At 38.8% G+C, this 144179-nt stretch overlaps 1 protein-coding gene, 1 non-coding gene and 1 pseudogene across 2 annotated transcripts; all 3 read left to right on the top strand.

Moving 5' to 3' along the window:
- The first annotated feature begins 31507 nt into the window (after nucleotides 1-31507).
- LOC131237103 (enoyl-CoA hydratase 2, peroxisomal) lies at nucleotides 31508-111036 on the top strand. Its single transcript, XM_058234757.1, has 11 exons — nucleotides 31508-31730; nucleotides 40813-40835; nucleotides 40978-41083; nucleotides 43516-43586; nucleotides 44846-44918; nucleotides 70565-70604; nucleotides 76711-76780; nucleotides 76858-77008; nucleotides 81337-81407; nucleotides 108251-108424; nucleotides 110665-111036. Exons 1-11 carry the CDS (start codon nucleotides 31674-31676, stop codon nucleotides 110750-110752), a joined length of 924 nt encoding a protein of 307 aa, XP_058090740.1. The 5' UTR covers nucleotides 31508-31673; the 3' UTR covers nucleotides 110753-111036.
- On the top strand, nucleotides 42380-42559 carry LOC131238068 (U2 spliceosomal RNA; annotated as a pseudogene).
- Nucleotides 95096-95202, top strand: LOC131238144 (small nucleolar RNA R71). The gene has a single exon (XR_009167556.1). It is a non-coding gene; the product is annotated as a small nucleolar RNA R71 (small nucleolar RNA).
- Nucleotides 111037-144179: the final 33143 nt, after the last annotated feature.

Consider the following 144179-nt stretch of genomic DNA (forward strand, 5'->3'; position numbering starts at 1 on the left):
CAATCTCTGCTCGCATCCTCGTGAGCCAATCTATACCCATAATAACATCGTAATGAAAAAGAGGTGTGACAAAAAAGTCAACACGAATCGATCCACTCCCTAAATCAATCAAATAATCTATACAACGCTTGTTCATAGAAGAGGAGATCCCCATAGCGGTAGTGAACATCACTCTCTTCATAGAAACAGTGCTCAAATTCAGACGCCTAACTACCGCATATGATATAAGAGAGGTAGTGGACCCTATATCCACTAACATAGAAATAAGAATACCTTCAATGTGCGCTGTAACCTCGAAGGATCTCGGCACCAAGTCAGACATAGACGCTTCAGCTGAGAGTGCATGAACTCGAGCCTGCTGCTGACGATTCGGGGGAGGAACCATGGGCCGCTGAGGTGGCTTGAAGCTAGGAACTGCAGGTCTGAAGGATGGATGAGCTGGCGCTAATCGAAGAGGTGGAGGAGAAATAACCTCAGGCATCGGACGGCTAATCCTCTGCGGTGGAGTAAAACAACTGGCTCGCATACGGGAGAAGCAAAAATGGTCCAAATGTTTTGCCTTCCCACAATATGAACATCGAAGATCAGCTCTCATCTGCTGAGCGGGCGGCGCTGAACACCTCGGAGGAGAATCTGCTCGCGGCCTCTTGCCGAGAAAAGGTGCACCCTGAAAATTTGGTCGCGGCCTAAAAACCATCGGTGCTCGCATACGGGACGACCTGTCCCCGTCCTGCTCTGCTCGCAAGGACATGCTCACCAACTCCGCATAAGAAGAAATGCTAGCACAACATATCTTCGATCGGATCTCAGGCCTCAATCCCTCAGAAAAGCGCCGCATCCTCATCGGCTGATCGCCCAGAATCAAAGGAACATACCGACGTAGCTCAGTGAACCGACTCTCATATTCCGTCACCGACAGCTCTCCCTGGCGAAGGCGAAGGAACTCACTCTCCTTCTCATGTCGGTACATAACCGGAAAATACTTCTCGTGGAAGCGTGCCTCAAACGCCTGCGACGACCACTCATATCCTTCCTCGACAGTACGAAGAACACTGTCCCACCATAGACTAGCCTCCTTCTCAAACATGAAGGAGGCAAGCTCGACCTGCTCAACCTCTGAACAATGCAGCGGTCTCAGCATCTTAGAGATGTGATCAATCTAGTACTCGGCCTCCTCGGGTCTATGAGAACCCGTAAATGTGGGAGGTCGTAAGCGCTGGAATCGCTCAAAAGTGCCGCTCGCACCAGCGCTCCCAGATGGGGGCATAGGTGAAGCAGGTGGGTCGCCCCCACTGACTGAGCAAAGATGCCAGCCATGAAAGACAGAAATTGTTGTTGCTGCTGGTGCTGGTGTTGCTGGTGCTGCTGCTGCTGAATCTACTGCTGGTGCATCAACAGCATCATCTGCTCAAACCTATCAGAAGGTGGAGCAGATGAAGATGCACGGTTCAACTCAGGAGCCAAAGGCATGACAGGAGGAGCCATAGGTGTCCGTCTAACACTAACATGAGACGGGCTCGACTGTGGATCCATCTGGCTATCGCTCAGGGGAGGAACCCCAACAAGTGACTCAACCATGGAGAGACGGGTCGAAGTCTTCAAACCCTTAGGAGACATACCCTACATTCAACAAAGGATGCAACCTGTAAGATTCTACGTCCACATAATCCACCCACACAGCAATCACAGCACAACTTCAAAGATAAACAACATGCATTCCATTTAACAAAATTTGTCGCAATACACTTGGCGCTTGCCTTGCATACACACTTACACCACCCTCCAAGCTTTTGTAAGCTTATGCATGACCATTGCGTGCGGGTGACATTGCAGCAGCATTGAGGTAGGAGCGTGCATCCGATCATTTTGGAGCTTTTGAATCATCCATTGTATATCTTTTCCGCATTGTACTTAAAAGTTTTTGATATAGTAGATATGTGGTGATGTTGTTCGTGACTTGGTTATGCTCTATTACAAAATATATATATATTGAAAATCCTCCTTGTAGGATCCAGGATCGGAATCTGGCAGGGTGCCGGGAATCGAGAATGGGATACTACGGAGTCTGGGCCGGATTCGGTGATCAAAAATTTTGTGAGCCCGTTTTCCGAGTTTGGGGCATGACACCGAAGATGGTGCACCATGATTAAAGCGGAATGAGAAGAAGAGGGACCACGAGAGACTCTCTTCTTATTTTTACCTTCTATAGCATAAAGAATCCAAGAAATACAAGCAATGCAAGAAAACAAAGTTGAGTTTCAAGGAAATCAGATTTTTAGTTAGAAAACCCAATAAACCACCATAAACCATAAAATAAACTACAAAAACAAGGAAATGGAAGTACAAAGAACTTAAATCCACAAGGAAATCGAAAAAGATGCACTAACCATGAAGGAATCGAAGGTGTGTTTGACCGGTCATGGTAGGGCTAGTTGGGGAAGATGAAACAAATGAAGAAAAAGTATTTTTTGCATAATAAAAAGTCTTAAACCCGAGCAGCTCGACGGGTTGAGTACATACTCAACCGGTCATGCCACAACTGGTCGAGTGTGTACTCGACTGGTTTGCACCTCAAAAATTCTAAATTTTTCCATATTTTTAAAATTAAAAAAAAGAAATTGTATAAATAAACAAAATAAAAAATGCAATCTATTACAAATAAACACATGCAATTTAGATCATATTGCACATACCCATATCCAATTTCAACTTAGCAAACCTGTTTCTGTTAAGCGATTTTATAAATATGTCTGTCAGTTGATTTTTAGTCTGAATATAATCCAAAGAAATAATTTTATCTTCTACTAATTCATGAATATAATGATATCTAATGTCAATATGCTTAGTTCGTGAATGTTGAATTGGATTTTTAGAAATGTTAATTACGCTAGAATTGTGACAATACAACACCATAGAATCTTGCGCAAATCCGTAATCACTTAACATCCTCTTCATCCACACAAGCTGGGTGCATGCATTACTGGCTGCAATATACTCAGTCTTAGCTGTGGAAAGTGATACGGAACTCTTTTTCTTATTATGCTATGAAACTAGACAGTTCCCGACATAATAATATCCACCATTGGTAGACTTGCGGTCATTAGTATTAGCAACCCAATCAGCATCCGAATAACTGGCTAATTAAACATTAGTATCATGAGGATACCAAAGGCTGAGTTTGGCCAAACTTGCGACATATCTAAAAATGCGCTTTACAGCAATCAGGTGGGACTCTTTAGGGTTCGATTGATATCTAGCACAGACTCTACACTGAATGCAATATCAAGTCAACTCACAATTAAATATAATAAACTACCTATCACGCTGTGAAACAACTTACGATCTACACTTTTACCCATCAAATCCTTAAAGAGTTTAAGTGTCGTACTATAGGAGTATTAAAATTTTTACCGCTCTCAAAGCCAAACTTTTTAACCAAATTTATAGCGTATTTGGTTTAAGAGATAAAGAACCGATCAGGAAGCTGTTTTACTTGCAAACTAAGAAATGGTTCAGTTCTCCAACCATGCTCATTTCAAATTTGGACTTCATTAAATCTGTAAACTCAACAGTCATGTTAGAATAGGTAGATCCATAGATAATGTCATCAACATATATCTATACTATGAGTATGTGATTATTGTGTTTCTTTACAAAAAAGTGTTTGATCAACACTCCCCATTATAAAGTTATAACTTAGTAAAAACTTAATCGATTTCTCATACCATGTCCTGGGAGCTTATTTTAATCCATAAAGTGCCTTTTTCAGGCGATAAACATGATCAGTATATTTGGGGTCTTCAAAACCTTTAGGCTGTTCAACATATACTTCCTCATGCAGATCATCATTCAAGAAGGCACTCTTAACATCCATTTGGTAAATTTTGAATTTTTTGTAATAAGCAATGGATATAAACAGTCTAATAGATTCAAGACGAGCTACTGGGGCAAAGGTTTTATCATAATCGATGCCTTCTATCTGAGTGTACCCTTCTACAACCAGTCTAGCCTTGTTTCTTATAATATTACCAAGTTCATCAGACTTATTTTTAAAGATCTATTTAGTTCCAATAATGTGTTTATCATTAGGTCTAGGATCTAAGTACCATATATCATTTCTTACGAATTAATTAAGTTCATCTTACATAACTATTATCCAGTTTTCATCAGCAAGAGCTACTTTTACATTGGCCGGCTCAATCTGGGATCTGAAGCACACATAATTACAAATATTTTCTAATTGTCTACGAGTGTGCACACCAGTGAGAGGATTCCCAAGAATTTGATCAGTTGGATGATCTTTAACTGACTGTAGTTCAAGGTCATTTTGACTAGATGAAGAGTCTGGTTTATCAATTAAAGAGACTTCATCATCTTCTGACCATGAGACAGGTGTATTCAAGTGATCATCTATAACCACATTAATGAATTCTTGAATAACACCGGTCCTCTTGTTGAGAACACAATACGCTCAACTGTTTAGAGCATACCCTAAGAATATCCCTTCATCACTTTTAGTGTCGAATTTTGTTAAATTTTCTCGATCACGCTAAATGTAGCACTTGCTACCAAAAACTTGAAAGTATTTGACAGTAGGCTTCTTATTGAACCATAGTTCATATGCAGTCTTATTATTAGATTTTCTAGTATAAACATGGTTAGTGATATAATAAGTCATGTTCAATGCTTCAGCCCAAATATTTTTAGGAATTTCATGCTATTTAACATCACATTAGCCATTTCCGGAAGTACTCAATTTTTTCTTTCAACTACCCTATTCTGTTGAGGTGTCTCGGGTGCAAAACACTCATGTGATATTCCATGATCGCTACAAAACTTCTTAAAACTGTTATTATCAAATTCAGAACCATGATCACTACGGATTTTAGAGACATGTGATTCATTCTCAGTTTGGATACGCTTGAGTACCCTTTTTACCTGGTAAAATCATTTACAATTACCAGAATATATTTCTTACCACCTCGACTCTCCGTTCTAGCCGTTCCAACGAGATCCATGTGGAGAAGTTCAAGGGGTTGGGATGTGGCATTGGAGTTCACTTTCTTGTGAGCACTCCTACTTTGTTTTCTAATTTGACATTCGCCACAAATTTTGCCCATTTTTCTTAAACTTAGGTAGACCTCTTATTACGTCACTTTTGCTTAGTTTATAAAGATTACGGTAGTGTACATATCCTAGGCGTTTATGTCATAGTTCGGTCTCATCGGTTTGGACCATGTAACACGATAACTTAGACGAGTTTGAATCACTGACTATATAACAGTTCTCAGATGTTCTGTGATCAGTTAATATCACAGAACCATTCTCATTAGAAATCTCACACCCTTAGTTGGTGAATTTGACGTTATGTTTATTATCACAAATTTAAGAAATGCTTAAGAGATTATGCTTAAGACCCTCTACAAACAACACATTCTCAAATAAAGGAAGATTAAAGAGTTGAACCGTACCTTGGCTAGTAATCTTGCAGTTGCTACCATCACCAAATGTGACCGAGCCATCAGTCATATCTTTAAAATTGGTGAACAAATCTTTATCACCTGTCATGTGTCTAGAGTAACCACTGTATAGGTACCATTTTGATTGACTCGAAGCCTTGAAGGCGATGTGGTCAACCAAATAAGCAACCTTAGGAACCCATTTCAATATAGTTTTGGGTTTTGGAGGATAGCTTAAATGGCCAAGCTATATGTCCTAGAGGGGAGGTGAATAGGACTATGCCAAACTTTAAGATAAATACAGCGGAAATATAGAAAGATAGAACTAAATAAATAAATCAATTCACATTGCTGAATGCTAACTCAAAATATTGATAGTTCTAAGGACAACCATGCACCATAAAAATGGCAGGCCAACCTTACTAGAACAAATAGAGAAAATGAAGCTCAAAGTAATAAAGAGATAGCAAAAATATAATTCTGAAATGTAAATCTAAATTATTACAACATTCCCCACTATGTTTGAAATGTAAAATTTACAACATTCACATCCACACATACATTCCACAATTCTGAATGATAAAAGATAGGAAATATAAATCACACATTCACAACACAAAGAATTATAGTGGTTCGCCTGTGTGTTCACCAACTGTTAAACAATAGCCACACAGAATGCTACTCCACTCCTAATATCCTCACACAGGGGATATTAGTGTTCACTATCAAATAGGTTTTCACAGGTTCACCCAAAACCTTCAGAATTGTGTCTTTTTCAAAGGGCTTACACAATTCAAAAACCCTCACTTCTGAGTTTTCTGGCTCTCCTCAGATAACCAACAACTTTGAGATTTTTCTGGCTTAACCTCAAATAAAACCAAACAATGTAAATTACACAAATTGTAAAATACCTGATTTTCTCCTTCTTTGTAGCAGCCCAGAAGAACCAAGTCGGAGTAGAGATTTGAATGTCAAAGTTCAATGTCCAATACTCACTTTATAATGGTTCTAGGTTCTAATAGACTTTAAATTAAAACAAAAGGGCTAGCTCTAATTGATTTTGATTCCAGAAAAAGGAAAACAACAATTCCTCTTTTTAGATTAGATTAGAATACAAGAAACAAAATCAATTAAGAAAGCTAAAGAAAGAGAATATTAAATATGCATACTTAGCTTATATGGGCACCGACTTATCTCTTAGAAGGCCGAATTAATTTAGCTTGAAGTTCTTTAATTTCTCTCTATAATTCTGAGATTCGTGCTCTATTTATAGGTGAGCAAATCATGCCTTCGACTGGTCTAAGGACCTCTACGACTGGTCATAGAACCAACAGATATTTGAAAATTCGGGCGCGATAAGATTTGGCAGTTTCACGACTAGTCATAGGTTTCCTTTGACTGGTCGTAGGATCCCTTCGATTGGTCATAGGTGACCGAATTTCAACACTGTTCTTTGAGTCGTAGGTCTACGACTGGTCGAAGATGCAGTCGACACTGTTCTTACTACTGGTCGAACAGTTCTCAGGACTAGTCGAAGCCTAACAAAAAATTTTCAATTTTTTTAACAAACTTACGATTGATCCAGGAAATGTTTAGACAGGTCGAAGCAATGCTAGGACTAATCGAACAAAGTACAGGACTAGTCTTAGAAAAGACCAAACTTACTTATATAAAACATATGAATTATGTATCCAAAATGGCCTACTCTAAAGGTCAACCTAAGGTCAGTCATACCTCAATTGTGAAGTAAGGACATTGAAACTTTAGAGACGAGTGACCTTTGAAAGTAATGGAGCTTGAAGTCTTAATGTCGTTTAAACTTGAGAGCTTTTTGAGATCTTGAGATTGAACTTGAAAGCTTCTTGAGATTCTTGACTTGTGAACAGTGCTTGCCAACCTAAGTTGATCTTGAGTAGAGCATTGTACTTCACAGATGCAAGCTTCATAATAGTGTCTATGGCACCACAAATTTGACAACACAAAGGGCTATAAACTATGACATTTACAATAGCTAGTTTTTCTATGCTTGTAGTTGTTGTATATTCTACCATTCGAGTTAGATTTTAGAAGCCCCATTAGTAAATCCATAATTTTCTCAGCGAAGGAGTTATGATTCTGATTTCTATAATTGATATGGTTGATTTTAGGTTTCATAGCTTGAAAAGTTTTAGGATTTTTGAAACTATTTTGATTCAGACTTTTTCCTTTTGAGTTAGAGAACTCCCCTCTAACAAACTTAGGAGTGGACTTGCTTTTAGAAGGTGTATTTTTATCGTAGCCCAGACCAGATTTATCGCCACAGTTCCTTGATCCGGTTAGTAGTCTTTCTAGTTTAGGATCACCCTGGGCATACCTCTAAGTATCCTTCAAACTCAAAAGAGAAGAGACTTCTAGTTTTAATTTTTTATTTTTAGATTTTAAGTTTTCAATTTAGGAAGTTTTGAAATCTAAATCACACTTAGCTTTTTCTAAACAATCTAAAAATTGTGATTTTTCTAAGACTAGATTATTAAAATTTTCTTTTAATTTTAAAAACTTTTCTTTATGAAGTTTTAATTTTACAGTTATATTACAACTTTCCCTGTATAGGGCATCATAGGTATCTTGTAAATCTTCATCATTTTTAGGATCACTTCTCAGATTTTCTTTACTCGTTGAATCACAACTGTTTCAGAAAGTGAATTTGGCTAGAGTTATTAAAGCTTTGACCTCATTAGTAGACTCACGTTTAGAATCATCTGACTCAGAAGAGGCTTCAGAGCAAGACGATTCATCCCATGTGTCTAATATGCCTTTCTTTTTATATTTGTCCATCTTTGGACATTTGTTTGTCATATGCCTGTATTCATAATAGTTGAAACATTGGCTGTCTTTAATAGATTTTCAATTTTTAGATCTAGTTCTTTTCTTTTCTAAAGGTTTTTGAAAATTTACCCTCTTTTTATTTTTGAAAATCTTATAAAACTTCTTGGCTAATAATGTCATATAATCGTCAGAGTTTTCAAAATCAGAATTACTAACATTTTCATGAGAAGTATTTTTAGAAGACTTAAGGGCGATGGACTTACCTTTAGGAACCTTAAAGTTTAACTCGTAGGTTTGTAAAGAACTAATCAGCTCTTCAACCCTCATATTATCTGTATTACGAAGTTCCTATTTTTAGAAGACTTAAGGGCGATGGACTTACCTTTAGGAACCTTAAAGTTTAACTCGTAGGTTTGTAAAGAACTAATCAGCTCTTCAACCCTCATATTATCTGTATCACGAAGTTCCTAAATGACAGTGACCTTTAAATTGAACCTATTAGGAAATGAGTGAAATATCTTTGCATAGACTTTGCTTTCTAGGATACTATCACCAAGACCCCACATAGAGTTGACTATATCATTTAACTTAGTATGGAAGTCTATGAAGGAATCACTTTCTTCCATATAAATCTCTTCAAACCGAGTGATGAGGATTTGAAGTTTAGATTTCTTAACAATAGTCGTACCCTCATATGTCATTTCTAGAATGTCCCAGGCTTGCTTTGCAGTATCACAAGATATAATTATTTTGAATTCATCTGGTGATAGTGCGCAAGTGATTGTATTTAAAGCCTTTGCATTGGCACATACTCTCATTTTTCTGAAGTATGGTCCAAGAAAATAAGGTGTAACCTTCATAGTTTTGGTTCCATCAGTACCTAGAACTTTAGTGGTAGGAGGGGTCCATCTAGTCACTGTGGCTTGCCACATGCTCTCATCTATGGACCTTAAAAAGATCCTCATTTTGGCTTTCAAATAGGTATAATTGGAGCCATCAAAAGGTGGAGGCCTAGTGATTAAGAGGCTATCAAAATTTGACATCTTATAAGCTCAGATCGATTAGCTTAGGAAATGAATCCAAATAAAAAGAAGCTATAACGCTTTGATACCACTTGAAAAGGCTGAGCAAAACGTCCTAGAGGGGGGTGAATAGACTATGCCAAATTAAAAATTAAATGCAGAACTGAAAGAAAGATAGCATAATCAAATAATAAAGAAACACAAGTAAATAGCAACCTTAAATGTACTAGTCTTAAGAGGTTGATACAAACTTAGTTCTAAGGACAACCTAACACCAAAAACCAAAGGCTTATGGTAGGACAACCTTACTAGAACGTTTGTAAGTATCAAAAATCCAAACCAATAAAGAGGCAAAGGAAATATCAAATAAAATAAACTAAGTTATTACAACATTCCCACAAGTGCATAAAAATAAATTATACCATTCATCACAAATGTTTAAAATAAATTACAACATTCACACACATAAACACATTCAATCATCCACCACCACTCCAAGAATTATAGTGGTTCACTTGTGTGTACACCAACTGTTAGAAAACAGCTACACAACTACTCCACTCGTAATATCCACTCCCTCGGGATATTAGCGTTCACTATAAAAAAAGGTTTTCCAAGGTTCACCTTAAAACCTTCACAATTGTGTCTTTGATTGGGCTTACACAATTACAAAAACCCCACACTATAAGATTTTCTGAATTACCTCAAACAAAACCAAAAAGAGATTTTTCTGGCACAACCTCAAAAACTAAAACAGATATACAATATTGTAAATGATACTTATCTGAAAATTCTCCTTTGAAGAAGCCCGGTAGAACTGATCCGATGTAGACGAAGATGTTCAATGTCCAGTCTCACAGATGAAAAAGTTCTAATTCTAAATGATTTTTAATTAAATCAACCTGTGCTAGCTTGATTTGATTTTGATCTCAAGAAAAGGTAAAACACAAATCCCTTCTTAATATAAGATTGGAATGAATATCACAAAATCAAATTACAAAAGCTAATTAAAGAGAATCTAAAATGAGCACAATATAGCTTTATAAATTCACAAACTTACCTCTCAGAGTGGTGTCTTGATTTTGCTTTTATGAATAAATAAACTTTAAAATTCGTCCTCTATTTATAGGTGAAAATACTATTCACTCGACTGGTCTAAGGGTTGGTTCAACTGGTCAAAGGACCAATAAAATTTCAAATTTTCTGGTACGATAAGATAAGGTCGTTACTCGACTGGTCGAGTGGTTTGCTCGACTAGTCGAGTGGCCTACTCGACTAGTCGAGCAATGCACTCGACTAGTCGAGAGGGACCAGAAAAGCTTGCTGGACTTTGAGTTGAGCCTGCACGACCAGTCAAGCACTGTTCACTCGACTGGTCGAGCAGTCTCTAGGACTGGTTGAGAGCCCAACAGAAAATTCTGAAAAATAACAACAAACCTTAGACTGGTCGAGAAAACTCTTAGACTGGTCAAGTCAATACTTGGACTATTCAAACAAAGTCTAAAACTAGTCAAGAAAATGACTTATAAATATATGAAAGGACCCACATAAAATATGCAATGAATATGACACAACCTATGGTCAATCTAGGGTCATCCAAACCTGTTTATGAGTTGGAACACTTGAAACATCATTTGCTTCAGAATCTTGATTACTTGTGATATGTGAAGCTTGAGTTCAATCTCTTGAACTTGAGCTTGAGTTACGCTTGAATTCTTGGGTCTTTCACGTATAATAGTTGAACTTCAAACTTGAACTTGAGTTCTTGAATTTGAACTTGAAACCATGAACTTTAACACTCTTCACTTCAACTTAAAGATGTAGGAAAGTTTAATGAAGATCCAGAGAACTTTAAAATGTACGAACCTGATCACTTCAACTCAAAGCATGATACAAATACTAAATGGTTGGCACAACAAAATTTGACAACACTACGGGTACTTGATTTACACAATAGCATTTACAATATTTAACTGAAGATGAACTTACTTTGCTGGATCAGTAAAATAATTAAATAGAATACGTGTTCCCTATTATTATTATTGTTGTTGTTTTAAAATAACTTTTAATTTAGATTTTATAAATTTTGAATAACTTGATAATTCTAATGATTTAATAAAAGTCTAAATTTGGTGAAAAAAATATTTTAGCTTGTATTCTTGATTATTATGTATACGTTTTGGTGAATGTTTGTGAATGAATTAGTGGTTGATATGAGTATATTGATGGATGTTAATGAGAACATAGAATTTAGACTATATTATGCCTCTATTAAATAATGTGACTCACTGATTTACGTACACTAAGTGTACGAGTCATGGACCATAGCTCAGTCTGAGGGTACACACTCAGTACCCAAAATTCAGGGCGTGATAGGATCCTACAAATAAAATAAAAGGTGAGTATGTTTATTGCTAATGTGTTTAGAATATGTGGACTAGAATGCAAGTTAATTTGATATATGAAAAAGAAAATGGGAGACCTGACACCCTTTTCTTCAAAAGAGATATCGGATGTCCCCAATTCTAATCTTAGTCTTTTAACTTCAATATCTTCTTCAACTTTGGAAATTTTGGGCTTTTAATTAGGAAGAGTGACGGCACAATCGGGCTTCTTCTGAGATGGCAGGATATTGGCGTAGCCTTAGAGAATTCTCCAGCAATGGGTTTCTATATGAATCACGGCATCGCTTAAGCAAAAGAAAGATACTAGATGCTTAGAGAAGGAAGCGGATGATGGACGTCTAGGCTTCTCTCTCTCTCTCTCTCTCTCTCTCTCTCTCTCTCTCTCTCTTCTTGGACATTTGAGAGGTGGGCATGTGAGTGGAGAGGGGTACGCCACCCCTTTTTAAAAGGGACTGGGCGTGTGAGAGAGGCATGTTTCACATCATACTTGGATTGGGTTTCTCCAATTTTGTCTTTTCTGACTATCTTTATTTAAATCTAATTCGTCCATTGTATCAGGGTCGTCGAATAAGGTCGTGGTATATGATTTTCTTGGTGATATGAAATTTAGATTAACATATCTTGAAAATTCTCCGAACGGGTACCAAAACGAACTTGATCTCAATTAACAGTCCATACTTAATGATCAGGGCCTAATTTTGGGAAAAATGTGTAGTCAAGATAGACAAACGATTGAACAATATTCGATGGTTGATCGATGGTGAAAAAATCCTAAATCTAAAGTTTCACCTTTTATACCAAAAGGAAGGAACTGGCTTCAACCTTCAACGGTGTATGATCATAGATCAGGGCCTAAATTTTGTATACCTCGTAGTCATATAAGACCAAATTGTGGTCCAATTTTGAGTTGCCATGAACGGAAAGAAGTGGTTAAATTGAAATATTTATATTTATAAGGAGTTGATAAGCCTAGAAAGGATAACTTCACAAGAAAAGCCTACCAAAGTGGAGTCTTCATATTTTATACTTAGTCTATATGATAGGCAATCCAAGTTGTTCATATGAAGGGAACTATCTTACTACGACTACCCATGACCTTTCTTTACTCGATGGACACCAAAATCAACAGTTAAGGGGCTGATTTGTCAATTGGGCTACTTTTTATAATGATCTAATGACTGGAATTTGACGTGTATGGTTAAGTTATGATGTATAGGCACGGTCTAAAATTTCACATGAAACGGATCATGAGAACTATGTGATCTAGAATTCAAGGGTGTAGGTTAATGGCATTTTCATAATTATTGTGGATATAAGAGTTTTGAGAAATATAATAATTCTACATGGTTATAGGAATGCTTCTAAGTAATTCTTAAAAAAAAACTTATATCCAAATCATTATGAATAAAGAATTATTTACCAAATTAACTAAAAGAACGTACATATATTAACCAAAATAATGGATGGTCAAATGACATGTTAAAATATGAAGACTTGATGGTTGGTACTCTAACATTGTATATAGGTATATGGATGATCAGTTTTGTAAACAGAAGAACACAAGATGGGTTTCTAGAGTGATTATGGGGTATAACGTGTGCATCGTTAGATTCGAATGTCTTGTTCACATGTATAAGTTTATCATATTGTAGTTCTGATGATAGATTAAGTATATTCATAGGTGATGAACAAGATGAACGGATCAGAATATCAACTTGATGTATGTACGAGCGGATGTAGAGAATAAGTTGCTAGTTTACTACGATCGGGTGGTCCAAAATCTTTTTCTTTTACACACACACCCACACACGCCATAGTAGGATTTCATCACCTATGGGTTTCGAACCCAAGACCTCGTGTTGAAACCCCTCAGAGTCTACTACTAAGGTAAGGACTCGAACCTAAAAACCTGTCCAAATTCAAAGTGGATGGTTAGATGTTTCTATCTAGCAGTGCATATTATGGTTGGTTATGATGAATAAGTGAGAATATTTTGGGTATATGATGATCGTATCTTAAAATCAACGCAAATAACTTGATCTATGAATGGAGATTATTCCCAAAGGTTAGTAAGTTGGAGAATAGATGTAATGTTAGGATAGTTAGATTGGTACATGTACATATCAAGTTAAATTTCATGGTAATACTCAAAACTTTCAATACTCATATATTGAAAAGTTCCGTGTTTTACAAATGGTGTGACTTCCTATAAATGGTGATCGAACTTAAAAAACCATTTTGTGAGCCTACAACATTTTGGATCAGTGATATTTATGTTTTTACTTTATCCAGGTGTGACATTATAGACAAGTTGGATGACAAATAAGCATTAGTGGGCCATAGGAAGGTTTTAATGGTGGGCGTTTAAATCTCCATAATGTTTCCCATGGTATGATCTACCTTAAAGATTTGGATCTCTTTTATTTTTGGGTGCATGTCTTAAAATGAGCGAATAAACGAATGGAAAGCGTGGATCTACAAGCACATCAATCTATGTGGGCCAGAGAAGATCGACAAACTCTCAGTCCCACTAACTGATGAATCCACCCTTATCATGGACCGATTGATGCTTGCTCCATGGCCCACCATGATGTATGTGTTGTATCCATGCTATCCATCCATGTTTCCATATCATTTTATCCATATTCATGTAAAAATAAAGTAGATTCAAATCTTATGTAAACCATACTTGAAAACTTTTTATAAGCTACAAAAGTTTTGAATCAATATTTATGTTTTTTCTTATGAATAGGTTAAATGATAAATAAATATTATAATGAGCTCTAAAAATTTTAAATGGTAGACATTTAGCCCCATTGTGACGTGGATTCACTTCGAGATTTAGGATCTCTTTCGTTTTGTCTCTATCCTATAATGATTTGGAAAAATATCGCGGACGGATAAAACGATATATCATGTTGTGCCCAGCGATGCATGTTAATAACCACGATGCACGCCCGAAGATCTAGGCAGTGCTAATCCATTCCCCTTCCTCGAAAACAGACGGATTGCATGTGTACCACACCGTATATAGTTGTTACATTGAAGGGCGCGGCCCTCCCCGGCCTGTTAGAAAGATAGGGTCGTGAAAATGCCTAGTGGAAATCGTTCAGACAGACAGCGGCGTTCCTCAAGCTCTAAGTTGTGAGAACGGTTCAAAGGAGATCAAAGTTACATGGCCCCACAGCATGTATTTATTATATTTGCACCGTTCATCTATTTTTTAGAGATCATTTTAGAGCATTATACAAAAATGAACCATATCCAAAGATCATATGGACCACATCACAAATAGCGGAGAGATAATGATTTTCACCGTTAAAAATTCATAAGGCCCACCATAACGTTTATTTTCCATCTAATCTGTTCATAAGGTTAAAAAGACTCGAATGAAGAGGAAAAACAAATTTCATATTGATCTAAAACTTCGTGACTCCAAAAGGGTTTCAATGGTAGGCGTTGGCTCACTCCATTTTGTGTGGTCCATATGATAGTTAGATCTATCTTGTTTTTCGTCTCAAGCCTTAAGACGAGCTTGCCAAATGGATGGACAGTTTGGATATATATAACACATACCTCATGATGAGACCCACAAAACTTGTTGACATCAATACAACAGCTATATAGCTAGTGTGAGGTACACCCGCCAATCTGCATCCGTAAAACCAGACCGAGCAGATTGGCTAGTGCACTCACACCAGCTATATATAGCTGTTGTATTGACGTCAGTAAGCATTGTGAGTTTGATCATGAGGTATGTGTTATATCTAAACAATAACTAAACCATCCATTCATTTGGCGAGCTCGTTTTAAGGCTTGAGATGAAAAATAAGGCAAAGTTAACTATCAAGTGGACCACATTGAAAAAAGCGGTGGGGGATTCAATGTATACCATTGAAACCCCTTTTAGGGTCACAACAGTGTTGGATTAATGTGAAATTTGTTTTTCCTCTTAAGTCAGGTCTTTGTGGCCTTATAAACAGATTGGATGGAAAATAAACGTTACGGTGGGCCTTATAAATTGTTTAACGGTGAAAATCAGTATCTCCGCTGCTATTTGTGGTGTGGTCCATATGATCTTTAGATATGATTTTTTCTTTTTTTAATAATGCACTAAAATGATCTATAAAAATAGATGAACGGTGTAGATATAATAAATACATCGCTGTGGGGCCATGTAACTTTGATCTCCTTTGAACCGTTCATACAACTCGGAGCTCGAGGAGTGTCAATGCTCGCCTTCGCACGACACGTACCCACAACAACTATATAGCTGGTGTGTGGTACACCAGCCAATCCGCTTCCTCTAATCTAATCCTCTTTGAGAAATTTGGGACTGTGGACCCCATCTTTTATCTAGCTGTTTTTATGACACAATACAAACTTAGTTTGGGAACTTAGACCTGCTCGTACGGACAACAAATTTGAGGACAAAAACACCCCTCCCTTCCTTTTGAAGACGAGCGCTGACGCTCCTCCAACTGAGAGTTGTACAAACGGCTCAAAAGATATCAAAGTTACATGGCCCCACAGCTATGTATTTATTATATCCACAACGTTCATCCATATTTCGAGATCATTTCGAAGCATTACCCAAAAAAAAAAAACATATCCAAAGATCAACTGGACCAGAGTAGCGGGAAAACTGATTTTCACCATTGAAAATTTTGTAGGGCCCACCATAACATTTATTTTCCATCCAATCTATTCATAAGGTCACAAAGGCTTGGATGAAGAGGAAAAAAATAATTCATAATGATCCAAAACTTCTGCAACCCCTAAAAGGGTTTCAATGGTAGACGTTCAATTCCCCACCGCCTTTTATAGTGTGGTCCACTTGATAGTTAGATCTGTCTTATTTTACGTCTCAAGCTTAATATGAGCTCGCCAAATAGATGGACGATTTGGATATAACACAAACCTCATGATGGGACCCACGAAAGGTGGTGGGGATTACAATAGCAAAAAAATTAATAAAAAAAAAAAAAAAACCAGGAACCTATGGCTATGGTGTTTTCTATGGCTATGGATTATAACTGTAGCCCTGTTTTTTCGATATGTATAGAAGGTCTTTCGATATATTGAAAAAGGAAAAGAACCGTCCAACTAGTTTGCCTCAAAAATCCTGCGGTTTTCCTTATGACTATGGATTATAACCGTAGCCATAACTGTAGTCAGTTGCAGTCTTTGCATTTTTTTTTAAAAAAAAAATTTACATGGAGAACTTTATTCAACCTACATTTTTTTCTAATACATATTTATATAAATATGTATATATAAGCATATAAATTTTTTTTCTCTCTTTTAATTCATTTCTTTTTCTATTTATTCAACAAGCATATCTCCTAAACTAGACTGATTTACTTAACATACCACATGATTTTGGGGTAGGAGAAGCTAATTTAGCCAATAAACCTAGTTATTTTCCAAGATTCCATCAGGTCGATGGTCGGAAATCCATTTCATTCACTTCGTGGTCAATTTCAATCACTTCGTGGTCAAACTGGAAATTGAGCAGGGCAAAAATGAAATTGAGCGGGGCAAACTATAAATTGAGCGGGGCAAACATTAAATTGAGCTAGGTAAACTAGAAATTGAGCGGGGCAAGCATGAAATTGAGCGGGGCAAACTAGAAATTCAACGGGGCAAACATGAATTTCAGTGGGACAAACATGAAATTGAGCAGGGCAAACACGAAATTCAGCGGGGAAAACTAGAAATTCAGCAGGGCAAATATGAAATTGAGCGGGGCAAACTATAAATTGAGCGAGATAAACTAGAAATTGAGCGGGGTAAACATGAAATTGAGTAGGGCAAACTAGAAATTCAGCGAGGCAAACATGAAATTGAGCAGGACAAACATGAAATTGAGCGGGGCAAACATGAAATTGAGCGGGGCAAACATGAATTTCAGTGGGGCAAACATGAAATTAAGCGAGGCAAACACGAAATTGAGCGGGGCAAACATAAAATTGAGTGGGGCAAAACGGTGGGAAACAAAATATATTTGTCTTTTCCATTCACTAATGTTTAAGAGACCTTATGAACTAGTTAGACGACAAATAAACATGTTAGGCTTATGAGCACTAGTCTGTCTGGAGCTCAGAACTGGCAGGGCAGTACCTAATCCACCGTTAGGCTTCCTTAATATGTCAGCGGCTCAATTGATTGCGTGTTGTGCCGGAGAGGGTAGCTGATTGGCTGGTGTATAGCTGTTGTAGGTACGTGTCGTTGAAAGAGGAGCACTGACGCTCCTTAATCTCCAAGTTGTACGAATGGTTCAAAGGAGATCAAAGTTACATAGCCATACGTGATGTATTTATTATATCTAGATTATTTTAGAGCATTATCCAAAAACTGAATCATATCCAAAGATCATCTGGACCACACCATAAATAATAGCAGCAATAATGATTTTCACCGTTAAACAATTTGTAGGGCCCACCGTAATGTTTGTTTTACATCCAATCTTTTCATAAGGTCACAAACACCTGAATGAAGAGTAAAAATAAATTTCATATTGATCCAAAACTTCTGTGACCCCAAAAAGGGTTTCAATGGTAGACGTTCAATCCTCTACTAGTTTTTGCAGTGTGGCATACTTGATAGTTAGATCTGTCTTATTTTTCATCTCAAGCCTTAAGACAAGCTCCTTTAATGGATGTATGATATGGATATAACACTTACCCCATGATAAGACCCACATAACTCTCTCCCATAGCCACTCCCCTATATAAAATGCATTCGGTCCCTAACACAGATCCCATGTTTGCCCAGCTCAATTTCATGTTTGCCCTGCCGAATTTCGTGTTTGCCCCGCTCAATTTCATATTTGCCCCGCTCAATTTCATGTTTGCCCCGCTGAATAGATTGACCGTGAAATGCATGGAATTGATCGCGAAGTAAATGAAATGAATGAAATTGATCGCGAAGTGAATGAAATGGATTTTCGACTATTGACCTGATGGAATCTTGAAAAATAACCAAGTTGGTTAGCTAAAGTAGCTTCTCCTACCCCAAAATCATATAGGGCAGGTTAAGTAACTAATTTTGGTTTAGAAGATATTTTTGTTAAATGAATAAAGAAAGAAATGAAAAAGGAGAGAATTTTTTTATATATACTTATATATACATATTTATATAAATATGTATTAGAGAAAATTGTAGGTAGAATAAAGTTTTCCATGTAAAAAAATAAAATAAAAAATAAAAAGTGCATGGACTTATTATGGCTACGGTTATAACCGTGCTATTGGTCATATCACCCTTGATACATATCGAATACTCTTCGATATGTATCGATAATGGCAAGGATTTTGAGGCAAACTCATTGTACAATTACTGGACCTTTTTCGATAATATTGAAAGACCTTCGATATATCAAGTACATATCGAAATACCTTTAATATATATCGAAAAAGCAATTTATATTTTCCGTACGGTTATAATTCGTAGCAATAGGACACCCAACTTTCCGAAATCACATTTCTTTTGTGGGTCCCATCATGAGGTCGTGTTATATCCAAACCATCCATCTATTTGGCAAGCTCATATCAAGGCTTGAGACAAAAATAAGATAGATCTAAGTATTAAGTAGACCACACCGTAAAAGGCAATGGGGAATTGAATGTATCATTGAAACCTTTTTGGGTTATAGAAGTTTTGAATCATTATGAAATTTGTTTTTTCTCTTCATCCAGGTCTTTCTGACGCTATGAATGAACTTAGACGAGAATTTCTCACAAATATCACAGTGGGCCCCCAAAAAGTTTTATGGCCCCCAAAAAGTTTTTAATGGTTGATGCTCAGTCAACACTATTTCCTGTAATGTGGTACACTTGAGATTTAGATATACCTCATTTTTGGTCTCATACCATAAAATGATGTGGAAAAATATATGGACAGCATGGATGAAAAGCATACATCATGGTGGGGCCCACAGGCCACCGACCGTCCGACAATGGCTGGTGGCAGGGGAGTACCCAATCCGTTTACTCGACAGGAGGGGTACTTTCGTCCTCAAATTCGCTGTCCGTACGAGCATGTCTAAGCTCCCAGACGAAGTTCGTATTCCTTCATAAAACCTGCTGGATAAAGGTTGGGTCCACAGTCCCAAATTTCTCAGCCTCTTTCTTTTCCCGAGGCCACTTTATCGTCATCCCAAGAATTATGGTATCCTCATCCGTAGATGTTGACAATATACAAGGTTTTAAGTTTGTAGAAGCCCATATGATTCCCTGATCCAGATCGTTGATCTGTTGAGAACTTATGTTGATGGATTATGGTCCAAAAAATACCTATGAAAAACAATCCTAACCATTGAGATTAAGGGCTTCAAATAGACGGTTAAGATGAGTAAGTAAACAAAAATTTCAAATTTACCTGAAAAAAGACCAAAGATTTCTTGCTTAGGATCTTCCATTCCAGGATATTCTATGGTCACATTCCATCCACCGCCTGGCCCGAAAAATCAAAGGCCTAGATCACTTAATCGTGGTCCTGACTTGTACAGGCTCAAAACCCGAGTACAGCGTGCGCTTCCTCGTGTCCAGATTGCTATAATTTCTCCCAGCAGAATGCGTCCTGGCCTCTCGGACGGACTCGGTCCAGGCACCGTATGTAAAGGTTTTATCCAGGCCGTCCATCAATTTTTTCAAGATTATTTTAGGCTGTGAGCGCAGAAATGACGCAGCTCCATATCTCAAGTATACCATACGGTGGAGATTGAATGCTCACCGTTAAAAACTCCCTGGAGGTGTAGAAGTTATCATCAAGCTGATATCGATAGTTTATTACACATATGTTATATTTAAACTGTTCATTTGTTTTAAAACCTCATTTTATGGCATGAGCCTAAAAATGAGGTAGATCCAAAACTTATGTGGCTCAAAAGAAGTTTTCAACAGTAAGTATTCAATCCCCCTTGCTTTCTATGGTGGGGTCCACTTGAGCATTAGATTTACCTATTTTTTGACCCATGCCTAAAATAATCTTGATAAATGGATGGACGGTGTGGATATAGCCCACACATTATGGTGGGACCTACAACAACTTGCTAACATTGAGTGAAATTGGCACACGACCCAATGCAATTCCATTTAATGTAATTCCAAGCTTATCCCTTCTTCCCAAACATGAAGTGGAATTGGCACAGGACCAGATGCGTCCTGGCCTCTCGGACGGACTCGGTCCAGGCACCGTATGTAAAGGTTTTATCCAGGCCGTCCATCAATTTTTTCAAGATTATTTTAGGCTGTGAGCGCAGAAATGACGCAGCTCCATATCTCAAGTATACCATACGGTGGAGATTGAATGCTCACCGTTAAAAACTCCCTGGAGGTGTAGAAGTTATCATCAAGCTGATATCGATAGTTTATTTTTATCCTTTTTCTTCATCCAGGTCTATGCGACCTTATCAACTTTTGGGATGCAATAAAAGCATCACGCTGGGCCCTAATAAGATTTCAATTCTACCGTTTAAAATTTTAATCCTATATTACTTGTTTGGTCAGCTGTATTAGGTGAGATTTCAATAGGTGGAATTGCGAATGTTACGACAAATGAATGTTTAACGTATTGTCTTGGATTAAATTTAACCTATGTTTCTAATATTGTGTTCGAATATATATATATATATATATATATATATATATATATATATATATATATATATATATATATATATATATATATACATTAAAAATAAATTCTAAGATTTACTTTTAAATTGCATTTGGATTGAACATGAATGCAACAAAAATCTATCGTCCATGGGAACAAAACATATTGAAGTTGACTTTCATTTCATTCGCGAGAAAATAGTAAACAAAGATGTATCCCTCCAATTTCTTGCCTCCTCTGATCAGCTGGCCGATGTGTTCACGAAGGGTCTAAGTTCTGTGCGCTTCTGCATGCTGCGTTCCAAGCTTCTGATGATGGCTCTCCCCATTCGCTTGCGGGGGAATGTTAGACTGATAAGCCAAAGATCACCCACTTCCGAAGATAACTCATTATAAGATCAGAAGCTATCTCATATACCAACAACTCAATGCTTATCATATGCAACAACTCCATCCGTTATGCCTCCTGATATATAGGAATATCTGTTTTGTATATATCTTCTAGTATAATTCAAACTTCAAACTCACCTATTGTAAATCTATATAAACAAAGCAATATACACGGCTGCATCAATTGAAGCCAGTCTTTCTTTATTTATTTACATGGTATCAAAGCTATTCTGCTCATGCAAATCCTGATCCTGATCACTTCAATTCAATGGCTTCTTTTTCCTCAAATTCCGCTGCTGCATTTATTGCACCAAATCTCAACCAACTGGTTTCAGCCAAACTCGATGGTTCAAACTACCTAATTTGGTTGTCTCAAATGGTTCCCATTTTAAAAAGCAATGACTTGATGGGTTTCGTGGATGGTTCCGAGCCGTGCCCATCACCGTTTCTCCTTGATGATCAAGGGAAATCCACTACTGAACTCAACCCTCAGTACACTCTGTGGAATAAGAAGGATCAATTTGTGCTAGGATGGATCAATGCCACCCTGTCCAACAAAGTAGCTCCCTCGGTTTTTGGCATCACATCTGCCAAACCTGCTTGGAAAACATTGGAGAAGAAATTTGCTTCCAGATCCCGATCTCGGATTAGCCATCTGAAACGCAAACTACAAGCCTTAACTCAAGGCTTACGTAGTTGCTCTGCTTATCTTGATGAGGCCAAAGAAATATCAGCCGAGTTAAGCTCCAAGTTGTACGAATGGTTCAAAGGAGATCAAAGTTACATAGCCATACGTGATGTATTTATTATATCTAGATTATTTTAGAGCATTATCCAAAAACTGAATCATATCCAAAGATCATCTGGACCACACCATAAATAATAGCAGCAATAATGATTTTCACCGTTAAACAATTTGTAGGGCCCACCGTAATGTTTGTTTTACATCCAATCTTTTCATAAGGTCACAAACACCTGAATGAAGAGTAAAAATAAATTTCATATTGATCCAAAACTTCTGTGACCCCAAAAAGGGTTTCAATGGTAGACGTTCAATCCTCTACTAGTTTTTGCAGTGTGGCATACTTGATAGTTAGATCTGTCTTATTTTTCATCTCAAGCCTTAAGACAAGCTCCTTTAATGGATGTATGATATGGATATAACACTTACCCCATGATAAGACCCACATAACTCTCTCCCATAGCCACTCCCCTATATAAAATGCATTCGGTCCCTAACACAGATCCCATGTTTGCCCCGCTCAATTTCATATTTGCCCCGCTCAATTTCATGTTTGCCCCGCTGAATTTCTAGTTTGCCCTGCTCAATTTCATGTTTGCTCCGCTCAATTTCTAGTTTGCCCCACTCAATTTCTAGTTTGCCCAGCTAATTTTCGACCATCGACTTGATGGAATCTTGAAAAATAACTAAGTTGGTTAGCTAAAGTAGCTTCTCCTACCCCAAAATCATATAGGGTACGTCAAGTAACTAATTTTGGTTTAGAAGATATTCTTGTTAAATGAATAAAGAAAGGAATGAAAAAAAGAGAGAAATTTTTTTTATTTCTTATATATACATATTTATATCAATATGTATTGCAAAAACTTATAGGTAGAATAAAGTTCTCCATGTAAAAAAATAAAAATAAAAAATAAAAAATGCATGGACTTATTATGGCTACGGTTATAACCGTAGCTATAGGTAAAATCACCTTCAATACATATCGAATACTCTTCGATATGTATCGAAAATTGCAGGATTTTTGAGGCAAACTCGCTATAAAATTCTGTACCTTTTTCGATAATATCGAAAGACCTTCGATATATCGAAGTACATATCGAAATACCTTTAATATATATCGAAAAAGCAGGGGCTACCGTTACGGCTACGGTTATAATTCGTAGCAACAGGGAAACCCAGCTTTCCGAAATCACATTTCTTTTGTGGGTCCCATCATGAGGTCTGTGTTATATCCAAACCGTCCATCTATTTGGCAAGCTCATATTAAGGCTTGAGACGAAAAATAAGATAGATCTAAGTATCAAGTAAACCACACTGTAAAAGGCAATGGGGATTTGAATGTCTACCATTGAAACCCTTTTTGGGTTATAGAAGTTTTGAATCATTATGAAATTTGTTTTTTCTCTTCATCCAGGTCTTTCTGACGCTATGAATGAACTTAGACGAGAATTTCTCACAAATATCACAGTGGGCCCCCAAAAAGTTTTATGGCCCCCAAAAAGTTTTTAATGGTTGATGCTCAGTCAACACTATTTCCTGTAATGTGGTACACTTGAGATTTAGATATACCTCATTTTTGGTCTCATACCATAAATTGACGTGGAAAAATATATGGACAGCATGGATGAAAAGCATACATCATGGTGGGGCCCACAGGCCACCGACCGTCCGACAATGGCTGGTGGCAGGGGAGTACCCAATCCGTTTACTCGACAGGAGGGGTACTTTCGTCCTCAAATTCGCTGTCCGTACGAGCATGTCTAAGCTCCCAGACGAAGTTCGTATTCCTTCATAAAACCTGCTGGATAAAGGTTGGGTCCACAGTCCCAAATTTCTCAGCCTCTTTCTTTTCCCGAGGCCACTTTATCGTCATCCCAAGAATTATGGTATCCTCATCCGTAGATGTTGACAATATACAAGGTTTTAAGTTTGTAGAAGCCCATATGATTCCCTGATCCAGATCGTTGATCTGTTGAGAACTTATGTTGATGGATTATGGTCCAAAAAATACCTATGAAAAACAATCCTAACCATTGAGATTAAGGGCTTCAAATAGACGGTTAAGATGAGTAAGTAAACAAAAATTTCAAATTTACCTGAAAAAAGACCAAAGATTTCTTGCTTAGGATCTTCCATTCCAGGATATTCTATGGTCACATTCCATCCACCGCCTGGCCCGAAAAATCAAAGGCCTAGATCACTTAATCGTGGTCCTGACTTGTACAGGCTCAAAACCCGAGTACAGCGTGCGCTTCCTCGTGTCCAGATTGCTATAATTTCTCCCAGCAGAATGCGTCCTGGCCTCTCGGACGGACTCGGTCCAGGCACCGTATGTAAAGGTTTTATCCAGGCCGTCCATCAATTTTTTCAAGATTATTTTAGGCTGTGAGCGCAGAAATGACGCAGCTCCATATCTCAAGTATACCATACGGTGGAGATTGAATGCTCACCGTTAAAAACTCCCTGGAGGTGTAGAAGTTATCATCAAGCTGATATCGATAGTTTATTTTTATCCTTTTTCTTCATCCAGGTCTATGCGACCTTATCAACTTTTGGGATGCAATAAAAGCATCACGCTGGGCCCTAATAAGATTTCAATTCTACCGTTTAAAATTTTAATCCTGTATTACTTGTTTGGTCAGCTGTATTAGGTGAGATTTCAATAGGTGGAATTGCAAATGTTACGACAAATGAATGTTTAATGTATCGTGGATTGAATTTATCCTATGTTTTTAATATTGTGTACGGAATATATATATATATATATATATATATATATATATATATATATATATATATATATGTATGCATTAAAAAATAAATTCTAAGATTTATTCTCAAATTGCATTTGGATTAAACGTGGATGCAACAAGAATCTATCATCAATGGGATTAGTAATCCCATCTTATACTTTCACATGCAAGCTCATTTTTCAAAGCCTACAAAGTTAATTTAATCCCATCTCACACTCCTTTCAAGTATGCCCCTCTAAATTTCAAATATACGATTTTGATTTTCAAAGTGAAGTTAGTATTGCAATTTCATTTAATACAACTTAATACTATTATCCCAATAGGCCCTTATGTTATAAGCCCAGAAACTGATGCAGCGCCAAATCTCAAGTATGAGATACGGTGGGTATTGAATGCTCACCATTAAAACATCTTGAGAGCTGCAGAAGTTATCATCAGCCTCTAAAACAGTTGAGATGGTAAAAAAAAACATCCCAGCTTCCCTAAGAAGGTTTCAACAGTAGTCGTCATTTAAACTGTTTATTCCTGCTGTGACTGGAGGTGTGTATTGTCTATATTCGGACTCATACGTTAAAATGATCCGAAAGAAAAAAGATCCATGTTTGATACTCGAACGGTTGGATTTCTGAGTGTATTGCTGGAAAATGTGAAATCGCTTAACCATTAAATGGACAGATCTCCGTACAATGGATTACCTCTATCTAGTCGCTAAGGAGCTCCTTAGTCATGATTAATACCAGCCAACCACACGACATACACAAATATTCCGCTGCTGCATTTATTGCACCAAATCTCAACCAACTGGTTTCAGCCAAACTCGATGGTTCAAACTACCTAATTTGGTTGTCTCAAATGGTTCCCATTTTAAAAAGCAATGACTTGATGGGTTTCGTGGATGGTTCCGAGCCGTGCCCATCACCGTTTCTCCTTGATGATCAAGGGAAATCCACTACTGAACTCAACCCTCAGTACACTCTGTGGAATAAGAAGGATCAATTTGTGCTAGGATGGATCAATGCCACCCTGTCCAACAAAGTAGCTCCCTCGGTTTTTGGCATCACATCTGCCAAACCTGCTTGGAAAACATTGGAGAAGAAATTTGCTTCCAGATCCCGATCTCGGATTAGCCATCTGAAACGCAAACTACAAGCCTTAACTCAAGGCTCACTTTCTCTAGCCACCAGAGATCACCTCCTCTCCTTTGATGATTTTCAAATTGAACTACTGTCCAATGAACTTCTCTTGGAATCACAATACAAGTCAGCTTCCTCAGATACAAACAGCTTTGCCTTGTTTGCACCCAAATAGAGCCAATAATCATTCAACCGCAAGCCAAAATATCCTCACAGGCCTAACCAATCTTCAGCCTTTGGCCATCAACACTCACAATTTTCTTCCCACCGCAGCAAACCTCAATCCAACACAACTCCACACCAGCAATCATACATAGGTTCCAAATCTTCCCAACATTTTTCTTCTCCTCGTTCCCCTTGTCAAATCTGTGGCAGGTCCAGCCACCGAGCACTCGACTGTTTTCATCGCATGGATTATGCCTATCAAGGAAGACATCCTCCTGCTCAACTAGCAGCAATGGTGGCCCACACCAACTTTGAAAATGAGAATGAGAGATGGTTTGCAGATAGTGGGGCAAATCAGCATATCACAAGCTCCCTTGAGCAACTTAATCTTTCACAGCCATACATAGGTCAAGAGCATGTAGCAGTTGGTAATGGTCAGGGTTTAAACATTGCAAACACTGGTAATGCAACATTTCATACACCTACTCATCAATTCCAACTCAACCGTGTCTTACACTGTCCTCAAGCCTCTGCCAACCTCCTTTCTATTAATCAATTCTGCATAGATAATAATTGCTTCTTCGTATTAACCGACTCTCATTTTTTTGTGAAGGACACAACAACGGGGAAGACACTACTAGAAGGCAGGAGTGAAGGTGGTCTATATCCATTTCTTATGCAATCGAAATCTCTCAATAAACCGCATGCCTTAGCTGCTGTATCAGGAGTGAAAGCACCACTTGCCATTTGGCATTCTAGATTAGGCCATGCATCTATTTCAATTGTATCTCACTTATTGAATAAATACAAGTTATCTGTTCAAGGTTCACATCGAAAAATGGAATTTTGTGATTCATGTCAACTCGGCAAAGGGAAACAACTTCCTTTCTCTATTTCGAGCCGTGTCTCAAAGTACCCCTTGGAGTTAATTCACTCAGACGTCTGGTCTTGCTCTACTAACTCACTTGGTGGCTGCAACTATTATGTGCTCTTCATTGATGATTACTCTAAATTCACTTGGCTCTATCCTATTCACAATAAATCCGATGTTTATACATGCTTTGTTAAGTTCAAACTCCTAGTTGAAAATCAGTTCTCTCACAAAATAAAACAATTTCAATCCGATGGTGGAGGAGAATACAAATCACATCAATTTCAATCTTATCTCACAAGCAATGGTATCATTCATCATATCAGTTGTCCCCATACGCCTCAACAAAATGGGGTATCCGAACGTAAACACCGCCATATTGTAGAAATAGGATTATCCCTTTTAGCCGAGTCTCACTTACCATCAACCTTCTGGGTAGATGCGTTTCTAACATCGATATTCATCATCAATCGTCTCCCCACCCCAACTCTAGAACATCAAAGTCCTTACCTCAAACTGTATGGTAAACTACCAGATCAACTTCGCACGTTTGGATGCGCATGTTTTCCTCTTCTTCGGCCTTATAACTCTCACAAATTAATGTTTCGTTCTAAACGTTGCATATTTTTGGGATATAGTGTGAATCATCTCGGTTATAGTGCATGGATCCTGTCACTCAAAAAGTCTATATATCCAGGCATGTTGTTTTTGATGAAGGCTCGTTTCCTGCTAAGAATGGACTGCAACCACCTACACCTCTGCCAGTCGTCTCTTCCCCAGGTATCATCTTTTCTACTCCCTCCTTTTCAGTTCCTACAAATTCTAATACATCTGCCTCTCAAAACCTGTTTTTCACTACATCATCTTCTTCCCCAGATCCAGATTTTCGTGACACATCGTCTTCTTTACCCGACCCCATCTCCTCTCCCATGCCTCCAGCACATTCATCCACCCCTCCCATAAATCCAGAACATATATCTACCCAACTCCGTACCTCAAATCAATTTACTGCTGCACCTCGTCTTCCCATCTCCGATGCTTCTCTTCCCTCCCATCATATGATCACACGATCTCAAACAAGTTCCCTACAACCCAAAACCTTTTCTGACTATCACCTTTACTCTACCAAATATCCACTACATGCGTTATCTAGTGTTGCTGTTCCACTTGAACCCTGTGCTTATCGACAAGCTGCTCTCATACCTGAATGGTGTAGTGCTATGAAGGAGGAATATGATGCTCTTATGGCTAACCATACATGGACACTCTGTCCTCGGCCCACAAACCACAATGTCGTTGGCAACAAATGGGTCTATAAGACCAAACAAACTCCCACAGGCGCAGTGGAACGTCTTAAGGCTCGGTTAGTTGCACTGGGATATAATCAAGAGGAAGGGGTTGATTTTACAGAAACTTTTAGCCCAGTGATCAAATCTGCCACTGTTCGAGTAGTGCTGTCTCTTGCTGTCCAGTTTGATTGGGCTATTACACAACTTGATGTTTCTAATGCCTTTCTTCATGGCATTCTTGAGGAGGAGGTCTTCATGGAACAACCTAAGGGGTTCATTGATTCCAAATATCCGGACTACGTGTGCTTGCTTCATAAATCACTCTATGGCCTTAAACAGGCCCCAAGAGCCTGGTTTATGCGTCTGTCAACTGCTCTTCTTGAATTTGGATTTACTTCATCTCACGTAGATCCCTCATTGTTTGTCTATCATGATGGACCCTCTCACATTTTTATCCTCATCTACGTTGATGACATCCTTGTAACAGGAACAGATTCCTCAATGATTGAATCCCTTATTCACAAATTGCAAGCTGAGTTCAAGTTGAAGAACCTAGGTCTACTTGGTTACTTTCTCGGTATTCAAGCTACACGAGATACTACTGGACTTCATCTTCGACAGTCCAAATATATCTCAGATGTCCTCCATCGAACAAAAATGGCGGGTGCTAAACCTGCCCCATCTCCTTGCATCATGGGACAGAAACTTTCTTCTCACTCAGGTGAGCCACTCACGACGGCTCAAATCACAGAATATCGCCAAACAGTAGGGGCTCTTCAGTATTGTACATTGACCAGGCCAGATATTGCATTTTCCGTTAATCAACTCTGCCAACACATGCACAAGCCTAACTCCTCACACTGGACTGCAGCTAAACGAGTACTTCGCTATTTAAAGGGCACAATTGATATCGGTTTATGGTACACTAAAGATAACTGTCATCTTCAGGCCTTTTGTGATGCAGATTGGGCCGGCGATCCTGATGACCGTCGCTCCACTACGGGTTATGCAATTTTTATTGGCTCGTCTCTCATTTCTTGGTCTGCAAAGAAGCAATCGGTGGTAGCCAAGTCCAGTACCGAAGCTGAATATCGGGCATTGGCATTGGTTACTGCTGAACTCTACTGGATCCGCATGTTACTCAAGCATTTGCATGTTTCCGTTCCAAATGTCCCCACGATCTGGTGTGACAATAGTGGTGCTATTGCACTTGCTTCCAACCCTATTTTTCACGCTCGAATAAAAATATTGAAGTTGACTTTCATTTCATTCGCGAGAAAATAGTAAACAAAGATGTATCCCTCCAATTTCTTGCCTCCTCTGATCAGCTGGCCGATGTGTTCACGAAGGGTCTAAGTTCTGTGCGCTTCTGTATGCTGTGTTCCAAGCTTCTGGTGATGGCTCTCCCCATTCGCTTGCGGGGGGATGTTAGACAGATAAGCCAAAGATCACCCACTTCCGAAGATAACTCATTACAAGATCAGAAGCTATCTCATATACCAACAACTCAATGCTTATCATATGCAACAACTCCATCCGTTATGCCTCCTGATATATAGGAATATCTGTTTTGTATATATCTTCTAGTATAATTCAAACTTCAAACTCACCTATTGTAAATCTATATAAACAAAGCAATATACACGGCTGCATCAATTGAAGCCAGTCTTTCTTTATTTATTTACAAAATATACTAAGAATATATGGAGGGTATTGAATGCTCACCATTAAAACATCTTGAGAGCTGCAGAAGTTATCATCAGCCTCTAAAACAGTTGAGATGGTAAAAAAAAACATCCCAGCTTCCCTAAGAAGGTTTCAACAGTAGTCGTCATTTAAACTGTTTATTCCTGCTGTGACTGGAGGTGTGTATTGTCTATATTCGGACTCATACGTTAAAATGATCCGAAAGAAAAAAGATCCATGTTTGATACTCGAACGGTTGGATTTCTGAGTGTATTGCTGGAAAATGTGAAATCGCTTAACCATTAAATGGATAGATGATAGCCTTAAAATACGATTTGATTAATTGGAACACCTTTATACAACTAGTATCGTGATCATGTCTTAAATTGACTACTACGTTATATGCCTTCATAATGATAAAATTAATAGAGTGTAATTTGTTATTTACAGTCATCTAAAATAGGCTCCACAATTTGGACGGTTTACTTTTGAGTTGATAATATTTAATTACACGCCTATAGTGTATCGTATTCCACCAGAGTATCAAATGTTTTCTCTGTCCAGTCCCAATCCTCCTAACCATCTCTTTCATCCTTTTTCCATAATCGGGAAAAAATCTTGATACTCTGCTGGACTGGGATGCTTCGTACGCATGCGCTTAGAAATATTACATGTGGCATAAACGTCACTCAAACTAAACTGTCCAGACATGGATCACCATTTTAGATGATCCAGAAACCCAAAATTTACGCTAAAATAATTTCTAATCTGCTGATTGACGGACATCTAATGAACGACCAAGAAGTTCAACAAAAAAAAGAAGTCTAAATCGGCCGTTAATCAGAGATCAGAACAATCCAATCTCATTCTGACTCTTGAGATTATTTACATATCCAGAGTGGGCCATGACTTGGACGATCCAATTTGAGTTAGACGCATGTTCCTCGGTACAATCTCTCTTTCATCCTCTTTCCTTCTCGTTCCCCCAAAAGTCAAGCCCGCCTTTTGTCCTTTTCTTATCTCCTCTCTCTCTCTCTCCCCCACCCCCCCACCCCCCAAAAAAAGTCAAGCCCGCCTTTTGTCCCCCCCCCCTCTCTCTCTCTCTCTCTCTCTCTCTCTCTCCTATTCGATATTCCTGTAATTTCTCCGACATTAGGGGTCATTTCCATGCATGGAGTGGAAAATCCATTGGGGATTTGAAAATTCCATGGAAGGAGAATTCCAAGAGTCTTTGTAAACGTTCTTCGCGATTCGAATCTGCAAAGTCATACCTAGTTTTCCTTTTCTTTTCAGACGATTAAAGCGGAGGTTTATCTAACTTCTGTGATCTCTCATGGCGGGTCCCGGCTTCATCAATCCGGAGCTTCTTATATCTCATAAATTCCCAGAGGTTCGTCAGATGTATCTCAGTTTTTGTGATTTGCGGTGTGGGTTTTGAATTTCTTTTATTAAAGAGATGGTAATTTTGATATGTAGTTTTTAGTATTGATTCTGTGACTGTAGGATTTTGAGTGTATGCAAATGAATTTTGTGAAATTGTCACTGGGTGGGGTCCATTGTGAACATTTTTTATATATGGTTTTGATATCAATACCGAGGCTGTATGATTTCGAGTGCATGTGAGTGAATTTTGCTAAATTGTTGCTGCATGGAATAGGTGATTCAATTCGCGGTGGGGCCCATCATGAACATTTTTTATATATATATCAAATTATCAATACTGTGATCATAGGATTTTGAGTGTATAAGAGTGTATTTTGCGAAATTTTCACTGCACGTAATAGGTGATTTGATTCAAGGCAGACCCATCATAAACATTTTTTGATGTATGGTTTTGATATCAATACTGCGACTGTTGGATTTTGACAGTATGTGAGTGAATTTTGCAAACATATCTATACAGGTTAGCTGATGCAAACCTGAAAGGGAAAGCAAATAAACAATAAGAAAAGAAAGAGATTGTGGGAAAGATCCAACAATCCTCTAGCCGGATGCTAGAGATCACAAATGCAAGACTGTGAGCAAGCTCAACAGTCCTCTAGTCTAGAACTAGAGATCACTTTCCCCCCCTTCAACAGCTACCGTAGAGAATAAGAAAATTTCATAAAGAGAATATTAATTGGCTTTTTAATTTTTTTTAATTTTAATTTCATAGGACGTAGGTCCTTTTTATAATAAACCTTACAATCTGTAATAAAAGATATAAAATCTAAAAATCTATGAAATAGGAAAGCACTTAAGTAACAAAACATTCTATAATTAAGAAAATACCTAAAATAAGAAGATAATTAGATAAGAAAATATTTAAGATTATTCCCTGCCTAAAAATAAAGATATGAAAGGAGCAGATTTCCTAATTTAGAGATTTGAGAAAAATGGAAAGTGATGATGGCGAAAAAAGGAAAGTGGTCTTTTTCTTGTACACACGTGCAGAGCATGCACGTGTGGGATGTGGGACGATTGCATCAATTCCCCCCGGCTTGAAAAAACTTGGCTCTGTCAAGTTAATGGCAATGTACTCCTCATAGAGTTCTGGGTTGATGCGCCTGAAATCCTCTGCCGAAATCCATGTGCTATCGGACCTTGGTCGACCCTTCCATTTGACAAGAAACTTCTAATACCCCACTCGGCGTGTGGAAACTATCTGATCATCCAACACGTCCTCAATGATTTCTTCGAGCCAGCATGGTACCTCAGGTATCTAGATAGCTTGTTCTTCCGTGCTCTCGTTTGTATGATGTCTAAGATAAACTGCAAGGTCTTCCACATTAAAAATGGGGTTGATCTTCATTTCAGGTGGCAGCTTGATTAGGTATGTATTATCACCTAGCTTCTTCAAAATGTGGTAAGGACCTGCCTTTCTGGAGTGGAGCTTTGTATAAGAGCCTGCTGGAAACTGCTCAGGCTTAAGTCGCACCATGACTCTATCTCTTTCTTAGAATTGTGCAAAACGCCGTCGAACATCTGCATATCCCTTGTAATTTTCATTAGTAAGGGTGATCTTTCGCCTAACTTCTTCATGTATCTCCTTAACATGCTGTGTAAAAGCTTCAACGTCTTGACTTGATCGAGTCACACTAGAAAGTGGGACTAAATCGATAGGTTGTCGCGGTCGCATTCCGGTCCCAATTTCGAAAGGAGAGAGTCCCGTAGTGCGGTTCATAGAACTATTATAAGCGAACTCAGCTTGTGGTAACACGATGTCCCATGAGCTTACATGATCACCAACCAAACATCGAAGTAGATTCCCAAGGCTACGGTTTATGACTTCAGTCCGCCCATCTGTTTGTTGATGATACACACTTGAGAATTTCAACTTAGTTCCTATCTTAGACCACAAGGTGCGCCAAAAGTAGCTCATAAACTTGATGTCACGATTAGATACAATGGTTTTGGGAACACCATGTAGACGAGTCACCTCTTTAAAGAAAACATTGGCGATGTGCATGACATCTGATGTCTTCTTACAGGGATAAAATGACCCATCTTCAAAAACCTGTCAACCACAACATAAATAGAGTCATAGCCACGTTGAGTCTTAGGCAATCCCAAGACGAAATCCATACTAATGTCTTCCTATGGAGCATCTGGCACAAGTAATGGCGTATAAAGACCAGTATTCTGCTTGCTACCTTTACCAAGCTGACACGCTCGACATTGACGAACAACGATCCCAACGTCTTTCTTTAAACCTGGCCAGTAAAACCGATCTTCAACTAGAGCTGTCGTTTTATCGATACCAAACTGACCACCTAGGCCCCTTGAATGAAGCTCACGTATAACAAATTCTCACAAGGAACTCTTAGGAAGACACAACCTCATGTCGAAGAATAAGTACACATCCTGCAAGCTATACCTTGGGTACTTGGTGCCTGCATCGGAATTGAGTGTTGAAAATACATTTCCAAAATCATCATCGGTGGCATAGTCCCGTTTAAGTTCTTCAAATCCAACAACGGAAATTGATAAGGTAGACAAAAGGTGCGACTTTTGACTGAGGGCGTCTGCTACCTTATTTTCAATACCGGCGTGATGTTTGAGGTTGAGTGTGAACTCTTGAAGATAAGTACTCCACTTAGCATTCCTAACACTCAACTTCTTCTGAGAATTCAAGTAACGTAATGCCTTGTGATCAGAATAGAGCACAAACTCTCGATGAATGAGATAATGGCGCCAATGCTTCAGAGCTTGTACAATAACATAAAAATCCACATTGTAGGTAGAATACTTCTTTCTTGCCTCATTGAGTTTCTCACTGAAAAAGGCCACCGGATGTCCTTCCTGGCTAAGAACACCTCCTATGCTTATGTGTGATGCGTCACAGGCAACTTCAAACACTGTTTCGAAATCAAGAAGTCTAAGAATTGGAGCCTCTGTTATTTTCTGCTTGATTTCTTGAAATGCCTTTGTTGTTGCTTTAGTCCACTCAAATGATTGGACTTCATACATTCAGTAATTGGCGCCATGATGGAACTAAAGTTCCGAATAAACCTTCAATAAAATGTCGCAAGCCCATGAAAACTACGAACCTCATGAATGTTTACGGGAGTAGAGCATTCAACAATAGCCCTTATCTTTTCTGAATCAGCTTTTACGCCCTCTGTTGAAATGACGAACCTGAGAAAAACCACGCTAGAACTCATGAAGGTGCACTTCTTCAAATTGATGTAGAGTTTCTCATGGCGCAGTACTCTCATCACTTGACGAAGATGGTCCATATTGTGAATGGCTATAAATGAGGATGTCATCGAAGTATACGACTACAAACTTGCCAATAAATGGCCATAGAATTTGCGTCATCACCCGCATGAATGTGCTAGGTGCGTTCTTCAAGTCGAATGGCATAACTAGCCATTCATACAATCCATCCTTTGTCTTGAAAGCAGTTTTTCATTCATTGCCAGGATGAATTCTTATTTGATGGTACCCGCTTCGCAAACCAATCTTCGAAAAAATTGTAGCATTTGCCAACATGTCTAGCATGTCATCTAGGCGCGGAATGGGAAAACGGTACTTTATTATTATCTTGTTGATGGCGCCACTGTCAACACACATTCGCCAACTGCCATCCTTCTTTGGTGTCATCAACGCTGGCATAGCACACGGGCCGAGACTATCACGAATGAACCCCTTTGTTAATAATTCTTCCACATGTCGATGAAGCTCTGCATGCTCTGTTGAGTTTATTCGATATGCTGGAATTTGGTAATGGCACTCTAGGTACCAGATCAATAGCATGTTGAATGTCGCGCATGGGCGGAAGCTCACTTGGTAGTTCATCAGGGACCAAATCTTGGAATTAGGATAGAACGTCCAAAATCTCGGGTGTTTGAACAACAACATTATCAATTGGATCGATCTTGCATCCTACCAGAGCATACATGATTCCACGTTCACGACTCTCCTCTATGAATCGGGTCGTGCTCAACACTGTAGAAGCTGACTTTGCCTCTTCAAGTTCGTCATCTTTCATAGGGTTAAGATTAATGGGCTTTCCTTTGTATATAAAGCTGTATGTGTTCTTACGACCCTTGTGAGTTACATCCTTGACATATATCCATGGGCGCCCCAGTAATATATGTGTGATCTTCATTGGAATGATGTTGCACCAAAGCGATTCTTCATAACGATTGAGAGAGAAGTTGACTAAGCACCTCTTAGTCACAGGGATGAACGTGTCATTCACCCACGCAATCTTGAATGGCTTGGGATGCGTTTGAGGTTTCAGTTTCAACTTGTCCACCATGCTTTGTGAGACCACGTTCATGCTGCTGCCTCCGTCAATAATGACCTTGACAGCCTTTCCACCACATGATACTCGGGTATGGAAAATATTCGTTCGCAACCAGTCTTCTTGGGCCTCTTCCTTTGGTGCTGTTAGAATCATTCTGACCACCAATGATAACTTGTTTTCATTTAGGCTATCGAGGCCTTCCTCAAGTTCCTGCTCATCATTTTCTGGATCATTTGCGTGTTCATCTTCCACTTGGTTTGCAATGAAGTCTTTTGTCTCACAAAATTGGAGATTGAGAGAGGGACACTCAGTCGCGTAATGTCCACGACCACCACACTTAAAGCAATTGTTGGTCGACCTCCCTTGCATTACTGCAACAGACTTTCCTTTGGTATCACGGTTTCAGGGAAGAGGATTGGAAGCAGATTGGGCGGAGTTCTGACCGATTTTGTAATCCTGAGGTAAGTTGGTGCGGGGCACGAATGGTTATGGGCGCGAAGTGGAGCCACTAGTAGTGGAACGAGTGGATGCATACCCCCTGCTTTGAAGGTTACCGCGCCTATCATCAACTTCTGGTCTTGCACTTTTCGAGCCATTTGATACACATCGTCTACGTTGTTAAGCCGAACAGTTACCAACTCTCTTTGAATCTCAAACCGTAGCCCATTACGATAACGCGCCACTTGTTGTCTTCCAGTTTCTATTAAGCGGCATCGAATGACGAAGTCATAATAACGTTGCTTGTACTCCTCCACAGTTAGATTGTCTTGTGAAGCGTGAGAAGCTCTTAAAAAGAGGTCTTCTCGTAATTTAGCGGTAGAAACCTTTGCTTCATTCTTGCTTTCATTTCCTCCCAATTGCTTATGGGAGGAAGGCCATACCGTTGTAGATCTTCTTCGATAGCATACCACCAGTCTTAAGCTGTGCCTTTAAGTTTCAAGGTAGCGATACGCAACTTAACAACTTCTTCCATTTCGTACCAACGAAAATATCGCTCCATTGACTTTAGCCAATCATTGAACACTTTGAGATCCAAATTACCATCGTAATCTGGAATATCAATCTTGATATGCTTAGTAGGATCCGAGGTGTGAATATTCCTCCCTCTTTCGGGATAAATTGGATGATCCCGTCGAAGGTTGTTCATCCCTCTGGCTCTTGGTTGCACATAGAGATGTTGTTGGGCCCCGTGGCCAGGCTTATATTCTTTGTCTTGGAAATTACCATTCCGAGCAGGATGCCTTGAGTCAACATTTCCGGACTCCAATTCTCCATCAGGGTCATCTATAGATGTTAGGCAGTCTGGATTGATTCCCTTGCTTGTGTTTTCGAGAATAATAATACATCCTTATAGAGTATTCATCCTGGCTATGGAATGGGCCTCTAGGTCATCCATCCGTTTTGTGATCAAATCGACCACTTGTTGAAAGGTTGTGACAGTTTCTTCTTGAGGTTGTGTGGCCATCTCAGGATTGTAAATCGTCCCTCTTCTAGTGCGGCGCATAAGACAACGAGCTTTGGCAAGCAAGCAAAATAAAATTTTCTTCATCTCTCTCTCTCTCTCTCTCTCTCTCTCTTTTCTTTTCTTTTTTTTTTTCTTTTTTTTTTTTTTGTTTTTTTTTGTTTTTTGTAAGGAAAGAGAGGAAGGGCAAGGAATTGATATGTTGGGATGGGATTATGATGTGGTAGGGTTGGAAGAGTTTTTTTATTTTTTATTTTTTATTTTTTAATTTTTTAGAGTTAGGGTTTGGTGATTTTGAGATGGGAAAAAAAAAGGAAAGAAAAGAGAAAGATGACGAATGGATGGAGGGGAAGGATGAAAGGTCAAATTGATATGGAAAAAAAATTACCTTCTAATTTTCCCAAGAGTAGAACTTGCTTTGATACCAATTTGATGCAAACCCGAAAGGGAAAGCAAATAAACAATAAGAAAAGAAAGAGATTGTGGGAAAGATGCAACAATCCTCTAGCCGGATGCTAGAGATCACAAATGCATGACTGTGAGCAAGCTCAACAGTCCTTTAGTCTAGAACTAGAGATCACTTCTCCCCCCTTCAACAACTACCGTAGAGAATAAGAAAATTTCATAAAGAGAATATTAATCAGCTTTTAAAAAAAAATATATATAATAATAATAAAATTCCATAGGACATAGGTCCTATTTATAATAAACCTTACAATCTGTAATAAAAGATATAAAATCTAAAAATCTATGAAATAGGAGAGCACTTAAGTAACAAAGCATTCTATAATTAAGAAAATACCTAAAATAAGAAGATACTTAGATAAGAAAATATTTAAAGGTTATTCCCTGCCTAAAAATAAAGATATGAAAGAAGGAGCAGATTTCCTAATTTAGAAATTTGAGAAAAATGGAAAGTGATGATGGCTAAAAAAGGAAAGTGGTCCTTTTCTTGTACACACGTGCAGAGTGTGCATGTGTGGGATGTGGGACGATTGCATCATTAGCTATTTCAATTCGGAATGGGGCCCATCATGAATTTCTTTTTTGATATGTTGATATCGATATTGTGACTGTATGATTTTGAGCATGTCCGTGAATTTTGCAAAAATATTGCTGTACAGAATAGTTGATTTGATTTGGAGCGGGGCCCATCATGGACATTTTTTGCTATATTGTTTTGATATTAATACTGCGATGAAGGATTTTGAGTGTATGCAAGTGAATTTTGCAAACATGTTCCCATGTGGAATAGGTGGTTTGATTCTGGGTGGGGCCCATCATGAACATTTTTTATTTTATTTTATTTTATTTTTTTAAATTTATATCTATACCGCAACGTAAGATTTTGTGTGTATGTGATTGAATTCTGTAAAAATGTCATTGTATGGAATAGGTTTTTCAATTTGGGGTGGGGCACATCATCAACATCTTATATAGTTTTCATATCAATATTGCGCCCATAGGATTTCGAGTGTATATGTGTGAATTTTGAGAAAATGTCGCTGTATGGGTAGGTGATTCGGTTTGGGATGGGGCCCATGATGAACATTCCCTGGTCCAGAATATTAGGCTGGTCCATCATCTGGTGGATCATGAATGTAAGTGAAAAAATGGGCGGTTAGAGATGACTAGAGTCTGTATCGATATTTAGAGCTGCTTGGATTTTGGACCTGGACATGTTCATGGTTGCTCCAACTGCTGAATGGCTAGGATCTTGCACACGTGTGTGGTGTTGCCACATGTTAGCATGCATGATCTCTCCCCTCTCTGCTTGCACAAATTGCCTTGGCATTTCTTCGGAGTTCTATATCTGCACATATTGTCTGTTCCTTTATTCGATGTTGTCTTCATTTTGCTTGTGGAATGGAGGGAATTTTGTTGCACTAACTTGTGGCTCAATGGTAGATTGGATGCATTTCAACATTGAGGTCTTAGGTTCGAGCCCAGCTTACCTATCAAAAACGAATAAATAAAAAGTGGAAACTCATCTAGTCTATAACTGGCATACATGCTAGGCAATCCAAAGTGTTCAAGCCATGTGGCCCATTGTGGATGGGTCATAGTCTGAAAATCACACTGATTGGATGATCTTAAGATTCTGAGTTTATCTGTTGGATTTGAATGGCCTACTGTTTTCTTTAAATGATCCATTTGTTGGCCATCAGTTGGACAGTTAGGATTGTTTAATCACTGCAGTATTTGGGCTATGCTACAACCTCAATGTTGCCCCCATTAAGACGCTCTAGATTGGCTTGCATGCGTCATGCATGACACGTATTGTGGACGAGGTGTCACAATTTAGCAAGTTGTTGGAAACATACGTGGTAGTCTATCCCTCACTTGTCTGAAGTTTATGGGGGTGATTACTTTTTTCAAGTTTATGTTTCTTACTATTTTCATGGTACTGGAGCTAAAAGTGCTCTCTTCCAATCAAATGATCTTCAAATCTGATGTCTTTTGATACCCAAGGATGAAGTATCATAGGATGCTTGACTCGACCAAATCACTAATGGTCCGCATTGAATGAGATAAAAATTCACCAGTGAAATCCACCATATTCATGCTCCCCATGTCAATGACCTGGATCACAGAATGGTGTGCCCACCATTACTGTAGCTGGTAAAACTAAAATGCCAATTAGTTCACTTCACCAACGTACATTTCCTTCCCAAGGAATTTTTTTACTTTAAATTTCATCATGAGCTTGTCATTTTCATCATGATCTCATTTCCCATAAAACAGACTAATGGCCTGGATTACAAAAGTATGCATATCTATGTAACGAACATTTTCTTTTTCTTTGCTAGATCCCATAGTTTCCACATTTAACAAGAAAAATAGTTGGTATATGATTTCTTACTACATCTATGCAGTGGGCATTTCTCAATTGTTTTGATGTCTATCTTATAAGGGGATCTGCTTCTCCCTACTATCTTCTCTGGTTTAAGATCTACTTTCATGTTGACAAATACTATAGAATATTTACGAGGAAGTCCAAGCATCAGGATTTATTCCAAGAGAAACCGACAATTCCAGTTGTAATATGCAACTTGCTGGCAACGAGTGTTTTATTATCAGACAATACTTGTTTCGCATGTGATCTTTCAGTAGCCTTGCAGCTTGTCTTCTTTATTTTTTATCATGCTTTTCTTCTGTTGAGTAATACTGAGAATTTATTCTCATGTATTTGAGTGTCACGTGTTTACTGACTTGTTTTTTGGTTTTTGTTACCCCCCCGCCCCCCTTTGGCTGCTGCTTATATGTGCGTTGCAGACGACTTTCACCTACACCGAGAGGTAGAACATTCAAGAATCTTGACTTATTTAGGTTCCTTGGATTTGCTCTCTCACTGGACCTGTACAATTCTCTCCAAATTTCTTTTGGTTTGTTACCCTTTTTCTTTTGTCAACTGTCTTAAAATCCCTTTCTGGATAACAGAGATGTAGCAATTTATGCCCTTGGTGTTGGAGCATGCATAGGAGACGCTGTTGATGAGAAGGAGCTGAAATATGTTTATCACAAAGATGGGCAATCATTCATCCAGGTCGAGCACATTCAGTGCAACTGCTTTGTAATCAGTATAGATGTGTAATCCTTTAGAAACAGTAAAGATGTGTAGGAATAATCTCATGACCTATGGTTCCCGGATACGGATAAGGATACAGACCTGGATGTGTGTTCAAATCTGAAAATCATGCACACATATGGAGATAAGTATTCCATTGATATATTAGTCCAGTAACAGAATTTCTAAGGGCGTGTTTGATTTTCCGGTGAAATGGTAAATCCAGTGTAAAAAATTAATAATTACTTCCCCTGCATTTACAACTTACCTGATTTGATTACTTACTTTTTGACACGAAAATCAAGAATATTACAAAATATCTGTGGGTCCCACTGTGATGCATTTCGCTTATCTACACCGTTCATCCATTATTCCAGTTGAATTTATAGCATGAGTAAAAAATTGAGGCATATCCAGTACTCAATTGGATCACGTCATACAAAAAAGGGAATCGAATATTTATCGTTAAAAACTTTGTAGGGCCACTGTTTCTTTTGGCGTGGGCCACCTGAGTGTTGGATCCGCTTCATTTTTTATCTCATGCTCCAAAATATTGTAATAAAACAGACTGACGGAATGGATATATCATTTGCATTACCTTGCAGTTCAAAAATTAAAATCACATCTTTTGAACCAATTTTACGCGCAGAAATTCCCATGAATTTTCAAACGCAGTGAAATTTTAATAATTACTATTTCCCGGGTATTTTCCATTTCTTTGAAAAACAAACAGGCCCTAAGAGTAAAGGAACATAGAACTGTTTAAACTCTATGTACCAGGTCATTGTTTTTTTTTTTTTTTTTTTGAATGGCAATGGTAATTCTATGTAACAAGTAACCGTGCAACATCTTGAATCAGCATTGAGATGACACAAAACTGGTTCACTAAGCATATCCAAGTATCTAGGTAACGTATTTCATGATTGAAGATTCTGTGTTCACCACCACCACCACCATCATGATCTTCATCATCATCTTCTAAACCTTATCCCAACTGATTGGTTTCAGTTTCATGAATGATGAATCATGTTCTACCATTCCACTCTATATTTGACCATATCCACAGTTGGACCATATGTCATCAAATCTTTTCTTACTACCCCTAACCACAGTTGGCCCACAGTTACGAGTGAGTCTTCACCTTGAACCAACTCACTCATAACTAGTGCAGATCTTGGTCTCTGTTGCAGATGGCCAAACCATCTAAGTCTACTTTCCCTCGTCTTATTACCTATTGGCGCCACTCCTAAGTTCCCTCAAATGCACTCCTTGCTTATTCTATTGAGGCCTTTTGGCTAAGATCAAGTGTAGTATCTGTTCTCATGTGGCCCATCAGGTCAAACGATATTAAATTGATTTCTTGGTGGGGGGATGGTTCGCCACATCAAGCTTGCTGTTGGGACCATTGCAAGCCGCCCATGCATTGCACTACCGCATGGGTTTAGCTCACCCCGACAAAAAAAGTTAACTAATCTCTCGTCTCCACTCATATTGTTAGTAAAATTACATTCCACACACTCTGTTTTAGAAGGTTCTTGTGTTGATGCTGCTAATTTATTGGACAAGATAAGTTCTTTTATCTGTATTCTTGTTTGTACATTAGAGTTCAATGCTTGTCAGCTTTGTACATTGAAATTCAAAGAATCGAACTGATTACGTACACTGGCGAATCTTTCTTTCACTTGGTCATTCATACGGACATTATGAACCAATTTAATCTTCCTATATTGTCTATCGGTAGTATCTTCCATAACCAATTATGGATGTCACCATAAATGCACAAGTGTGGCACCTATTATATATATATATATATATATATATATATTCAGATGAATGTATTCTTGAAAGAGAACTGATCACCTGCAGGCAACAGTACCACAACTGATGCCTTACCATTTTCCCTGCAAACTTGCCACATATGCAGGACAGCAGTGCCATGAAAACATAGGCCCCACCATGAAGATCGTCCTTCTAAATAATCAGATTGATCAACTCACTAGGTGTGCGGAACCTGTATATTGAGTCTGATCTTCAGTTGTCTATCGATTCCAACAGTGTGGTCCCCTGACATAAGTGAACTGGCTCGATTTTTTTTGCCACGTTATCTTCAAGATGGGGCCTACTGTTTTCATTGTACTGATGTCCTACACAAGAAGTGTTACCATGCTTGTGGGTGATCCGTTCTCTTCTTGAAATTCTTGCTCTAATAATTAAGAAATATCTTAATACCTTCTATTTTGAGTAATTTGATATCTTTTTCAGTAATCATTGAAACCATATTACAGCATCTCTTTGCCTATGTGATGTATCCCTTATTTATTTTGCATCATGAACAGTTCATCGAACTGCTTGTGTTGGACTGTTCTTCTTGTTTATCTTATCATTTTGTCATTTAAATTCTTACTTTCCAGGTTTTGCCCACTTTTTCTGTTGTATTTGGTTTTCAAACACTGGAAAAATTTCAAGAGCTGCCAGGACTTCAGTAAGTATGGTTTATTTAAATTGATATTTTCTCATCTTTCATTTCAGCATATTGAATCTGCAAGACTTTGCTAGATAGAAACTAGCAAGCTCCTTGTTGATATTGCATATCCTTTCGTCAGTTTGCTACTCCCATGTATGTGTGTAAGGGAGCCAATATACACACCGTCTGTTAACACACCTATCCAATCCAGTTAACACACCTATCCAATCCAGGTTGTTCAGATCATTTGACCAGGTCGCCTAAGCAAAGAGGATCCTGCTCTTGATCGAGGAAAGCACTCACCCTGATCCTTTTCTGTCCACGAAATCCCATTTAAAATCTTCAAAGACTACCTTAGGAATGATGAGGGGTGCGGGACCCAGCTTCACCAAAGCCTGGCCACTTGGGGCCTACCCCTTTTTATTTTTTATCCTCTGTACGACATGGATTTCCGCAGTCCATTTTTTCCCCAAGTTTGTGATGTGGAAATTGGACTTCTGCCTGTGTTTTCCTTTTTTGGGTTTCGGACGCATGGAAATCAAATTTCCATGGCTGCGACGCAATACACTGTTTTTTATACTTTTCCCACAATTGGACCTCTTTAACCTTTTAGGGCCCATTTGGACATCTTTGAAAAGGGTTTTCTGCAAATCCTTTTACTTGGTCTACATTTTTGTCAATTTGTCAAAAACCATTCCAAGTGGTTTTTGACGAATGGTTTTTTCAACACTTATTTTGATGAGTGGGACTGGAGGGGGGTTTGCAAAAGTGCATCCAAATGTGCATTCCTAATCACCCCCTAATCATGCCATGTGTACCCATCTCCCATTCTCTCCCAACTCCTACCTTGGTAAACCAAAAAGAAAAAGTTGGTAAACCAAAAAGAAAAAGGAAAAACCATTAGAAATCATGCAAAATAGAGACAGAATTTCAACAGAAAAACGGAGAGAGGGAAGGAGGGAGAACAAAGGAGGGACAGTTGTTTTCAACTTTCAAGAACACAGAGATCCCCCATACGGGAGAGTGACTCTTAACAGTCCTGTAACAATGTCCCTGTAACGACTCCCAAAACAGAATTTTGCAACAAAAAAGGCCATAACAGCCATTACGGCCCGTATCAAATGGTAATGGCAGTGGCCATTAGGGCCTCCATTGCTGACATCAGATTCGGCACATGCGAAGGCGTGTAGATTGGCCAACTTCTACACGTGCTGGGGATTAGCAAACCTCAACTGATATGACTTGAAGTTACAAGTATTTATTGCATATCTTACCAGATTTGATCCTCGTCTCTTGCTGCATGGCCAACAATACATAGAGATCTACAAGCCTTGTCCTTCCAGTGGCACTGTAAGTTTTTTTTTTCCCCCTTTCTATTCTCTGAGGACCTGTGTTGCACAATGCAACTCAAGTGGATTCCTACTACAGAATCTTTGATAGTAGTTACTATACAGCCTTAGTGTATCATTTTGCGTGAAGAGAGCTCATAAATGATGATTTGTTTTCTTTCCATTCAGAGCCAAAAGAGAAGCAAGTGTCCTCTCTATTCAATGATGGAGATCCATTTGTGTTACTAGCATGCAAATGATCCCTATGAATTGGATGCTAGTTACATGATGTTCCTTTTAGCAATCACTTGAATCTGGACTCATGATAGTTGCTTTCTTTCTGATTGAATATGCACTCATGTTCTTTTTTCCTTTCAATTCTTTTGAGAAATCTTTACAAATCAATCAACAGATGTGCATATCGCCTTGAAACATGGATTGTATTTCAACATCTTTTTCCCTATCTGAAATTTGCTCACTTTTGTTTTTGTTTTTGTTTTAGAATAACATTTCTCAAAAATACCAGGGATGGTAATCAAGCAGATCTTGATTTAGTTTAAATACGTGTAGCAGTGTCAATTATGTCACAAGTAGTTGAACCAGCTGCTTGAACAGAATCATACAACAGTCAATGATCTGGTTTTAAATACAGCATTGGTCCTGAAAGAAAAGACCAAAGGTTCAATAGGTAGGATCTCAAAAACTGGAAGATTTATGGGTTATCCCTCATCCATAGTGGGGCCATCAGATCAATTGTGCACCTCACGGTGGTTGCATCAGGATGATTTATGCAAGTTGATGCGTATACACCCTGCAAGTCTTCTATTGCCAACAAGGAACTACTGAACCAAATAATGAATGAATAGCAGAGGAACAAAATAAAATAAATAGAAGTTAGAAGACAATAGAGCAGTGAAGATGGAGTATTCATCTGTCACGAATTACAATAGAGAAATGCTTGTTACAGGATTCAGCAGCTTTGGAGTATATACTTCTCTAGCAAGGAAATAGTCCATCTGTCAATTCTTTGTTGATACTTGCATCACTTTGTCCATTTATTTCACTCGTATTTCTTCTTTACGATGCTTCATGAAATTTGTGATCTCCTTATGCATAGGCTTCATTTTGAGTCTGTTCCTAACCTTCAGGAATGAACAAGTATTCTTCATTGCATCAGAGGAAGGATCATGCACCTCACATCTTTCAAATGATATCCTCCAAAGGAATATGATGAAAGGTGACATCAGTTTGGTGTTCTTCACACTTTGGAGATGTCCCAAATTTGAGAATTTCATTATCGCCTTCTTGTGGATGATTTTTTTTTTTTTGCAGCTAGCTCCATCGAATGCCATCTTAGTGATCTAGTGATCTTTGCATGTACCATCTAATTCTAAAAGATCACCTGATTCCACAGTATTTGGAAGGAATGCAGTAGGTTAAGATAGATATACGGGGAATGGGATGATGTATTAAAAGGGCTGATGGCTATAAGAGTATGGGTTGAGGCATTGATGGTGGCAGTAGTGATGGGGTTAAGCAAGAGTGCTGATGTGAATGATAAAAACAATGGGAACTGGTGTTAATATGCTGGGGATGATGGGATGCGAGTTAGGAACACAAGTGAAATAATGTAGATTGTTCACAACAGGTGGACTTATATCGATTGAAAAATGGCGAGGGAAAGAATGGGGTTTTCTAGGGGCTGTGGGCTGTTCTAGGAATGTGATCCATTTAGACTGGGGTGCCCCACAGGTAGTCTGGTGAAATTGTGGCCCCACATGTTAGCCCCTTTATGGCCTCATAACTTGAGCACTGTTTTCTATTATATTTTGCCAACCTTTTTTCGACTAAAACCTGACTTCAGTTTGCAACAAGCTCATCAGTAGATCGAGTTTGTATTTCTTCGTGTTTGTTTGTTTGGTTTTTTTTTTTTTTTTTTTAATCTATATCATCTTATGAAATCTGGTCTTGCTATATATTTATCATCATTTAAGCCTTACCCCAACTAATTGGGTTTGGCTTTATGGATCCTTTTACACCATTCCACTCTATCAAGGGCCATAACTTCAGTCAGATCATAGGTCTTCAAGTCTTTGCTTGCTACCTCCACTCACGTCCTTTTGGGCCTTCTCCTTCCCTTTTAGAGCCTTCAACTTGTACCAACTCCTCCTAACTAGCACAATTCTTGGTCTTTGTTGCACATGACCAAACCATCTAACTCTACTTTCCTTCATCTTATTACCTATTGGTGCTACTCCTAAATTCTCGTGAATGCATTCATTTCTAATTCTATTATTGTCTAGCCACTCATCCATCTCAACATGCTCATTTTAGCTACAGTCACCTATGAACATGTTGTTCCTTAACTTCCCAAAATTCTTTCTCCCATAAAGCATGGCTGGTCTTATAGCCACTTTATAACATTTCCCTTTTAGTTTGAGCGGTACACATCAATCACATGAAACTCCAGAGGCACATCTCCATTTCTTCCACTCTGCTTGAATTCTATGGGCAACATCCTACTCAATCTCTCCACTCATGAAATATCAACCCAAGTTATCAAAAGTGGTCATTTTTGGAAACTTCTTGGTCAACACTCTTTACTAAGTCCTTGTTCCAAATGCAAATTCTGTAAAAGGAAGCAGGTTGTGGGACAACAACTTGTATTCCTATGCCCACAAACATGAGATTTCATGGAAGCTCCTCGCTTTGGAAGCTTGAGGGAAAGGTGTTGCTCGAGGAGTCAGAACCACTAAAGGGGAAGATCGAGGCTCCAAAACCAGCATGCTTGTAGAAACATTTAGGTCCGAGAGAAGATTTTCATCGTGCCGATTAGGGACGATGGACTATAAAGGGGCTCAATCGGAAATGTTTTGAGGAATGGGAAGGAAATCTTGGGGGAAGAGGGGTTGGACTGAGGTGTCAAAGAGGAAAAGGGTTTCGGATCTCGGGTGGCAACAACGTTGCTCTTCAGGAATACCTGACCATTTTCGTGAAGGGGTTCCTAGAGGGGTGGTCTAAACACCACATTTCGAGGGTGTTTGGATGCTTCAGGATGGTAAAGGAGGTCGTGATCTCATCTTTCAACGGCTCATCTGAGAGAAGGGGTTTTGCTGAGATTCTTTGTGCAGAGGCCAAGTTCAGTCCATAGGTCACTAATAGGGAGGCAAGTAAGAACAAAGGGGGTAAGTTAGCGCTAGGGTTTAAAAAACCAAGGTAGAGGCACCCATAGGGAGGAAGACTAGGGTGAGTGGGGTGCCATTTAGAGATGTTCTATAGGGGGTTTCATTGAAGGAGGGGAAAAGTGCTGGTGAAGGAAGTGGTGGAGGGAAAAAGTCACTCGGTGTTGGCGCTGGAGAGGTGGGATGCTTGGTCGGTCTTTGGCACGGAGGAGGTTTGGTTTGGGCTTAAAGGGCTGCCATTGAAGCTCTGGAGTATGAGGGTCTTGTTGGAGCTGGGAACTTGCTTGGGAAAAGTTCTTCTCATCGATGTTGTGATGACTTCTTGGGAGGATCTAAGCTCAGCTAGGTAGTTGGTGAGGAAGAAGAAGGCAGACATTGGCTTTATTTCGATCTCTGTGGCTGTAAGAGACGTAAGGCTAGAGTTGCAGGTGGTTTGAGAAGGGGTTGGGGTGTTTAAAGGAAGAGGTTCTGGGGGCGACATCAATGGTGTTGAGGTAGTAGGTCGGTGAAAGCGAAGTTGGAGATTGGAAGCCATTGAAGCAACATCGTTTCAGTGCCTTAGCATAATTTCAAAAGATAGAAGGGACACATGTTTGGAGGAGAAGAGTTGGGTGGAGGCGGGTTTGTGCATGGTTCTCGAGGTGCTGGCACGTGCTTAGGTGGTGTGGAGAGCGACGAAGCACGTGCGACATGTGGTAGCGTCTTTGGCAGAGCCGAGGAGTTAACACATGGAGATAAGGGCAGCGGCATTAATTGCTGGTCAATACCAGAGATAGACATGTGTCAAACTAGGGAGGGTCGAGGGGGGGTCTTGTGTCAGCGAGGAGCTCGAGGCGGGTGACACCTGTTTCTATGCATTAATGGGGGGCAAGGTAGAGGGTGGTGGCATCTCCGTTGCACCGTCGGGAGGCATTAAAGCCTATGTCGGAGCAGATGACAGGGAAGAGGGGGTTGATGACACATGCTCCCTATTTATTGTAGCTAATGTTGAGGAAATAAGCACCCCATTGGAAGGTTACACGTGGCATGGCATGCTTCTTGGGTGAGGCATGTGGGAAGTGTGCCACACGTCCCTTTTCAGCCCGATTCTAGATGCGACACGGGCAACTTTTCTCCCCCCACTTGTGGTCCTAATCCTTTTATTACTGCGGTTAAAGAGCTTTTCTCCCCGTTGCCTCGAGGAAGCTTGTCTGGTGGATCTTTGAGGGATGGGGCCGGTTTTTCCTTTCGGCTTCGATCGCTAGAAGGAGGTCTCGAGGATCATTGGGTGTTGTTCCACACATATTTGGGAAGGGCTGATGAGGTAGGAAGACATTCGTCTTTTGAAGATCCTTTGGAGGTGGTTGCGATGGTGCCAATTCTGATGGAAATTGAACCTCTAACAGTGTGTAGATGCGAGGTCCCCTCCCTAGATGCAAGTCAAGCAAGCTTAGAAAGCACTTCAAAGGTTAATGAAGTGATGCCATCTCTATCTGTTATCTCGGTTGAAGAGTGTAGGGGAAGATCGATTTGCAGGGAGGTCTCGACAATGAAAGCAATTGTGGAAAGCCCTAATAGTCATGTCTCCATGGCCTACAAGATGCATTGGATCAAGGAAGACCTTAGGCAAGTGGGTAGGCTTGTTGGGGTTACCATCGACGTGTAATAAAGACCACGTTGTCTTTCTCCATTATGTTGAAGAGAGAGGCATGATTAAGGCTAGATTGCTTCAGCTAGGTAAGACCTCTAATTCTCTAAGACTCCTAAGTGAAGTAGAGAATTGGTTAGTCTAGGGGCTTCGTCAGCTTAGGGTACAGGAGTAGGAGATGATTTGATGACTAGGGTGTGGAGAAGAGTGAGAGAGAATAAGAGAGAAGAAGGGAGTTTGGGGAAAATGTTGTGTGCAACATGCCCTCACACACAATGTTTTATTAGAATAAAACATATAATACATTGTAGGAGAAGAAGACAGTGTGCACATGCACTTTATTAAAAGAACCACTTCATACACACTTTACACACACACACACACACACACACACACACACTATACTAACACTCTCTAGATTCCCCCTCAAGTTGGAGCATAGATGTTGATCATGCCCAACTTGTCATGAACACGATGATGAGCATCTTGACTTAAAGACTTTGTAAGAATATCAGCAAGCTGATCCTCGGATTGAACAAAAGGGGTGATGATTTCTTCAGATGCAACTTTCTCTTGAATAAAGAGACAATCAACCTCAATATGCTTGGGTGTGCTCATGGAAAACAGGGTTACGGGCAATATGTATGGCCGCTTGTTTGTCGCAATAAAGAGGAATAGGGGCCGAAGGAGAATAGCCAAGTTCTTCAAGAAAGGTACGAAGCCACATGAGCTCACATGTCCTATGAACCATCGCACGATATTCTGCTTCAGCTGAGGACCGAGCAACAACCGGTTGCTTCTTGCTCTTCCATATGACAAGATTGCCATATGGAAGGTGCAAAAGCTGGACATAGAGTGGTGATCATAGATACTACCTACACAATTGGCATCTGAATAGCTAGAAAAATGAAGATAACCATGAGACTGAAAGTGGGGGCCAAGGCCAAGGGCTGATTTAAGATACCGTAGTATGCGGTAAATCGCCGTGAGATGTGAAGAATGGGGAGCTTGCATGAATTGACTAACAACGGCCATCGCAAAGGAGAGATCTGGGCAAGTAATAATCAATTAAATGAGCTTTACAAGGCGTCGATACATCCCAGGATTAGAAAGAAGAGTACCATCATCTGGCTGAAGTTTCCGCAAGGTATCCATGGGGATGGTAGCAAGTTTGTGGAAGTATATGTATATGTGTGTATGTTTATTGTATACCCAGCGAAGTACTATAACTTTTCCCTACATATGTGTGTGTGTGTGTGTGTGTGTGTGTGTGTGTGTGTGTGTATGTATTTGTGTTGGTCTTTAAACCAAACACAACACAACCGTTTCTTTCTCTCTCATTTCTTCTCTAGATTTCTTTCCCTATTAAATATCTAATTGGTATTAGAATGTCCGATTTGGGACCCTGACTGCAACCTGCAGTAGTGGGGCCCACCGCTGCTGTTGTCCGTATGCACGGATGACGTCAGTAGTGTACGACCATGAAGTCTTTTTGAAATAGAAGTTTGGGATCTGTTAGATATGGATTTTAGAAGAATAATGAAGAATTTTCTACATAGCTTTGAGTGGTTTTTGTGGTGTTTCTGCAAGAAATGAAGAAAAAATAGGAAAGTCCAAATTTCTTTCCTTCCGCTGTAGTGTTTTTTTGAAGAGTTTTTGAGCAGTTCTTCTGCAAGGGGTATGTGCGATTGATCAAGAGCAATCACCAGGAAAAAGATTCATAAAGTTTCGTCAAGGTTTGTGGGTACTACGACGCCCTTTATGAGAGATGGGTGCCGTAGTCTCTTATTTTGTGAGTTTTGTTGCTTGATTCTTCGTTCTTCTTCATGATCTGATGTTGTGGGGTTGCAATGACTTGTAAAATCATGTGGGTGGTGATTGTAATGTTTATACTCTCATCACGGTGCTTAGAAGATTCGGCGCACACAAGGTGTTCGATGAATTGCTTCACCCAACTTTGCATGGGGGCTGTTTACAAATGATGGCTCTTCCCTTCACAGTTCATCATCTCTTCCTTTCTTTGCTTGATTATGGTGTGTCCCTCCACCCTGTTGTTTGTTTTGAGTGTAGTTGCATGTGATACACCCTCATCTTGTGTTTGTTCTCTCCAGTGTTGCACGTGATGCGCACACATATTTGTGAGAGAATGTTATCGGCTCGATTGTTGTTGAGTTTTCTTATGGTCGTGTACTTGAAGAGAAGATTCTAAGGATGAAGGAAGTTCAACCTTAAGTCTATATCTTGCCATGTTGTATTTGAGGGGGAGCAATGTTCCATGCTCATTATTAGTAATTACTTTATATGTATTTCAAGCTGAGCATGATCAATATACACGCTTCAGCTTGAGGAGTGTGGAAGTATATGTATATGTATGTGTATGTTTATTATATACCCAGCAGAGTACTGTAACTTTTCCCTTCAAGTCATATATATATATATATATATATATATATATATATATATAGGTGTTTGTGTTGGTCTTTAGACCAAAAACAACACAACCGTTTCTTCCTCTCTCATTTCTTCTCTAGATTTCTTCCCTATTACATTTCTACTGTTTGCATCCTAACATGCCACTCTCCATGAAAAGATCAAGAGCATATTTTCGTTGTGACATGACCACCCCGGATGTGGAGTGACCAACCTCAATTCCTAGGAAGTAGCGAAGAGGACCAAGATCCTTGATCTCAAACTTGGTCTTTAGAAATTCTTTGACATCTCCCATTCAAATTGAATCACCGTCGGATAGTACAATATCATCCACATACATAATGAGAGCCATGATGCCCATCGATTGACATATAAAGAGGAAATGGTCGGCATGACTACAAACAAAGCCAAATTCCATGAGAGCTTGACTAAATTTTTCGAACCACGCACATAGGGACTGTTTGAGTCCATAAAGAGCCTTCTTCAACCGACATACAAGCGTAGGATTGTGGGGAGCACAAAGCTAGGAGGTTAATGCATGTAGACTTCCTCTACAAGATCCCTATGAAGAAATGCATTATTAACATCACGTTGAAACAAGGGTCAAAATTAATTGACAGCCAAGGAGATCACCACGCGAATAGAATTAAACTTAGCCACTTGAGAGAATGTCTCGAAGTAACCCATGCCATGAGTCTGCGTGTAGCCCCTAGCGATAACCCGGGCTTTATAACGATCAATGGAGCCATCTAGAAGGAACTTGATCATGTAAACCCATCGACATCCAACAGGTTTTTGCCCTGGAGGAAGAGGAATTAGCTCCCAAGTATGATTCTTCTTTAGAGCAAACATTTCTTCCATCATTGTCTTCATCTAGTCGGAACTGTGAAGAGCATGTGAGAGAGACTGATGAATAGTCTGTGACGAAATGGAAGCTGCAAATGACTGAAAGGACGATGGAAGATGAACATATGAAACAAAATTGCTAATGGGATGCTGAGTACAAGATTGTAACCCTTTGCATAAGGCAATGTGGAGATTCAGACTCGAAGTAGGAGAATCACTTGAGCCCACATCCAAAGCGAGTGGAAGGGTGTACGGCCAAGCGTGTGAAGATTTATTTCGACGATGATACACTTACAGAGGCTTAGGGTCACCAAAATCACCAAGGATGTGGAACGGAAGGGAGTGGAGTCTCCCTATGATTACTAGTGGTAAAAGGAAGAGGATAAGTGTTATGCCCTCCTTGACTCGCAAGAGGATCACAGATGGATCGACCTTGAATTGAGAAAAATGGAATATCTTCAAAGAAGGTTACATTGGCAGAGACATATTTCTTGCGAGTTGAGTGGTAATAACACTTGTACCCTTTCTGACTCCGAGTGTACCCTAAAAAGACACATTTAATTGTCTTAGAGCTATGTTTATCATTACTAACATCCAAAATTTGAATGAAGCATGTGCAAGTTGCAACAAAAAAGTTTAGGAGGTAGAGGAAAGAGATTGTCATGAGAATACAACATAGTAAATAAAGATTTGTAAGACAAGATACGTGAGGATATACAATTAATAAGGAAAGTGGCAATTAGAAGAGCATCACCCCAAAAATGTTTAGGTAGGTGTATATCAAAGAGAAGGGTATGGGCAACTTCAAAAAGATGACGGTTCTTTTGTCATGGGATACCATTTTATTGAGGTGTGTGAACACACGATGTCCGAGACAAAATATCATGCTTTTGCAAGAAGGACACAAAAGCAATGGAGATGTATTCTCCCCCATTATCAGAGTGAAGGGTTTTGATTGCGCATTGAAATTGAGTGCACACTTCATGATAAAACACTTTAAACACATCAAACACGTCACTCTTAGATTTCAAAGGATAAATCCAAGTCATGCGGGAATAATCATCAATAAGGGTGACAAAATATTTAAATCCAAAAGTGGAGGTAACCGGGGTTGGTCCCCAGACATCCAAGTGAACCAGTTCAAAAGGGTGAGGTTTCCTCCCAGAAGAGCTAGGAGAAAACATAGTGTGATGATGTTTAGACAATTCATAAATATCATAGCATAAAGGTTTAGTGATAGATAAGGAGGGAAACAAAAGTCTCAATTTAGCTAATGATAAGATGGCCTAAGTGGCAATGCCACCGTGTCATGGACTTTCGATCTAGAAAAACGGTACTAGAAGCGGCAATAAGTGTATCATTGAGAAGATAAATGCCTCCTCACTCATGCCCCACACCAATTACTCTCTTCGTCTGTAGGTCCTGAAAAAGACAATGAGAAGGGAAGAAGGTAATGGAATAATTCAATGATTTAGTAAGAGAGCTAACAGACAATAAGTTTAATGGAAAATGAGGCACATGCAAGACTGAGGACAATGGTAAGAAAGGAGAAAGAGAAATGGAACCAATCTAAAAAATGGGACTTTGGGTTCCATCTGCGACAGTGACATACTGAGAGTGGTGAGAAGGAGAATCAAAGGAAAAAAGTTGTGACTTACCGGTCATGTGGGAGGATGCTCCAGAGTCTATAACCTAGGAGGTAGGAGAGGAAGACACAAGAAGAGTGGTACCTGATTGAGCCGAAACTGTGTGAGAAGGCTCAAGAACATCACGAACATGAAGCCGTATCAGGGCATCATATGCAGCCCAAGAAATGATAAGAGACTCCCCTGAAAAAAGGTTGCTCAATTGCAAGGGTGGAAGGCTGTCCCTCAGGAGAAGTTGTGGCAATAATAGAAGCGACATCACACGTTAGATGACCATGGAGCTGCTAACAATAATCAATACTGTGATTGGTTCCACCATAATGCGAACAAATGTGGGAATTATCACGTCCTCGTCCGCGTCCACCACGACCACGAAGATTACGGCTGTCTCGACTGCGATCTCCCTCGCGGTCTCTACTACGACCACTATAACTAGAAGTGCGCCCCGAACTCAAGGATGATACCCGAAGGCCAAGAAGAAGAGAAGACTGATTGCTAATAAGGCGTGCCGAACGATCTGGTGGCATAAATGAATGTGAAGGAAAACCGGAGACAGTAGCGCGCTGGCACATGGCATAGACTGTCGTCAACAGGGGAAGAGGATAGTTCACAACAACCTAACTCCGAACACTGAGGTACTCGAAGTTCAACCCAACTAGGAATTGCATGATACAAGTGTCATACTGCTGCCTACGCAAATGTTCATGATCGTATTTACATTTAGAAGGAAGAGGCTGATATAGGTCCAGCTCATTCCACATGCCTCGAAGTGTTAAATAGTAATCCTTTAATGATCTTCAGTCTTGTTGGAACTAACTAATTTCTTGAATACGCTTGAATACCCTTTAAAAATTTTGAGACTTGGAGAACATATCATGAAGTGTATCCCAAATGCCTTTAGCTGAGGATCAAAACATCACTGAGTGACTAACTAAAGAATCCATACTATTCAACAACCATGTAATAACTTGATAGTTCTCCTTCGTCCAAGACTTGTAGGTGGCATCTGTAGAGCTTGGAGGATCATCCAAAATATACGACAGCTTCTCCCGGGCTCCTAAGAACACTTTACAAATTGTGTCCATTGAAGATAATTGTCACCATTCAACTTAATGGAGGTGATCTGTAGGGGGTTGGATTCAAGAGAGCCCATGCCAAGAGATGAGGGCCCTTCGTCGTCCATAGGGGGGCTCCCAAGTAAAAAAAAAAATCTCTTCAACCAACTCTCTCTCACTCAATCCTTTAAGGGAATGAGAAACAAACCCCAAACTAACAACGATCCTCCAAAACAACACACAATGCAGTCGTATTTGACTTAAACAAGCCAAAAATGGCATGACTGCACGTCTGTTTGGGGGTAAAACCCACTCAAACATCAATCTTAGCTAAAAACTCCTCCATGATTAGCTTAGGAGGAAGATTTCAGTCCATCTTGAGAAAAGCAACTGGAGAAAAACTTACCGATTTTGAGATGAATCGAAGAAAATCTCATGGGGGCTCATTTTTCGAATCTCTCTATTTCGGCCAAAACACCATAAGAAAAGGTCTAAAAAATTCTCAAAAAATCATGAAAAATCTTTTAAAATCAAGAACTATCAAACCCCTAAACTTCAGCTCAAATGGGGTCCATTTGTCTACACAACGCTGACGTTAGCAAGCTGACGTGTCGCCTCTTAACTGGTATGATACAGAATGGCTTGATCTACGCTTTGATACCAAGTAAGAGATGATTTGTTGACTAGGGTGTGGAGAAGAGTGAGAGAAGAAGGGAGTTTGGGGAAAATGTTGTGTCTGCAACACGCCTTCACACAACACACAATGTTTTATTAGAATAAAATATATAGACTATAGTACACTGTAGGAGAAAAAAGCGTGCACATGCACTTACATTAAAAGAGCCACTTAACACACACACACACACACACACTTTACACAAACACTCTCTAGAACATGCAATAGCACGAAAGGAATGAGGAGGGGAACAAAGGTTAATCCACACACACACACACACACACACACACACACACTTTACACTAACACTCTCTAGAATAGGCAATAGGACGAAAGGAATGAGGAGGGGAACAAAGGTTAATCTAGTTAATCAATGAAGATTATTATTATTAGCTGGAATGTCCGCGGTTTGGGAGGCAATTGGAAGAGATTTCAGGTCAAGAGAATTAGGTGGTGTTTCAAGGCTCAAATCTTGGCTCTTTAAGAGACGAAACTACATAAGGTAGACTAGTTTGTTGTAATCTCTCTCTCTCTCTCTCTCTCTCTCTCTCTCTCTCTCTAGGGACGGGCTGCCCTTGAAGTTGCTAGTTCAACTGGAGGGATTCTGATAATCTAGGACAACAACATGTTGAAGAGCTGGGGCAGTTGGAGGGGGCAATTTTCCCTGTCCGTGTTGCGAAAGAGGCTGACTTTGATTTTTCATGGGTGTTCACAGTAGTATACCAGGGTGGGGGCACTTGACGTGTAGGATTCTCATTTTAAAAATCTGGAGGTAGGAAAGTTACCAGAAGTATAGGGAGTTTTCCAGGTGGGTGAGTAGGAATGAAATGGTGGATATTCCTATGGGCAACGTTAAGTTTAAGTGGTTAAACAACCAATAATGAGTCGTGAAGTCTAAGGTTAACAGATTTCTGGTGTCTTCATTATGGATTGAGCACTTGCCGGTAGCCTCGTCGCGTGGTTTTTCAAAACCAATTTCGAATCTTTGCTTGATTATGCTTGAGGCGGACAAAGAAAATTGGGGGCCGTGGCTGTTTCGCTTGACTTGATGTCGTTGGAGATGGATGATTTTAGGGCTCTCATTAAAGAGCGAAATGAGTTATTCAAGGTGGAAGGCTTTACGGTTTTGAATCGTTTCAAAATATGAGAATGTTGAAAAAGAAACTAATTGATTGGAGAAAAAATGTGTGGGGTACAAGGGAGGAATCGTATGTGATTTTGTGGGAGATTCAGTTGCTCAATATCGAGGGGGGAGAGTTGTTGAGTGATAATAAGGTGGCTAGGGAGGCATTCTTGTATGAATATAACAAGCGGTTAAAGGAAGATGAGATCAAATGAAAGCAAAGGTTTAGAGCGGCTTAGTTAAAAGATGGGGACAAGAACACTAAATTTTTTCATGGGATCACTAGTGCATAGGCTAGAGCAAATCGCATTTAAAGTGTGGGTGTGAATAGGGTTGTACATGAGCCAATTTAGCTCGAAAAGCTTGCACTTGGCTCGATCTAGCTCAGTTTGACTCGGCTTGAACGACGACTCGAGGCGAGCTAAGTTCATATGACCCAACTTGTTTTGAAAACGTGACAAGTTCAAGCAGACTTGAACTTGACTCGGCTCAACTCGAACTCGGCTCAGCTCGGCTCGAATATATATATATATATATATATAAAAACCTACCTTACCCGTCCCTTACCTTTTCCTTTCCTTACCCAACCCGTCGCCCCCACCTGAGCTCCTCTCTCTCCTTCTGCTCCCCACTTGGCCACTCGACTCAGCGTCTGCCTGACTTAGCATCTCAGCCGCACAGCCCACACCCACCCACCAGACTCACTCACTCTCTCAACAGCAACGTACCTTTAATATTTGATTTTTATTTATTTATTTATTTATGTAATTGTTTGAAATTAGGAAAATCCCAAATCTCAATTTTGAGATTTGAGGTTTTGAATCTTTGATTTGGGGGCCGGGTTGGGTCAGTTGGGTCGGGTGTGGATCGAGTTAGGGTTGGGTGTGGGTCGGGTTGGGTCGGGTGTGATTCGAGTTAAGGCTGGGTTGGGTCGGGTGAGTTGAGTTGAGGCTGGGTTGGGTTAGTTGGGTCGAGTTGGTTGAGTTGAATTTTGAACTAGATTTTCATTTTCTATTAGATTTGCATGATTTTATTTGTTTGTCTTATAAAAATACTTCTCTTATAACAAAAGGGTGTGCAACAATGTCTTCAGACGATCCATCTACCAACATTTGGCATTACGATTCCTAATTCTACTCCCTAGACTCTGAAATAATGAAGATTCAATGCAGTTTGTGTGGGGCTAGATTTATAAACAAAACAAATTGGCTTGGTCTACACTTATCCGAAGGGAGGGGGGGGGGGGGGTCGGGAACACAAAACCATGTCCTAGAGCATCATAGGAGGTACAAGTTTTATTCCAGGCTCTTGTAAACTCCAACAAGAGACCTTCCACCCCCTCCCCTACATCGAATACAATTAGCCACAAGATATACCATAACAAGCCTATTTTAATTAATGAAGAATCTGAAATAGAGAGAGTGAAGAGAATAGGTCGGAAAGAGGAAGAGGAGAATGAAGCTAAGATTGAGAGCTTTGTAAGAAGAGCAATTAAAAATTGCCTCGAACTTAAGTAAGGAAGAGGCAGAGGCATCTAAATATCAACAATGTCCTCCTCGACAACATGACGTCGGAGCAGGGCCGATCTCGACAATCAAGAAGCCATTGAAGTTTTTCTCCAAACTCGTGTCATTCTCCAAAATCTTGGGCACTTCGTATAGATCATCTCACAAAAAAAGTTTGAAAAAGCTAGCTGAATCTATACAAGAACATGATGGAAAAGTCTCCCCACCTTTTGATTCAGGGGAGGTTAACGAGCATCTTGGAGAAGATACCACCAACTCAGGCACGGACGACGAAAATGATGGATCCGATCGCGGTTTAGATTGGGGAGATGAGTATTAAGGAGAATATTAAAATTATGAAAGTCGTATTAAGTTTTTTACTTGTAGGGATTAAATACACTAACTTAACTCGCCTACTATACATACATTAACTTCACTTACCTTTAAATCATTATTTCATTTTTTTCTTATATATTTCAATATTTGTTCGTTAAATGTTTATGCTTATGATTATGTGTTAACTGATGTTATTAATTAGTATTTAGGGTACCTAGTGGTTTAGCAATGTATCTCCTCGTTTAGGAATTCATATTAAACAAGTACAGTCATTCGACTGGAAATGCTTGTTCTTTATGAATTCCTAAATTGTCCCATTTTGGACAGTTTGGTAACATACCATGTACTAAGATTGTCCTTGTTTCCAATTTACATGCAGTTCGAATTTCAGTGGCATCTCCTCATATTTTCTCCGGATATGTAGTTCTTTGCTGATTGGTTGCCTCTATCCATGTATAAATTATGATAGATTACATGTGGCAACTGACAACTAATCAATATTGAATTTTACATATATCTAGAGAATGAGGAGATGTTGCCGAAACTTCATCTCGCATGTAAACTGTATGAGGACAGTACATAGTATGTTACTGAATGGGATAAAGACAATTAGCACCTTTAGATAGAGACAAGTAGGAATGTGTGAGACATTTAGAGACAATTAGTAAATAAAATTTGAAACAATTAGGGACAATCTATAGTTATGTATATGTATGTACACCGACGGATTTATTTATTAGGGGACTATTTGAGACATTTGTGTCTTACAGTTTATGGAGGGACCTTGATATTGTTTGTACTATATATTTATATACACATAAATGTGATTGACTGATCACTTCAACTTATAAAAGCCCTGCTCTTAACTTACCCTTTTTATCTTTTGATTTATAAATGATTGGTGAGAAAAACCCAAGTACCCCTAGTGCCGGTGCGTCAGTCACATCTCCTCTTATTGTGGAGGGAGATGTGGCAGAAAACAAAATTGAAACGACTTCAGGTTCAATGAAAGGGAAAAATAAAATATCAGCAATGTGTGATTTATTCGATGAGATCACGATATCAGATGGTTTGGTTAAGATTAGATGCAAGTATTGTAAAACTCTTTACAACAAGCATTTTAGTTCTTCTACTATTAATTATCAGAGGTATCTTGATAAATGTGCGAAGAGACCAAGAACGTTGACTGGTGGAGTCTAGCAGTTGCTTTCATTTATTGCTTCTATAAAGGATGACTCTCAAGCTACGCTCTTCACCTATAAGTATGACAGGAAAAGCTGAAAGAGTGGTATGCAAGATTGGTGATAGTTGATGAGAAACCGTTTAGCATGGTAGAAAGCAAAGTTTTTATGGGATTTTGCAAATTCCTTAATCCCGAATGTGAGAAGGATCTCATCTTACAATAAAAAGAGATTGCATGAATATGTATGCAATTGAAAGAGCAAACTCGAAAGCTCTTTTAGCATCCGTATCAAGAATAAGTTTGACTTCAGATATGTAGATGACATCAAATCAAAGAAAGAGATGCATGTCATTAACTACACACTTTGTTGATGCAGATTGGAAACTCCAAAAGAATATTATAAATTTTTGCTACGTTTCTCCTCAATACTGGTGTGGTAATTTCGGACTGCATTTATATTTGTCTTGTTAAGTGGGGTATCGACAAAAAATATCTTCAATAACTTTAAACAATGCATTTTCCAATGACACTTTAGTTTCTTTCTTATGTAGTCAATTCAAGGCAACCAGAAATTTACGTAACCAGTTCAAGGCAACCAGAAATGTATTCTTTGAGGGTGAAATATTCCAAGTCAGATGTTGTGCCCACGTACTAAACTTGATTTTATAAGAAGGGCTGAAAGCAATTTACTCAACGATCGCCAACATACGAGATGTTGTTAAATATATGAGGGGTCACCATCGAGATTGAGTATGTGGAATGATATAATCCAACATTTTGATTTGAAATATAAAAATAGTTTTAAGTTAGATGTTTGCATGCGTTGGAATCTAACTTGAAATGTTGGATACTGCTTTAGAATTTAATGTTGTATTTCAAAAACTAGTGGCGCGCGATAAAAATTTACACATGTGCCTAGTGATGAAGTCTAGACGAAAGCTGAATAGGTTTATCAATTTCTTAAAGTTTCTTACGACTACACGAAGATTTTTTCCGGGAATAAGCATCCTACGAAAAATTAGTTTTTACTTTTTAGAAATTATTTTCATTATAGACGCTCTAAAAAAAGTGTGCTAAGAGGGTCAAGGTTTTTTTTTTTTTTACAAGTGATGGCTTTGGGAATGCAAATGATAGTCGAAAGTATTGGGCTGACTGTCATTTGTTAATGGCCATTGCAGTTGTTATGGATACACGGTACAAGATGATAATGGTTAAGTACGTTTTCATGTCGCTTTTTTCTAATTCTGAAAGGGTTTCAGTGGAGACCACCATTATTCATGCTATAGTTGAAGAGTTATTCACTTCATATGTTGATACTTTAATCTAGGTGTAGTACTTCTACTGGAGGAAAACAACATCGTGATTTTATGTCTTTTTAGACGAAAATGAAATAGAGACGTAGAAAACTGAATCAGAAGTGGAGAAGTATCTAAAGGAGCCAGTCATAAGGTTATTACATGAAGAGGATTTTGATGTTTTGCAGTGGAAGTTGAGAGCTCGTGAATACCTTAGACTTTCGATGATGGCACGAGACATTGTCAATTCCAATTTTGACCGTGGCATCAAAATCAACTTTTAGCACGTGGAGTAAGGTTGTGAGCAAGTATCAAGGCTCGCTCGCCTCGAAAACAGTTAAAACACTGATATGTACACAAGATTGGTTGCATCTAGTTTGGATTGGTATCAGTTTCGATGTTGAGGAGGATGAAAGCGAGAATGGAATTCAAGATGAGAATGCATCTAAAACTACATAAAGGAATGTATACTTTTAAAGTTTTGTTTGAATTTTGTATTTTGTAATATATTTTCACTTTTTAGACTTGATGTTGTGGCATCTAGATAGTATATGTAAGATTTTTTTTTTTGGACTTGATATTGTAGCATGTGGGACTTTTCGGACTTAATGTTGTTGACTTTTAATTTGTATTTTGTAGCAAAAAATATAATAAATTTAGGTGAGAGTAGGCTCGCCTTGACTCGATCCACTAGATCGCCTCGAAAGGTTTGGCAAACAAGGCAAGCTCCAATCGTAAGCTTGTCCTTGCTTTCCTCGAGCTCGGCCTTGATCCACTAGCTCGCCCCGTGCTTACCATCAGCCAAACCTTTTGAGGCGAGCTAGTGGATCCAGCCGAGGCGAGCTTACCTCAAGTCAAGGCGAGCCTGCTCCCACCTCAATTTATTATATTTTTTGCTACAAAATACAAATTAAAAGTCAAAGTCCAAAATGTCCCACGTGCCACAACATTAAATCCAAAAAAGAGAGTCTCACATATACTATCTAGATGCCACAACATCAAGTCTAAAAAGTGAAAATATATTACAAACTACAAAAGCTTAAACGAAACTTTAAAAGTATACATTTCTTTATGTAGTTTTAGATGCATTCTCGTCTTGACTTCCATTCTCGTCTTTCACGTCGTTATCCTCCCTAACATCGAAATTGCTACCGCCCCAAACTGAATGCAACCAATCTTGTGTACATATCAGTGCTTTAACTGTTTTCGAGGTGAGTGAGCTTCGATACTTGCTCACAACCCTACTCCCAGTGCTAAAAGTCGATTCTAATGCTGCGATTGAAATTGGAATTGACAATATGTCTTGTGCCATTACCGAAAGTCCAGGGTATTCACGAGCTCTCAACTTTCACTACTGCAAAAGATCAAAATCTTGGGCGAATGGTCTTCACCATAGGTTTGCTCCCTATAGGTGAGGGTTCGATTCCCCTCCTTGGCTTTACCCGATACACGTGGTTGTGGGTGATTGCGTGTATCCGCAAGGATTGGTCTCACTACAAAAAAGAGGTGGGGACGCCTTGTCTTCAAAAAAAAAAAAAACCTTATGACTGGCTCCTTTAAATACTTTTACACGTCTAATTTAGATTTCTGCCTCTCTATCTCTTCTTCATCTAAGAATGGCATATGATCATTAAGTCAATTTCCTCAAGTAAAAGTATTACACCCAAGGTATTCCGTATCGGTATCGGTTGGCGTAACGGTGTCCACCAATACCGATATGGATATGGTGGTGTAACGGCGATACGGGCGCATAACGGCCCATTAATATGTTCTACTATGATTAACACATCATATTCTACCATTAAAACAGCAACACATTAAATAAAAAATGATTTTTCGATTTTTTTTTTAAAAAAGGGCCAAAAATAGTGCGTAAATAGAAAAAAATTATAAAAAAATATAAAATCACATCCAAAATTTGTAAAATGGACATTAATATGTTCTACTATGATTAACACATCATATTCTACCATTAAAACAGCAACACATTAAATAAAAAATGATTTTTCGAATTAAAAAAAAGGGCAAAAAATAGTGCGTAAATAGAAAAAAATTATAAAAAAATATAAAATCACATCCAAAATCTGTAAAATGGACATTAATATGTTCTACTACGATTAACACATCATATTCTACCATTAAAACAACAACAAAATAAAAAATGATTTTTCGAATTTTAAAAAAAGGGCCGAAAATAGTGCGTAAATAGAAAAAAAATTTTAAAAAAATATAAAATCACATCCAAAATCTGTAAAATGGACATTAATATGTTCTACCATGATTAACACATCATATTCTACCATTAAAACAGCAACACATTAAATAAAAAATTATTTTTCGAATTTTTTTAAAAAAGGGCCGAAAATAGTTCGTAAATAGAAAATAATTATAAAAAAATATAAATCACATCCAAAATCTATACAATGGACATTAATATGTTCTATTATGATTAACACATCATATTCTACCATTAAAACAACAACACATTAAATAAAAAATGATTTTTCACATTTTAAAAAAAGGGCCCAAAATAGTGCATAGATAGAAAAAAATTATAAAAAAATATAAAATCACATCCAAAATCTGTAAAATGGACATTAATATGTTCTATTATGATTAACACATCACATTCTACCATTAAAACAACAACACATTGAATAAAAAGTATAAATACCTATTTTTGAGAAATTTCTGAAAAATGGCCTGCGGAGCTTCGAATCAAGAAAATCCCTAATATAAGTTATTTTTTATCTGTAATTTCAAGCTACGAGTGGTCGAAAATTGCTATAGAATGATTTAGGAAGAGTTTGGAAGAAAGAAGTATAAAAAAAAGTGAAAAATCGGACCTTAAAAAGAAGGAAAAAAACTAGCTGTTATTGAACCATTACGCCCTGATTGTTACGGGGTAGTAACGGCTGTTACGCCCCGTAACGATCGTTACGGGGTTGTTACGCATACAGAATCGGGGCGGTGCCCGTTTCGACCCCGTATTGCGTAATGGTCCAGACCATTACTGTTACGTATCAGCCGATACGACCGATACGTAACCGATACTGCACTCCCTGATTACACCTAGATTGAGGAATAACTACTGTACCAGATATTGTGGTAAAAGTACCAACATACGAATTGAACAACTCTTCAACCGCAACATGAATAATGGCGGTATCTGATGAAACTGTTTCAGAATTGGAATAAAGCGACCTGAAAACGTACCTAACCATTGCCGTCTTTTACTGTGGATTCATAACCGCAATGGCCATTAAAAAATGGCAATCAACCCAATACTTATCGAATTTCATTTCCATTCCCAGAGCCATCACTTGTAAAAAATTTGGACCCTCAATCGCACACCTTTTTAGAGCGTCCATAATGGAAATAATTTATGGAAACTGATTTGCTGTAAGATGCTTATTCTGAAAAAAAATTCTTCATGTGGTCGTAAAAAACTTTGAGAAATTGATGAATCTATTCAACTTTCGTCCAGTCTTCATCACTAGGCACATGTGTACATTTTATTACACGCCGTAAGTTCTAGGAATACAACTTTAAATTCTAAAGCAGTATTCAACATTTCATAAATTGAATTCAAATGTGTGCAAACATCTAACTTCAACTGTTTTTTAGATTTCAAATCCAAACATTGGATTATATCATTCCACATACTCAGTCTTGAAGGTGACCATTTCATATATTTGACATTGTGTCGTGTGTTGGCAATCCTGGAGTCAATTGCTTTCAGCCATTCTGGTACAATCAAGTTTAGTATGTGGGCACGACAACTTGAAATATTTTACCCTCAAACAATAAATTTCCGATTACCTTAAATTGACTACATAAGAAAGAAACCAAAGTGTCATTGGAAGAGACATTATCTAAAGTTATTGAAGAGATTTATTTATTTATTTATTTTATGCCTACTCAACAAGACAATTGTAAATGCAGTCCGACATTACCACACCAGTATGAGGAGGAATGTAGCGGAAGTTTATAATATTCTTTTGGAGTTTCCAATATGCAGTTAATGACATACATCCCTTTCTTTGATTCAATGCTATCTACGTATCCGAAATCAAACTTATTTTTGATACGGATGCTAAAAAAGCTTTCAAGTTTGCTCTCTCAATTGCATGTATATTCATGCACTATCTTTTCACAGTAAGACGAGAGACCTTCTCACATTTGGAATTAAAATTTTTTGCAAAATCCCATAAAAACTTTGCTTTCTACCATGCTAAACAGCTTCTCATCAACTATCACTAATCTTGCATACCACTCCTTCAGCTTTTCCTGATCATACTTGTAGGCGAAGAGTGTAGCTTGAGAATCGTTCTTTTTAGAAGCGGTAAATGAAAGCAGCTGCTGGACTCTATCGATCGATGTTCTTGGTCTCTTCGCACATTTATTAAGATGCCTTTGATAATTAGTATTAGAAGAACCAGAATGCTCGTCATAAAGAGTTTTACAATATTTGCATCTAATCTTAACCGAACCATCTGGTAGCGTGATCTCATCGAAAAATTCCTATACCACAGATCTCTTTTTTTATATATATTTTTTTCCCCTTTTAGTGAACCTAAAGTAGTTTCAACTTTGTTGTCCGCCAGATCTCCCTCCACAATAAGAGATGTGACTGATGCATCGGCACTGGGGGTACTTGGGTTTTCCTCACCAGTCATCTATAAATCAAAAGATAACGAGGGTAAGATAAGATCAGGACTTTTACAGGTTGAAGTGATCAGTTAATCACATTTATATGTGTATATAAATACATAGTACAAATAATATCGGGCCCCTCCATAAACTACAAAACACAAGTGTCTCAAATAATCCTCTAATCAGTAAATCCACCGGGGTAAATACACACATATATATATATATATATATTGTTCCTAATTGTTTTAAATTTTGTTTACTAATTGTCACTAAATATCTCACCCATTCCTACTTGTCTTTATCTACAGGTGCTAATTGACTCTATCTCATTCGGTAAAATACCACGTACTGTCCTTATACAGTTTACATGCGAGCTGAAGTTTCGGCAGCATCTTCTCATATTCTCCAGATGTATGTAAAATTTAATATTGATTAGTTGCCACATGTAATCCATTACACATAGATAGAGGCAACCAATCAGTAAAGAATTACAATCCGGCGAAAATATAAGGAAATGCTACCAAAATTCGAACTGCATGTAAATTGAAAATGAGGACAATCTAAGTACATGGTATGTTACCGAACTGTCCAAAATGGGACAATTTGGAAATCCATAAAGAACAAGCATTTCTAGTTGAATGACTGTACTTGTTCAATATGAATTCTTAAACAAGGGGATACATTGCTAAACCTCTAGGTGGCCTAAATACTAATTAACAACATCAATTAATAAAGAATCATAAGTATAAACATTTAAAGAATAAATATTGAAATATATAAGAAAAAGAATGAGATAATGATTTAAAGGTTAAGTTAAGTTTGTGTATTTATAGTAGGCAAGTTAAGTTAGTGTATTTAATCCGTACAATTAAAAAACTTAATACCTTTTTTATAATTTTAATATTCTCCTTAATACTCATCTCCTCCATCCGAACTGGGATCAGATCCATTATTTTTGTCGTTCATGCCAAAGCTGCTGGTATCTTTTCCAAGATGCTCGTTAGCTTCCCCTGAATCGGAAGGTTGAGAGACTTTTCCATCATGTTCTTGTATATATTCAACTAGCTTTTTCAATTTTTTTTGTAAGTTGATGTATACGGAGTACCCAAGATCTTGTAGAATGTGGCAAGTTTGGAGATAAACTTCGATGGCTTCTTGCTAGTCTAGCTCGGCCCTGCTTTAGCACCATGTTGTCGAGGAAGATATCGTTGATATCTAGATGCCTCTGCCTCATTGCTCTTTTTCAAAAGCTCTCAATCTAGCTTCATTCTCCTTTTCCTATTTTCTACTAATTCTCTTCACTGTCTCTATTTCAGATTCTTTATTGATTAAAATAGGCATGTTATGGTATATCTTGTGGCTAGTTGTATTCGGTGTGGGGGAGGGGGTGGAAGGCTTCTTATTGGAGTTTACGAGAGCCTGGAATAAAACTAGTACCTCCCTTGATGTTTTAGGACATGGTTTTGTGCTGCCCCCCCCCCCCCCCCTCTAACTTGATAAGTATAGTGATTGTAGTCTAAGCCGATTTGTTTTGTTTACAATTTTGGCCCCCACAAATTGTATTGAATCTTTTTTCTTTTAGAGTTTGGGGAGTAGACTTGGGAACCTTAATGCCAAATGTTGGCAGATGCATCATCTGAAAACATTGCTGCACACCCTATTGTTGTAAGAGAAGTATTTTTGTAAGAAAAAAATAAAGAAAATCATGCAAATCTAATTCATAATATCCCTTCACAGATTCACAATTGGAATTCAACTCTACAAAATTCAAATATAGTATAATTACACAAACGTAACTATTAATAAATAAAATCATGCAAATCTAATCCAAAATTCAAATCTAATTCAAAATTCAACTCGACCCAACCTAAACCCACCTGACCCAACCCGACCCAACTGAGCCACACCCGACCCAACCCAGCCCCAACTCAACTCAACTGACCCACCTGACCTAACCCAGTCCCAATTCAACCCAACTGTCCTAACCCAACCCTAAGTTGAACCACACCTGATCCAACCCGACACCCAAATCAAAGATTCAAGACCCCAAATCTCAAATTTGAGATTTGGAGTTTTCCTATTTTCAAACAATTACATTAAAAAATAATAATAATAATAATAATAATCAAAGATTAGAGGTACCTTGTTGTTGAGAGAGAGAGAGAGAGTGATGGATGGGTGTGGGTTGTGCGGCTGAGACGCTGAGTCGGGTAGACGCTGAATCGAGCTCGGGCGAGTGGCCGAGTGGAGAGAGAGAGAGAGAGAGAGAGAGAGAGAGGAGCTTGGGTTGGCACGACGGGTTGGGTAAGGAAAGGAAAATGTAAGAAAGGGATGGGTAGGGTAGTCCTCGTCTCGTTTTCAAAACAAGCTGAGTCATTTGAAGCTTGGCTCGCCTCGAGTCGTCGTTCAAGCCGAGTCAAACCGAGCTAAATCAAGCAAGTGCTTTTTGGGAAAGAATTCTCAATGCGAAATCTCTCAATAATGAGCTAGATCGGCATGTGTACAACCCTACCTACATTCCACATGGCCAACTACATTGGTGTAGCTCACATTGCCAAGTGTCAACTAGGGGTGGAGTCAGTAGATCATGTAGGCCCCACATCAAACCTAAGTTGTCCGAAGCCAAAACTGTAATTAGCAGTCCTCTTAACAGCTGTCCTTTTTAATTTTTCTGATTTTTCCTTTCTTTTTATTTAATTGGTCTTTGTTTTGGAAAGTTCCCTCTGATTAGAGGGATGAGTTTATTAGAGTTTTTTTTTTTTTTTTTTTTTTTTTATTTATTTATTTATAAATTGGTTTGGAAGTTGGAGTTTGTATTAAATTAGGTGGAACAGTTGCTATAGATTCTTTTGGCTATAAAGAAAGGACTCCCTATGGGGAGAATGTAGTTGTTTTTTAATTTATTTTAAAGCTTGTTTTGCATTCTTGTGAGAGAGAGGGTGAGGAACATTCCATCCCTTGCTTGCCTATTTGAGTTCCACCATATTGGCCAATCTATTACTGCTGGTGCATCTCCACCTGGCCCCACTGTCTTATCTTCTTAGGTCATTGGAAACAGAGGGGAATTATTGGTTGATGATCTTTATAATAAAAGGGAAAGGGTGGCAAAAGCCCGCCAAAGCAGGTGTCTGCGAGCGGAAATCCAATTTCTATGTGTCACATCTATGTTGATAAGCCGATATCAGATTTCTGCGCCTCAAATTTTCATTAAAGATTAGGGCCAGATTTTGGTACAGCCTGGTTCCATTACCCTTGTAAGCATTTGCAAAAGTGAGGCTGTTTTGGTTAAAAAATGGGCAGGTGGTGTTCCATTCCTAAATGGAGAGAATCTTTACCAAAAAGGAGTTTGGTTGCTAGACCCTCCCGATTTGATTCAATTAGGTGATCTTGGGAGAATCGACATCAGGTGGGGTGTCTACATTTTTCCCCAAGGAAAAAAAAACTCATAACATAATCGTAGCCATTCATTAATTATAATCCTACCTATAAAAAGGACTAAAATATTCCTAAATCCTGTCAAGACAATACAACCCTTCCTAAATCAGCCATGACTCACTCAAATGATATCATAATTGCATGATCTTGGATTAATTTGAAAGGTAACTTAATATGCTTTCAAACACGACCAATTTCATTAATCCAGACATTTAGTACTCAAAAGCTAATCCATAAAACAAGCGACACAAATACAAAAGAGAAATTTGGATTTCCAGATGCATAGACTAACTGGACCACTCATGTGAGCCCTCACAGACTGATGACCTTCATCAGAAGCCCACAAAACTAACCAGATAAATTGTGGTTTCCAGCCTTGGATTGCATCAGTGGGGTTGTATGTTTCCTTCATATGTTCAAAGCACTTTAGACCTACTTCACTTTTGCTTGGCCATTCTTCAGTTAATTTTCCAATTTCTGAAAACTTTGTTGTTACCTATTTCTTCTTTCAATGATCTACTATTTTATTCACAGTCCATCTGCCTCATTGTTTACAAAATAGTTTTCCTTTTGAAGATAATACCAAATAATTTCTTTTGATTCATTTATTTTCCTCATTTGGTCTTGTCTTTAAGCAAGAGTATATGCTTACACTCTCATGATGTTGAACCAGATACAAAATAGAGCAGTGATTTCAGGGTTACATGACAAAGGTGCGTTTCCTTGCTAAATCATCTATTACTTAAAAGTTTTCAGTAGTAAGGGTATGGAGCTGTAAAATAAGGTCATTTTTGTTGGTGAAGTAATCTGTTTATATGAGCTCTACTTTTGTTGGAACAACATGCTATGGATTTCATTCCAGTTAACCTGTGGCATGAGCATGAAAGAGTTGGTTGCATAGTTCTAAAACTCACTGAGATGATCAAAAGTCAGCCAAGTCAACTCACCATGGCAAGAATTTGAGCTGAGTCAGAGAGAAACTAGCTATTGAGTCTAACTCTGCCACGTTTCGTAGGGACTTGCCGAGACTCCACTCATGGACTGAATGGAGTCAATGACTTGTAATGACTGGAACTGAGTTACTCGTTGACGTTGTCTTTTTCTTTTTTTCTTTTTAATAAAATATGAAGTGATGGGGGAGAGAATCGAACCCTGAAACCCATCAAGGGATCCAAAGTCCTTAACCAGTGGAAGACTAATGCATTGTTATTTATTTTGGCTATATTATTTAATTTAGTTATTAATTATGAAGTCGAACCAACTAAGACTGGATCAAGTCTTTGTGTCAACCCTACCTGGTTGGACATCAAGTCAAGTTGGAGTTTTCTGGTCTTTGAAGTATGGTTGGTTGTAGTAGCAACTGCTGTGTGCAGGCAGACATCACTCCTAACTGCCCAACCAAAAAGGTAAAAAAATTACCTTTTATGGATCTTATTGTGATAGTTCCTAATTCCATGAGAGTTTATGAGACAGAACACGATGTAACCTGAAAAGTTTGAAGCTTTTCAATTTAGGCTTTACATATTGGTATTTAAAACTATGTATCACTAATACGGGAAAAAGTCAAACTTCACACCAGTGTGGCTGATACATAGTGCTTAGCAGTTGATATGTAACCGATACATATCAGGTTTGACCTATCAAGTAAATGCTCTGAAACTGATGTTTTGAACCTTGCCATCAATAAGAATAAAAATGATAATAATGGTCTTAATAATAATTATAACAATGATAATAATGGGGTTTCGGGTTTCTACTAGAGACTAATAGAGGGCTCCACGACATGTGGGACCCATGTTTTGGTGATCTAGACCATTAAGCTGATGGTATGACGACATGTGCTAATCCCATGCACAATGGGGAAGTTCTGTATTAATGACTAATAGAAACTCCATCACTAGTATTCTGATGCATCTGGACCATGCATGAGCTGTCAAGAATGCATCCATGCCATACAAGTTGGTCGACGAACGTTCAAGCAATCAGGTTGTAAATCAGGCCTGTCCAACAGTCTGAATCAAAGTTCAGATCCAACCATTCAAACATATGATCTAGCTGCACGGATTCACAATCCAGACCATCCAACCATCCAGATTGAAAGATTGGACCACATCACATGAAGGTCCATATTGACCGGATCAACAATATGGAGCAGTTCCATGGCCCTGATGGTTACTTTCTGAGCAGATCAATGGTTTGATTGAACTGAGGGACTGACAGATCCATCAGATGAGCCCGGTTGATAACACATGTGACAGATCAGACTGCATACATGATCTGATGGATGGTGTGGTCCACAAAATCTAGCAGATGGTCCTTGAAAGACCCAAACATCAGCCAGTTGCTCTATTGAACTCTCACATACAACTGTTCAGGCTATATAGCCTACATGGCTTCATGTACACTCCATATAGTTGATGAATAGGCCTTTATACTCATGCAAATGAACAATCGTGATGAATATTTTGAATGTGAGGTTTCCTCTGAGGGTTTAGCACTGTTTGGGAGGGGCAATAATAGGCTGCTGAATTATGCTCCCATTCCTTTATATCTTTTATTTTATTTCCCATATGCCGCGTTTTTATGGTAGGTATACTGATCCAGATGTAATGCGTAAAAGTCCAGATTCAATTTCTATTTCTCCTGCATTGGTATAAGATTTATGGACAACTTTTGGTGTCGGATCTTATTTATACAGGCCTAGATCCAGATCTGCTGCATAAGGGATCTAGTTTTGCAATTTCAATTGCTTCAATTTTGGATTTACACAAGTACTAGTGGTTAAACTAGTAACCGGTTGAGTCTTGCTCCCAGTACTTTGTTTGTCATCTTCTATTTTGTGTGGTGTTTCTTTAGGAGATATTTTGATCCAAATTTGACACATTACAGTCCAGATCCAATTTCTACAGTTTCCTGCTTTTGTCTAAGATTTTTGGTACTAGATCTGATTTATAAAAGCCCAGATCCAGATTCACCATGCATGACGTCCAGTTGTGAAATTTTGTTTGCATCAGTTGGTAGTGGTAGTCAATGTTCGAAGTATCGGTATCGCTACAAGTTTCGCTGGCCAGGGATACGGGAACAATATCGATATCACTGATAATATCACTGATAATATCGCTGAAAAACAAGGGAAAAACGGTGGAATTTTCAGCAAAACTTTAGGAGATGTTACAACTTACATATTTGCATATTTATAAATAAAAAATTACAAAAAGAATGCATATATAATAAGTTTCCATTTAATAGGACCTTAAAAGCATGTGTTGTTGTAAGAAATCAGTCCAACCATCCCATCCGGCCTATTTAACCAGCCAACCTTCCATCCAAACATCCATTGATATTGCAAAATATCAACAACACGTGATATTTACCAAGAAATCATCAACAATTGGAAAGGAAACGAAAGATTATGGTCTCGATGTCGCGCATGTTGCAATATCGATAATATCGAGTATTATCAATGACAAATTGAAAACTACATACAACCATGTGCCCATGAAAAAAAATTTGAAATATATATATATATATATATATATATATATATATATATATATATATATATATCAGTGTATGAAATAGCGTGGTAGCGTAGCGTACAAAAAACGCTATGTAGCGTGCGGAATAGCATAAATACGCAGTAGCGTGTGCTACCAGGGCTGTAGCGTACGCTACACATAAGTAGCGTGTAGCGTATATAGCGTACGCCTCAAGACTACCGTAAGAATTTTAAAATAAAAGACATTTTAGTTAAAAACTTGTTGTTAAATGGTGGTGACTGGCCATCTTTCCTTTTGAGTAGGTGGTGTTAGACTCATATTATGAGACTTTTTTTTAAAACTTAAAACAATCGTATTAGGGCTTTCGAACAGCCCTATTGTGGTGCCGCAGCAGCCGCAGGCCTCATTTTTTAAGCTTTGATTCCAAGATTTCGAAGAGCCCTTTCTCAAATCCGATTTTTGGAGTTCAATCGGAATTACAAGAGCATCATCTTGCTGGAATTTCAGAAGCATTGAAGCCCAAACAAGTGAGAAATCGTGTATCCCTCTTTTCGCAGCCGTGCGGACACGTAACTCTTAAAAATCAATTTTCAGTTGATTAAATCTCTATTCAAGGTATGTTTTAGCCCTTTAATAATGTTGTGTTATTTTTTCATTTTTTTTCAATTTTTTTTCTTTTTATGGGGGCTGTGGTGTCTAGGGCATGGATTTGACTCATCCAACCATCACGTGGGACACATGCGTGGGGTCCACTGTGGTGTTCTATGCTACGGCCCACGTGTGGGGGTCCTCTGTGGTGTTTTATGCCATGATCCACATGCGCGGCCATGGCCCACATGCGTGGGGTCCACTGTGGTGTGTGTATGGCATGGCCCACATGCGTGGGGACCATTGTGGTGTGTGTATGGCATGGCCCACATGCGTGGGGACCATTGTGGTGTGTGTATGGCATGGCCCACATGCGTGGGGACCATTGTGGTGTGTGTATGGCATGGCCCACATGCGTGGGGTCCACTGTTGTGTGTGTATGGCATGGCCCACATGCGCGGGTCCACTATGGTGTGTGTATGGCATGGCCCACATGCGTGGGGTCCACTGTAATGCATGTTTTTTTTTGAAGAGAGTGACTTTTATATATTTTGCTTTTTTCTTACTATTTAATATTTATCATATTTTTCTTTTCTTTTTTTAATAAAAAAATAGAAGTATTGTGTAGCTTACGCTACACGCTACGCTATTTCACTACATGCTACGGAGGGTTGAACGCTACGCAACACACTACCGCTATTTAAAACACTGATATATATATATATATATATATATATATATATATATATATATATATATATATATATATATATATATATATATATATATATATATATTCTAATAAACACGAATTTGATTATATCAATACTTTGGCGATATTATTGGAATATCGTCGATACACATATGATGCGAGCATTACCAAGAATTTACAGTCCAAAATATTTGCGATACATTGGCGATATTGATGCATTGGCAATACAAGCAACACCTAGAATTTCCATAGTTTAAAATATTGGCGATTACATTAGTGATATCGATACGTTGGCGATACCTAGCGATATATTGCTACTACCTGAAATTTCTGATACTACCAGCATTGTCGATATCACTACCAGTGTTTTCGGTATCTCTAAGCTGGAGATAAAGATAATATTGGAGATATTTCGATAATATCAGAGATAATTCGAACACTGGTGGTAGTAGCAATGGCTGTGGTATTAGTGGTAGTAGCAGCAGTTGTGGTACTGGGAGTCATAGTGCCAATGTAGCATGGGAATGGGAGTGGCGGTTGTAATAGTAGTAATAACAAGGTATAAAAATTGGTTTTGGTAGGGTGTGTCACCCACTGCTGATACCGAGTCATATCGGCTGATACAGGCTGAGATGCCCAATTTCTCTTTGTTCTACTCAAATCAGACGGTTAGGACTTCTAAGTCATTGTGATTTTACATATATGCTCCATTCACAACATGTCCCAGAAATTAGACAGTTCAGATGGTGTATTTAAGGGCCACATGTGAGATAGATGAGTCACCACCGTGGTCCAATGGTTTTGCTTCAACAAACAAGCATCCATGAATCAGAGGTTATTTGTGGGTTTCACAATTTAGTCTGTTTAATTTGAGTAAATATATGTCACATGTACAATTTCTTAGTGTATGTGTACAAACCATCATACTTTGCTAGAGGATCGAATAAATCCTTTAAATTCAAGTTGACTTGACAACAGTGCAGCTGTGAGAGTGAATGGAAAACCGAAATAGTAGCTCGCTAGCCCCCCTGTACAGTTGTCGCATCTCATTTACACACTCCCCACGCGTTTTAAGGGCCATGTTAATGTATGCGGAATCCAAACCACTCATCATGTCTGACCCACCATGAATATAAGACAACCAAAAATCAAGCTGATCTTCCAAACCAGTGGAAACAATGTAAAAATGTGCATTTGGGCCTCTAAATTCAAATATGGTAGCCCACATGAGTTTTCAATCTGCATGATATCTTATGAACGGGTTGGATGTGTAGATACACATGAATGTGGAGCCCTAACACAGCTAAATTTTGTTCTGTTGCGTTCTCCCCCACTGTTTCCATTGTTGTGGGCCTTATGGCCACTTGAGTTGATTTTTCACATAAAATTTGGACTAACAGTTAATAATAAATGGATGCACCTGATGAACGGAACGGATATCATATAAATAGCATGGACGAGCCCCACACAGCTACCATTAAGTTTAAGGTGCCAAGCCATATGGTATGCCTGTGTATTGGGTAAACCAGTCCAACTCGGCGGAGTGGGCCCGATTGGTGTGAACTGGTAAAGGGGTTATCATGCACAGCTTTTCCACTAAAAATTGAAACCTCCAGTACAGGTACAAAGCCCATTTTCAGTTGTTCGTATCAATATCACCTACGAGGTAGAAAGAGGAGACTTGGGAGAACCCAATCAACAGTCGTGTAGGAGAAATTTCTTGGTTGTATCTTCAGATTACAATAGTACCCCTTGCTTATGAGGGTTAGAAGGGACGTGAAAATGTTATTACATAGTAAATAGGGAATGGACCAATCTACCCTTGAGTACTTAGTTACTTATGTAATGATCATATTACACAGATGACATTTGTAACATAGCTTGTCCAGTCTACGAACTGTAATGTTCATGATCCCTCATTCTTCTTTTTCTTTTTCTTTTTTCTTCAACAACCCCCCTTTTTTCTGTTTGGTTTTGTGTCAAAGCTACAGAGCTTAAGCAGTGTTTCTTGATTTCCAGGTAAAGCAACAGTTCTTGAGATTGACACCACTAGCTATAATGAGTCTGGTGAAGCACTATGCATGAACCGGTCAGTACATTCTTCAAATACCTATGAGATCTTAGAACAGCCAAGAATTCAACCAGTTAACGTTCTCTAATTTGCAGGAGCACTATTTATTTACGCGGTGCTGGCGGCTTCTCAAAATCTTCTCCTCTATATTCATATTCCAATTATCCAGCCAACCAGATTTCTCCTATTAGGATTCCAAAATATAAACCTTTTGTTGTGCACGAAGATTGTACACATCAATCTCAGGTAAGCCAAATCTATGTAAGCTTTTGTTGTTGAATTAAGAAGTTAACTTAGATGGCAGTGAATTAAGAGAGTTAATCATTTTAATCTTGTGATTTCAAATATTATCATCAGTATTACTATTAATTTTCATTTGTTGTCTGTAAATATGAGAGGTTCGTTGTCTGATGATCCTTTTATTTCCATTCATTTTTCAATAGAATCAAGGGAGGTGGCATTGATGTACATCAATACGGTCCAGCCAGATAGTTTGGCCTCAAAAATCGCACAGATCAGACAATCAGTATTGTAGATTGGGACAATAGAAAGAAGAGAGAGTAGAGAAGAGGATGGTGGGACAGTCATCTCAACCTCTTGACTTGGATTGATGTGCATGAATGTGCCCCATATACAGTGTGTGAGTTGCACAATTTAGTAATTTGCAGCAAATGTGAGAGGAAAGGAGGAATGGAAATTCAATAACAATACATGTCCTACTTTTTGAGCAAGTGCTTTATGAGTTTGTAATTTAGGTTTTTATGTAAATAACAGTATGGAATGTACTTATATAAAAAGTATAGATGCCGGACATGGTACTTTGCACAACAGTTGTGTGAGCAGTAGAGAAACCTTCCCCAGTGCTCTCTTACTAAATGTTGTAGTTGTACTTTATAGACTTCTAAACATTAGGACAGTAGGGAATGCCTTACAATACTTGTTTCCTGTGATCTTGTGTGTAAGGCCTTCAATGCCTGCACACAAGATCTAAGTTAGACCATTTCCTCCTATCTGCGGATTTCATTGACAAATTTCCACTCATATTTCAAAGGGGTCTGCCAAAACCGATCTCGGACCATTGCCCCATTATAGTGGAAACTGAAGAAGAAAAATGAGGCCCCCATCCCTTCATATTCGAGCTCTCATGGTTAGAGGTAGAAGGCTTCTCGGATTTGGTGATCGGATGGCGGTCTTCCTTCTCAATTAATGGTGGGTCTGGTTTCATTCACTTCCAGAAACTAAGACTACTCAAAAAAAAAATAAAAAATAAAAAATAAAAAATAAAAAAATCAACACGTGGAAAAAAGAAGCCTTAGGGGTGCAAGATGAAGAGCTATCCAACATCCTGCAGAAAATTCAAGCATTAGACATCGCAGCTTTGAGAAGAGGAAATCAAATGGAGGCAACAGTTGAGGGCCCTATGGTTAAAAGCGGGAGATAAGAATACAAAATTCCTCCACCCAATGGCAATTGCCTGTGCTCGATCTAATAGAATCAAAGGCGTTTTGGTGGAAGGCAAAAGATTGGAAGGCAAAGTCAAATTCTATTCAAATCTATTAGCTAAGGAAGAATGGCATTGTCCCTCTCTTGACAATCTCCATTTTGACTGTTTATCACGGGTTGCGGTTGAATCTCTTGCAGTCCCCTTCCCTATTGAATAGAAAAAGCAATCTCTGAGTTAGGCAGCGACAAAGCCTCTGGCCCAAACGGCTTCCCGATTGTCTTCTTCCAAAAGTTCTGGAGAATCCTTAAGGAAGACATGATTAACTTTATAAATGAATTCTATGAAAAAGATTTCCTTCCGACGGCGATGGGAGCCACTTTTATTTCGCTAATCCCAAAAAAGGGGCAAAATCTCTAAGAGACTTTCGGCCAATCAGCTTATTGGGTAGTCCGTATAAGATTCTCACAAAAGTATTAGCATCTAGATTCTCTGCAGCTATTTCTGAAGTCGTACCCAAATCGCAAGGTGCTTTTGTCATCGACCAGCAGATAGCAGATAGCGCTTTGATAGCAAATGAATGCGTCGATCATTGTAACAGAAGAGGCCCCAAAGGAATAGTTTGCAAACTGGATATAGAGAAGGCTTTCGATCACGTTGATTGGTCCTTTCTAGATTATATGCTTCATCATTTGGAATGCGGGGAAAGATGGAGATCTTGGATCCAAGCATGCATAAAGTCAGCAAGATTCTCAGTACTTGCGAATGGTTCCCCGAATGGCTACTTTAGTGCTTCAAGAGGATTGCGGCAAAGTGACCCATTATCGCCATACCTTTTCGTGGTGGTTATGAAGGCACTTAGCAGGTTAATAGTAAAAGGGGAGGAGCTCGGTCTAATAAAGGGCTTTAGTGTGGATGACTCCTCATTTTAAATATCCCATCTCCAATATGCGGATGACATGCTTTTCTTTTGTGAGGCTGATGAATCTAAGGTCTTAATTCTTAAATCTTCATAAGATGATAGTATGCTTCCAGGTGGTTTCGGGGCTGACGGTCAACATATGTTAAAGGGAACTGATGGGAGTGGGTTTAGCAGCGGAAGAGGTCGGTTTTTATGCCAAAATATTTGGTTGTAGTGTAGGCTCCTTCCCTACCACTTAGTTGGGTTTGCCTTTATGCTTTGGCAAGCCGTCTAAGTTGATTTGGAACAAAGTTATAGAAAGACTTGAGAGGAAATTATCAGGATGGAAGAGAAGGCACCTATCGATGGGGGCCAGGCTAACGTAATTCAGGCCGTCATGTCCAACTTACCAGTCTACTTTATCTCGCTTTTCAAGTGCCCAAGCTCTGTATTGAAGACACTAGAAAAAATACGATGGGACTTCTTATGGGAAGGGGTGAATGACAATCATAAATTTCATCTCTTGAATTGGAAAGAGGTATGCAAGCCAAAAAAGCATGGGGGTGTCAGTTTCTGATTATTGGAAGACATGAACTTAGCATTCCTAGGTAAGTGGGTTTGGAGGTTTGGGGTGGAAAAGGAAAGTTTATGGAGGGTAGTAGTGGAAAAGAAATACGGGGTTTGAGAAGGTGCGCAGTGGATAAAAGACTTGTCATTACACAAGGCTTCGTACATTTGGAAATCTGTGGCCGCACAAAAAAAACAATGTATGGGAAGTTATTCGCTTCACGTTGGGTAATGGAGAAGACATTAGATTCTAGGAAGACATTTGGCTAGGGGAACAAAAGTTGAGGGAGGGATTCCTAAGGCTAGCAGTAATCACAACGGAAGCTAACGTCAGAGTGGCAAGATGTTTCTCTATCATTGGAGAAGAGGTAGTGTGGGCCCCTTCATGCCGAAGGAACCTGGATTATCCGAATTGTTGAATTTGCTGAGTTTGCTTAGCAAGACCCATCCTTCTCCCTCTGAATGAGACTCTTTGTCATGGACCGCAGAGAAGTCTGGATGTTTCTTGGTGAAGTTGTTTAACAACATGATTTCGGGAGCAACATATGACACATCGATTTGCCATACTGCTTTTATTTGGAGTTACAGAGCTCCCCCTAAAGCATCAGCCCTAGCATGGTTAATGGGCAGAAATATAGTTCTCACAGTAGATAACTTATGCAAAAGGCAAATGATTCTCCCAAATGTGTGTCTTTTGTGCTTTCAGAACAAAGAAACAGTGAACCACCTTTTCATTTACTATTTTTATGCCAGGAAAATATTGGAATTTTTTCTCATCAAGATTGCACCAATGGGTTTTGCCAGCCTCGATCAAATCTGTGCTACTATCGTGGCATGGCGGGGGCATCAGGAAGACTGGGAAGAAAATCTAGCACTAATGCTTGCTAGCCGGAATCTAGTCAATATGGTCGGGAAGGAATAGGCGATGCTACAGGAATATGTTTAGCAGCTTTCCGGAGGTTTGCAAGCTAGGGTTGGTCTTGTTCAGGATTGGATGGCTGACCCCTCAGCTGACCCCTCAGCCTTATCTTAGCGCTGTTGCATTTTGTATGTATCATATTTTGTCTCCTCTTTCTTGTCTCTTTGTTTTCTTTGGCCTCTGGCCTTCTCGAATAAAATTATCACAGTTTCAAAAAAAAAGAAAAAAGGCCTTCAATGCTTATGCTGTCTGAATTTTTCCTAATGTAGTAGCCTCAGTCACCTTCGAGAGCTTGCTGTCCATAGGCCTCATTTTGTATAGCATGCTGAACTAGTAATTTGTTTTCATTTTGTTTTGTTTTTTTTCACGGGCTATGATCCTATTATCTTTCACCACCATTTTAAAAAGACCTGATTGTGAATGGGGCCAAAAAATTGCAATGAGAAGATGGTTGTAAGTTGTGACCATCTGATTTTACCTTGGAATTCAGACTGCTCACTATTTACTTTTAGCCATCCATTTGTTAGCCATCAATTGGATGGTCAAGATTGCTGGATCATTTGATTTTAGAGACATGCTCCATCCATAATGTGCCCCATAAATTGGATGGTCTACATATGCATGCATGAACGCTGATATGAGGAGGATGAGTCATCACCACTTTTGTAGTGGTGAACAATCATAGGACTCTACCCTTTGTTTTAAGAATGAAGAATAAAACTGGAACTTTAAATGCTATGATGCAGGCGTTGTTGTACAGGCTCGCTGGTGACTACAATCCTTTACATTCAGATCCTACGATTGCAAGTGTTGCTGGGTTAGTATGAAACTAGTTAATCAAAGCAAGGACTTGTCTTTCCGGTTCTTTTGTCACATTCTTTTTGTTATTGGTCTGTTCTGTTTGATAGTAACTGGCATTTACAAATGTTTCTTCAATGAGGCTGGATCCACTACAAAATAGGTTAAGCTTAGCATACAATGTGATGCATAGAATCCATTGGGATGTTTGTATGAGATCCAATCCGTCCACCATTTTGCGCCCCATCAGGTTTTGCTTGTTGCCTGAAAATTAGGCTGATCCAAAACTCATTACTGAGAAGAAATTACTGAGTAGAATCTCCACCTTGTCAGAGGGAAGGGAACCGATCAAATCTGCACCTCGAACCCATTACCCATCAGAAATTTCCTTAAAAGTAGTTTTTTTTTAACGCACCCACACACACACCACATGAGCACTCGAACACATGATCTCAGTGTTGAAACGTAGCCTATCCACCACTGAGCCATGGAACTGGACCCACTTAAAAGTAGTTCAATCTGAGAAATTACAGAGTAGAATCTCCTAGAACTGTGATGCAGCTCTTGTCATTTCTTATCAATGATACTGAACCTTGTATTATGTTCTGCTATTAAATTTTTTATTTTTATTTTTAACATTTTATTATGTTCTAAAAAAATTATGTTTTCACAAGAGGCACATTTGAAAGAGATTGCAGAAAATAGTTCTCGTGAGCATTTAAACTGACAACCCCAAACATAATTTCATCCTCATGGAGGCATTCATAAAAAGTAGTTTTTCCCAAGGCTAATTTGGTCGTGCCCAACAATTCTTGTGATTGGTTAAACTTTATATTTGAATGCGTGCTTTAAGCCATTCCCATCCACTAGCCAGGATAGATCTCCCCCCATGTTTTGCTGAAGATATCATAATCCTAGGGTAGGAGTTCCTGCAGAAACTATGTTGTCTCCTCTTTACCACATGCTTGGGTCTTGAGTTTTGGTTTGTGTAGCTTGATCTTTCTTGAAAAAGTCACATTGTGCCATGTCATATGATGAGAGCAGTAATATCACTGTATAAAATGAACATAATAGGACCATGGTTATGAATGACGGCATCGGTCGCCACCCGTAGAAAAATGATACGATACAGTGTTGCGTATCGGAATCGGGATTGTATCGGCCTGCATCGGTCAAAAAAATATGAACACACACACACAATGGTGTATTGGACCATTCTTTAGTAAGAATACTGTCCTGGCGGTTGACCTATTGTAAGTTCTGGTGTTGATATATATATATATATATATATATATATATAAACTGTGTATCGGACCATTCTTTAGTAAGAATACTGTCCTGGCGGTTGACCTATTGTAAGTTCTGGTGTTGATTTATTTTATTTTATTTTATTTATTTTATTTTATATATAAATTGTTGATACATGTCATAAATTGATATCATATATTGCTAATAGTCTAATATGATTATATATTATCGACTATTGGACTATTTAGTATTAAGTATTAACTATTAAGTATCCAAGCAGTGTCACTACTAGCTAGTCTAGTGACTGTGTATGTAACAATGCAAGTGTAGAAGTACTTAGTAATTCCTTACATGTGAGTAATCTCTAAAAAACACTACTCTTTAAGTTTTAATAAAAACTCACCAAGCACCTTACCATCAAACTGAAAATCTAGCCGGTTTTGGTCGACCTCCACATCCTCGTAATTATCCGATTGCGCCTGTGGCTGTGCAACAGGTGTTGCTGTTGCATATCCATAATAACCAGAGCTAGATGGAAAGAGTAGGTTAACAAAACCTAAGGAAGACCGATCCTGACTAGGAACCGACTCTGATTCCGAGTGAAGATATCCACTAGCGCTAGATGAATAGCCATACTGTTGCTCATATTGTTGAGATTGTGATACCGATGACGAATAACCTGGATTTGGATCTGGATATCCATATCCATACTGCCGATCAACAATATGGCTATTCGTCTAGCACTGGTGGATATCTTCACTCGTAATCAGAGTCGGTTCCTAGTCAGGATCTGTCTTCCTCAGGATACTCCAACACAAAAGTGGTGCAACAGGCTCTGTGTATCCGTAATTATATGATAATATCCATAAGCCTCCTAATGTCCCAATGCTCCACAAGTGCCACTGGTGCCAGCATCTCCATAGTGCTTCTCCCCCTGGCTGGCTGTATTGTGACTCAGTAGACTCATAAATCCAACCGTGTATCACATCGGTGCTCATCAGTCTCACGATCTGTAGACGGTTGTATGGTGTGCTAAGCAACATGAGCAATAAGTGCATTATCACCACCACCACCATTATTGGCACTGCTATGACTATCAGTATGAGTCGCACTACTACTACGTTCACCTTCGTCATCTTCTTCAATAATTGGCTCTGGAGGATGGCTTTGAGCAGTTTCTACAACGAGTTCTGGATATTCAAGTTCTAGATATTCAAGTTCCTCGCTTTCGATTGCTTCTTTATCTTTCTCCCTTTGTTCAAGCCATGGAAGAAAATGATTGTCCTCAGCAAAAATATAGTCCAAATTTATTGGGCAATATTGCACTTGGTTGTTAGCTTGCCCTTTTGATTACTTCATATTTTTCGAACACAACCTCACATTGTAGTGAATAAACACATTTCTTTGCACCTTTTAACTCCTTCAATCGATTTCACTACTTAGTGTAGATGTGGTAGTGTAGATGTGGGCAAGAGTGCTCCATAGCATAAGTGCACTTTCTCCATAATTGACTCACCATTGAGCTGCATAGATAACAAAGAAATACATCATATATCAATTATTTAGTTTATTAAATTTGTAAAAACATACTTTATACTTTATATACGTACTTGGATTGGTTCTGTGTTGCAGCTCATGCAAGTGGATCTCCAAAGCTGCCCATTGTCAGTTCATACATCTCTACCTGTGAAAAAGTAGCTAATAATAAGTACCACAAGTCTCAAACTCTATACTATACAATCTACATATGTAAATAATCGTTAATTTACTTCATTAATAGCATCAACCTGTCTGTTAACGTCTGGCTCCAACCTTTTTATGACGTTCTTCAAACCAATAGTAATCACATCAGCTTCTTTATATGGAGTCGCATATCGAAATTGTGCGTTTAAAAAGAAGACTAAGTTGATTAAAAGAAAGAACAATAGAATATATCAAATTATCAATACTACATAAAGAACTGAACCAAGGAAAAAGAATAACTAAATTTAATCACTGTAACTTATGTTTACCTGTCACGTGGAGATCATGGTGAAGTTGTTTATTCCAGCTCATATTTATGAGCTTCCAATATCTTTGTAGTGTTTACAATCACGTTTAATTGACAACTTTGCTCTATCCATAGTTTCATAAAGAAAGCTCATCGTCTACCTATCATCACTTTCCACTAGTCGAAGAGCCTTATCAAAGGCAGTGTTTAAATTATCGGCAATATTATCGAATTATTGCCAATAATTTTGGTATCGTTGGAGTTCCGACACCGAAACTCCCTTTTTTTGTTTCTCTTCCTAATATTGCTGATTTTTCGGTGATTTTATCGATTTTTTGCGAAAAGTCCAGTTGTCAGCGAGAAATCGCGGGATAACTGTAGCAAACAACCCATTTTCAACGATAAAAGGACCCGATAACATTGGCGTTGCGTAAATACGCAAAATATCCCCCAAAAAAGAAAAAAAAAATGGGGAAACTTGCGGATTTCCATACCTGTAGAAGAGAAGGGCCCATCATAGAAGAGGATCGGTGAACGGAAATTGCCGTAGGCCAATTGATTGATCGGTGTGCCGTAAGTGCCATCCAATCTCTACTTTCCACTTTTTTTCTTCGAATACTCAAAAATTTCAAACCTATAGATGATTTCAGCGAAGAATCTGCTGAAGATTAAGGATTTGGAGAGACTTTCTTTCGAAAATTTAGGGTTTCAATGGTTCCCTTCTGAAACCCTCTTCCGTTTCGAAAAGGGCCTCACGACGGGTTTTTACGGGCGCGGATTGGCTACTGACAGGTCGAGTAGCGAGACTGCTATTGAAGTGACGCCACCAAGTGCTGTGGGCCCTACCATGATGTATGTTTTGTATTCACGCCGTCCATCCATCTGGAGAGATCATTTTAGCATGAGACCCAGAGAATGAGTCACATCCAAAGCTCCAGTGGACCCCACCACCGAAAACAGTGGGGGGAGAGACACCACCATTAAAAACTTCTAAAGGCCACAAAAGTTTTCGATTAAGCTGATATTTGTGTTTTCCCTTCTTTAATCTCTTTGTTAACTTTTGAACAGGTTGGATTTCGATAAAACATCATGGTGGGCCTTAGGAATGTTTCAACGGTGTACATCAATCTTCCCGCTGTTTTCTGTGGTGGGGTCCACTAAAGCTTTGGATCTGCCTCGTTCTCTGCGTAATGCCTTAAAATAATGTCTCCAAATGAATGAACGTTGTGGATACAACACGTACATCATAGTGGGGTCCACAGAACTTGGTGACGTGTAGCGAGTCTCGCTACTCAACTGGTCAGTATATAATCCGCGTCGGTTTTTACGGGTGCGTAAGTACGCTCTTATCGTACTGAGTAAACTCTGTTAGGCCCACCGTGAATGTATCTAGTCTATCCACGCCGTCCATCCGTTTTTCCATATTATTTTAGGGGTTGAGACCAAAATTTAAGCATACCCAAAGATCAAGTAGACCATACCATAGGAAACAGTTGGAATAATGACTTCCACCGTTGAAACCTTTCTTGGGCCCTTTGGCCCGAATATTGAAACATGTTGATATGGTTATACAGAATTGGATGAAAGGAAAGCACAGGTATCAGCTTGATCCAAAATTTTTATAGTCCCAGTAAGTTTTCAATGGTATATATTAATTTCCCGCTGCTTTGTGTGTTCTTCCCTTGAGGTTTGGATATACTTCAATTTAGGCTCAATTCCTAAAATTATCTTTTAAAATGGATGGACGGAGTTGATAAAATACATAAATCACGGTAGACCCCACATAGTTTACTCAGTACACTTAGCTCACTGAGTTACTCGGTACGCAATCTGCTTCCTTTTAGCGTGGTATGCGGGTGCGAACATCAATGGCGTGTGGAAGTCACCAAGTTCCGTGGACCCCACCATGATGTATGTGTTATATCCACATGGTCCATCCAATTAGCGAGATCATTTTAGGTAGTGAACCCAAAAATGAGGTAGATCCAAAGCTAGGGTGGACCACACCGCCAAGGCAGTGGGAACAATGATTCCTACCAGTTGAAACCTTCCTAGGCGCCATGGCCCACAATGGTGTTTATTTGTCATCCAAGTTGTTCATAAGATCACACGGAGATGGATGAAGGTAAAATACGAAAACGACATGGATCCAAAACTTTTGTGGCCCCTAATGATTTTTCAATGGTAGGCATGTTGAATTCACATTGTTTCCTATGGTGTGGTCCATTTGAGCATTGGATATGCTTCATCTTTGGGATCAAGCCTTAAAATCGAGGTCGAATCCACAGGGACTGATACCTGTACGTTATCTGAAACCAAGTAGAACTAGAACTAGGCTAAGATGTGATCTAAACCAAATAGAATTCAAGGAATAATTGTGGAATAATTATCTAAAACTTTAAGGAATTCAGAGGAAGGAAACTAGGGATTCAGAGGATCCACTTGTAGAGATCGGGGAGATCTTATGCCTGCTTCAAAAATCATGAAAATTAAACTGAACTTCTTCTGATATAATTTTAAAGAGATGAAAGGTATATGAATTAGAATGGATTCCATCACCAAACCATGCCCAGGAGACAAAGTAAACAACAGAATTAAACTAATTACCAATCAACCAACAATATATGAAGATCGGGAAGGGTACTGTCATCCTACCATGCCCATGAGACAATGATGAACACAGGGCTTCCTGACTTCATAAACATAAAAAGGGGAAAGAAATACTCAAAGCCATTGCAAACCCATTGTAATTTCAGTCACAACAGACCATTAAAGACTAAAAAATATTCCTTTAATAATTAACTAAATCAAATTCAGTTTATGAATTAAAGGCATAAGAACAATCTCCCATCACGCTACAGGCTTCACCTCTTAGCCCTAGCTAAGAGGTTCAGCCAGACATGAATGGGCTGAACAAAGCAAGTGATAATAGAGAAAAAAGAGAAAGAAAAGAACCAGAGGGAAAGGGAAAAAACCCAGCTTAAAAAACTTCACGTCCTCCTTTCTTGTCTTCTCTGTTTCTTCTCTCAAACCCAACCGTCTCCAGCCAAAAGCCAAGCTCTCTCCCTCTGTTCCCGTGCAGCCGTCCAACACTTCACGTTTCAGCCACTGCTCCTGTCCCAAGCTTTTTTCCTCCTTTCTCTGGTCCCGCTCACCTCTCCTTTATACATCCAGGGGCGGTGGAGAGCTAGAGTCCGCAGACGAGCCAGCTGCGGAAACTCCCTCTACGCACAGCAGAGACGTTTCGCAGCCGAGAAAACAACATGGTTGTTGTTTTGTTTGCACATGCAACCATGCACGTAGGGCCAAACGGCGACCTTGGCGAGGGTCTCGTCCCCCCTCCGGACACCATGGACGGTCCAGATCGTTCATCCGATCAAGGATGATGGGCCATAGCTGTCCGGAATTTCCGGATTCCTCCGGACTGCGTAAACAGGACGCGTAACGTACCTGCGCTGTTCGGCTGGTGGGGCCCCTGATCATAGTTATTTGAGAAATCCAACTCGTCCATTAGCTTATTCACGAAAAATCGGTCGGACATGACCATTTTTGGATTAGCTTATTCGTGGCCATGAACGATTTCATTCCCCCGTCCGTTTGCCGTTTGGACGATCAACAGCCGGCTTCCGATGTTTCTTGAAATTCCGCCATCTAGGCGAGGATGATATGGGGCAAGGGCTTCTGATGGACGGTCCGGATTGATCATTTGATGCACGGTGGTGGCCCACCAACTTCCGCAATCCGACCGTCTGCATAACAGAGGGACGCGCTGTTGCTGTTTATGAGAGAGTTCGAGTCCAGGACGGTTTGTCCGTCCTGGAGTTTCCGTGCACGCCTGGTGCACCCACGCTGTACATGTGCAATGCACATGTGGGTCCCATGCTGATGTATATGAGAGATCAGCTCCGTCCAACCTGGTTGCCATATGATTTAAATGGTTGACACCAAAATTGAAGTATTTCAAGATATCAGGCGGGCCCCAGATTGATAAGTTGTGGGCTGATCTGTCCGTTGGGACATTTCCAAAAAGATCCAATGGCTGATTTTCGACGTGTACGGTTAATTTATGGTCCTCAGGCCATGTATGAAGTTTCGAAGCAAGCGGATGGTGGAAACTTTGTGATCTTGCAATCTGGCTGACTTTCAGGCCACTTGAGCTTCAGTTTCTCAATTTTCTCAGACCCCTGGAGTGTAATTTCTTCGATCTTTGTCCCCTGGAGTCCGTCCCTTGCCCTTGGTAATGCCTGAGCTTTAAATCCATGCTTTTAACATCCTTTCCAGCCCATGCTCGTAAATATACTCTGCATCACAAATACGATTAAATCAGGTCATTAACCGGCATCATGCTTGTAAATCCAGGAAATAATTGGGGTCTAATATGCAGTATTTGACCCTCAACACAACCCCCAACCAGCATCTTGCTAGTCCCTAGCAAGGTATGCGAAAAATAAATTGAGAATTACAGGATAATTTCTACAAACTCAAGAGATTTATGAAAAACAATTCAGATACTCGAATTCTAAGATTCATGAATGTTGGCCTTACTTTCTCCTGAAATCAAGCTCACGGTAAACCTCATAATCGAGCTCAAATATTAATCCATCTATTAGAACAATTCTAAACATTAAATTCTATGGATGCATAGTCTAATCTCGAATTATCAACATTAAAATTCACTTCTCTATTTAAGGTTATCATTGGTAACCAATAAGAGAATTCACGATAACCAGAATTTGCCTCACACATTATCTTTTTATTCTTTTAATTTTCGACTTTTTCATTAGAAGTAACACCAAGAAGAGGGATCAAATCCTCACCTATAGGGAGCAAACCTAAGGTAAAGACTGTACACCCAACTCTTTTTCAAATATCATCCATGGGGAATCGAATCCTCACCTATAGGGAGCAAACCTATGGTAAAGACTGTTCGCCCAATCCATTCAATTTTCCAAGTTGGTTCCTTTCATGTTTAGTGATTACCAAGTCAATCCTTTAATATCGAACTGAAACCTTAATATGCACGCGAGATGTGCCTTGCGAATTCATGTCTCAATCAATGTTTGCAAATTCTAGTAATGGATTAACAATTCAATCTTAGCTGTGAAATTTAATAGATAACTGAATCCAAGAGTCATAAAGTACCAACATTATGCATCTTGAAATTCTAAGTGCCCTAGATGGCCGTCAAAATCACTTCGAATTCGTCAGAAAGCCTGAAAAATTAAAAAAAATTTCACAACTTTTGCTCAAGACCAAGAAACACTGATTAGGAAACCTAATCTCCCACCCCCAACTAAAAATCTACATTGTCCTCAACGTAAAAGAAATAAACATGCAATGCACATGGGACAAAATAAGTAAATGAGAAGTGATGGGAAGATAATACCTGAAAGAATCAAGAGGCTTTCCATAGCTATTTATGTAAAAGGGGGTCAGTACAAGAGAGAAACCAACAAAAGTAAAGACAAAATCCTACCTATACCACTTTCGCAGGTGCTCTCGATTGCATTTAGCATATGCAACAAGCCTTTAAACCCCTAGGTTGCCCCTAGTGGACGAGTTGTAGTCTCGTGAGGGTTTGCAGTAATGTTACCCACAAACATTGAACTAACTAATGATAAAAATGAAATGAAATGAAGAGCTGGGTTGCCTCCCAGGAGCGCTAAGTTTACCGTCTTCAGCCAGACAAATAAGACAACTACCCTAGTCCTTATGAAAACAGGAAACCTACCTATACCTCCATCAGACTAGGAGATCAATCATGGTAAACAGGATCAGTCAGAGGCATGGTCATGTCCTCTGAATCAAATTTCTCGACAAATGGTTTCAATCGATGTCCATTGACTTTAAACTCCTTGCCATTGTCGGGATCTCTTATCTCAACGGCCCCATGCGGAAAAACAGTGACAACAATGTAAGGGCCGGTCCAACGAGATCGAAGCTTACCCGGAAAGAGATGTAATCGAGAATTGTACAAAAGGACCTTCTGACCAGGCGTGAATGATTTTCGCAAAATGTGTTGGTCATGAAATGCTTTCATCTTGTCCTTGTAAATTCTCGAATTATCGTACGCATCATTCCGAATTTCTTCAAGTTCATTCAATTGAAGTTTTCGTAGCGAGCCAGCGTTGTCCAGATTGAAATTAAGATTTTTGATCGCCCAGTACGCTTTATGTTCCAGCTCCACAGGCAAGTGACAAGCTTTCCCATAGACAAGTCTAAAGGGAGACATTCCAATAGGGGTTTTAAAGGCAGTACGGTATGCCCATAAGGCATCGGTCAATCGGATTAACCAATCCTTACGATCTGAGTTAACCGTTTTCTCCAAAATGTGTTTGATCTCCCTATTGGAAATCTCAGCTTGTCCACTTGTCTGAGGATGGTATGGGGTGCTCACCTTATGAGAGATACCGTATTTCTTCATTAAGCTCTCGAATGGTCTATTACAAAAGTGTGAGCCCCCATCACTGATGATGGCTCGAGGCGTTCCGAATCGAGAAAGGATGTTTTCTTTTAGGAATTTAATGACCGTGCGATAGTCATTCTTTCGACACGGAATCGCTTCGACCCATTTTGTGACATAATCCACGGCGAGCAAAATATACAGATTTCCAAACGATTGGGGGAATGGTCCCATGAAATCGATGCCCCAGCAATCAAATGCTTCAATGATTAGGATGGGATTCAAAGGCATCATATTCCGTCGGGACAATGCTCCCAATTTCTGACAACGCTCGCAAGCTTTGCAAAACTCATGAGTGTCCCTAAACATAGTGGGCCAGTAAAAGCCACACTGCAGAATCTTGGCCGTGGTCTTTTTAGCAGAAAAGTGACCACCACAGGCCTGTGAGTGACAGAAGGAGATGACGCTCTGATGCTCATCGTCTGGTACACATCTCCTTAGGATTTGGTCTGGGCAATATTTAAATAAATAAGGATCATCCCAGAAGAAGTTGCGCACCTCGGTGAAGAATTTCTTCTCATCTTGCGCAGTCCATTGTGTTGGTATGGCACCTGTAGCAAGATAATTAGCAACATTAGCAAACCAAGGTGAATTGGAGACTCTAAACAGTTGTTCATCAGGGAACATATCGTTGATATGGGTCGTCTTAGGAGAATCAGAGGTATTAAGGCGAGAAAGGTGATCGGCCACTACGTTCTCTACTCCCTTTTTATCTTTAATTTCCAAATCAAATTTTTGGAGTAGAAGGATCCATCGTATCAAACGGGGCTTAGAATCATTCTTAGAAAGAAGATACTTAAGTGCCACATGATCTGTGTAAATAATGATCTTGGATCCGATCAAGTAGGACCTAAATTTGTCCAAAGCGAACACTACAGCTAAGAGTTCCTTTTCCATAGTCGAGTAGTTCACCTGGGTAGAATTTAAAGTTCTACTTGCGTAATGAATGACGTAGGGCCTCTTATCTTTTCTCTGGCCTAGGACCGCTCCAAGAGCATAATCAGAAGCGTCGCACATAAGCTCAAAAGGAAGGCTCCAATCGGGTGGTTGCATGATAGGTGCAGTGGTTAACGTGCCCTTAAGCTTGGTGAAAGCTTCCTGGCATTGCTCAGTCCACTCGTACGGAGCATCCTTTTGAAGAAGAGTGCATAAAGGACGAGAGAGGAGACTAAAGTCCTTTATGAATCGCCTGTAAAATCCTGCGTGTCCTAAGAAGGATCGCACGTCTCTGATGTTCTTGGGTGGAGGTAGGTTAGAGATAAGATCGATTTTTGCCTTATCTACCTCGATTCCCTTGGACGAGATGATATGCCCAAGGACAATTCCCTTCTGAACTATGAAATGGCACTTCTCCCAATTAAGTACCAAGTTCTTCTCTTCACATCTTTTCAGCACACATTTAAGACTTTCCAAGCACTTACTGAAAGATGGACCGTAAACAGAGAAATCGTCCATGAAGACCTCTAGATATTGCCCTACCATATCAGAAAAGATACTAAGCATACATCGCTGAAAAGTGGTAGGGGCATTACATAGTCCGAATGGCATCCTTCGATAGGCAAAGGTGCCGTAGGGACATGTAAATGTGGTCTTTTCCTGGTCTTCAGGGGCTATCTCTATCTGGTTGTAGCCCGAATACCCGTCAAGGAAACTGTAATAGGAATGACCAGCTAACCTTTTCAGGATCTGATCAATGAATGGTAAAGGAAAGTGGTCTTTCCTCGTGACGGTATTCAACTTCCTGTAGTCAATACACATTCTCCAACCAGTAGTGACTCTAGTTGGCACGAGTTCATTATTAGCATTGGCTACGATGGTGATTCCGGACTTCTTAGGGACCACTTGAGTTGGACTCACCCATTGACTATCAGATATAGGGTATATGATACCCACGTCCAATAGTTTAAGAACCTCGGCTTTAACCACTTCCTTCATGTTTGGATTTAGTCTACGTTGTGGTTGCCGAGCGGTTTTTGCATTATCCTCAAGATATATGCGGTGAGTACAAATCGAGGGATCGATTCCCTTGAGGTCCGCTATTGTCCATCCCAGGGTTCCTTTATGCTCAATGAGAGTAGATATGAGCATACTCTCCTGTTCTTTCTCCAGGTGGGCAGAGATCACCACCGGGTATGTCTCATCTTGACCTAAATAGGCATATTTCAAATCAGAGGGCAAAGGTTTTAGGTCAAGCTTCGGCGGCTTGAGGTTAAACGGTAGAGGCACTACATCGGTTTGTGGTAATTCTTCAAATTGTGGCCTCCACCGGTTAACTTCAAGTACTGGTGCAGTATCAAGCAAGGCGCACGTCTCCCTAATCATGTCATCATCAAACTCATGGGAGTGGGCCAGGCACGTCTCTAGATGGTCGGAGGATAAGGTCAGAGGTGTCGTATCTTCCACGAAAGAGTCAATCATGTTAATGTCGTGGAAATCGTCATCATACAAAGAGAATCTGACGTTATTGAAAAAAATGTTTGACTCCAATGTCAAATTTCCAAAAGACATAGTCATGACACCATTCCTGCAATTGATAATTGCATTTAACGTGGCAAGGAATGGGCGACCAAGAATGACGGGAATCTGAGTGCTCATGTTATTGATGGGTTCGGTGTCCAGGATGATAAAATCTACAGGATAGTAAAATCTATCGACCTGGACTAACACATCCTCAATTATCCCTCTTGGTACACGAACAGAGCGATCAGCAAGTTGTAGTGTGGTTAGGGTGGGTTTTAATTCACCCAAACCTAACTGTTTGTATACCGAGTAGGGAATCAGATTGACGCTCGCTCCTAAGTCAAGAAGTGCGTGATCAATTCGATGGTTCCCGATTACACATGATATGGTTGGGCTACCGGGATCCTTGAATTTCTGCGGCACGTCTTGCTTCAGGATGGCACTCACTTTCTCAGTCAAGAAGATTTTCTTTTGAATAATTTTCCGTCGTTTGGTCGTGCATAAGTCTTTCAGGAATTTGGCATATGAAGGTATCTGTTTAACGACATCAAGTAGAGGAATGTTGACTTTCACTTGTTTCAACACCTCTAGAATATCCTGAGAGTTAGAGAGAGGTTTTGGTGAAACCAACCGTTGGGGGAATGGAGCGACTGGCTTCTCTAGAAGTTCCGGTTCTAATTTTTGCGGGGCATCACTAGATCCATCATTGTTGTCCTCTTCTGGTTCTTGGGGCTTTTCGGGCCTAACCGGAAGAGTTTTATCAATGATCTTTCCACTCCTAAGAGTGGTGATGGATTTAGCGTGCCCCATCTGATTTGAAGAACTGGGATCATTAATCTCGTACTGCGGTTTAGGATTGGGGAGAGGTTGTGCAGGAAGCATGCCCTTTTCTATAACCGTCATACGAGAATCTATCTTTTGCATAAAATCTATAATTCCCCGCATTGCCTGAGCCAGCTCTTGTATGGAATTTTGAACCGGTTCCTCTTGAGGTTTCGCTTGATTTGGATTTTGATTGAAGAAACCTGGAGGAGTAGCCGTTTGTCCATTCCTCCAACTAAAGTTTGGATGATTTTTCCAACCAGGATTGTATGTATTGGAGTTAGGTCCAGTAAAAGGTCTTTGATAGTTGTTTACGGCATTAGCTTGTTCATTCAATACTCCTCGAAAGGCGGGTATTGTAGGACAATTTTCAGTTGTATGAATGTTGCAATCACAGATGCCGCACACAATTTCATTAACCTTATCCTTCTTTCCTTCCATGGCCTCAACTTTCCTTATGAGCGTAGTCACTTTACACTTGAGATCATCCTCTTCTTTCAAGAGATATAATCCACCTTTCTCATTTAATTGAGTCGGCCTAGACATGGTGTTCGCCATTGGGTAATAGTCCCATGATTATGTTTTTTCAGCGAGACTATCGAGGTAATCCCATACCTCGTCAACATCTTTATTGATGAACTCTCCATTACACATTGTCTTGACCATTTGGCGCATGGAAGATGTCAGTCCATCATAGAAAAAATTTGTAATGCGCCACGTTTCAAATCCGTGTTGTGGGCATGAACTGACCAAATCTTTGAACCTTTCCCAACATTGGAAGAATGTTTCATCTTCCTTTTGGGCGAAGTTCATGATTGCTTTTCTGAGGGTAATCGTTTTATGATGTGGGAAGAATTTTTTTTTATGAATTCCCTCTGCATGTCGTTCCATGTGCCAATGGATCTAGGACGCAGTGAATGTAACCACGTCTTAGCTTTCTCTTTTAAGGAAAAAGGAAAGAGTTTCAGCCTAATTGTATCCTCAGATACATTAGGAAAACATAATGTAGCCATAATCTCATCGAACTCTTTCAAATGTAAATATGGACTCTCTGATTCAAGTCCATGGAATTTAGGAAGGAGTTGGATAACTCCTGGCTTGATGTCCATTTGTCCTGTGTTTTCAGGAAAAATCATGCATGAGGGCGTACTCACTCCCGCCGGTTGTAGATAATCTCATAAAGTACGAGGCGGGGGTGCCTGTTGCACCTCATTCTCATCTTGGGTTGGGAGTAGAGGAGGTTGGTCTTCAGCCATAACTTCAGTTAACTCAGGGGATTTTGAGCGGTGTCTAGTCCTGCGATGGATAGTCAACCCCTCAACCAATCCTCCTTTAGTCAAGAGACGTCGAGTGTTGTCACGGGCCCACTTGGGCATGAAAACACTCGCAGCCATCAATTAAAAACCTAATCCTAAGAAAGGAAAAAAAAAAATCTAGAAAGAAAGAGAGAGCTGGAAAGAAATTACCAAATTGGAGTCCTAAGTTAAAACCTGCAAAATAAAACAAAATAAGTTGGATTTTAAAAAGAGAAGAACGATCCTTTAGAAGGAAAAATAGCAGTAAATTAATTTCTAAAAGAAGGAATTCCTAAAAGAAAGTGGAAATTTCTACAATAAATTAGGAAAGACCTAAACTAGAAAGTAAATTATTAAAAGAGAACTGAAAAATAGAAAGTAGAGAAGGAGCTTACCGAATTAGAAATTTCTATTTTAAAGGCCTACAAAATAGGAAGGTTAGTTTCTAAACAGAAATTCTAAAAATAAATTAGGAAACAAATTAGATTTTAAAAGAGTTAAAATTAGAAAGTTACTAAAATAAAAATAGAAAGTTAATTTCTAGAAAGGGAAAGAAATAACCTAATTTCTTAAAGTAAACTATTTCCTACAGAAGGGAGGATACTAGGATTAGAAAATTTCTAAAATTTAAACCCTAATTCTAAAAATAGGAAAAAGTAGAAAGATTAGGAAGGATTACCAATTGAGAAACTTATGTCAAGATCCTATAAAACAGGAAACAAGTTAGTTTTGAACTCAAATAAAAATAAATAAAACTAAGGTTAGTAAAATCCTAATCTTAAACTAATCCTAAAACCAATTAATTTCAGAGAATCGTAACCGTCAGTCCCCGGCAATGGCGCCAAAAACTTGTTCACTCTCCAAGTATAGGGTTGCGATGTAGTAATAAACTCGGTAAGACCGAGGTCGAATCCACAGGGACGGATACCTGTACGTTATCTGAAACCAAGTAGAACTAGAACTAGGCTAAGATGTGATCTAAACCAAATCGAATTTAAGGAATAATTGTGGAATAATTACCTAAACTTTAAGGAATTCAAAGGAAGGAAACTAGGGATTCAGAGGATCCACTTGTAGAGATCAGGGAGATCTTATGCCTGCTTCAAAAATCATGAAAATTAAACTCAACTTCTTCTGATATAATTTTAAAGAGATGAAAGGTATATGAATTAGAATGGATTCCATCACCAAACCATGCCCAGGAGACAAAGTAAACAACAGAATTAAACTAATTACCAACCAACCAACAATGTATGAAGATCAGGAAGGGTACTGTCATCCTACCATGCCCATGGGACAATGATGAACAACAGGGCTTCCTGACTTCATAAACATAAAAAGGGGAAGGAAATACTCAAAGCCATTACAAACCCATTGTAATTTCAGTCCCAACAGACCATAAAAGACTAAAAAAATATTCCTTTAATAATCAACTAAATCAAATTCAGTTTATGAATTAAAGGCACAAAGTAGAATCTCCCATCTCGCTACAGGCTTCACCTCTTAGCCCTAGCTAAGAGGTTTAGCCACACATGACTGGGCTAAACAAAGCAAGTGATAATAGAGAAAAAAGAGAAAGAAAAGAACAACAGGGAAAGGAAAAAACCCAGCTTAAAAAACTTCACGTCCTCCTTTCTTGTCTTCTCTGTTTCTTCTCTCAAACCCAACCGTCTCCAGCCAAAAGCCAAGCTCTCTCCCTCTGTTCCCGTGCAGCCGTCCAACACTTCACGTTTCAGCCACTGCTCCTGTCCCAAGCTTTTTTCCTCCTTTCTCTGGTCCCGCTCACCTCTCCTTTATACATCCAGGGGCGGTGGAGAGCTAGAGTCCGCAGACGAGCCAGCTGCGGAAACTCCCTCTACGCACAGCAGAGACGTTTCGCAGCCGAGAAAACAACATGGTTGTTGTTTTGTTTGCACATGCAACCATGCACGTAGGGCCAAACGGCGACCTTGGCGAGGGTCTCGTCCCCCCTCCGGACACCATGGACGGTCCAGATCGTTCATCCGATCAAGGATGATGGGCCATAGCTGTCCGGAATTTCCGGATTCCTCCGGACTGCGTAAACAGGACGCGTAACGTACCTGCGCTGTTCGGCTGGTGGGGCCCCTGATCATAGTTATTTGAGAAATCCAACTCGTCCATTAGCTTATTCACGAAAAATCGGTCGGACATGACCATTTTTGGATCAGCTTATTCATGGCCATGAACGATTTCATTCCACCGTCTGTCTGCCGTTTGGACGATCAACAGCTAGGTTCTGATGTTTCTTGAAATTCCGCCATCTAGGCGAGGATGATAGGGGGCAAGGGCTTCTGATGGACGGTCCGGATTGATCATTTGATGCACGGTGGTGGCCCACCAACTTCCGCAATCCGACCGTCTGCGTAACAGAGGGAGGCGCTGTTGCTGTTTGTGAGAGAGTTCGAGTCCAGGACGGTTTGACCGTCCTGGAGTTTCCGTGCACGCCTGGTGCACCCACGCTGTACATGTGCAATGCACATGTGGGTCCCATGCTGATGTATATGAGAGATCAGCTCCGTCCAACCTGGTTGCCATATGATTTAAATGGTTGACACCAAAATTGAAGTATTTCAAGATATCAGGCGGGCCCCAGATTGATAAGTTATGGGCTGATCTGTCCGTTGGGACATTTCCAAAAAGATCCAATGGCTGATTTTCGACGTGTACGGTTAATTTATGGTCCTCAGGCCATGTATGAAGTTTCGAAGCAAGCGGATGGTGGAAACTTTGTGATCTTGCAATCTGGCTGACTTTCAGGCCACTTGAGCTTCAGTTTCTCAATTTTCTCAGACCCCTGGAGTGTAATTTCTTCGATCTTTGTCCCCTGGAGTCCGTCCCTTGCCCTTGGTAATGCCTGAGCTTTAAATCCATGCTTTTAACATCCTTTCCAGCCCATGCTCGTAAATATACTCTGCATCACAAATACGATTAAATCAGGTCATTAACCGGCATCATGCTTGTAAATCCAGGAAATAATTGGGGTCTAATATGCAGTATTTGACCCTCAACAGTGGTCCATTTGAGCATTGGATATGCTTCATCTTTGGGATCAAGCCTTAAAATTATCTTGTAAAATGGATGGATGGGGTGGATAAAATACATAAATCACAATGGGCCCCACACAATTGACTCAGTATGATAAGTGTACTGATTTATACGGTGCGCACGTGTCACTTATTTGTATCCGTGGATTGATGGGTCAGTGTTATGTAGGGCCATCATAATGATAAATATTTTATCAATGTTGTCCATTTATTTTGATAGATAATTGTAAGGCATGAGTCCAAAATAAGATAGATCTACATGACTGCATCTCAGGTGGACCACACTAAGGGAAACAGTGGTGATTAAATGCCCACCATTAAAAACTTCATAGGGCCATTGTAATGTTCTTTTTTGCCATCCAACCTCTTGATTAGGTCACATAGATCTTGATGAAGGGAAAACACGGTTTAGATTATGTTAGAATTTGCCACATGTACCATTTTCAAATGCTAGGAATCAAGTGTCATATGCAGCCAGAGTATCAAATACCACACGGATTAGATAATCTAATCCATCCTTGATTTGGCATCTTTGAGTTCATTTACTTTTACATGTCTTAATTACTGTATGTCAGCTGCATCTGTGTTATATAAACTCATTTTGGTTACTATTTGAGTGATTTCTTACAACAACGCATGCCTTTAAGCCCTCATTAAATGGAAACTTCTAATTTAATGCATTCTTTTTGCAATTTTTTCATTCCTGAATATATAAATATGTGTATTTAGGCATGTCCTGAAGTTTCACTAAAAAATTTCACCATTTTCTCCATGTTTTCCCCTTTTTTCCTGCATTTCCAGTTATCGACGATATTATCGGCGATATTATCGGCGATATTATCGGTGATAACGATATTATATCTTTATCTCCAGCCAGCGAAACTTGTAGCGATACTAACAACTCGAACACTGATCAAAGGTTCTATTGCTTTCATAATTTCTTGGACTTTTCCAATACCTGTTGTCTCTTATAATCGCACACATCTCCACAAGCATGCCACTCGTCTTTTGTCCATACTTCAAGTTGATCTATTGCCAAGATGCAACCATCTCGCTAAGTGCCCTTCTAAGAGTGTACAAACTCTCCATGGCTATGAAATTTGTGGCGAATCTAGTGGCCCCATGCCTCAAGTGCTCTCGCCCGCCTGTGAATTTCTTCATAAGAGCAATTATCCAATTGTGATTGTAAATATATGTTGTGATCAACCTTACCTTTTCAACCAGTATTGACACATTAGGCTTCTTCCTAATATCCTCATGGATGAGATATCATGCAGTGTGCTGCGCAAAGTGACCCAAACATATGGGACCTCTTCTCCATAAGAAATTGTCCTACCGCCTTATATAATGCCTCATTATTAGTGACAACCTGCACTAAATTTCTCTACTAAAAAACAATTAACAAAAAATTTTGAAATTGAAGAAAAATAGAGATAATATTTGATGGAAAAAACAACAAAACTACTCAGATCTGGTGTAGATCTTAACAAAACTAGCCCTCAAAGTAGTATATTTGAAGAAAAAAAAAAATTGAATTCTCGAAAATTTCGACAGAAATTTGAAAAAAATTTTAAAAAAAATTCCAATAAGATCTGTTGTAGATCTAATTGGAACTGACTCCCCTCTCCAGATCTGTAATCAAATAAAATTTTTTTTTTTTTTTTTGAAATTTCCATAATTTTTTACAAAAAAAAAAATCCTAAAAAGGAACTTTTATTTTTCAATCAGATTTGTTGTACATATGATCGGAAATGACTCCTCTCTCCAAATATGTCATCATATAATGCAATTTTCAAAAATTACAGAAAAATCAGGCATAAATGCTAAAGAAACAAAAAAAAAAAAAAACACAAAAATTATCAAAATGATCTTCAAATCCAATAGGTTTTGGTAGATCTAGGCATATAATAAACATTTATATGGATTTGAACATGGATCAACAGAACAAAATATATATTTTTACCTTCTTTTTTTTTTCAAAACCTGCCACCTCTTTCGATCCTTCAAATCAGATGAAAATCGATGTTTTGATCCTCCAAATAGTTGTTAATGTTGGTGTTGTCAAAATCCTATGATTTACAACTTACGATTTACGACAATTTTAGTCGAATCTTAAGCAAAACGATTTGAATTCCCAACCTTAAATCCCTTTTTATATGAATCCTACGATTCTATTATTTGAATCCTACGATTTACAATTCAAATCCCGATTTATGATTTAAATTATACTTGTTCTCTTCCATTTTAAGCTTCACTTGCCTTTCATTTTATGTTTTTAAATCATTGGGGACTTAAAAAATCGTCCTTTTTAATTGGTCGAAACACTAAATTGATGTATGACTTGCCTATAATGTTTTTATGGATGGTTATGATCATGCTGACTTAAATGTATTATGGAATGATGTATAAAAATCAAAATATCTTTTTTCGTTGGTCTACAGTATCAAAGGCCACTTTTCCACTATGATTCTACATTTAAGAAAGGTGACAAGAACATAAATTATTAAAGGACCCTTGTATATTTTTTCAAGGGAAAATTCTTGAAAGACAAAAATAATTGAACAGAAATCCTTTAAAACTATTTCTTGGTTGCACATTGATGGCAAAAAATTGACAAGTTAAAAAAATCTGATTTATTTATATTTTTCATATATATTTTTATTTTAAAAATTTTGAAAAAAATCCTACAATTTACGATATGATTTGCAATTCAATACAATTCAACATCTACTTCAATTTGCGATACAATAATGATTTTACCAACATTGGTTAATAGCATTGAAAATCCCTATACGTTGATGTATTTCAATGTTTTCAAGCAAAGGAGGAGAAATGAGGAGAGAGATCGGGGGGGGGGGGGGGTTATTGATACGGGTACATACTTTTTGTACCCATAACGATCTTATTGATACGGGTACATGATATCGGTACCGATATGGGTTGTATTGGTTAATACGGCCCAATACAGTGAAATCATTTCCGATGTGGCCAATACAACGCCGTATCGCATATCGTATCGAGCCGATACAGACACGATACACCCGTATCAGTCGATACGATATCAACTTTCAAAACTATTATAGGACATGAATGCCCTGATTCATAGAATAGATTATTGGCATCTCCTAATAGTCCATTTGGATTCACACTCAAAAGGTGTGTTTGACACCTAAACACCATTTTGATAGCCACTAAAAAGCCCACTTGCTGAAAACCAATCAGATTGGTTTTTGGAAAAGCGACTTGCTTTTGCGGGTGAACACCTTTGCGGATGTTGCATCCGATGTTCAAAGTATCGGTATCGATACAAGTTTCGCTGGCCAGGGATACGGAAACGATATCAATATCGCTGATAGTATCATTGATAACCGGAAATGAGGGGAAACATATGAAAAACAGTGGAATTTTCAACGAAACTTCAGTAGATGTTAAAATGTACATATTTACATATTTAGAAATAAATAAATAAATAAAATACAAAAAGAATGCATGCATAACAAGGTTCCATTTAATGGGGCCTTAAAAGCATTTGTTGTAGTAAGAGATCAGTCAAACCATCCCCTCTAGCCTATTTAACCATCCAACCTTCCATCCAAACATCCATCGATATTGCAAAATATAAACCACACATGATATTTTACCAAGAAATCATCAACAATTGGAAAGGAAACGAAAGATTGTGGTCTCGATATCTCGCATCATATTGATAATATCGAGATATTATCAATGACAAATTGAACACTACATACAACCAGTGTTTTAAATATCGACGATATCGGCCGATATATCCCACGATATATCTTGTATCCTACTAGTGTGATACGAAACATACAAGTAGTGCGATATATCCCACATGTTCGATCTAGTGAACATTTTTGAATTTCGATCCTTTTATTTTTTGTAAAGCATGTTAAATTAGTGTCAAATTGTTACAAATCAAACATGAAAAATCATGGATTGGGATCTTCGATTTCAAGATTTGGAGTAGATGGGCCGAGTTGCGGAAAATTGAAAAAATAAAAAATTTCCAGTTTCTCACAAATTGTTTGGAATCTTTGTGTCCAAACATCAAATCAAACATGTAACCTAATCTAGTGATTCTTCTTTTGCCTTTGAATGCATCGCTTGTGTTTCCACACGTCTTCTTACGTTTATAAATTATATGAATAAACATTGAATGTACTTGCATCAATTCAGTTGAACAATGCATAAATTAGAACCCCACACAAAGAAAACCTATTATATGTATTTATTTTTTGTAATGTTTTGATTTATAAGTGTGTATTGATGTCTTTTTTAACAATCACCAAAGTTTCATTGAAAAATTCAACCAATTTCCCAATGTTTCCCCATGATTTCAACAACAACGATACATTACACGATACAACCGATATATCCCATGCGATAACCGATACGTATCCGTATCCCAAGAATGCAATATGTAACGCGATACCAATATTTCAAACACTGCATACAACCATGTGCCCATGAAAAAAAAATGAATTTTTTTTCTAATAAACAAAATTTTAATGATATCAATACGTTGGCAATATTATTGAAATATCATCAATGCACTTATGATGCAAGCATTACCTAGAATTTACATAGTCGAAAATATTGGTGATACATTAGCAGTAAAAGCGACGCCTATAATTTACATGGTTGAAAATATTGACGATTACATTAGCGATATTGATACGTTGGTGAAACTTAGCGACACATTGCTAATACTTGGAATTTCTGATACTACCAGCGTTATCGGTATCGCTGAGCTGAAGATAAAGATAATATCGGAGATATTTCGATAATATTGGAGATAATTCGAACACACTTGCATCCAAATGGGCCTTGAGTGATATAAGTTTTTAGTTGAACTTGGTATTGATTCTGATAGTTCCACTATCTTAACAATCTTATGAGTATTTGTGACAAACAAATAAATTGTGACTAATTCAAAAGGCTGTTGGTATCAGTCCTTTCCCTTTGATGATAATGTGTAACAACATGAAAAGACATGCCGTGATGATGCTAATCTTTGCACGACAAAGGTTAAGCAGTCAAGTGGTAAGGGCTAGACAGTCATATCATGATCTAGGTAAGTATAAAGTGCATCATTCTTCAACTTCATTTGACTAAGAAATGCAAATTCCTAGTTGAATGGAACTTGGATGAGCACCAAAAAAATTGTGGCGATATATATTTTAAGAAAATTGTAAAAAATCCTACAATTTACGATATGATTTGCAATTCAATACGATTCAACACCTACTACGATTTGTGATACAATAACGATTTTAACAACATTGGTTAATGGTGTTGAAAATCCCTATACGTTGATGTATTTCAATGATTTCAAGCAAAGTTGGAGAAATGAGGGAGAGAGAGATTGAAATGGGGGGGAAATGAGTGTTTTTACCTTTTTATACCCGTAACGGTCTGACCGATTCACATACATGATATCAGTACCGACATGGGCTGTGTTGGCTGATACAACCCAATACGATGAAATCATTTTTGATATGGCCAATACAGCATCGCATCACATATCGTATCGAGCTGATACAGACACGATACACCCATATCAGCCGATACGTATCGATTTTCAGAACTATTATAGGACATTAATACCATGATTCATAGACTAGATTATTAGCATTTCCTAAGAGCCCATTTGGATTCACACTCAAAAGGTGTGTTTGATGCCTAAACACCATTTTGAGCCAAACCCCTTTTCGCGTTGTGCATGTGGATGCACTTTTGCAAACTCCATTTGATCCCCCACTTGTCTAAATATGCACTAAAAAGCCCACTTTTTGAAACCAGTGTTCGAAATATCGGTATCACGTTATGTATCGCATTCTTGGGATACGGATGTATCGGTTATCGATATCATTTGTATTGCGTAATGTATCGTTGTTGTTGGAAACATGGGGAATCAATGGGAAATTGTTCGAATTTTTTAATGAACTTCAGTGATTGTTAAAAAAAGACATCAATACACACTTATAAATCAAAACATTACAAAAAAACAAGTGCACATAATAGGTTTTCTTTGTATGAGGTCCTAATCTATGCAGTCTCACTGAATTGATGCAAATATATTCAAAATCTATTCATATAATTTATAATTGTACGAAGACGTGTGGAAATACAAGTAATACTTTCAAAAGCAAAAGAAGAACCACTAGATTAGGTTACATATATGTTTGATTTTATGTTTGGACACAAAGATTACAACTAATTTGCAAGAAATTAGAAAGTTTTGATTTTTGATTTTTTTAATTTTCCGCCACTCGGCCCATCTCTTCTAAATCTTGAAATCAAAGCTCCCATTCCATGATTTTTCTTGCAAAACATGAAAAAAAAAAAAAAAAAAACCATGGATTTGTAACAATTTGACACTGATTTAACATGATTTACAGAAAAAAAAAAGAAAAAGAAAAAAAAGATCGAAAATCGAAAATGCTCACTGGATCGAACGTGTGGGATATATCACATTACTTGCGTGTTTCATATAGCACAAGTGGGATACAAGATACATCGTGGGATATATCAGATGATATCGTCGATATTTAAAACACTGGTTGAAACCAATCAGATTGGTTTTTGGAAAATCGACTTGCTTTTGTGGATGTTGCATCCAAATGGGCCTTGAGTAATATAAGTTTCCAGTTGAACTTGGTATTGATTTTGATAGTTCCACCATCTTAACAATCTTGTGAGTATTTGTGACAAACAAATAAATCGTGACTAATTCAAAAGGCCGTTGGTATTAGTCCTCTCCCTTTGATGATAATGCGTAACAACCATGAAAAGACATGCAGTGGTGACGTTAATGTTTACACAGCAAAGGTTAAGATAAGAGGTCAAGTGGTAAGGGCTAGACAGGCATATCATGATCTAGGTAAGTATAATGTGCATCATACATTTGACTAAGAAATGCAAATTCCTAGTTGAACAAAACTTGGATGAGTACCAAAAAAATTGTGGCAGTATTAAAGCCTAACATTATAAGCAATGTTTTAAGTATCAATGAAATCGGCCGATATATCATGTATCTCACATGTGCGATACAAAATCAACAAGTATTAAAGAACCCTTGTATGCTTTTTTAAGAGATATTTTTTGAAAGACAAAAATAATGGAACAAAAATCCTTTAACAATATTATGACATGGTATTACTTGGTGCACATTGATGGCAAAAGGAAGATTGATGAGTTTTTTTTTTTTTTTTTTAAAGTGATTTATTTATATTTTTCATATATTTTTAAAATTTTTTAAGAAAATTATAAAAAAATCCTACAATTTACGTTATAATTTTCAATTCGATACGATTCAACACCTACGATTTACGATACAATAACGATTTTGACAACATTGGTTAATGGCGTTGAGATCCCTATACGTTGATGTATTTCAATGATTTCAAGAAAAGGAGGAGAAATGAGGGAGAGAGAGATCGAAAAGGGGTAAAAATGGGCATTTTTACATTTTTATACCCGTAACAGTATGACCGATACGGGTACATGATATTGGTACCGATACGGGCTGATATGGCCCAAAACGGTGAAACCATTTCCGATATGGCCAATATAGCGTCGTATCACGTATTGTATCGAGCCAATATGGACAAGATATGCCCATATCGGCCGATACGATATTGATTTTCAGAACTATTATAGGACATGAATGCCCTGATTCATGTCCTATAATAGTTCCTAAGAGCCCATTTGGATTCACACTCAAAAGGTGCATTTGACACCTAAACACCATTTTGAGCCAAACCCCTTTTCGTGTTGTGCATGTGGATGCACTTTTGGAAACTCCATTTGATCCCCCACTCATCTAAATAGGCACTAAAAAGCCCACTTGTTGAAACCCAATCAGATTGGTTTTTTGGAAAATTGACTTGCTTTTGCGGGTGAACACCTTTGAGGATGTTGCATCCAAACGGGCCTTGAGTGATATAAGTTTTCAGTTGAACTTGGTATTGATTCTGATAGTTCCACCATCTTAACAATCTTACGAGTATTTCTGGGAAACAATTAAATTGTGACTAATTCAAGAGGCCGTTGGTATCAATGCTTTCCCTTTCATGATAATGTGTAACAAACATGAAAAGACATGTTGTGATGATGCTAATCTTTCTACAACAAAGGTTAAGTGGTCAAGTGGTAAGGGCTAGACAATCATGATCTAGGTAAGTATAAAGTGCATCATTCTTCAACTTCATTTGATTAAGAAATGAAAATTCCCAATTGAACAGAACATGGATGAGTACCAAAAAAATCGTGGCAGTATTAGAGCCTAACATTGTAAGCAGTGTTTTAATATCGACGATATCGGCCGATATATCCCGCGATATATGATGTATCTTACCAGTGCAATACGAAATGCATAGGTAGATATCCCTCCTATTTGATCCGGTGAGCATTTTTGATTTTCGATACATTTTTTTACTGTTAATCATGTTAAATTAGTGTTAAATGGTTACAAATCTATGATTCTTCATTTTTTTCCATGAAAAATTAAGGATTTTGAGCTTCGATTTCGAGATTTGGGGGAGATGGGCCAAGTTGCAGAAAATTGGAAAAAATTGAAATTTCTCAATTTCTTGCAAATTAGTTGCAATCTTTGTATCCAAACATAAAATAAAACATGTATGTAGCCTGATCTAGTGGTTCTTCTTTTGCTTTTGAATTTATTGCTTGTGTTTCCATACATGTCTTGGGTTTATAAATTATATGAGTAGACTTTAAATATACTTGCATCAATTTAGTTAGACAACGCATATATTAGGACCCCATACAAAGGAAACCCCTATTATTTTTTTTTGTAATGTTTTGATTTCTAAGTGTGTATTGATGTCCTTTTATAATGTTTTGATTTCTAAGTGTGTATTGATGTCTTTTTCAACAATCCCTGAAGTTTCATCGAAAAATTCGATCAATTTCCCAATGTTCCCATGTTTCCCAACAACAGCGATACATCATGCGATACAACCAATATATCCCATGTGACAATCAATATGTATCTGTATCCAAGGGTGTGATAAATTACACAATAATGCTATTTAAAACATTGATTGCAAGAAGGAATAGCAAGCTTAAGCTTCTTTTTGGGTTTTCAAGAATATGATGAGATGGGCCCAAGTGTCAATACCCATCGAGGGCTTCTCCCCCCACCATGCATCATGTAATACCCTTGGAACATCTAAACTACAACAACTAAAAGTAGTGTGGCATCTTCCCTGTATTGAACCAGATCAGCCCTTGTGGATCATCTTTCATTACTAGCGTTCTATATCAGCCCTGTAATCCTTCACATTGCATGTTTTCACATGATATCTGAACTTACATGCATTGACATGTGTACAAAAGTATAGGGATGATCCATACACTCTTGCTTGCTGATAAAGCTGCATACTAAGATCATTGATTTTATATTTGGCTTGTTGTGATATCCATAATACATGAGAATGTATAATTTAATGTGGTCATGCTCCTGTTTATTTGAAGGTTTTCCCGCCCAATACTACATGGCATGTGCACACTCGGGTTTGCAGTTAGGGCAATTATTAAATGTCTTGGCAATGGGGATCCAACCAACGTGAAGAGCATATTGGGCCGTTTCCTTCTACATGTCTACCCAGGAGAGACCTTGATTACAGAGATGTGGCTGGAAGGCTTGAGGTAGAGATACCTTTTCCTTGCTTTAGCAACATGCATGACTATTGTTTACTAATTGGGCAGGAATACCCTTTCTTGCTTTAGGCAGTGTTTGGATGCACCGCCAAACAGTGTTTGGCACACTTGTTATTTAAGCAGTGCAGAAAATGTGACTTACGATAAGCAGGCTAACATTTTCCCACATTTTCTGCCCAAAAGTTTGGTTGAGATTAGAATAAGAAGGGTTTTTATTTATTTATTTATTTATTTATTTATAAATCTCTACCATCGCAAAACTAATTTAAACTCCTTTTCTCTGAAAGAAAACCTGAAATAATTGCATCAGATTTTTAGGGCGCGTTTGGTGGCACCACCTGAATCTACTTTTGGCGGCTTCTCTTTCAAAATAGAAGCTATTATACAATTTAAAATGGCTTATATTTTGAAAGAGAAGCTGCTACTAGACACACCCTTAAACTCTGAATTTTGAAAAGATTGGCAAAGAAAAAGAAAGGAACGTTTGTTGGTTAAGGGTGTGTTTGCTGGCACCAAAATCATGAAATTTCATGATATTTTGCACCAAATTAGACTAATTGATTGTGAAATATCATGATATTTGGTGCAACCAAACATACCCTAAGCCGAAATATTTCTTGAAAATTCCTCATTTTTCTTTTACAAAGAAGGAAACATGGATAATTCACCTAGTTGTTTGAGGGATATTTAAGGTGGACACCGATTGCCATCCAAGTCGAGTAACCTTGCTGCATGGGTAATGAAATAGTTGTATATGAAGCTTATGCAGACAGATTTGTTCTCTGTTCTAATAAGTTGTAGCATGAAATAATTTTATCTTTAGTGTTTTAAATAGCGAATAGCGTTCATCCCTTTGAAGTGTGAGGCGTAAGCTACATAGCGTGTAGCGTAAGCTACACACAACTTCCAGATTTTTAATCAAGGTGCTTGGTTGCACCAATGTCATGATACTCTATACCAGATTAGACTGATTAATAATGAAATTTAACAAAATTTCATCATATTTGGTGCAATAAAATGCAACCTAAAGTAATAAGAAAGGGAAATGATTAAGTATAAAGGTAAAGAAAGAGCAATGAAACTGATTTAATATTGTTATTTAGATTATTTTACTGAAAGCATTAAAAAAGGTTAACTAAATTTTATTGGAAATGGAAAAATGTAACAAATCATTGAAGACATCATGTGAGCTACATAGCGTGTAGCTTGTGCAAATTATGATGTAGCGTAGGCTACATGTGACTTACGCTATTTTCATGAGCTACATAGCGTTAAGGCTATGCTATGCTATGTAGTGTAAGCTACATGCTATGTAGCGTAGCTATTTAAAACATTAATATATATATATATATATATATATATATATATATATAGAGAGAGAGAGAGAGAGAGAGAGAGAGAGAGAGAGAGAGACACACACACACACACACACACATATAGGATAAGGTTCCATGCGATTGAGCTCATGGGAACTTCCCATGAGGTCGAGCTGTGTGGGCCCCACCATGATGTGTGTCGAACATCAACACCGTGCATTTGATGGGTCCCCTTTAAATTATGGGATATCCCAAAAATCAGCCGTATACGGAACTCAGGTGGGCCATACCATCTAAAATCATGTGAAGACATGCCTAAAACATATAAAAGTACTTGTTGGGGCCCACCCGAAATTTTGATGCATCTGAAACTTGGTCTGACCCCTCATCCAAGTGGGACACACATAATGGATGGGCTGGATTTGTGAACCACATCTCGGTAGGCCCAACAAATTATTATGAATGTTTTAATGGAGGGTAACCCCTCTCAATTTTTTTATGTGGTGTGGCCCACACAAGTCACGGATTGACTTGATTTTTAAGCCCTAGGCCCACCATGGAATGGTGCATCTGACTGATGGGGTAGATGTTCGACACGCATCATGGTGGGGCCCACACAGCTCGACCTCATGGGAAGTTCCCATGAACTCGACCGCATAGAACCTTTTCCCTATATATATATATATATATATATATATATATATATATATATATATATATTACACGAACAGATATGTGTCTATCCATTTTTTCTCCCTTCCTTTTTATCAAAACCATATTCAACCCAAATACTTCGTCTTTGATTGAGATCAGATCCACATTCTAATCAATTAGCATCATACCATTGCCATGTTTTGTGGACATCATTGCTTTCTACATTGGTTTGATTAACAATAAAGTCCACTTGTGCAGGGTCTTATTCCAGACTAAGGTGAAAGAGCGGAACCGGACGGTGCTTTCTGGTTATGTGGTTCTTGGCCGCATGGCTTCGTCGCTGTGAATCATTTTGTGCAGAATCCCTAATGCGTTTGCATCAGCATCTTCATGGCCGACTGGGACCAAGGTATGTGTTATCTTTTCTGGATTTTGCAGCAATGCTTGTGATGAATATAAGGTAAAGTTGACACTAGTAACCAGCTGAATAGCCAGATCGGCTAGTTTCTGTGTATTTTGAATTTAGACGCATGCTGGAGGTTGTAGCAAATCTTACCTCAATTGCATGGTTGATATGTTCTCTGTCCAGAAAAAATAAAAAATAAAATAAAATTGCTAGTCTCACAAGCACATGTAAGAAAAAGGGGACCGCCCCCACTTTGGTTGCCATTGCAGCAGGACCCACTTACCCAGGAAAATTGCCAATCACGTGGCTCGTGTATGGCGGTCAGGAGTCAGGACCATTTGATTTGGCAGGCCATGATGTGGCATATCCTAAAAACAAGGACATTTTACCATGGTAGACATCTGATGATGGGTGGCTTGAAAAAGGAACAGCAACTCGAAACAAAGAAAAATCCCCAGATTTGTCCACTCACCGTGGTTTTTTGGCTATAGTCACCCACATGTGGTGGCCCACAGGATCGAGTTTTCCAGTCGCTATAGTTTTTAAAATTTCTTTTGGCTACAGCGCATCCAGATGTGGTGCCCCCCCCCCCCCCCCCAGATTATCAGTTTCAATCACTGTAAATATTTGCCTGTGGGACAACAGTGCATAGAACTCTGTCATCTTGCTCAACACAATTGCCTTTTGAGGGGTTCACATCCTAATTCCGTGTATGGGGTTTGCTCCTTGGCTTGATAAACTGTGAAGTCATCCTGTGCATGATGTCTGATTATTGATGCATCCAACAATTTCAGCTTATTCATATATAATGGGAAATCACAACAATGGAGACTTTTATCATGAGTAGAAAAGCCCATTTAGTGTAATCGGGACTCTCCATTTTTAAGGACCAACTTCTTTTCTGTTTGATCTTGCTATGATATTTGGGGTGGAAAAGAAGTTGGTCATTTTCTGTTTTCTGAGCAATCCAAATGCCTAGCAGATTGTTTACATTATACACCGATGGATTTCGTGTCCCACCCAAATACCTAAATTAATGATTCACTTTTCATTGTGAATTAGTCCATTATGAAGAAAATGGGTTGTATCGGCAGATATGGTATGGGACCAATGTGCCATTACAGGCCGATATGACCTTAAGCAGCTCATTTTGAATTTTTCTCTTGCCGCGTATTCATTTCAACCATAAAGGAATTGCAGAAACTAAGTTTAAACTAAATATGGGACTATTTTGAGAATCAAAACACAAAATTTAAGTGGAATTGGATGAACCAAAGTGGAGTGGACCATTTTGGGAATGTTGGAAGGGTAAGCTATCACTTTTTCTCCATCTCCAGTTTGTTGTGCTTATTATGTTACAGCCCTAATCTACTGAATTTATGCTAGACTTTTGTTTGATTAAGGCATATTTGGTCGACTTTCAGGAAGTTGACTTTGCCTGACAGATAGCATTCTTACTAAAGAATGGCCCATTATACTATCAAGTACATGTTCAAAACCAAACAACAATACATATTTGGGATCCTCACATTTTTTTTAGAACTATGCCAATAATTTTTGAAGTATTTTTGCCAGAGAAATTGTGTGGCCATTACCATTATATAGTACCTTAGTTGTTTGGTACCATGGTTTGCTGTTACTTTTCTGCATAGAAATCATAGGGGTTTAAATTTTATTTTTTATTTCTTATGATTATAGGATTTTCCTTGTTTCTAAAAGTTCTTAGAGACATACTTTCCCTTTATGATGCACCTCAAAAATATTCTCATGTGATACACATGTGCCACATGATTTGTCAGTAAGGTTTTTAACTAATAATATAAGATTGAAGGCTCTAAGTTGGATACAGACCACTTGGAAGTCAGGTAATTATTTACATTTTTTGAATGGGTAAAAATTCTATATCTGAATCCAATTGGTCCGCATTGGATGTGGTAATTGAGTAAACATAAGCCAGGATGCACGATTTCCTAATGTGCACTTGCCTATTTTAGACAAGTGTGTCAATAGAATTCCAAGACCCATGGTACAGTGATCTAGACTGTTCATATGCTGGGGCTCAATGTAAATGTTATATGAGCCAAATATATATATTTTTAAAGTTAGCAGATTCTATTCATCCAATCTATAATAATATTATTTAATTTTAGTTAAAAATATCATTATATACGTAAATTGAAACTGTCCTCGAGCAATTGAGTATGTGGATAAAGATGGAGTATTCTACTCACTTGTAATTGGGTAAGGCAAAAATTCCATGGCCTAATTTGATTTTATTGTTATTATTATTATTTTAAGTTTGGACATCGGGTAATCAGGTTTACGGGTATCCATTGCTAATTTTGATGAGAAAATAATCTAGGACAGCATGCTTCATGTAGCTTTATTCAAACAAATTGTTTAGGACTAACTTTTGTTGCTATTAAACAAGTCCTAAAGGCTAAACTACTTGTTAGAAAAATGGTTAGTCTTTTAATTTTACCCGTCCAATTGATGCAGCTTACATCACTAAGCTATCTCATGTGTGATAAGCATGACTTCTGGTGATGGTGGAACCAGCAATGTGGGTGTAACCTTGACCATAGGGCCCACCTCGATGTATGCATTGTATATCCATGCCATCCATCTATTTTGCCAGGTTATTTGGAGGCATGGTCCCAAAAATGTAGGTAAATTTCTGGTGGGCCACACCACAGGAAACAGTGATTATTGACCATTAATAATCTTGTAGGCTCGTACTCAGCTTGTAGACTCCAAATCGGCTCAACTTGGCTCAAGCTACTAGCCAAGCCGAGCTGAGCTGCCCAATCAAGCTCGAGGACTGAGCTGAGCCAAGGTAACCTGCTAGCCGAGCTGAGTTGGGCCAAGCTCGACTTGGTTCGACTTGTGTACAGCTCTAGTTTCAACACCAAGGTAATCATGGGTTGAGTGCCCATAGTGGAGTGTGTGTGTGCGCGCGCGCTCGCGCAACTGTGTAATAAATAAATAAGTAAATAAATAAATAACCATCACGATGGGGTTCTTGCACAGCTACATTGACGGGCATGGAACAATCTGTAGATTCTTCGAATCACCAAAATCATATTGATTAGACAACCATAGCCTCTGATTATGGACATCCGTTTGTTGAATTTGGACAGTTTACTAATTGATTTCACCTTCCCGCGTAATTCTGGGCTATAATCCGTCTACCGTGGGTCCCACTATTCTTGGTTTGGATTTTGACTTACGTGCTACATGGTAAAGACATGCAATCACCCCATTCAAACACAAATTTTGGATTCCAATGTATTCTAATTACAGACAAGCAAACACAAACTGAGGATTCCAATTCATATTGATTTCATTTACCATGTGATTTTGAATCCATCTTATTCCAATTACAAGCATCCAAATTAAGCCCTTAGCAGTTAGCACCGCACCTGATGGATGGGGTGGATCTCATCTAAATAAATAATCATTCGTCACATTAGCTGTAGGTTGCTTACGCCACACAAGGTGCGGCCGTGACTGTGGGGCTGACTTTGATGATATGTTGTATATCCACGCCATCTATCCATTTTGTCAGCTCATTTGAGGGCATGGGCACAAAAAAATGAAGCTCATCATTTTTTTTAAGGCCATGTCTGTTTGGCTCAAAATTCAGTCATTGGTACACGTGTATGGTACTGGGTTTGTCAAGTCTTTTACAGCTCAATTGAACTGAATGCCTATGACTCTTAAGCATCGAGATAAACAAAGATTGTGAGCAGTTGTCTATGATTGAGAACCAAGGAGCAGTTGTTTATGACCAAGAACTGAGGTAGTTCAACTGTCTATTCGTGCAATGTGAAAGTAGAAGGAACTCAATTTTATTTAATTAAAATAAAAATAAAAACTTTTAATAATATCCAACATATGTAACATAGATGACGATGCCCTAAATCTAAGTCTCCCTTAGTCCAACAACTTGGGCATAAACAAAGGGAATTAGACCACTGAAAATAAAAGAAAATATTCTTCCTTGCATTTTAGTGTTCGGTGTAGATGGAAGAGAATTACACTATTCCTAATCTAGGTCAGCCTAACGTAACAATGTTGATAGACATGATGGCACTACTCCTATGTTAAAATTGGTCCAACGTTAGACAGGTTATCCTAGTCTATGATTACCATGCTAAGATAAGATATAAGGATAAGCAGTATTGCACTGTAAATTTAATTTGATGTGTTGGGTTGGCGAGGGTCCAAAGCTCTTCAATCTTCTTCCTATTTATAGAATTTTAGTGCGATTACTTGAGAAAGAGATCTTCCTAGCCACTTCTCCTGTTTGCTAATGTGGAAATAACTGTCTAAGCCAGAAGACAGTCGTGGCTATCAAACGACGTCACGCATGCTCGTTGTTTATCATAGATTAGTCATTAATTGTGCGCACTTCCTGCTCCTATTACATGAAGGAGAATTTCTCTTGAGCTACCATGTGTTGGTGATAGTTATCCTCTTCTTTGCGTGAATGTGAATAATGCATTGTGAAATTTGGCCAACTTAGCATAATTATTATTCTGTTCCTCAGATTTTTTATTTTTTATTTTTTCTGTAAAGTTTCTATGCAATGCTAAAATGCATCAGCCAAATTCATCACTTGTTGCAACCAAGTTTCGGTCAAAATCCAATTTCGGTCATGAGGCCTCTGTGTTGATTAGTGGGCTTTATCATGTTAATAGGACACACGACGCATGTATCATTGTTGTAGCTAGCTAAACTTACCCTTTTTTAGGTTAATCATGACTTGACAGAGGATCTTCTTTAGCCATTAGGGCAACCAATGAAATCTTTTGTTTGTCTCTTATTTAGATTTTGTTGCCACATGGCATCATCTGAGTCATTAGATATGATGTAGTCATATTATGCAGAAATAATACCCCCTACGTCTCTTCGCATTTGATCGATATGTGACGAAACGTAGTCACATTTCATGGAGAGTCATGCCGACGCCTCCACTTGGCAACATTCAGTTTACCCATAGCCTGCATTCGCAGCGAGCTAACTGATCTCTTGTATAGGAAGGTGAATCGATGAATCCATGTAACGTAGTATTATTAACTCATTGACCGCCTATGCCATCTCTACTTGGAGAGTTATTGTCATGCCTGAAATTCAACACTCGGGTTGGCCAGGCCCTAATACCGCATTCCAAGACATAACTCCTGATGTTAGCATTCGCATACTAAATTCTATAATACTAATGTCACACCCTTAACTTTGGGACCATGATTTTAGCCAACATTGGACTCGGATTTACTGGTCGTGACTCGAGGTGTTTAAATTCTCATTCTCAGAACTATTACAATCACAACCACACATCCACAATACAAAAATAAAAGAAATATTAATTTATCTTTATTTAAAAAGTACCATCCAATTATTTAAAAGAGAAATATTTAAGCTAAATATTCATCCTTTCCATAATTTATTTACAGGTAGCAAAAAAATAAACTTAATAGTCATTTTCAAGAATTTATCACTCCACGCCCTAACTCTACTCACTTTCACCTCATTCTGAAATGTTATCAATTCAAAATCGCCCTATTTCTTCCCACTTTCACCTCACTCTGAAATATTGTCAATTTAAAATCGCCCTAATTCTTCTCACTTTCCCCTCGTTTTAAAATGTTATCAATTCAAAATAGAGTAAGCTTACACACAATTAGTGAGAAGTTCTTTAATAAGTTTAAATTATGTTTTTCAAGAAAGTCATATATATGTATGTGGGTGTTGTAGAGAGTAATGCAGAAGCAATCTATGCATGCACTAAAACAATAGATGCATGAAGTGGATTCATGCCTTAATTTCATGATATTTAGTACAGTTTCCTTTCTTTGAACACAAGGGCTAATTATATCACAATTAGCCAATTAAATCCATTGCCCACAACACTTGCATTTTTTTCAATTAGACTGCCAGAAGCCAATGGCTTATTAACCTAGATTCCACAAAGGAGTTTATAATCTTTCTTCAGATGGACCACCAGAGGTTAATGGCCTATAACCTGAATTCCCAAAGGAATATCCTCCATTGGACTGCCAAAGATCAATGAGCTATAAACTTGGATTCCAATAAGGCCCTAATTGGTACTATTTTCAAATATGAACTTTCAACGATAGAGACCCCTCAATGTTCCCCACTATTTTTATAATATATTCACAAAACTAAAACTTTTCAATTCACCACATTATGGGTGTGAGTTCTACATCTATCCTCAAAGTATTTTGCTCCAATATATTCACCCCATTACTAAGAACCCGCACTATTCTTTCTATAAGTTGGCTTTGATCCAGTTATCCTAGTGTTCCAGCCACAGGTAGATTAAGGGTGCTCCAGTCCCAGTCTCATGTCTCGACATGATTATCTACAATTTCAAGGATACAATGTATCAATACTTAGAAGTGTAAATCCGAGCAAGATTACAACTTCAAACGAGATCTAATCATCATATTAATCGACAAAGTTAGCTTATATAATTACATCATCTTGACTTGGGCTTAACTGCAAATTGGTGGAGGTCAACCGATTTCTATAGTCAGGCCTTTTTCATTTTTCCTAAGCAGTTGCAAGTTCTCAAACATCACCTTTTTTTATGGAGTAAGGAGGCTTTTGGGAACCATTTCCTTGGCTAAAAAATATCATTTTGTGTTTCCAAGATGGCTGAAGAAGGTGATATGGAAAGGTTTAGGGGCTGGAAAAACTCTAACTTCATTTTCTCTAGGTGTAAATCGTAACCCTAGGCCCTAGTAAATTCTAAAATCTAAGCTCCGATACCAATTTGTTATGCTCCAAAATTCAAAATCGGATTACGATACACTTATCCCAAGTTCTAGGGTGTGAACTGATGTTTCATGTATTCATTCTTCACATTGACATTTAAATAATTATTTATCCAAACCATAATTAAATCATTCAATCCATAATAATTTAAACTTAAACGTAGAATTAAACTTGATAAAATTTAAATTTGAATCATCTACTCCTTCGAAATCTCTTTTAACACTATTTTCAAGTTTGATATAATTTCTCAATTAAATGAAATAAACTAATGAAATCTAATCTAATGGAAGTATCCATCTACGTATTCTTCACCTCTAGCTTCTCTCTCATCATGTAAATCTGTAAAAGTAATTAATTGGGGTGAGCTAGAAGCCTAGTAAGATCATATCCACAATAAATTCGAAACAGATATGATGGATGCAAGTAAACAATGGTTCAATGCACAACAAGAGTATAAAGATGCCCTAAACTCAACATATACACAATAGCGACGGGTAAAAAATGTAGCAAGATATGATGTCATGATACAAAATTCAAAAAATGAATATGATGCCATGATACATGAATCATGCAAGATATATAGTCAGGGGAACTCCCGCTCGAATATCCCACCGATGCATGTAATGCAAGTCATCCTAGAGATGATCCTCCAAGGAATCCCATTCAAATATCTAATTGGCAACAAATCCTCCTTGACATGTAGATAAGGGTACCCATGCTTGAATATCCTATAGGAAACAAATCCTCCTTACCATTTGAACAAGGGAACCCCTTCTTGAATATCCCACCAGAAACGAACCCTCCTTGTCATGTAGACAAGGGAACCCCCACTCGAATATCCCATTGGAATCTGCAATTCATGTCATTCAATTTCGACGCATTTCATGTTAAAGCAAGCAATTCACTCATCAAGCACTCCATGATTTCAATACAACTCAAGAAATCTAAGCAATTAGACTCAAGCACTCACAATCATGATGCATGTAGACTTAATTACAACTTTAAGCAAAAATCAACATGTAATGAAGGCTATCCATGTTACAATATATTCACATTTCAAGAATTACACAAGATGCAAATGTTCAAGGTGAACACAAAAAAAAATAATAATAATAAAATAACATCACAAATCAAGATTTAAGATGATATACAAAAGGGCTATCATCAATGAATTGTAAAAATAAAAGTACATCAAAACTAGAAATTTAAGAATGTGAAGTCAATGAAAAAGCCTTCAAGTCAAAAGGGAAGAAAAGAGTTATTCCCAACTCAGAAAGTAAACTTCAGAGTGAAGATAGCTAGACCCGAAGCCAAAGGATTAGACCTAGATCAAAAAATGCTAAACCCAAATAATAAAAGTGTATTAAAAGTGGAACATGAAGGTTATTAAAGGTTTAAGGAGATCCCATACCTAGAATCTATGAACACATAAAAAAGGGTGGTAAAACAATAACCTTAAATTTGAAAAATACACAAACTAAATTCAAAGGAAAAAAAATCAAACCAATGAGAGGATCACTCACCTCTTAAACCAGACCCAAACTTAACTTGAAGTAGCGCGATCTGGTTTAACGCAGCGAGTTGACTAAGTGAGTCAAATCAACTCAATTTCTTCCTTTCTTCTTTTCTCTCTCTCTCCTCTCTTTTCCTTTCTCTTCTTCTTTTCTCCAATAATAGTTCTAGACCAAACCAAAGCCTAAACTTGATATGACTAAGTCAACTCGGTTCTCTCTCTCTCTCTCTCTCTCTCTCTCTCTCTCTCTCTCTCTTTCTTCCTCACGATTTTGTGTGATCTAATTCATATCTATCTCACTACATTTTTATATGGTTTCCTGACCCTTCTCAAAGTTTTCGAAGAACTCCTTGCAATGGTTCAACGTCGAGTTAATGCGACTTGAGTTTACGCGTGATTTTCATGTTGTGAAGATTTCTGTTTCAGATTCTTTTCACATGAGGATTTCTAATTGGATTCTAGTGACTAAAACCTATTCACGTGGCCCATTGGATGAACATTTCAGATCCGTGATCAAGGTTGTAGCAAGAACATGCAGTTGATGGGATTGATGGGGAAGAAGACTCAACTCTAATGGTAGTTTGTGATCCAATTGGTTTTTCTTTGAACTAAAGCTCCTAGACGGCTCAGATGGCTTATATGAAGCTTATGGACCCCAAAAATCCAAGCCATGTGATGGTTTGATCGATGGATTCTTTATTTCTAACTTTTGCTTGATACACGCAACATTCTGAGAAAACTAGGGATGTCTAGCTATGAGATTTTATTGGATTCCAACCGGGATATGTGGATCCTTTTGTGAAGAATGGACATTGGATTTGCACCAGATCCCTGTGTTTAAACACAAATTGGAGGAGAATAGAAGGATATATGATATTCTTTTATGTTTTATGTGGCAACTTCAACTGTCATCGATGACAATCTTAGAATCGAATGGCCAAGATCTCCCCCATGGATGGTCTTGATCTCACAAAGAAATCTCACAAAGATCTTGGATATTTTCGGCTTTCTAGATGAAGAAAATGGAACAAAGTTCTCTTTTTAGATGAAGAAATCTCACATAAAAGAGGGTGCATGACGCAAGATGTACACACGACTAATGAGCCTTTTTAAATTTTAGAAACTGTAGAATTGGTATGATTCCTTCCTTGATGGGTTTGAGGTCTCTAGAACTAGGTTTAGATGCGTCTCAATGTAAGATGTAAATCTTTAGATTTATCGGGTATCTCTCGAGGATCACACTAATGGTCATTATGTGATTCTCGAATGGGTCATCTAGCAGATATAATATAAATTCCAATGGATGGTGAATCTTGTGAGTTAGGTCCCGAAATTGATAATGTACGACTCAGTTGGACTAACTAAATATTGTCTAAAATTTCATCACGATTAGGTTCCTAAAGATAGTTTTTTTTTTTTTTAGGTTCAATATCGACTATATATATATATATATATATATATGAAATTGCGTGGATTGTCTACCAACTATAAAGTGAATGGCTATGTCCTAGAGGAGAGGGGGTGAATAAGACCAATTAAAACTCAATTGTTTACTTAAATTAATATGTCAATTTAAACTAAGTAAGACAATTAACACTAAGGCTTCTAAGCTAATAGTGGGTCCAATCATATATAATATAAAGGATATACCGATTAAGCAACTAGTCTATAAACATGATAGTAAGCTTTGTGTGCTTTACAAGTTAAGTGTCTAACATACAATTCAATTCATGCATCTATATGATTTAACTAATCAAACACCTAAGCATGAATAAGAATGTATGTAATTCAATCAATCGCAAAATACAAGCTTGTATAGTGGTTCAGTTTTCCTACTCCACTTCCGATGGATGCACTCTCCTCAAGTGTATTGGTATTCACTATCGGAGGTTTTTAACAGGTTCATCTCTAACTTTTACAGCCCTACACAAAGACTTAGGTCCTACATAAGAACCTAATGTACACTCTCATCGGAGGCTCTCACAAGCAACTTTAGTTATTTTTCTATCTACTAACCAATAACTTTAGTCCTAGTCCAATGACCTATATACTCCCGTCAGAGGCTCCCATGGTGACTAACACGTATGCACCCGTGTCCGGTGAATTCTGTCTTATAGAAGAACCTAGGTCATACACAAAAGCCTATTGAGTTTGGGTTACAAAATCTTACCCTTAGGGCCTGTTTGATTTTCTAATTACACAGGCAATTCAAGGTAAATACGTAATAATTATTTATCTATGTATTTCTGGCTAGATTTCCAAGGTGACGTTGACCGCCACCTTTTATTTATAACACTCCTCACGTGGCCCGAGGAGAAAAATATTAAATCATGGGGCCCACCATAATGTTTGTGTCTTATCCACACCGTTCATCCCTTTAGCCAACTCATTTTATGGTGTGCGCCAGAAAATGAGGCAGATCTAAAGATCAAGTGGACCACAATACAGGAAACAATGGAAATTGAACTCCTACCATTGAAAGCTTCTCAAGGACTCCAAAAGTTTTGGATCTAACTGATATTTTTGTTTTCCCTTTATCCATGACTGTGTGACCTTATGAACAGGTTGGATGACAAATAAACATCAATGTGGGCCCTAGGGAGAAAACAGTTTTCAACCATTGATATCTTAATAATCATTGTTCCCTAAGGTGTGGTCCACTTGAGCTTTTGATTTTCCTCATTTTTGGGTTCATGCCTTAAAATATATTTTTTAAAAGGATGGATGGTGTGGATAACTCACATATATCATGGTTGGGCCCACATATTTAAATTAATAATAAAAGGTATTGTATGGACCGCTTTTCGAAACGTAATTCCCTACTAATTTCAAACAAGGTGGAGTAAGTAAAACGGACGTATTTCCCTATATTTATCAGGGAAATTAAAAATCAAACAGCCCCCTTAATCATTCATAAAGAAGGAGAGTATGTGGACTCATTAATAGACACTTGTCGAATTGAGCCCCTTTGATGCACTGTGCTTAAGTCACTTCTTCAAATCTCTTCCACGCTTGAATTCACTGCTCAATTACTCCCACGTCCGTTGGTGCCGATGTTTCAGCTTCACAAACAAACACCTTGCATACGATGCTCTATTTGAGATGATCAAGGTGATGGGAGGGTGTTAGAATCTCCTACAATACTTGGAAATGTTGTAATCCTAGAGGATTCACATAGAAGGGTCTTCTAGATGATTTAGACAGGATATATCAATAAGATTGCGTCTAATCTTTAGAAAATGGTGGAAATCAAGTTTATCTTCTCATTGGAGGTTGAAATTCACATTAGAGTGTTAAAGCTCATAAAGATGACTTGAAACTAATGGGATTAGACGACTAGGATGTGAAATATTAATGTGGAATCACCTAGCCTTCTATTACACCAAAATCCCCTTCACATGTCTAAGAACTGAATATCCTTTATAAAAAGTCTAAGCTCAATGGTTTAAGAGGGAGGGGGGGGGGTCGATAAAATTGAGCTGGTCCTCGATGGCATGAAGAAACTTGAATTTCCAACTGAAATGTTGCTCGGCAATTTACATACTTCTACTCAATGCCATCGACTGGTCTTCGATGCCATTTAGGAGACCCATCGATGTCATCGAATGGGATCTCAAAGCCATCAAGAAACTCAAAAATAATAATTAAAGCTTACTGGACAATTTCGAGAATCCTACTCGATGGGATCGAGTGAATCTTCGATGTCATTGATGACCGCTCAAGGATTACTCAGTGGGATTGAGAACCACTCAAAAGCTATTATTTTGGGCATATGATTTTACAGTAGTTTTGTACCTTTTCTAACCTTATTTATCATATTCCAGTTGAGGTTCTTAAGGCCATGGATGATCAAACAAGGTTTACCTATAAAGGTTAGGATCATCTGGAGGCTAAGGGTTGTTTTAAGTCAAGGTTAGGGTCACCAAAGCACCTCATACACCTGTTCTTCACACCTTGATGCTCCGGTCTTCACGTGTCTTCATTCTTCAACTTCCAAGGGCTTAACTGACTCCCTAACACACCAATGCATGTGATTGACAAACAAGGTGCATAAGTACGTGCATTAACAATATACACCGTGGAAAATTTAAGGTGATCAATGGTACATATGTAATCATTGAAATTTGATTTTAACAGTGGAAAGTGGAAGACGTTCCTTAATGTTGTAGGGTTAAGACGATAGATTCAGAATCAATGATGATCAAACGTAAATATCTTAGATTGATTCTTTCACTATTTAATGATGACGTAAGGGTTCATATCAAAAGTGAATCATAGGATGGCTTGATTTGACCATAGAGAGTATTCTCAGTAGTTGATTTAATGAACGATCGTGCATGTAATTGTACATGCAAGTTCGAAGTTTATTATAGGGTGTATGTGAATCTAAGGGTCTGTGCATGTGTGTTCATCTACACGTCTAAAAAATCTATTAATAAAATTATACGTGTGAAAGTGCACTTGTGTATCTACTCATGCACTTCCATTTCAAGGTGTTACAGGTGTTTATATATCCATGATGATGTATACTTTCTTATTCAAAATTTGTTCATATATAAAACTTTCTAAAAATGAAACTTGTCAATTATAAAACTTTCCAAAAATAGTACTTTCTTAGCATAAAACTTTCCAAATATAAAATATTTTTAAATAAAGAACATTCCAAATAAAGAACATTTTCAAATATAGCATTCCTACTATCAATCGAGATATTGATGCATGCACAATAAATAAATAAATAATATCTACTTATTTCAAAACTAATCACCTAGATAGATTCATTGTTATGGGTATGAACTCAATATTGCCCATACCACTTAATACGTTCTAATTTCTTTTTCTTATGAATTGCTTTGGGTACACACTTTGACCAATAAGTCTTTTGTGATATTTTCTTTCTACTACCATCTTTATTAAAAACTTACATAAATAAACCTTTCATATTAGTACTTCATAAATTAGAAAACTTTCCTAAAATGACACACTTTCCTTATTTGGTTTATTTCCTTATCAGAAAGTAAAAAAGATGTCCAACAAGTGGTCTCTGGTGGGCCTACAACCTTAGTGTAACTTGTGGTCCCTTTAAGGGTTTGCCCAACTACTTGGGTGCCTCTTGGGTCCACTAGAGTACTATTTGGGACAAAAGGTGGCCCGACCCACTAACCAAAAAGAGGGCCCAAAGTGGACGTTATTTCCAACGTGTTGGCTATCCAGTCAGTTGGACAACGAACATGGCACCACCTAGTCCGGATTTGGGATGATCCTTTATAGGTGTGAAGGTCATTATGGATGCAATTCAATGCTAAAATAAGACTCACTAGGTCTACCCAAAAGTTACCCTAAACTGGCCCACAAATCAGACTATCCTTACAACATTTGATTTTGGACAACACAATCGTGTTGCCTTCAAGTCAGCGTTTGGAAGGTCTAGAGTGGTCCAATGGCCACGATTTTTCACAAGGAGTTCATTTACTGTACCACATGTACAAATATGGTTTTAGATTTGTCTAGATTAGGATGGTCCACCTTGATCGAATTTTATAATTAATAAAATGAACAATAATAGAAATACAAGGGAGAAGTTACCTCAAGCGTGCACTCCCACTATATATATATTAGTGAACTGATTTGTGCATCTTGTTTATTAATCGCGTGAGTCCTTATGTCACGTATTCGGTTGAGCCTTTGGAAGCTGAAGATCGAAGACACAAGAGTACAAGACCATCAAGAAGCAAATAACGGGTAAATGAGGTGCACTGATAACTTTAACCCTTAACTCAAAATAACCCTTAAACCTCTAGATGATCTTGGCTTAATAAGTAAACCTTGTTGATCATCCCTTAGTCTTAGGAACCTAATTGGAACATTATAAGTAAGGCTAGAAGAGATGTAAAACTGCTGTGAAAACATACGCCCAAAATAGCATATTTCGAGTGGTGCTCAATCACATCGAGCAGACCTTGAGGGGTCTTTGATGGCATCAAAGACCCCCTCGATGGCATCAAACAGGAAGTCAGATATATCCAACAAGAATTGATCATTTTATCTGATTTTCTCAACAACATCGAGGTCTCATTCAATGGCATTAAAGTCTTCTTCAATAGCATCAAAGGTTCACCTCGATTGCATCGAACAAGTAACTCAAATATGTCAAACAAGAACAAATCATATTATCTTATTTTCTCAATGGCATCGAAGGTCACCTCGATAACATTGAAGACCTTTCGATGGCATCGACAAAGCCGTTATATGCCTATTTTCTGACCGTTGGAACTCGAACTTCTTATAAGGAGCTTTCGGTTTTTTGGCATTTGAATGGGTTTTTGGTGCAATAGAAGCTCAGGTGAATCCATGATCATATCCCTCATCCCAAGTATCTAAACTAATGAGTTCTAAGTCATCTTCCATGATAATAACACTATAATGAGGATTCCAACCTCCAGCTTGAAGATGTGCTTGAACTCATTTATTTTCTAAAGATTAGACTAAACCTCTATATGCATACTATTGTATAAATCCTCTGAAAGACCCATCTAAGTGAATACCCTAGGAATTACAACTTCCCATTAGTTGGAGGAGATTCAACTAATCTCCCATCACCTTAGTCACCTTAAAGGAGTAATACATGCAAGGTATTTGATCTTGTAGCTGAAACCTTGGTAAAGCATCGACATTATGATCGGGGGAGCAAAAGGGAGTTCATTGAAACATGGAAGGCACCGATCAAGCAACCCAAGATGGCGCTATAAAAGGGGCTCAGTCCGACGAGTAAGTTGTCAAGTGTAAGAGTCTGTATACTCTCTTTCCTTGTGTAAGATTGAGGGTAAGAGTTTGTGACCCAAACTCAACTAGGTTTTTGTGTAGGACCTTAAGTCTTATGTAGGGCCTAAATCTAGGTTCTTATATAGGGCCTTGGTTCTTATGTAGAGCCTAAATTAAGTTCTTGTGTAGGCCACTGAACATGAATGCATACTTGTTAGTCTCCATGGGAGCCTTCGCTGGGAGTAAATGAAGGTCTTTGGACTAGGACTATAGTTGTTGATTAGCCTACAGAAAACCAACTAAAGTCTATTGCTGGAGCCTCCAATGGACTGTACGTCAGTAGGTTCTTCTGTAGGATTGAGGTTTGTAGCGAGCCTATAGAAAATCACATAAAGTCTCTTCTGGAGCCCTTCCTTGTGTACGATTATAAAGGTTCGAGGTTAGCCTGATTTAAAACCTTCGATGGTGAATCCGGTACACTCATGGGTTGAGTGTGTTCGCTTGGAGTGGAGTAGGGAAATCGAACCACTATACATGCTTGTGTTTGGGATTGTCATTTGTGCACTTGTTTAATTATGCTTATGTGATTGAATATTTAATTATATGTATACATGATTAGATGAATGATAGGACTTAATAGTTAGCACATCTCATACACACATGACAATATCATGTTATAGACTAGTTGCTTATTGCATATCATTTGTAGTCTACGTGATTGGACCCTCTATTGGCTTGGAAGCCTTAAAGTTGATTACCTTGCTTAGCTTTATTTGCATATTAGCTTAAGTAAGCAATTGTAGTTTAAAATACAAAAATTTTAATTGGTCCTTATCACCCCTTATAGGACATAGACTTCATTCCTTAGCTTCGCCAAGCTTCATTATGCGCAGACGTGGTAATCCCATTACACCACAGATGAATTTTCAATACACACACACACACTTTTCCTCACGTCATATAAGCCTATCTTTTAAGCGAGAGAGCTAAGGCATGAGGTGGTTCCCTCCCCATACTAATTAGGGTTAGAGTTAGCTTTTTTGAAGAAATTTTATAAAATAAAAAAAGACATTTGAACATATAAAGCTTCAAACTCGTAACCTATAACTCATTTGCAAACTCCTTAGCTACTTCTGTTAACTACACAATTGTAAGACTTGTGTCCCTGAAAGATCTTCCATACACTTAGTTTCCAATGTTGACACACTCGGGACGGACTGGTTCAGTGTGCACCGATTGCGACTCCTATTTTAGTACCATGATGACCCGAGACCTATACCCTAATGACCATGCAAAGCCGCGATTCTAATACTGTAAGACCTATAACATCATAAGACTGACTGTAAGCTTCAACTTTGGCACCAGCATGTTTCCGGCAAACCAGATTGATGAGTTTTGATCGTTATCCTATTTTATATCGCAATACCCCATGACTTATACCCTAGCAATCACACGGGAGCTACGATTCCAACGCCGCGCGGCACACCCCACTACAACTCGTATATTAGAGTTGTAATTTTTGGTACAATCTGAGGTGGGCCGCACAACGTCGTATGGTGAGTGGGGCCTACATGCAATGAATTTAGAAGGAAATCTTTAATAGTTAATATTCATAAATTCTTATTCTACCCTTACAACCTCACCCATACCACCCCAACTACCCCTTATCCAAAAGACTCAAATTGCCCCTACTTTACCCCCTTACCTAGCACCTACATTCTCAAATTGCCCCTACTACCCATACCCCTCTCACCACAAAAGTTAAGAGAACCCATACCTTTCATACCCTCTCCCATACCATCCCACTCTATCTCTCTCCCATGCTAATCATCCCCATCTCTCTCTCTTCATCCTACCTCTCTTTCTTCCCCAATTTCCCTCTCTATCCCACTCCATTCTACAACAACACCCAAAATGCCAAAACCCCATACATGTCCACTCTTAGTGGAGGAGAGATGAAGAAGAAGAAGAAGAAGAAGAAGAGAGAGAGAGAGAGAGAGAGAGAGAGAGAGAGAGAGAGAGAGAGAGCTAAAGAGAGGAGGTTAAGAGTTCGGTGGACCACCCAATCATGCCATCCGATCGTCAAAGAGTGAGTGCAAGGGTGGAGAAAACCCCTTTTAATTTTCTTTAGTTTCTGTCATTTTTGTGGGCCCACAAGACCCACCATGGCTTGTATCAACCATCTAACTTGTTTTTTTACGGTCACAAAGACCAGATGAAGAGGCCATACAAATATCATCTTGGCCAAGGAAATGTGGACCCCACCCTTGCCCACTGTGATATTTGAATCCATCTAACCGTTCCTCGTTGGACGTCACTGGAGTGGTCACGACCCCAACACCCTATCCACAAACACATGAAAAAAGAAAATCAAAACAACCAGGTAACGTGCATGCAAGAGAGATGTCTGTCCCCTTTTTATGCCTAAGGAATGTGGGACCTACCATAGCCCCACCATGATGCACATTTTTAATCCATGTCGTCCATCTACCTTGCCATATCATTTTAGGTCTCGGACTAGAAAATGATGGAAATCCAGATCTCAAGTGGACCTCACCCCAAGAATAGCGAGGTAGTGACGTCCACCATTGAAACCTTACTAGGGCCCACCTGCTGTTTTGTTTCCATTCAACCTGTGTCATAGGACACAAAAGTCTGGTAGAAGGGAAATCACAAATATCAGCACGACCCAAAACTTCCTGTGGCCCACAATCACCACGTTGCTGGCAGCATGCGTTTGCACGCTGTCCAGCTATTGCCAAGCTCGTGGGGCCCACCTTGATGTATTTGTCAGATCCACACCATCCATCTATTTTGTCAGTTTATTTTAAGCCTTGGGACAAAACATATGAGGAAGATCCCGACTCAGGTGATCCACACTGTAGGAAACAGTTGGGACAATGAAGTCTACCATTGCAACCTTTCTGGTGCACGTGAAGTATTTTTTACCCACGTAGTAAATCCATTTTTTGTTTAGGCCATTCTGGAGTGGGTATACTGATCAGTGGGGCTCACTTAATGTAGTGAGAAATCCACACAGTTCATTCACCTTTCCAGCCCCGTCAAATGAAGCAGACCCAGTCTATGTGGGCTTCACGTTAGTAGTAGTGCGGGTGGATTCCCTATCGTTGAAAACTTCCTGGGCCCACCGCAAGGCCTTTCTTCCACTCACCCTGCTGATGTATCATGTATGTCACACGGATCTGGTGTGAAGGGAATATCCAAATACCACCTTGCTCCGAAGTTTTTGTGGGCCACACTACTCTGTCTGGTGGGGGACAAAAATATCTACCGTAGGACCCCCCCCTGATTGCACACGTGATGTTTGTGTCGTACATCTGCTCCGTCCATCCATTTTTGCACCCATCAGGGATGGGCCCACTACCTCATGGGACCTACTCCATGGACATTAGCCCAAAAAGAAGGTGGATCCAAATCCCAAGCGGTCCACATGAGGAAACATTGGTGATTGAATGTCCACCGTTGGAACCATTTGGGGTCACGTTGCACGTTTCAGAGACCCCACCTTAAGGTGCCTTTTCCACCCAACCTACACATAGGGTCATTCAGACCTGGTTGAAATGGAAACACAAATACCAGCTTGGGCTGATATGGTGGACCCACCACAGCGTGAGGCCTGTTGTGATGTATGTATCTTATCCACATTGTTCCTACTGGGGCCTACCATGGTCTAGTGAGAATCCTCACCGCACATCTCTTTTCTAGTGTTGTTTTGAGTGGACCTACAGATCATTGGGGCCCACTCGAAGCGTGCATGAAATCCACATCATACCTTCACTTCTCCACCCTGTTTTCCATGGGCAGATTCAAGCTTAGCTGGGCCACACTTTAGGAAATGATTTTTGATTAGGCACGTTCTGTTGAAATCTTATCAGCCCCGGTGACCTGACGCAGGTCCCACTGAGTTCCACCGTGGTGTATTTATTTTATCCAGGCCGCCCATCTGAGAGGCTCACCATCATCCATGTGCTTTATCCTCGCTGCTGGCCAGAAAGCCCACCTGCTGGCGCACCTTGCTGGTCCAGTCTGTGTGACCCGATGTAGTGACTCACTTTGATATATTGATGTACATGCATGCCGTCAATAATTTTTAGCAACTCGTGTTAGATCGCTGGCCCAAAAATAGAGCCAATCGAACACTTAAGTGGATCGCACCATGTGTAACTAGTGGGGTATGGATGCCGACTCTCACCGCCTTATCTTGGGCCCACTGATACTTTTGGGGCCCACAGGTGTGAGCTATGCTATAGGGTCCTCCAAGATGCATGTTTAATATAGCCTTGTGGCCCATCCATTTATTTTACCATATCATTTTCGGGCAGTGAGCCCATATTTGGGGCAGAGTTGTGGGCCACCCTTCATATAGAAATAGGTATGATGATGGCCATCGTTGAATCTTTTCTAGGGCCTACCTCGATTCATGTATTAGGCCCACACTGCAGGCCCATCTTCTGGTATGTATTATGGCCGCGCCTTGGGCTTACCTTGACGTAGGTATGGTGATCACTTATAGCCTAACTTGATGTGTATATGCCACCCTATTGTGGGGCCTATCTGGATGCATGGTTGTACCTGCATCATGAGGTCTGCCTCGATGTATGTGATATAGCCACCCCGTTCCATCAAGGGACTCATGCTAGGAGTGTCCCACACTTTATTTGTGTTTGAGCCACTTAGGCCCATTAGGAATAAATTCAAGTGGATCCCACATAGTCATATTCATATTAGATTTGTGGAGCTCATAGTGATTTTATTTGCAATCCAATTTAATTGTGGGTCCTCTTTAGTGAATAAATGATAACCACATCATGGGTTGCCTTGTTGTTCATGTTGTGGCTGCCCATTATGCCTGCCTGGATTTATATGTAGTGGCCGTACTATGGGCCAACCCTGTGGTTGTGTCATGTTTCCACCATTGAACTACCGTTTGGGTTCTACACATTGCATGTATTAAGCCCATCGTATGCCTATGTTTGGTTGGTTGTGGGCTGCCCTCTTGGACCTTGCTTAGGGATAGTTGTACGGCCCACTTTGATAACCATTTAGGGCCCACTATGATTGTTTGTGGATCCTACAATTTGTTACCTCATTTGGATGCTGGTGGTTGTATGTTTTGGCCACTTAGGTGCGGGCTTGCTGAGTGGGCCCATTAGCTTGTAAGACCACTTAGGTATAACCCTATGTGCCTCAATAAACTTAATTTCTAAGTAGGTTCTACCCATTATAAATGATGAATTTTCATTATCATGTGGTGCGATATTTTACATGTGTGTTGGTACAATACTTCCTTGATAATTTATGTAGCATTGTTTTTACATTCAAGTTAACATTGCTTTATATGGATTTAGCCTTGCTTTATGCTTGATATGGTATTACACACCCCATGTATAGTGCTTATGATTATAAGTTATCATATCCCATTTGCATCATACTTGCATGACTTAGATAATTGTTAATTCATTATTTTTGGCTTGCCTATATGTGGCAAGGCTACATTGATGACCTGCATGTATGTATGACTTGGGACACTTTCAAGAAACCCATAAGAGATGGGACGTCCTGCATGTATGTATGGCTTGCACGACTCAGATGATGGACTCATGCATTCACGCATTATATGATGTAATTACATTACACCCTAGCGACATCAGGGTTGTGGCCTCCACATGCATATCGTGAATGGCCAGATTGGACACTGGAAATATCTGTTCTAGCATTAGGGTGCTAAGAATGTCCTTAGGTGAAAGTTCTTAAATCCTGTGGGCAATAGAATGCTTCAACGTCGAGACTGAGTGGATACAATGAGCGTCAAGTGTTAAATATCAGTAGGTCGCGTTTCCCACTGTGTCATGGTCGGTTGGAAAGGAGTGTAACCTTATTCGCCCTGAAGGTAGGGGGCTATAAGTTAAGTTAAGTTTGACTAGCTCGTAAATGAGTCTGCTATCGACGAGCCGGGTGGGCATTAGCATACCACTGGCAAAGATGATAGTGAGGTCTCTTCCACTCACCTGGGCATGCGCGCGATGGGGCGGCAACCAATGTGGAGTGTACTAGACTCTAGACTCTGTAATGATTCCAATAATAATAATTGTACTGAAATGTAGACTTACTGAGTAAGACTTGCATGTTTAGCATTTGTCCCATGCGTTCATTCATTCACTATCCACTCAGGCTGGTGGTGCGCAACTAAATCATTATATGTACCTTTGCAATAGCCAATGATTTCGGTTAGGTACACGACTAACCTGATATTAAGAGTTTACCATATTGAGTCTAGCTATCCAAATCAGGTATGAGACTGGTTTGGATAGAAGTCTCTTGTGATAAACCTCATGGCTTGTGATACCACATACTATCATCCCAACTACATTAACCAACTTTGTCATTCCTTTTCCATCATATACTTTATAGTGAAATATGGAATTTGATTATCTTGTACATGATGATTGTCTATTCTCATGATTCATAATCGTTCGTCTAAGTAGTATGCCTAAAATTGATCATATGATTTATGATAACCTGACGAAATTTAATAATATGATAGGTTGAGTCTGACCGGATCGTGAAATGGGTCCACATTGGCGAGCCGAGTGGGGATTGACATACCACTGAAGAGGTAGATAGTGAGGTCTCTTACACTCGCCGTGTCATGCACGCAATGGGGAGGCATGCCAGTGTCAGGGTGTACTAGACCTCGATGATTACAGATGAGAACTATACTGAGATGTGGATTAGACATCAGGATTTGTATTGCATTACATCCTTAGCATATGACATTTGACCCATTATGTCTTTACATCGCATAGCCTGGACCAGGCTGATGGTATTTATGGATTTGCCAATTTGGCCTCCATCATTCCATTTACTCTGACATTTGTATGCTTGGCACATGCATTGTGCACACACGCACACTCTCTCTAAGCTTCGCAATAAGCTTATGCACGTTCGTTACATGCCGGTTAAGCTAGACCGTAGTAGCATTGAGGTAGGAGCATGTGCCTGATCTTTTGGAGTTTTGTTATATCATGTATTTTCCTTTCAACACTTTACTCTAAGATTATATTAGTGGATATATGGTGATAATGTTTTGTGACTTGGGTACACTTGTGGATATGCTCCTTTACGGAAAAAAAAAATCACCCTGAAAATCCTCATTGTAGGATCCTAGAATTAGAATATGGCGCATTAGAACTAGAAGCCGAGAATGGGATATTACGAAGGCTGTCGGTACCGGATTCGAAGACTAAAAATTTTGTAAGTCTGATTCTCGAGTTTGGGGTGTGACAAACACTGCGTAGCACTCCCCGTTGTGATACTCGGTTAGTGAAATATGCACGTGATCATAAATTGGGACGGCATGCATTACGATGCACGTACGCATGGCAATGGAGCCCACTTACAAGGAATCTCGAAAAGACATTATTTTATAATCTCATTCTACCCTCAACCTCACCCATACCACCACACAAATTGTAACGCTTCGGATCTTGTAACCCGAGTTTAGTACTCGTTTTCCAAAAGCCCAAGTATTAACCTTCAAGGATAACCCACATTTCACAATATTATTTATTTATTTATTATTTTTATATAAGTGAGCATTGCGGTGAAAGAGTAATAAATCAAGCATAAAGGAAAAATCCATATGTACATTATAGATACACAAGATATACAAATGACTGCCCATAGGGCTTATACAAACCAATGTCTCAAGACTTATGAATACAAGAAAGTACAAAATCAATATAAATGAAATCTAGAATCTAAAGACGCGAGATTATCGATCTCCTCATGCTCTATATGAGCACTAACCTGCACATCATCTACGTCTCTTAGACTAACTGAATATGGTTTGATAGCATCAATGACTATCTCAGTGAGTTATACCCCCAAGATTTACCGTACCATCATAACAATTAAGAATAGTTTTTAAAAAAATTCTACAACAACCAATTCATAATGACCATTATAATAATAAGGCAAATTCATAAGATAGGCATACATCATTTTAGATAATACGCATTGATGCTCTTGTTTAAATGTGTGAATGCGTGCACATGCACATCAACCTAGGGATGCACATCCAGCTAGCAATTAGGGCAAAAACCTATAAATGGGGCAAAACTCACATACAATCTCAAGTGGTTAGTCACCAGCAAAAGTATAATAAGTATCGGCTCAAGTGACAAGCATACACAGATTGGGGCGATCGATAATCATCTAGGAGCCAACAAAATTACCTCGAGAAATGGTAAGTGCTACCACAACATCCAGATTAGCCACCAAATATCGCCTGTATGCCATGAAATACATAATTAGCTCAACCATTAGTAGTCCAATTTACAAACAGTCATATTAAGAAAGCTCAAATATCACCATGGGGGGCTCATCACCCCGCATAAGCCGAGAACTCAAGCATAGTGTCCTATATCACCATGCCCGACTCATGAAACTTCAGCAAGCAAGTTGAATTTTAATATACTGTGATGGTCATAAATAGTGATCATAATTCAACGGATTTATGGTATTCCATTTATATAACCCTCTACAACCAATGGCTAAATATGATGCAACATGTAAAACTTACCGTCATAAGTTTATACAAAAATAGTCCATCAAAGGTCACATTGACAAAAAGTCCATTCAAGGATACGATAAAAGGAGGTTAACTCAAAATCACATAAGCACAAATGATCCATGAGATGGTAAGTTTACAACAAAATTTCATTTAATCTATTACATAAAATGGCCACTAGTTCGAGGAACCACCAATAATACTATCAAATAATCTCCAAGGGGCACAACATGCCACAATCAATTCAAAATACATCATCAATCATAAATATACATGTAAAGTACTCATCTTAAACCAGAATAGAGAAATTTGATATTTGTAATATATTAGAATACTTGAATTAAAATCTAAACATCAATTATTTATAAATAATTATTCAAATAAAAACTAACATTTATCATTCATTCCACTTAATATCATATTAAGCAAGTAATAGAAATAAATGAACTAAACTAACTATCATAATGTTGAAAGCTTGAAGGGTGATCATCACCTTCAAGTCGAATTTGTTCTAACTTATGTAACTCGATTGTGTGTGGATTCAAGGGAAGATTTAGAAACAATGAATTCCCTACATTCAAATAAAACTTAAGAATCAATTAAATCTAGGTTAGCACTAATTCAAATTCTAACTACAACTTAGGTGAATTTACGTATCAAAATGGTCTAATTTGGATTAATCCAATACAAACCCTACTTGATTGGAATAAATCTATATAAGAGGTTGGAAAATTAATTTTGCTAAATGATAATAAAAATCTAAAACCAATTATTCTCAAATTGAATTAAACTATAGAACTAATAGTCCATAAATTATTTCAATAGAAATTTAATTAGAGATAATCCATAAGAATATCAATATACATTAATTACCTGAGTCAATTTGACCTAAATTTGAACCCAATCGTGACTCGGACTCCACACTTCATCTGCCATGTGAAGGAACTAGATTAGCCCCAAAATCAGGTCTCTACTTACACCAACTCAATGGTTGAGCCGAGTCAAATCGACCGCATACACCACAACTCGCTAAAACTCATTTCAAGCCCGAACTCAGCAAGACTACAACTTAAACTCGGACCAGATCTCCTATTGGTTGAACATCTGATCTCTAGAAAAATGTCTGGTGAGATTTAGATTAACACAAACCCAGAATAAGGCCCAAACTGGGTTGAACTCAGTGGAACTCACCGAGTTTACTGGGTAGTGACCCAGCAAACCTTGTTCTTCTCTTCTTCTTTCTATTTCCCTCCTTTTCTCTCTATATAGGGACATCCAACACCCTGGACAATTAGTAGGTCTTATCTGAACTTGAATTGAGCCAACCGTTCGACTCGCCCTGACTCGATGGTGAGTTGACTCGGTGCTACATGAACAACTTGCTCTCTGCCTTTTCTTTTATATTCCTACCTTCCTCTTCCTTTTTCTTGAAACTTAGTAAAGCCCTGGACTTAGTCTAGACCCCGCACCATAACCCAACTCAATGGTATGGACTCGGTGCAGCATGACGAGCAACAACTCACACTCTCGACTCTCCTTCTTTCTCTCTTCTTTTCGCATCGTGATTCTCTCTCCCTCTCTAATCTTCAGCGATCTTTCTCAGCTCTCAGAACGTCCCTGAACAACTCAAGTTGAAGGATGACTTGACGCTTGACTCAACCAGACTCGTCTTAACTCGAGACTTAGTGCAGTAGAAGAAATAGTGCGCTCTCTCTCTCACTAACTTTCTATTTTTGGAAATGTATGCCCTAAAAGGTTGTCTTAAATAGACCCCACTAATTAACTTTTAGAGGATTCGTAACTAACTAATCTTTGTATTAGTTATGATCAGGCATAAATAATCATCGAACGAAACACAGCAATAATCTCATATTAAATGTAATTAAAGTAGCTTGCATGATTGAAATCTATCATTGTAGATAGTCATCTAGTGTTATGGGCCACCAGATGGACGATTTTGATTAGAAGATGAGACCTACCCAAGGAAAATAGGTTTTTCGGCTAGTTAAGGAAGATGACCTAATTGACCATGGTGATTCTCGATGCAAGGGGTCATTCTTTGATCCAAGACCTTTGAACAACCCTAATTAGTCCCTAGAATCTTGTAGGACCCACTTTGCATAGAGATATTAGCAGTCTCAAAGGGTCGCGAGATTTTTCATTTGTGCACGAGATGACTCGTGCCTCAACGAGATCTCAAACGAGACTTCTTTTCATTGTGGGAAGCTTCGAGATGCCCTAATGTGGATGCTTGAGATGCTTTAAGAGTGCTTCTAGAAGGGAGGGAATGGCTAAGATTGTGCTAGTGCCAAAAATGGATAAGATTCTTTCCTCCCAAATCTCCCAATGCAGAAACCCTAAAATTGAGGTGAATAGAAGGTTGAGATTAGTTGTAATGGATAGTTGAGATAGAGAGAAATTATCTCTCATGGATCGCCAAGTCATGGGTAGAACGGTTTTTCATTTTCAAAACATGTCGCATGTAACTTCAGGTTGTGCCAAAAATCATGAGCACACACATGCTTTTCAACATGCAAGAAGAATTAGGTTTTGATTAGAATTGCCACCAAACACGGTGGATGGTTTAGATCTCTCGTGGGGTCTCTAATGGTGGGCTCGATTTCAAATTAAGGGATGTTGCCCGCTCATTGGCGGAAAATAAGAAAGGAGAGAGCTTTCTCTCCTTTTTCAAAAACTATTGGGTCAATGCCCGATTTGACCCCAATTCGGGTCCATTGTGTTGCATGTGCACCACCTCTAGTGCATACACGTAGTGGATCTGAGGTCTACAGTGATGTTTAATGAAATCTAATATGTCCATCAGGTTCTACCATCCCTAATAAGACATTAGTTCAACAATGGGGCATATTTATATCTCAAGTGGACCACACCACTAGGTTTTGGATTTCAAATGTTGATTTCTGTTGATTCGATAGTTGGATAACTTTCAAATTTAATCTTAACAGTTTTAAGGGTCCCCAGTCTAGTTTACATGAACATCAACGATGGACTTATTAATTAGATGGTCTAATTATGGCAATTAAAAGTAGGACCGTCTAATACTAGTTGTAGATCTGATGAACGATGGATCTAGGAATCCATGACCTAATATTGACAATGAATGACTTAATTTGTCTATTACAGGGTTATATGAAGTTTTTTTGGAATTAGGATCCTAGAATTTGGGTTTTGTTTACACATTTTCAAGCTTAAGTGTAAATGGAGTGTGTGCACATGCATTTGTATAATCAATCAAAAGTTTTCTGTAGTAACACTCGAGTACTTCCAATACCTGAGTATTGGAAAGTTCAGGATGTTACACCAACTCTTATACCAAAAGAGATATAATGTCGTTACTTTGCCCCACCTACCACCTATGTTTCTCAATATGCCCCTACTTCACACCACGAAAGTCAATCCTACACATGCCTAGCCCATACAAGCCCATGCCCTCTCCCATGCTAGCCCATGCCCCTTTATTTCTCTCTCTCCATTCTACCCTTTCATATTTCCTCATTTTCTTCTTTATCCCACTCATTTCTACAACAAACCCCCCCTCCCCCGCAAAAATAATAATAATAATAATAAAATAATCTAATCCCCATACATATCCCACTTTGGAGCTAGAAAGAGGGAGAAAAAGAAAGAAAAGATTAGGTATAACTCTACTAAACTTGGCACCTGAGTACAAAGACTCAGGGCCTAAGTTCGAGGGTGTTAGTGCAATATTAAACAATGGCTCTGATGCCCACTCTAGGATGCCCCAATTTTCATGGCCCAAGTATGATGCTCTTGTGGCAAAAACCTGTGTATCTCCTAGCTATCTAGAGAGCATTTCTGAACAATAGGAGATGTTCCTCAGAGTTGTTTAGACTGAGTTAACTCACCAGCGAACCCCTCTCACGAATACTCTCTTTCTTTCTTTCCGTTTTCTCTCTTTCTCTCTCATTTATTGTGGATTCTCTTCGGTCGTAATACCAAAACTTCTATAGGTTGGGTAGTTGAATTCGTAGTTTGTTGGAACTCTTTGATTGAATGACTTAGCGACAAGTTGACATATGACTCAATTTATGCATGAGTTTTCTTGCATTCGAAGGATTTTTTTTGGGTTCTTTATCATCAGTGCATCTCAACAAAACTTGAGGATTAAGCATCGTGAATGTGGCCCACCTTCTAAACATCTTTGATCTCCAGTTAGAGCTCTTAGCATGATTGGACGACTGCTACTGAAACGAAGAAGATGACTCACCTTTTAATGGAGAATTCACACCAGGGCCTTTTTTTATCTCTTTCCACTAGACGGTCCATATAGTACCCACGAAGAGCGTGGGGTCTATAAATCAAAGCTACAGACCTATTAATTATATAGTGGCTTTGCAAGAAGAACCGAAATAGCCAGTTTTCGCGTACGACTGTGAAAATTGATGCAGGTTGTTCTCACACTGCTCCTTGCTCCTTCTTGTAGTCCAGGGAACATGAATGACTAGTCAGGATTAATTCAATCCTCGACATTACTAGGTCATCTCTAATAGTTTTTAAAAACAAATAGGCTGGGAAGAGGCTTTTGTCGATGGTTTTCTTAGCAATCCGAGTAGCCACCCTAAATGGTTGAGATCAATGTACATAGACGACCACAATTAGAGGAGAGACTTTCACCCAGATTCAAAAAGGAAACCCTGTTCAAACAGTCGGCAATAGCTGGTAGTTTTTTTAAGTGAACTGAGTTCACTGAGTGGAGCTTTCGTGTCTATTAATTTTTTAGGTGGAAAAATAGAAAATGAATCATTTAAAGATAGGCTTAAGGTGTATTACAATGTCGCTATCTTTAAGGCGATATTCGCACCCTACTAGTAATTAAACCAATTTGAAAGAGGGTTACAGCAAATCTGCCTCCAGGATACAATAAGCCTCTTCTCCAAGACCGGAAAATTGTGGGTTTCGACCTGTAAAACCAAAAAACCGCACCTTAAATACACTTTTACAGCGTATAACCCTGACTTCTCTATTGTTATAATTTACCCCTTGAAAATTGTTTGTAATTTACTGCTTGAAAATTATTTACAGTTTAGCGCCTGAAAACTGTATATTTCTAAAAACCTTCCAAAAACAAAAATGGTGAAGAAGAAGAAGATGGAGAGGAGATTGTTGGAATCGTGAATTCGGATTGACCCAAAGATGGGTTTATATAGAATCACAAGAGATGCTTAAGGCCCTTTTCATGAAAAGACATCTTCTTTCATGGTGTCTTTTCATCAATGGTGGTGTCTTTCCAATAATGGCATCCCTCCATTTCAAATTCAAAAGATACTCCCTTTACCAAGAGGCATCACCATTCACACCAATAATCACCAAAGCCACAACCATTCTTTTCCCAAAATAAAATTTCTTTTCTTCTTACTTAGAAAAAACCCAACAGCGTCTTCGGTTTGAAATCTTCTCACATGAACGGTCGTCCCTGATCCTTCCAATCGAATGATTAGGATTTGAGGGAGATATCTTCTCACAGCCTGCAAACTCAGATCCTCCTTCAACAGGGAGAAAAAAACGGAAACCTTCCATTTTGAATATGAGTTTGCACACTGTGTGGGTGGTGTTTGAAGTTTCACACGTGCTCACTAAATACACAAGCATGAGAATAGTTATTCATGGATTGATCATGTTATTCAATGGCCCACCAATAATCAAATTTTATTGTTAAAACATGATCCAAATAGTATACCGTATACGTAGTTAATCTTAGAGGTTAACGGTCCATTTTGAAATCCAACAATCTAATTGGTTTAAATTGTTAATTTAGTATCCCATGGTACTTCTATGGTCATTTAGGTGTTTATGTATGGATGGTCTGAAAAATGTACAGTTGGATTGTGTTTATAAGGTGCAAAGGTGTATGATGGAAAGATGTACGCAAGACTACCATACTATATATTGATGAACGTAGTAGAGTTCGTGAGCTAGGTCTTGCATTTGAAGATGGACAGTCTCCTTAGATTATTTATGTGATGCCTACATTTTTATCAGGGTCGAACTCTCCAAACTGAGGTTTCTAAAGTGCTAATGCATGGTATGTGATATACACATAGAAATGTGTACAATGTGAATGTGCACCGAGTACCAACTTGAATGTGAAAATTTTCGAGATATTATAGTGACATCGGTACTTTATCAATCAGTTGGAGCTCTTGGAGGAAGGACTTGATCCATAGAAGTCCACACACAACGTGGCCAATAGCACAATATTCAGCCTCGGCGCTAGACCTTGCAACAACACCTTGTTTTTGCTTCTCCATGTTACAAGGTTCCCTCCAATGAATGTGCAATACTCTAAAGTAGATCTGTTGTATATTATTGATCCAGCCCAGTTCACATCAACAAGCCTTTGATGATAAGATGTCCATTCCTCCTATAAATGAGTCCTTTCCCGGGTGCACCCTTTAAGTAGTTAAAAATATGAAAATATGCATCCTAGTGATGTGTCTGAGGTATATATGTGCATGAATATGCTAACTATTCTAATGGTGAAGGAGATATCTAAACGAGCGAGGGTCAGCTAGGTAAGCTTACCTACTAGTCTCCTATAGTTCTTTGTGTCTTCAAAAGGCTCCCCCGATCATCATTTAGCTTCATGTTTGGATTAATGGGAGTGTCACACGGTTTACATCCTAACAATCATGTCTCCCATAGCAGGTCAAGAGTGTATTTGCATTGAGGTAATAAAATGCCCGAGTTAGATTGCACCACTTCAATTCAAAGAAAGTACTTCAAAGGGCCTAGGTCTTTTGTTAAGAATTGTTCCCATATATGATCCTTAATGTTGGCTATTTCTTCACTATCAATTCCAGAGATAACAATGTCATAAACATAAAAGATTAGAATCACTACTCCTTTGGGTTCATGCTTTACAAACACTGAATGATCAACTTTGCAATGACAAAAGTCGAAGTCTAAGAGAGACCTGTTAAATTTTTAGAATCATGCACGTAGAGATTGTTGGAGTCCATAGATGGCTTTCTTCAACTTTCATACCCTCCCACTCTCCCCTTGAGCAACAAATCTTGGAGGTTGCTCAATATATACCTCTTCAGACAGATCACCATTGAGAAAAGCATTAACAACGTCTAGTTGGTTAAGGGGTCATGACCTGTTTGCTGTAATAGAGATCAAAACTCAAATAGAGTTTAATTTGACTATAGGTGAAAAGTTTTCTTTATAATCCAAGCTGACATCCAAGTGTCACCTGATCAAAACTCAAATAGAGGCTTTTATCGATGGTTTTCTTGGCAATCCGAGTAGCCACCCTGAATGGTTGAGATCAATGCACATAGACGACCATGATTAGAGGAGAGACTTTCACCCTAATTTGAAAAGGAAACCCTGTTCAAACAGTCGGCAATTGCTAGTAGAGGTGTACATGAGTCGAGCCGAGCCGAGCCGATCTTTGCTCAGCTCGTGCTCGTCTTGGCTCGGCCTTCAAGCTCGAAACAACAGCTCATGATCAGCTCAGCCGAGTTCGAGCCTATTTCGAGTTCGAGTTTTCGAGCTTGTTTCGAGTTCGAGTCTTTAAGACTGTTTCGAGTTCGAGTTTTCGAGCCAAGTTTCGAGTTTCGAATTCGAGCATTGAGCTAAGTTCAACATGTACCAGACAGTCGTCCAACCAATGATTGCTAGTCGAACTTAATATACATTCAACAGGTTCGTCCGGCCAGTGGTAGTTGGTCAGATGGGTTCGTCCGGCCAGTGGTCGCCAGTTGGATGGGTTCCATTACTCGGACGGCCGGAAAAAATGGAGAGAGTGGAGGTCGGAGGATAAGACTCACTTTCGAAAGAAATGCCGCCGGACAGACGCTGGATGGCCGGACAGACGTTGGATGAACGAAATGACACCGGACAAATGCTGAACGAACGAAATGTAGCCAGACGAATGAAAGATTTGGATGATTTGGAAGGAGAAATGGGGCGATTCGGGGCAATTCGGGCGAAAGGGAGGCAGAACAAGTAAGGCTTGCTGGTTTGGGCACACAGGTAAGGTCGGGTGACTGGGTAGGGTTTTTTGAAAAAAACTTTATATATGACTTAAAGTCGAGTCGAGCCTAATCAAGTCGAGTTGAGCTTAATACCGAGTCAAGCTACGTCCAGCTCGGACTCGACTCGAAATGTTCCGAGTGCCCAAAATATGGCTCGACTTGGTTCGAACAACGTTTCGATTCAAGTTGAGTCGAGCTTTTTCGAGCCGAGTCGAGTGAGTTACCGAGCTTAGGCTGCTCGTGTACAGTTCTAATTGCCAGTAGTTTTTTAAGTGAACTGAGTTCACGTAGTGGAGCTTTTGCGTCTTCGATTTGGAATCTTCTCGACCATCCCTGATCCTTCCAATCAATTAGGATCTGAAGGGAGATATCTTCTCACAGCCTCAAAGTCAGATCCTCCTTCAACAGGGAGCAAAAAATGGAAACCTTCCATTTTGAATATGAGTTTACACGTTGTGTGGGTGGTGTTTGAAGTGTCACATGTGCTCACTAACATACACAAGCATGAGAATAGTTATTTCATGGATTGATCATATTATTCAATGGCCCGCTAATAATCAATTTCGATTGCTAAAACATGATCCAAATCGTATACGTAGTTAATCTTAGAGGTTAACGGTCCATTTTGAAATCCAACAGTCTGATTAGTTTAAATTGTTAATTTAGCATCCCATGGTACTCCTATGGTCATTTGGGTGTTTATGTATGGGTGGTCTTAAAAATGTACAGTTGGATTATGTTTATAAGGTGCAAAGTTGTATGACGGAAAGATGTACGCAAGACTACCATACTATAATTGATGAACGCAGTGGAGTTCGTGAGTTGGGTTCCCCATTTGAAGATGTACGGTCACCTCAGATTATTCATGTGATGCCTACATTTTTATCACGGTCGAAGTCTCCAAAATGAGGTTTCTAAAGTGCTAATGCTTGGTATGTGATATACACATATAAAATGTGTACAATGTGAATGTGCACCCAAGTACCAACTTGAATGTGAAAGGGTCCTTGCACTTGCTCTGGTGGTAGATTCTCAGGAGTTTCAACACCTGATTAAGGGTTCGAGTACCCATAAGTGGTGAAATTTCACTACAGTGTGAGTGTGTGGTGGTGTGTGTGCGTGTGTTTAAAAAAAAAAAAAAACTTGAACGTGAAAATTTTCAGGATTTTACAGAGACATCGGTACTTCATCAATTAGTTGGAGCTCTTGGTCTTGGATGAGGGACTTGATCCATAGAAGTCCACACATAATGCGGCCCATAGCACAGTATTCAGTCTCGGTGCTAGACCTTGCAATAACACCTTGTTTTGTTTCTCCATGTTGCAAGGTTCCCTCTAATGAATGTGTAGTACCCTAAAGTAGATTTGTTGTATGTTAATGATCCATCCTAGTCCATATCAACAAGCTTTTGATCATAAGATGTCCATTCCTCCTATAAATGAGTCCTTTCCCAGGTTCACCCTTTAAGTAGTGAAAAATCTGAAAATATGCATCCTAGTGATGTGTCTATGGTATATATGTGCATGAATATGCTAATTATTTTAACGGTGAAATAGATATCTAAATGAGCGAGGGTCAAGTATATAAGCTTACCCACTAGCCTCCTATAGTTCTTTGTGTCTTCAAAAGGCTCCCCTGATCATCATTTAGCTTCATGTTTGGATTGATGAG

The sequence above is a fragment of the Magnolia sinica genome, chromosome 2 (genome assembly GCF_029962835.1).
Source record: "Magnolia sinica isolate HGM2019 chromosome 2, MsV1, whole genome shotgun sequence".
Taxonomy (NCBI): Eukaryota; Viridiplantae; Streptophyta; class Magnoliopsida; order Magnoliales; family Magnoliaceae; genus Magnolia; species Magnolia sinica.

What these genes read in the sequence shown, in the direction of transcription:
- LOC131237103 (XM_058234757.1), top strand. Translation starts at nt 31,674, where the DNA reads ATGGCGGGTCCCGGCTTCATCAATCCGGAGCTTCTTATATCTCATAAA. An exon ending in ATTGTACACATCAATCTCAG is followed by an intron (nt 77,009 to 81,336) that starts GTAAGCCAAATC and finishes GCTATGATGCAG; the next exon opens with GCGTTGTTGTACAGGCTCGC. An exon ending in ACGATTGCAAGTGTTGCTGG is followed by an intron (nt 81,408 to 108,250) that starts GTTAGTATGAAA and finishes GTTTATTTGAAG; the next exon opens with GTTTTCCCGCCCAATACTAC.